This window comes from Dendrobates tinctorius, unplaced genomic scaffold (assembly GCF_039654945.1).
Source record: "Dendrobates tinctorius isolate UK_male_01 unplaced genomic scaffold, ASM3965494v1 ptg000233l, whole genome shotgun sequence".
NCBI classification, from domain to species: Eukaryota; Metazoa; Chordata; class Amphibia; order Anura; family Dendrobatidae; genus Dendrobates; species Dendrobates tinctorius.
The window spans coordinates 5,055,515-5,199,693 of NW_027361900.1; the positions used below are offsets into that span (position 1 = coordinate 5,055,515).

At 45.6% G+C, this 144,179-nt stretch overlaps 2 protein-coding genes across 3 annotated transcripts; both read left to right on the forward strand.

The window, feature by feature from the left end:
- Positions 1-13,315: 13,315 nt before the first annotated feature.
- On the forward strand, positions 13,316-97,565 carry LOC141060219 (uncharacterized). Its single transcript, XM_073556460.1, is given in 11 exon segments — positions 13,316-13,474; positions 13,557-13,680; positions 13,764-13,861; positions 14,060-14,150; positions 35,593-36,647; positions 71,849-71,854; positions 79,615-86,355; positions 89,830-90,018; positions 95,486-95,627; positions 95,712-95,856; positions 96,422-97,565. Coding segments are annotated over 7 exon segments (2,952 nt in total). The 5' UTR covers positions 13,316-13,450; the 3' UTR covers positions 81,169-86,355; positions 89,830-90,018; positions 95,486-95,627; positions 95,712-95,856; positions 96,422-97,565.
- Positions 63,280-64,534, forward strand: LOC141060218 (gastrula zinc finger protein XlCGF66.1-like). 2 transcript variants are annotated; one of them, XM_073556459.1, is made up of 5 exons: positions 63,280-63,387; positions 63,513-63,692; positions 63,775-63,898; positions 63,978-64,075; positions 64,222-64,534. In XM_073556459.1, the coding sequence occupies exons 1-5, from the start codon at positions 63,310-63,312 to the stop codon at positions 64,294-64,296; spliced, it is 555 nt and encodes a 184-aa protein (XP_073412560.1). In that variant the 5' UTR covers positions 63,280-63,309; the 3' UTR covers positions 64,297-64,534. The 2 variants fall into 2 exon arrangements, with proteins under 2 accessions (XP_073412560.1, XP_073412559.1); XM_073556458.1 differs by having other exon boundaries at positions 63,978-64,534.
- Positions 97,566-144,179: the final 46,614 nt, after the last annotated feature.

Consider the following 144,179-nt stretch of genomic DNA (forward strand, 5'->3'; position numbering starts at 1 on the left):
TACACCACGTACACACATGGCTCTGCTCCGTACACCTCGTACACACACGGCTCCGCTCCGTACACCTCGTACACACACGGCTCCGCTCCGTACACCTCGTACACATGCGGCTCTGCTCCGTACACCTCGTACACCCACGGCTCCGCTCTTTACACCTCATACACACACGGCTCCGCTCCGTACACCACGTACACACATGGCTCTGCTCCGTACACCTCGTACACACACGGCTCCGCTCCGTACACCTCGTACACACGCGGCTCTGCTCCGTACACCTCGTACACCCACGGCTCCGCTCTTTACACCTCATACACACACGGCTCCGCTCCGTACACCACGTACACACATGGCTCTGCTCTTTACACCTCGTACACACGGCTCTGGTCCGTACACCTCGTACACACATGGCTCTGCTCTTTACACCTTGTACACACGGCTCTGGTCCGTACACCTCGTACACACAGGGCTCCGGTCCGTACACCTTGTACACACAGGGCTCTGCTCCGTACACCTCGTACACACACGGCTCCGCTCCGTACACCTCGTACACACACGGCTCCGCTCCGTACACCTCGTACACACGCAGCTCTGCTCTGTACACCTCGTACACCCACGGCTCCGCTCTTTACACCTCATACACACACGGCTCCGCTCCGTACACCACGTACACACATGGCTCTGCTCTTTACACATCGTACACACACGGCTCCGCTCCGTACACCACGTACACACATGGCTCTGCTCTTTACACCTCGTACACACGGCTCTGGTCCGTACACCTCGTACACACATGGCTCTGCTCTTTACACCTCGTACACACGGCTCTGGTCCGTACACCTCGTACACACAGGGCTCCGGTCCGTACACCTTGTACACACAGGGCTCTGCTCCGTACACCTCGTACACACACGGCTCCGCTCCGTACACCTCGTACACACACGGCTCCGCTCCGTACACCTCGTACACACGCAGCTCTGCTCTGTACACCTCGTACACCCACGGCTCCGCTCTTTACACCTCATACACACACGGCTCCGCTCCGTACACCACGTACACACATGGCTCTGCTCTTTACACATCGTACACACACGGCTCCGCTCCGTACACCACGTACACACATGGCTCTGCTCTTTACACCTCGTACACACGGCTCCGGTCCGTACACCTCGTACACACAGGGCTCCGGTCCGTACACCTTGTACACACAGGGCTCTGCTCCGTACACCTCGTACACACACGGCTCCGCTCCGTACACCTCGTACACACACGGCTCCGCTCCGTACACCTCGTACACACGCGGCTCTGCTCTGTACACCTCGTACACCCACGGCTCCGCTCTTTACACCTCATACACACACGGCTCCGCTCCGTACACCACGTACACACATGGCTCTGCTCTTTACACATCGTACACACACGGCTCCGCTCCGTACACCACGTACACACACGGCTCTGCTCTTTACACCTCGTACACACGGCTCCGGTCCGTACACCTCGTACACACAGGGCTCCGGTCCGTACACCTTGTACACACAGGGCTCTGCTCCGTACACCTCGTACACACACGGCTCCGCTCCGTACACCTCGTACACACACGGCTCCGCTCCGTACACCTCGTACACACGCAGCTCTGCTCTGTACACCTCGTACACCCACGGCTCCGCTCTTTACACCTCATACACACACGGCTCCGCTCCGTACACCACGTACACACATGGCTCTGCTCTTTACACATCGTACACACACGGCTCCGCTCCGTACACCACGTACACACATGGCTCTGCTCTTTACACCTCGTACACATGGCTCCGGTCCGTACACCTCGTACACACAGGGCTCCGGTCCGTACACCTTGTACACACAGGGCTCTGCTCCGTACACCTCGTACACACACGGCTCCGCTCCGTACACCTCGTACACACACGGCTCCGCTCCTTACACCTCGTACACACGCGGCTCTGCTCTGTACACCTCGTACACCCACGGCTCCGCTCTTTACACCTCATACACACACGGCTCCGCTCCGTACACCACGTACACACATGGCTCTGCTCTTTACACATCGTACACACACGGCTCCGCTCCGTACACCACGTACACACACGGCTCTGCTCTTTACACCTCGTACACACGGCTCCGGTCCGTACACCTCGTACACACAGGGCTCCGGTCCGTACACCTTGTACACACAGGGCTCTGCTCCGTACACCTCGTACACACACGGCTCCGCTCCGTACACCTCGTACACACACGGCTCCGCTCCTTACACCTCGTACACTCGGCTCCGGTCCGTGCACCTCGTACACACAGGGCTCTGCTCTTTACACCTCATACACACGGCTCCGGTCCGTACACCTTGTACACACAGGGCTCTGCTCCGTACACCTCGTACACACACGGCTCCGCTCCGTACACCCCGTACACACACGGCTCCGCTCCGTACACCTCGTACACACACGGCTCTGCTCCGTACACCTCGTACACACACGGCTCCGCTCCGTACACCCCGTACACACACGGCTCCGCTCCGTACACCTCGTACACACACGGCTCTGCTCCGTACACCTCGTACACACACGGCTCCGGTCCGTACACCTTGTACACACAGGGCTCTGCTCCGTACACCTCGTACACACACGGCTCCGCTCCGTACACCTCGTACACACACAGCTCTGCTCCGTACACCTCGTACACACAGAGCTCTGCTCCGTACACCTCGTACACACACGACTCCGGTCCGTACACCTTGTACACACAGGGCTCTGCTCCGTACACCTCGTACACACACGGCTCCGCTCCGTACACCTCGTACACACACAGCTCCGCTCCGTACACCTCGTACACACAGGGCTCTGCTCCGTACACCTCGTACACATGCGGCTCCGCTCCGTACACCTCGTACACACACGGCTCCGCTCCGTACACCTCGTACACACGCGGCTCAGCTCCGTACACCTCGTACACACAGGGCTCCGCTCCGTACACCTCGTACACACACGGCTCCGCTCCGTACACCTCGTACACACACGGCTCCGCTCCGTACACCTCGTACACACACGGCTCCGCTCCGTACACCTCGTACACACGCGGCTCTGCTCCGTACACCTCGTACACCCACGGCTCCGCTCTTTACACCTCATACACACACGGCTCCGCTCCGTACACCACGTACACACATGGCTCTGCTCCGTACACCTCGTACACACACGGCTCCGCTCCGTACACCTCGTACACACGCGGCTCTGCTCCGTACACCTCGTACACCCACGGCTCCGCTCTTTACACCTCATACACACACGGCTCCGCTCCGTACACCACGTACACACATGGCTCTGCTCTTTACACCTCGTACACACGGCTCTGGTCCGTACACCTCGTACACACATGGCTCTGCTCTTTACACCTTGTACACACGGCTCTGGTCCGTACACCTCGTACACACAGGGCTCCGGTCCGTACACCTTGTACACACAGGGCTCTGCTCCGTACACCTCGTACACACACGGCTCCGCTCCGTACACCTCGTACACACACGGCTCCGCTCCGTACACCTCGTACACACGCAGCTCTGCTCTGTACACCTCGTACACCCACGGCTCCGCTCTTTACACCTCATACACACACGGCTCCGCTCCGTACACCACGTACACACATGGCTCTGCTCTTTACACATCGTACACACACGGCTCCGCTCCGTACACCACGTACACACATGGCTCTGCTCTTTACACCTCGTACACACGGCTCTGGTCCGTACACCTCGTACACACATGGCTCTGCTCTTTACACCTCGTACACACGGCTCTGGTCCGTACACCTCGTACACACAGGGCTCCGGTCCGTACACCTTGTACACACAGGGCTCTGCTCCGTACACCTCGTACACACACGGCTCCGCTCCGTACACCTCGTACACACACGGCTCCGCTCCGTACACCTCGTACACACGCAGCTCTGCTCTGTACACCTCGTACACCCACGGCTCCGCCCTTTACACCTCATACACACACGGCTCCGCTCCGTACACCACGTACACACATGGCTCTGCTCTTTACACATCGTACACACACGGCTCCGCTCCGTACACCACGTACACACATGGCTCTGCTCTTTACACCTCGTACACACGGCTCCGGTCCGTACACCTCGTACACACGGGGCTCCGGTCCGTACACCTTGTACACACAGGGCTCTGCTCCGTACACCTCGTACACACACGGCTCCGCTCCGTACACCTCGTACACACACGGCTCCGCTCCGTACACCTCGTACACACGCGGCTCTGCTCTGTACACCTCGTACACCCACGGCTCCGCTCTTTACACCTCATACACACACGGCTCCGCTCCGTACACCACGTACACACATGGCTCTGCTCTTTACACATCGTACACACACGGCTCCGCTCCGTACACCACGTACACACACGGCTCTGCTCTTTACACCTCGTACACACGGCTCCGGTCCGTACACCTCGTACACACAGGGCTCCGGTCCGTACACCTTGTACACACAGGGCTCTGCTCCGTACACCTCGTACACACACGGCTCCGCTCCGTACACCTCGTACACACACGGCTCCGCTCCGTACACCTCGTACACACGCAGCTCTGCTCTGTACACCTCGTACACCCACGGCTCCGCTCTTTACACCTCATACACACACGGCTCCGCTCCGTACACCACATACACACATGGCTCTGCTCTTTACACATCGTACACACACGGCTCCGCTCCGTACACCACGTACACACATGGCTCTGCTCTTTACACCTCGTACACACGGCTCCGGTCCGTACACCTCGTACACACAGGGCTCCGGTCCGTACACCTTGTACACACAGGGCTCTGCTCCGTACACCTCGTACACACACGGCTCCGCTCCGTACACCTCGTACACACACGGCTCCGCTCCGTACACCTCGTACACACGCGGCTCTGCTCTGTACACCTCGTACACCCACGGCTCCGCTCTTTACACCTCATACACACACGGCTCCGCTCCGTACACCACGTACACACACGGCTCCGGTCCGTACACCTCGTACACACAGGGCTCCGGTCCGTACACCTTGTACACACAGGGCTCTGCTCCGTACACCTCGTACACACACGGCTCCGCTCCGTACACCTCGTACACACACGGCTCCGCTCCTTACACCTCGTACACTCGGCTCCGGTCCGTGCACCTCGTACACACAGGGCTCTGCTCTTTACACCTCATACACACGGCTCCGGTCCGTACACCTTGTACACACAGGGCTCTGCTCCGTACACCTCGTACACACACGGCTCCGCTCCGTACACCCCGTACACACACGGCTCCGCTCCGTACACCTCGTACACACACGGCTCTGCTCCGTACACCTCGTACACACACGGCTCCGCTCCGTACACCCCGTACACACACGGCTCCGCTCCGTACACCTCGTACACACACGGCTCTGCTCCGTACACCTCGTACACACACGGCTCCGGTCCGTACACCTTGTACACACAGGGCTCTGCTCCGTACACCTCGTACACACACGGCTCCGGTCCGTACACCTCGTACACACACGGCTCCGGTCCGTACACCTTGTACACACACGGCTCTGCTCCGTACACCTCGTACACACACGGCTCCGCTCCGTACACCTCGTACACACACAGCTCTGCTCCGTACACCTCGTACACACAGAGCTCTGCTCCGTACACCTCGTACACACACGACTCCGGTCCGTACACCTTGTACACACAGGGCTCTGCTCCGTACACCTCGTACACACACGGCTCCGCTCCGTACACCTCGTACACACACGGCTCCGCTCCGTACACCTCGTACACACACAGCTCCGCTCCGTACACCTCGTACACACAGGGCTCTGCTCCGTACACCTCGTACACATGCGGCTCCGCTCCGTACACCTCGTACACACGCGGCTCAGCTCCGTACACCTCGTACACACGCGGCTCCGCTCCGTACACCTCGTACACACAGGGCTCTGCTCCGTACACCTCGTACACACACGGCTCCGCTCCGTACACCTCGTACACACGCGGCTCAGCTCCGTACACCTCGTACACACAGGGCTCCGCTCCGTACACCTCGTACACACACGGCTCCGCTCCGTACACCTCGTACACACACGGCTCCGCTCCGTACACCTCGTACACACACAGCTCCGCTCCGTACACCTCGTACACACGGCTCTGCTCCGTACACCTCGTACACACACGGCTCCGCTCCGTACACCTCGTACACACACAGCTCCGCTCCGTACACCTCGTACACACGGCTCTGCTCCGTACACCTCGTACACTCACGGCTCCGCTCCGTACACCTCGTACACACACGGCTCCGCTCCGTACACCTCGTACACACGCGGCTCCGCACACCTCGTACACACACGGCTCTGCTCCGTACACCTCGTACACACGCGGCTCCGCTCCGTACACCTCGTACACACGGCTCCGCTCCGTACACTCCGTACACACACGGCTCCGCTCCGTACACCTCGTACACACGCGGCTGCGCTCCGTACACCTCGTACACACACGGCTCTGCTACATCCACCCTGTAAACCCCTCCTGACCCCACACAGAAACTTCCCTTCATCCAGCACCATGACAACCAGCACAGCAGAGTCCTGCACACACTGAGGCCCCTGATCATGTGACCCCTGACTCCTCCCCTCCTGTGACCTCATCACAGGTCCTGTGCGCACAGAGCAGCCATATATGTGGAGTGCGGCTCTGCAGGTTAGTGATGGGCAGTCCGGCTTTTCTTGCGCCTTTCCCCACTTTTCTCAGTCCTGTCCCCTCACTATAAAGCCTGGGCCTCATTATACAGCTGTACAGGGGTCTAGTGAAGGCTTTTTAGCCCTTTCCTCAGACTGTAGCTCCTGGGATCAGGCCCTCACTCCTGTCCCTTCACTATAAAGCCTGGGCCTCATTATACAGCTGTACAGGGGTCTAGTGAAGGCTTTTTAGCCCTTTCCTCAGACTGTAGCTCCTGGGATCAGGCCCTCACTCCTGTCCCTTCACTATAAAGCCTGGGCCTCATTATACAGCTGTACAGGGGTCTAGTGAAGGCTTTTTAGCCCTTTCCTCAGACTGTAGCTCCTGGGAACAGGCCCTCACTCCTGTCCCCTCACTATAAAGCCTGGGCCTCATTATACAGCTGTACAGGGGACTAGTGAAGGCTTTTTAGCCCTTTCCTCAGACTGTAGCTCCTGGGCACAGGCCCTCACTCCTGTCCCTTCACTGTAAAGCCTGGGCCTCATTATACAGCTGTACAGGGGACTAGTGAAGACTTTTTAGCCCTTTCCTCAGACTGTAGCTCCTGGGAACAGTCCCTCTCTCCTGTCCCTTCACTGTAAAGCCTGGGCCTCATTATACAGCTGTACAGGGGTCTAGTGAAGGCTTTTTAGCCCTTTCCTCAGACTGTAGCTCCTGGGCACAGGCCCTCACTCCTGTCCCTTCAATATAAAGCCTGGGCCTCATTATACAGCTGTACAGGGGTCTAGTGAAGGCTTTTTAGCCCTTTCCTCAGACTGTAGCTCCTGGGATCAGGCCCTCACTCCTGTCCCTTCACTATAAAGCCTGGGCCTCATTATACAGCCGTACAGGGGTCTAGTGAAGGCTTTTTAGCCCTTTCCTCAGACTGTAGCTCCTGGGCACAGGCCCTCACTCCTGTCCCTTCACTATAAAGCATGGGCCTCATTATACAGCTGTACAGGGGTCTAGTGAAGGCTTTTTAGCCCTTTCCTCAGTCTGTAGCCCCTGGGCACAGACCCTCACTCCAGTCCCTTCACTATAAAGCTTGGGCCTCATTATACAGCTGTACAGGGGTCTAGTGAAGGCTTTTTAGCCCTTTCCTCAGACTGTAGCTCCTGGGCACAGGCCCTCACTCCTGTCACTTCACTATAAAGCCTGGGTCTCATTATACAGCTGTACAGGGGTGTAGTGAAGGCTTTTTAGCCCTTTCCTCAGACTGTAGCTCCTGGGATCAGGCCTTCACTCCTGTCCCTTCACTATAAAGCCTGGGCCTCATTATACAGCTGTACAGGGGTCTAGTGAAGGCTTTTTAGCCCTTTCCTCAGACTGTAGCTTCTGGAAACAGGCCCTCCCTCCTGTCCCTTCACTATAAAGCTTGGGTCTCATTATACAGCTATACAGGGGTCTAGTGAAGGCTTTTTAGCCCTTTCCTCAGACTGTAGCTCCTGGGCACAGGCCCTCACTCCTGTCACTTCACTATAAAGCCTGGGTCTCATTATACAGCTGTACAGGGGTGTAGTGAAGGCTTTTTAGCCCTTTCCTCAGACTGTAGCTCCTGGGATCAGGCCTTCACTCCTGTCCCTTCACTATAAAGCCTGGGCCTCATTATACAGCTGTACAGGGGTCTAGTGAAGGCTTTTTAGCCCTTTCCTCAGACTGTAGCTTCTGGAAACAGGCCCTCCCTCCTGTCCCTTCACTATAAAGCTTGGGTCTCATTATACAGCTGTACAGGGGTCTAGTGAAGGCTTTTTAGCCCTTTCCTCAGACTGTAGCTCCTGGGCACAGGCCCTCACTCCTGTCCCTTCACTATAAAGCCTGGGCCTCATTATACAGCTGTACAGGGGTCTAGTGAAGGCTTTTTAGCCCTTTCCTCAGACTGTAGCTCCTGGGAACAGGCCCTCTCTCCTGTCCCTTCACTATAAAGTGTGGGGTGCAGCACGCAAGCATCCCATAAGCAAAGCATCACAGAAGCTAAGCATCCAGCAAAACGGCAGTTATACATGGAAGTTAGTCAGGGCAGGAGTCAGGTAACCCACACTTTGCTCTCCCCTTTAACCATGTGCTTTATTTTTATCCTCCTGTGTTCCCTTGCCATCCACATTCATCACCCTATCCCCCCTCCATCATGACTCGTACACATCAGCCCCTCTATACTTCCCTTTCCCATGTACAGCTCACATGTACTCCTCACCTTCCTGAGAAACCCTAGCCCATCTTGCCCAAACACATCGCAGAAAAAAACTACTTACAATTCCAACAACTATTTGCTCTTTATCTTCCTACTCCTACTGATTTCAGGGGACATCTCCCCCAACCCTGGGCCACCATCCCCCAACCTCAACCCCTACCCTACCTCATATCGAAACCAAAATAATCTTATTACCATTACTTGCACTCCCTCATCTCCATCTTTTAATTGTGCCCTCTGGAATCCACGGTCTGCTTGTAACAAGCTTCCTTTCCTACACAACTACTTTTTGAACAACTCTCTTAATAATAATAATAATAATAATCTTTATTTTTATATAGCGCTAACATATTCCGCAGCGCTTTACAGTTTTTGCACACATTTTCATCACTGTCCCCGATGGGGCTCACAATCTAAATTCCCTATCAGTATGTCTTTAGAATGTGGGAGGAAACCGGAGTGCCCGGAGGAAACCCACGCAAACACGGGGAGAACATACAAACTCCTTGCAGATGTTGTCCTTGGTGGGATTCGAACCCAGGACTCCAGCGCTGCAAGGCTGCAGCGCTAACCACTGAGCCACCGTGCTGCCCTCTCTTAATCTGTTGGCCCTCACTGAAACCTGGATTCAGGATTCTGACACTGTCTCTCCTACTGCCATTTCCTACGGTGGCTTACAATTCTCTCACTCCCCGAGACCCACAAACAGACATGGTGGTGGAGTCGGCATACTCCTGTCCCCACAATGCACTTTCCAGGTCATCCCCCCCAGTTCCATCACTCTTATTCCCTTTTGAGGTCCACACCATCAGGCTCTTCCGTCCCCTCTCCCTCAGGGTTGCGGTCATATACCGGCCCCCAGGCTCAACCACCCACTTCCTTGACCACTTTTCAGCCTGGCTGCCGCACTTCATGTCCTCAGAACTTCCAACCCTCATCCTGGGAGACTTCAACATCCCCATTAACAGCCCTACTTTCACATCTGCATCCCAGCTTCTATCACTAACCACCTCTCTAGGCCTCTCGCAGCTTTCAACCTCTGAGACACCCAAGGACGGCAACACCCTTGATCTGGTATTTGTCCGGCTCTGCTCAATCTCCCACCTAAATAACTCACCGCTTCCACTCTCTGACCACAACATTCTCTCCTTCACACTCACAAATCCTCGCCCACCACAGCTCACTCGTACCTCCCACACAGTCAGAAATCTACAAGCCATTAACCCTCAGACACTTTCAGATTCCCTACACTCATCACTGTCCCCTATCTCCTCTTTTTCCTGTCCTAATCTGGCTGTTCATCACTACAATGACACGCTTAGAAGCACCCTTGACCAAGTAGCTCCCCTCACCCTCAGAACCTCCAAACACAGAGTAAAACAGCCCTGGCTCACATCACAAACTCACCTTCTCCAGCGATGCTCTAGGAGTGCTGAACGCCTATGGAGAAAAACCCTCACACCAGAAGACTTCATCCACTTCAAATTTATGTTAAGAACCTATAACGCTGCCCTTCACCTCGCCAAACAGAACTACTTCACCACCCTGATCTCCTCACTAGCCAACAACCCCAAGAAACTTTTTGACACTTTTCACTCCCTCCTCGGCCAAAAGCACAAGCCCCTATCACAGACATTTGTGCTGATGACCTGGCCTCCCACTTTACAGAAAAAATAGATAATATCCGTCAGGAAATCTGCTCCCAACCACCAAGTGCTGTGACTCCCATCCCTTCCTGCATCTTCCCTGGCTCACTTTCCACATTTGATCCCATCACAGAAGAAGAAGTCTCCAGACTCCTCTCTTCTTCTCGTCCGACTACATGCACTACCGACCCCATGCCCTCACATCTCCTCCAGTCTCTCTCTCCAGTCGTCACAACCCACCTAACTACAATCTTTAATCTCTCCCGCTCCTCGGGCATTTTCCCATCCTCCTTCAAACACGCCATTGTTACTCCATTACTAAAGAAACCTGCTCTCGACCCATCCTGCACAAACAACTACAGACCAGTCTCCAATCTCCCCTTCATCTCTAAACTTTTGGAGCACCTAGTTTACTCCCGCCTTACCCGTTACCTCTCCACTGCCTTCTAGACCCTTCACAGTCCGGCTTCCGCCCCCTACATTCGACTGAAACTGCACTTATCAAAGTGACCAATGACCTTCTGACAGCAAAACGTAACGGTGACCACTCTCTGCTCATTCTTCTCGATCTATCTGCAGCTTTCGACACTGTTGACCACCATCTCCTACTCTCTAGGCTCCAGTCACTAGGCATTAAGGACACTGCACTCTCCTGGTTCTCTTCTTATCTCTCTGACCTCTCCTTCAGTGTTTTGTTCTCTGGCTCCACGTCATCTCCTCTTCCTCTTGCTGTCGGGGTACCTCAGGGCTCAGTCCTTGGCCCCCTTCTTTTCTCTCTCTATACGGCCCCAATTGGACAGACCATCAGCAGATTTGGCTTTCAGTACCATCTTTATGCTGATGACACACAACTATGTACATCTTCCCCCGACCTTACCTCCTCTGTACTACAGAACGCCAGTGACTGTCTGTCTACAGTCTCCAACGTCATGTTCACTATCTGAAACTCAACCTCTCTAAAACTGAACTTCTTCTGCTCCCGCCATCTACTAACCTCCCTTAAATCTGACATTTCCCTCTCCGTGGATGGTACCACAATAACAACCCTGCAGCAGGCGCGCTGTCTGGGTGTTATGTTTGACACCAATCTCTACTTCACATCCCATGTACAATCTCTTGCCCGCTCTTGCTGCTTACACCTAAAGAACATCTCTTGAATTCGCCCTTTTCTCACCATGGAAACAACAAAAACCCTCACTGTAGCATTGATCCACTCCCGCCTGGATTACTGCAATGCTCTATTAATTGTCCTCCCCGTCACTCGACTATCCCCTCTCCAGTCCATACTTAATGCAGCAGCCAGTGTCATCCATCTGGCTAATCGATACTCGGACGTGTCCGCTCTTCGTCAGTCATTACACTGGCTGCCCATTCATTATAGGATCCGATTCAAAGTACTTGTTCTCATCCACAAAGCTCTCCATGGTGCGGCACCCCCCTACATCTCCTCCCTCATTTCTTTCTATCGGCCTAGCCGATCGCTGCGCTCTGCAAACGACTTTCGACTAACCTCTGCACTAATCCGTACCTCCCACTCCCGACTCCAAGACTTCTCCCGTGCTGCTCCTATACTCTGGAATGCTCTACCCCAAGATATTAGGACTAACCACAGTTTGCATAGTTTTAGGCGCTCCTTCAAAACACATTTGTTCAGAGCGGCTTATCACATTCACTAATCAAAGTCATTCTATGTGTAAGTGTGCGTGTGTAGCCCATTCACTATCTCCATCCATCCTTCACTCCCTCAAGATGGCTGGACCTTCATTGTAAATACACCATTGTAAATACACACCTGTACTCTGTATCTCCCCCACCTCATTGTAGATTGTAAGCTCTCTGAGCAGGGTCGTCTTATTTTGCTTTAATTATTGTATTGTTAGCGTTGTTACTTATGACTTGTGTTTTGAAACTGTTAAACTGTAAAGCGCTGCGGAATATGTTGGCGCTATATAAATAAAGATTATTATTATTATTGAAGATTCCAGTGCGGGGAAGATGGGAAACCTTCATATAGACGGCCGGTGGGGATGGAGGCAGTGACCGACTCTGGCCAAATCTGTCTCTAGAGCCGCAGTAGAAGATGAAGATGTCGTCCTCATCATGAAGGAGTTATTTCTCATGTCGCGTGTAATGAATATCTCCTGCAGTATTGCTAATGCCGATTCCAGTGTCGGTAATGAGACGAGAATTAGCGTTATGGAAGATGAGTCTATGAGGAACGTGTTCAGCTGCCGACTCCGAGGAGGAAACTGCTTGTTGTCTGTGGCCTAAATATATAGGTTTTATTAGTAGATGTCAGGGAAGAAAACTAAACCCTGTAAGATAATAAATCTCCTCATATGTTTCCCTTATTATCTCCAGTAATTGTATTATTACACAGGATTCTTATGGTGTTACATCGGATCATCTTCTTCTCATTCAGGTCTCTACAATATCGGATCCTCTCAGTGAAGATCTTCTACAGAAGAGAATTTTCCTGATTTACCCATCAGGGATGGATATGGACAGAGACAAGATGGCGGAGAGGATATTACACCTCACCCTAGAGATCCTCTTCCGTCTCACTGGAGAGGTGAGAGATTCTGATGACGTCACATTACATCATTCTTATCTATGGGAATAAAAGATGGACAGAACTGGAGAGGTGAGGACTCTGGAAATGTCTGTAGTGAGATTTATTACTGTGTCTCTCCATAACCAGGATTACACAGTGGTGAAGAAGACCTCTAGTGATCGCTGTCAGGACCCTGTGTCTGAGGGATGGGGAAGACCCCTGAGCCCAATCACGGGGCCTCCACCTCACCCCCTGATCCATGAGGACATCAATGACCAGAAGATCCTAGAACTCATCTACAAGATGATTGAGCTGCTGACTGGAGAGGTGACACTGCTGGGAATGCTGGGACATTATACAGTAACACTATGAAGGGATCGGGGGATGACGGTATCATTGTATGTGTCAGGTTCCTATAAGGTGTCAGGATGTCGCTGTCTATTTCTCCATGGAGGAGTGGGAGTATTTAGAAGGACACAGAGATCTGTACAAGGACGTCATAATGGAGGTTCCCCAGCCCCTCACATCTCCAGGTAATAGACAGGACTAAATACACACGGCCTATAATTATCTGTATGTAGAGAATGAATTCAGTCCCTGTATGTGTTTCCTCCAGATCTATCCAGTAAGAGGACAACACCAGAGAGATGTCCCCGTCCTCTTCTTCCACAGGACTGTAACCAAGAAGATCCCAGTGCTCCTCAGGATCATCAGGTAGATGGAGAGAAGGTGTCAGGAGATCTCCCCTATGATGTGTAGACGGCTGTGAAGGTCTTGTGCTCAGTCTTGTTTTATCCACCAGTATTATATGTTTTATACTTGTGTAATGAGAACGGTGGAAATGGCAGGATTAGAGCTGATCATAGATGGGACTTCTCCATCTGTCTGTGACTTTTACAATATTTGTTTCAGGGTGAAGATCTGACCCATATTAATACTACAGAGACATATGTGAGGGGTGATGAGTGGTGTAAAGAGGAGATTCCCACATATGACTACCCAGGTGAGTAGTAACCACTGAATGCAGAGAAGTCACAGATTCCTCTCAGTCACCGGCTGTGGCTGCTTTATCGGTGGTGTAGTCCGGCCGTATTACCATGATCACCATTTTGCCTCTAGACCACAACATTCTCCTCCACCCTAAACTGTTCAAATGACTTTGGGCAGTGAAAGCCCTTTTCTATAGAACTTACAACCAATTACATTGTTTTTGATCCTAAGGAATTTAGATTACTGCACAATCTCTCCTGAAATGGGGAGCAATATTATTTTCTTTGTGCAGTGGATGATTTTGCAAACTCCCCTCTCCCGCTCTCTGACCACAATCTTCTTTCATTCTCTATCAAGAACTGCCAGGCCGCTCAGGTCTCCCCCACTGTCCATACTTATAGAAACATACAGGCCATTAACACCCAGAAACTTATAAAGAACTTGCAGTCTTCATTGGCCCCTATCTCCTCCCTCTCATGTCCTGATTCTGCACTGAAGCATTACAATGAAACACTTCAAACTGCCCTGGATGAATTTGCACCCCCTATAAATAGAACACCACAACACAGACGGCGACAACCCTGGCACACCCTGCAAACACGTTTCCTACAGCGATGCTCCAGGTGCGCCGAACGTCTGTGGAGAAAATCCAATCTACACAAAGATTTCATCCATTATAAGTTTATGCTTAGAACATACAACACTGCCCTTCACCTCTCCAAACAAACCTATTTCAACACCCTCATCACCTCACTGTCCAATAACCCGAAACGTCTCTTTGACACTTATCATTCTCTACTCAACCCAAGAGTACAGGCCCCAACCACAGAGCTCTGAGCTGACGATCTGGCCAATTACTTCAAAGAAAAAATTGACCAGATTCGACAGGAAATTATCTCCCAATCACCACATACCATGAACTGTCCTCCCTCCTCCACTGCATCTAGCTCACTCTCTGATTTTGAACCAGTAACAGAAGAAGAAGTAAGCAGGCTCCTTGAATCTTCTCGCCCAACCTTTTGCATCAGTGACCCATTTCCGTCACATCTCCTCCAGTCCCTTTCCCCTGCTGTCACCCCTCACCTAACTAAAATATTTAACCTCTCTCTCTCTCTTCTGGTATCTTTCCCTCCTCATTTAAGCATGCCATCACACATCCACTACTTAAAAAACCACCCCTCGACCAAAACTGTGCCGCTAACTATAGACCTGTCTCTAATCTTCCCTTCATCTCTAAACTCCTGGAACGCCTGGTCCACTCCCATCTTATCCGCTATCTCTCTGATAACTCTCTTCTCGACCCTCTCCAATCCGGTTTACGCTCCTTACACTCTACTGAAACTACCCTCACTAAAGTCTCTAATGATCTACTAACAGCTAAACCAAATGGTCATTACTCCATGCTAATTCTCTTGGATCTCTCTGCAGCATTCGACACTGTGGATCTGTAAAATAATGCGTATTCTTTGTAAAATACTTAGGACTAGTTACCAGATAAAAATATAGTGGTTTATTTGGATTCTTCCATCAAAGAAAAGATTATTACAGAAAAACATAAAAATAGGTGAAAGAGAGATTGTCCATTAGTTCATAGCAAAAGCTTGTCACCTTCTTTCTCTGGGATTCCACATGGCAAATGGCCTCTGTCTCTCTTAGGCTTCTTCGTAGTAAAGTTACATACCAGCTGTTCAGTTATGTCCGTGCAGAGATGACATCTTGCGTCTGTGTCTCATGATGGTGAGGGAAGGAGCGAGCGACCTCTAGAGTGAGCCATGAATTATATACGTCTCTTAAAGCACGTGATCTCTGTATATATGGAGTTTGACATTTACCTCAAGCTAAACTTAAATATGTAGTGGAGCTGACATTTACCACTTGCTAAAATAGCACATGCAGTGTCAGTGGAAGGCAATGTCCAGTACAGAACTGAGTGTGATAAGAATACAACTCCATAACTAATATATATATAAATCCATAACTAATATAAATCCACAACTAATAATATTTAACAATTCCCCCTTTTCAGGGAGACAGACATTAATTGGAACCCTCAAAATATAACAAGATCTTCTTTCTTCTTTTCTTCTTCTTTGACAAAATAATTTAATATCAATAATAATAATATCAGATTACTGTTATACGTACTCAATGACATAATTGATGTGAATTCATGTTATGGTAAGCCGTGAACAATATTCATATAAAATATGTGTAATTATACTTCCCTAAGTCTAAATTGAAGCATCTCAGGTCCAGTCATCATCATCTGATGTCATCTGGTCTTCATTTTGATGTCTTCTGTCTTCTTCTTGGTTCTTTTAAAAACACAGTTTTTCTCTAGCATATAGATGTTGTAGGAATCGTGTTGTGTATAAAATCAAAGTTCATAAATTCAAATTTTGATAAGAAACAAAGTCTATAGATGAAATGCAGCTTTAATATCTGTGCAGTGTCACCTTTAAAAACCTGGGCTTACATTGGCTCGCCTTGGATATTCTGGAATCCTCCATCGGCACTGGTCTTTGAACAGGTGTGACGTCTTTGGTCAGCAAAGCAAGGGTTAAAATGACTCTTCCTTGCTAAACATAGCACCATAACCAGTCCTTGTCCTAATGCACAGGACACAGGTCAGGGTTGTAGCTTCCTGACAATTACCTTATTGTTCACCAGCCTTCATCGAAGCTTTTCAGGTGATTGAAAACCTCTGGAACTTGGTAAGAGCGTGATAACACAGTTCATCTCAGCATCATAGGATCATCGTCCTCTGGTTGTCAGGTTAGACACTTTAATTGTGACTGTCAGTGGTGGATACTGCACTTGTGGCTGTCAGTGGTGGATACTGCACTTGTGGCTGTCAGTGGTGGATACTGCACTTGTGGCTGTCAGTGGTGGATACTGCACTTGTGACTGTCACTGGTGGATACTGCACTTGTGACTGTCAGTGGTGGATACTGCACTTGTGACTGTCAGTGGTGGATACTGCACTTGTGACTGTCAGTGGTGGATACTGCACTTGTGACTGTCAGTGGTGGATACTGCACTTGTGACTGTCAGTGGTGGATACTGCACTTGTGACTGTCAGTGGTGGATACTGCACTTGTGACTGTCAGTGGTGGATTCTGCACTTGAGACTGTCAGTGGTGGATACTGCACTTGTGACTGTCAGTGGTGGATACTGCACTTGTGACTGTCAGTGGTGGATTCTGCACTTGTGGCTGTCAGTGGTGGATGCTGCACTTGTGACTGTCAGTGGTGGATGCTGCACTTGTGACTGTCAGTGGTGGTTACTGCACTTGTGACTGTCAGTGGTGGATTGTGCACTTGTGACTGTCAGTGGTGGATTGTGCACTTGTGACTGTCAGTGGTGGATACTGCACTTGTGACTGTCAGTGGTGGATACTGCACTTGTGACTGTCAGTGGTGGATACTGCACTTGTGACTGTCAGTGGTGGATACTGCACTTGTGGCTGTCAGTGGTGGATACTGCACTTGTGGCTGTCAGTGGATACTGCACTTGTGACTGTCAGTGGTGGATACTGCACTTGTGACTGTCAGTGGTGGATACTGCACTTGTGACTGTCAGTGGTGGATACTGCACTTGTGACTGTCAGTGGTGGATACTGCACTTGTGGCTGTCAGTGGTGGATACTGCACTTGTGACTGTCAGTGGTGGATACTGCACTTGTGACTGTCAGTGGTGGATTCTGCACTTGTGGCTGTCAGTGGTGGATACTGCACTTGTGACTGTCAGTGGTGGATACTGCACTTGTGACTGTCAGTGGTGGATACTGCACTTGTGACTGTCAGTGGTGGATACTGCACTTGTGACTGTCAGTGGTGGATACTGCACGTGTGACTGTCAGTGGTGGATACTGCACGTGTGACTGTCAGTGGTGGATACTGCACTTGTGACTGTCAGTGGTGGATACTGCACTTGCGACTGTCAGTGGTGGATACTGCACTTGTGGCTGTCAGTGGTGGATACTGCACTTGCGACTGTCAGTGGTGGATACTGCACTTGTGACTGTCAGTGTTGGATACTGCACTTGTGACTGTCAGTGTTGGATACTGCACTTGTGACTGTCAGTGTTGGATACTGCACTTGTGACTGTCAGTGGTGGATACTGCACTTGTGACTGTCAGTGGTGGATACTGCACTTGTGACTGTCAGTGGTGGATACTGCACTTGTGACTGTCAGTGGTGGATACTGCACTTGTGACTGACAGTGGTGGATACTGCACTTGTGACTGACAGTGGTGGATACTGCACTTGTGACTGTCAGTGGTGGATACTGCAATCATGGCTGTCAGTGGTGGATACTACACTTGTGACTGTCAGTGGTGGATACTGCACTTGTGACTGTCAGTGGTGGATACTGCACTTGTGACTGTCAGTGGTGGATACTGCACTTGTGACTGTCAGTGGTGGATACTGCACTTGTGGCTGTCAGTGGTGGATACTGCACTTGTGGCTGTCAGTGGTGGATACTGCACTTGTGGCTGTCAGTGGTGGATACTGCACTTGTGACTGTCAGTGGTGGATACTGCACTTGTGACTGTCAGTGGTGGATACGGCACTTGTGACTGTCAGTGGTGGATACTGCACTTGTGACTGTCAGTGGTGGATACTGCACTTGTGACTGTCAGTGGTGGATACTGCACTTGTGACTGTCAGTGGTGGATACTGCACTTGTGACTGTCAGTGGTGGATACTGGACTTGTGGCTGTCAGTGGTGGATACTGCACTTGTGACTGTCAGTGGTGGATACTGCACTTGTGTTAGCACCGCTCCTCGCTCCCCGGCTGTACTCACCGCTCCCGCTCCTGGTCCGGCTTCCTCCTCAGTCTCTGCGTTGACGCGCGCCCCCGCTCTGCGCGCTTTCCGGCAGCTGGTCTCCCGACGTCCTCCTCCACTTCCCTCGGCCGCGCGCATGGTACCCCTGCGCACGCGCCGGAGGGTTAGATCGTGCGCCTATGGCAGTCTGTCGGCGTGACCTGCTCAGATCCCGCCCGACCTATCAGCGCCCTCCACTAGGTATTTCAGGCCGCCCTCCCCTAGGGGAGGCGCCTAACTATTGAGTTATTGTCTCTTGTGTCTGGGCCGTGCTCGCTGCTGTAGCAGCTGCTATCCTGTTTACCCTCTGTGCTGCCTGCCTTTGTGCTCCCTGTCCCTGTGCTCCCTGTCTCTGTGCTTCCTGCTGTGCCATCGTGTTATCGCTGTGTCTCCTGCTCCTGCCCGCTGTTTAACCCTCTGTGTCCTCTCTCCTTTTAGTGTTGCTCCCTTTCCTGCCTCCTGCTGGTCCCGCCGTCCCACCTTCCACTCCTTCCGCCTACGGATCCCGGTGTACCCGTCTCCTCCTCGGATCTTCCACTACTCCTCTTCATCGCTCACCCTCTTGAGCCGACCCCTGGTCCTGGCTGCCGTGGCGCTTGAACTCCCCGAGTCTGTTCCCTAACGATCCCTGTATAGGGGTCGGTCCACTTGGTGCGCTCACTCGGGGAGGGTTCGGTGTCACGGCCCAGTGGGTCCACTCTCGCTTCCGGCACCCGAAGTGTAACAACTTGTGACTGTCAGTGGTGGATACTGCACTTGTGACTGTCAGTGGTGAATTCTGCACTTGTGGCTGTCAGTGGTGGATACTGCACTTGTGACTGTCAGTGGTGGATTCTGCACTTGTGGCTGTCAGTGGTGGATACTGCACTTGTGACTGTCAGTGGTGGATACTGCACTTGTGACTGTCAGTGGTGGATACTGCACTTGTGACTGTCAGTGGTGGATACTGCACTTGTGACTGTCAGTGGTGGATACTGCACTTGTGACTGTCAGTGGTGGATACTGCACTTGTGACTGTCAGTGGTGGATACTGCACTTGTGACTGTCAGTGGTGGATTCTGCACTTGTGTCTGTCAGTGGTGGATTCTGCACTTGTGTCTGTCAGTGGTGGATTCTGCACTTGTGGCTGTCAGTGGTGGATTCTGCACTTGTGGCTGTCAGTGGTGGATACTGCACTTGTGGCTGTCAGTGGTGGATACTGCACTTGTGGCTGTCAGTGGTGGATACTGCACTTGTGGCTGTCAGTGGTGGATTCTGCACTTGTGGCTGTCAGTGGTGGATACTGCACTTGTGGCTGTCAGTGGTGGATACTGCACTTGTGACTGTCAGTGGTGGATACTGCACTTGTGACTGTCAGTGGTGGATACTGCACTTGTGGCTGTCAGTGGTGGATACTGCACTTGTGACTGTCAGTGGTGGATACTGCACTTGTAAGTAACACAGTCTATTACTCAGTAATCATAGCTTTGTTACCTTCTGGGACTTCTGGATAGCGGCATTCTTCTTCTTGCAACTGATAAGAATCAATTTTAATATGAAAAGTCTTTATTAACGTAATTTCAGTATCTTGCTTGAAGTCTTCATTCCCTATTCTATACCAAATCTGGTAATTTTCCTATCCTATAATATCACAGCGTACCATAGCAATCAGTAATATCCATATAATTATTATCAGAATTTGTACCGTATATGGATTTCAATGTTTGAAATAATAAACCAATAATAAGTGATAATACATTATTATCCATATTCTTCATGTGATAGAACATTTTTTTATGTCATAGGTGTAATTACCTTTTTCAACCCATAGGTGTCACTGTGTTTTATGTAACCAATGTTTTCATCTTTATTAATAAGGAATATATTTATTATACTAATAATATGTAGGAATGTATAGCCATGAACCAAAATAAGAATATATGAGTGAGCGAATGAATGAATAAAAGAATTGTTGCATATAACTCAGAAGTGAAACATTTTCCTTTGTAATAACCATATCATCGCTATATTTAATGAAGCAATATTCTCAGTAGATATTACTTTATTAAACATTGATGAAAGGAAAAATAAAAATTTAAGAATTAAAATAAAAATAGATTAGAAAATTAACTAGATGTGTATTTCCTGAAGGAAGTACAGATAGTGGTTTGAAATGGTGCCCGGGCTGCCCCTTTAAGAGAGACTTGCCTGCTGCCCCTGCAAGACTTTCAACTCTGCATCCATTTTAACTGTGGGGGCCACTCGGGGGCCGATTTGGTGGGCGGGGCCAGAGAGAGAGAGAGAGAACAGAGACAGAAAGATTTTATAAAGATACTATAGCACCCCAGCTCCCATTGTAGTTCCTACCTGAGCCTCTTGGTGCAGGACATATCATGATCCGCTCACATGGCCGACATCCCCGATTCCAAGGCGATCTCGCTGTCCGCTGTCAGAGGAGGACACGGTGATGGATCTGAAGCATTCCCTGAAGTGCCTCCATGGTTCCGTCACAATCTCCTACTGAAATTACCTAATTTCTGGTCAGCTTCCAGCACGTCAATTCCGGCAGAACGTTACGTGCAAGTTTTAAATTGCTCCTTGGGGCTCTGCTGTGTACTCCTGTGTCCCGTGGGGAAAGTAAGCTCCCGGCTGGGGCAGTCTCTCTCTCAAAATCGGGACTGTCTCGCTGGATCCGGGACGGTTGGGACTCGGGAGGTATAAATGCTCCCCACCATACACCTCGTACACACACAGCTCCGCTTCATGCACCTTGTACACACGCAGCTTCACTCCGTACACCCCCGGCTCTGCTCCGCTCCATAAACACACAGCTCTGCTCCATAAACACACGGCTCCGCTCTGTACACCTCGTACATACACGGCTCTGCTCCGTACACCTTGTAAACCCCTCCTGACCCCACACAAGAACACACGGCTCTGCTACATCCACCTTGTAAAACCCCTCCTGACCCCACCCAAGTACACACATGGCTCTGCTACATCCACCTTGTAAACCCCTCCTGACCCCACCCAAGAACACACACGGCTCTGCTACATCCACCTTGTAAAACACCTCCAGACCCCACGCAAGTACACACACGGCTCTGCTACATCCACCTTGTTAAACCCCTCCTGACCCAACACAAGTACACACACACGGCACTGCTACATCCACCTTGTAAAACACCTCCTGAACCACACAAGTACACACACGGCTCTGCTACATCCACCTTGTAAAACCCCTCCTGACCCCACACAAGTACACACACGGCTCTGCTTCATCCACCTTGTAAACCCCTCCTGACCCCACACAAGTACACACACGGCTCTGCTACATCCACCTTGTAAACCCCTCCTGACCCCACACAAGTACACACACGGCTCTGCTACATCCACCTTGTAAACCCCTCCTGACCCCACACAAGTACACACACGGCTCTGCTACTACCACCTTGTAAAACCCCTCCTGACCCCACACAAGTACACACACGGCACTGCTACATCCACCTTGTAAAACCCTCCCGACCCCACACAAGTACACACACGGCTCTGCTACATCCACCTTGTAAACCCCTCCTGACCCCACACAAGTACACACACGGCTCTGCTACATCCACCTTGTAAACCCCTCCTGACCCCACACAAGTACACACACGGCTCTGCTACTACCACCTTGTAAAACCCCTCCTGACCCCACACAAGTACACACACGGCACTGCTACATCCACCTTGTAAAACCCTCCCGACCCCACACAAGTACACACGCGGCTCTGCTACATCCACCTTGTAAAACCCCTCCTGACCCCACACAAGTACACACACGGCTCTGCTTCATCCACCTTGTAAACCCCTCCTGACCCCACACAAGTACACGGCTCTGCTACATCCACCTTGTAAACCCCTCCTGACCCCACACAAGTACACACACGGCTCTGCTACATCCACCTTGTAAACCCCTCCTGACCCCACACAAGTACACACACGGCTCTGCTACTACCACCTTGTAAAACCCCTCCCTGACCCCACACAAGTACACACACGGCTCTGCTACATCCACCTTGTAAACCCCTCCTGACCCCACACAAGTACACACACAGCTCTGCTACATCCACCTTGTAAACACCTCCCTGACCCCACTGTCCCACACATAAACGTTACCTCATCCATCCAGACCAGCACCATAATGACAAGAGACCAGCACAGCAGAGTCCTGCAGCCGCCCTGATCATGTGACCCCTGACTCCTCCCCTCCTGTGACCTCATCACAGGTCCTGTGCCGGCACCGCACACCAGATTACAGCCGAAGGAAGCGATGATCATTGCTGGCCCTAAGGCTGTGTGCACACGATGCAGATTTGCAGCGGATCCGCAGCGGATTTTACCGCGCAGAAGCGTTGCATATCCGCATTGTGATGTACAGTAGCCTTAAAATCAGTGGAAAAAAAAACCGCTGTGCAGACGCTGCGGATTTTTCGGCGCGGTTTTCCTGCGGTACAAAATCCGCAGCATGTTACTTCTTTTGTGCGGTTTTCCATCTCCCCTGTCTCCAAATCTGCAGGGGGAAAACCGCACTAAAACCGCAATAAAACCGCAGGAAAAATGGAAGAAATCCGCAGGGCTAAAAAGTCATATGCACTCAGCCTAAGGGGCTGAATCACTGCGTGGGTCCCTCGCAGAGGGCGCAGGATGGGGTCAGTACATGGGGGGGCGTGGCGGCGGCCGGCGGGTATCCCAGACAGCGTGAGTGGACCCTCCCATCTCGCCAGGGCCCCGCAATTGCCCCATGTTTTCCCTATGGCAACATTTTCCCGTTAAAATGCATTGAGACTGTGCATTCCAATGACAGGAAAATGTTTTTCAAATGCAAATTGCGCAAAAACTACAAATCCGATCAACACGAAAAATACTTAGCACACCTCTCGTGGACGCTGGCTTCGAAACGACACCTCAACGGAGTCTGTGTGTGTAGCGGTTCGGGCCGCATTAATTGCGGAAATCAACTGAATTGTAATAATAATACTAGATGTGTATTTCCTGAAGGAAGTACAGATAGTGGTTTGAAATCGTACCCGGCTGCCCCTTTAAGAGAGACTTGCCTGCTGCCCCTGCAAGACTTTCAACTCAGGATCCGTTTTAACTGTGAGTGCCTCTCAGGGGCCACTTTGGCCTCAGGGTCTGATTTGGTGGGTGGGGCTCCTCAGGATCTGATTCCTTGGCCTGGGCTCCTCAGGGCTTGAATTGTTGGCCGGGATCCCTCAGGCTCCTATTTTGTGGGTGTGGCCCCTCAGGGTCAGATTTTGTGGGTGTGGCCCCTCAGGGTCAGATTTTGTGGGTGTGGCCTCTCAGGGTCCGTTTTTGTGGGTTGGGCCCCTCAGGGTCCGATTTTGTGGGTTGGGCCCCTGAGGGTCCGATTTTGTGGCCGGGGCCCCACAGGGTCCAATTTTGTGTCCGGAGCCCCTCAGGGTCCGATTTTGTGGTTGGGACCTCTCAGGGTCTGATTTTGTGGTTGGGGCCCCTCAGGGTCCGATTTTGTGGCCGGGGCCCCTCAGGGTCCGATTTTGTGGGTGGGGCCACTCAGGGTCCGATTTGGTGGGCGGGGCTACTCAGGGTCCGATTTGGTGGGCGGGGCCCCTCAGGGTCCGATTTGGTGGGCGGGGCCCCTCAGGGTCCGATTTTGTGGCCGGGGCCCCACAGGGTCCAATTTTGTGTCCGGAGCCCCTCAGGGTCCGATTTTGTGGTTGGGACCTCTCAGGGTCTGATTTTGTGGTTGGGGCCCCTCAGGGTCCGATTTTGTGGCCGGGGCCCCTCAGGGTCCGATTTTGTGGGTGGGGCCACTCAGGGTCCGATTTGGTGGGCGGGGCTACTCAGGGTCCGATTTGGTGGGCGGGGCCCCTCAGGGTCCGATTTGGTGGGTGGGGCCCCTCAGGGTCCGATTTGGCGGGCAGGTCCCCTCAGTGTCCGATTTGGCGGGCGGGTCCCCTCAGTGTCTGATTTGGTGGGCGGGGCCCCTCAGGGTCCAATTTGGTGGGCGGGGCCCCTCAGGGTCCAATTTGGTGGGCGGGGCCCCTCAGGGTCCAATTTGGTGGGCGGGGCCCCTCAGGGTCCAATTTGGTGGGCGGGGCCCCTCAGGGTCCGATGTTCTGGCCGGGGCCCCTCAGGGTCCGATTTTGTGGGTTGGGCCCCTCAGGGTCCGATTTTCTTGCCGGGGCCCCTCAGGGTCTGATTTTGTGTCCGGGGCCCCCAGGGTCCGATTTTGTGTTTGGGACCCCTCAGGGTCTGATTTTGTGGTTGGGGCCCCTCAGGGTCCGACTTTGTGGTTGGGGCCCCTCAGGGTCCGATTTTGTGGCCGGGGCCCCTCAGGGTCCGATTTTGTGGCTGGGGCCCATCGGGGTCCGATTTTGTGGCCGAGGCCCCTCAGGGTCCGATTTTGTGGCAGGGGTCAATCAGCCTCCGATCTGGAGGCCGGGGTGGCTCAGCCTCCGATTTGGAGGCCGGGGTCGATCAGCCTTCGATTTGGAGGCCGGGGTCGATCAGCCTTCGATTTGGAGGCCGGGGTCGATCAGCCTTCGATTTGGAGGCCGGGGTGGCTCAGCCTCCGATTTGGAGCCTGGGGTCACTCAGCTTTCGATTTGACGTGTCGGCCCTTTAAGACTCATTTCGGTGCGCCGGCCCTTTAACAATCACTTTGGCGCGTCGGCCCTTTAAGAGCTAGTTTGGCTCACTGGGCTTCTTCTAAATCCACTTTGGCGGACATTATCTCTCAGGGGCATGTGTCATGTGATGAAGCTAGATTTGCATTTGTGCTGTGGGTTTCGCTTTAAGAGCTGATATTATGTGGCAGAAGCTCTGTCCTTGGGGCGTCATGTGACGTTCGTAGTCGTTGGCATAGTAACTGGGTGTGCCTGCGCATATCAATGAGCTCAACTGCTATTTCAATCGCCTCAGGGCACGTTTTGCCATTTCCCATTGAAAAGCATTGGAGACAGTGCATTCCAATGACGGGAAAAAAAATTTTCAAACGCAAATTGCGCAAAAACTACAAATCCGATCGACACGAAAAATACTTAGCACACCTCTCGTGGACGCTGGCTTCGAAACGACACCTCAACGGAGTCTGTGCGTGTAGCGGTTCGGGCTGTATTAATTGCGGAAATCAACTTAATAATAATAATAAGAAGAACTAGATGTGTATTTCCTGAAGGAAGTACAGATAGTGGTTTGAAATCGTACCCGGCTGCCCCTTTAAGAGAGACTTGCCTGCTGCCCCTGCAAGACTTTCAACTCAGGATCCATTTTAACTGTGAGTGCCTCTCAGGGGCCACTTTGGCCTCAGGGTCTGATTTGGTGGGTGAGGCTCCTCAGGATCTGATTCCTTGGCCTGGGCTCCTCAGGGCTTGAATTGTTGGCCGGGATCCCTCAGGCTCCTATTTTGTGGGTGTGGCCCCTCAGGGTCCGATTTTGTGGGTGTGGCCCCTCAGGGTCAGATTTTGTGGGTGTGGCCCCTCGGTTCGATTTTGTGGGTGGGGCCCCTCAGGGTCCGATTTTGTGGTTGGGGCCCCTCAGGGTCCGTTTTTGTGGGTTGGGCCCCTCAGGGTCCGATTTTGTGGGTTGGGCCCCTGAGGGTCCGATTTTGTGGCCGGGGCCCCACAGGGTCCGATTTTGTGTCCGGGGCCCCTCGGGGTCCGATTTTGTGGTTGGGACCTCTCAGGGTCTGATTTTGTGGTTGGGGCCCCTCAGGGTCTGATTTTGTGGCCGGGGCCCCTCAGGGTCCGATTTTGTGGGTGGGGTCACTCAGGGTCCGATTTGGTGGGTGGAGCCACTCTGGGTCCGTTTTTTGGGCGGGGCTACTCAGGGTCCGATTTGGCGGGCGGGGCACCTCAGGGTCCGATTTGGCGGGTGGGTCCCCTCGGTCCGATTTGGTGGGCGGGGCCCCTCAGGGTCCAATTTGGTGGGCGGGGCCCCTCAGGGTCCAATTTGGTGGGCGGGGCCCCTCAGGGTCCGATTTTCTGGCCGGGGCCCCTCAGGGTCCGATTTTGTGGGTTGGGCCCCTCAGGGTCCGATTTTCTGGCCGGGGCCCCTCAGGGTCTGATTTTGTGTCCGGGGCCCCCAGGGTCTGATTTTGTGGTTGGGACCCCTCAGGGTCTGATTTTGTGGTTGGGGACCCTCAGGGTCCGATTTTGTGGTTGGGGCCCCTCAGGGTCCGATTTTGTGGCCGGGGCCCCTCAGGGTCCGATTTTGTGGCTGGGGCCCATCAGGGTCTGATTTTGTGGCAGGGGTGGCTCAGCCTCCGATTTGGAGGCCGGGGTGGCTCAGCCTCCGATTTGGAGGCCGAGGTGGCTCAGCCTTCGATTTGGAGGCCGGGGTCGATCAGCCTTCGATTTGGAGGCCGGGGTCGATCAGCCTTCGATTTGGAGGCCGGGGTCGATCAGCCTTCGATTTGGAGGCCGGGGTCGATCAGCCTTCGATTTGGAGGCCGGGGTCGATCAGCCTCCGATTTGGAGGCCGGGGTGGCTCAGCCTCCGATTTGGAGCCTGGGGTCACTCAGCTTTCGATTTGGTGTGTCGGCCCTTTAAGACTCATTTCAGTGCGTCGGCCCTTTAACAATCACTTTGGCGCGTCGGCTGGGCTTCTTCTAAATCAACTTTGGCGTACATTCTCTCTCAGGGGCATGTGTCGTGTGATGAAGCTAGATTTGCATTTGTGCTGTGGGTTTCGCTTTAAGAGCTGATATGTGGCAGAAGCTCTGTCCTTGGGGCGTCATGTGACATTCGTAGGCGTTGGCATAGTAACTGGGTGTGCCTGCGCATATCAATGAGCTCAACTGCCATTTCAGTCGCCTCAGGGCACGTTTTAAGCTTCCCATTGAAAAGCATTGGAGACAGTGCATTCCAATGATGGGAAAAAAAATTTTCAAACGCAAATTGCGCAAAAACTACAAATCCGATCGACACGAAAAATACTTGGCACACCTCTCGTGGACGCTGGCTTCGAAACGACACCTCAACGGAGTTTGTGCGTGTAGCGGTTCGGGCCGAATTAATTGCGGAAATCAACTGAATAATAATAATAAGAAGAAGAATAAGTTAGCAGCGTTCGGATTACAATATAGTGGTTTTTTCAAACCACTATAAAAATAAGAATAAGAATAAAAATATAAATAAGGCCTTTATGTTGATACCAAATGCAGAGTAGTTACCGTATATACTCGAATATAAGTCGAGATTTTCAGATAGCGGTTTGAAATGGTGCCTGGGCTGCCCCTTTAAGAGACACTTGGCTGCTGCCCCTGCAAGACTTTCAACTCAGGATCCGTTTTAAATGTGGGTGCCTCTCAGGGGCCACTTTGGCCTCAGGGTCTGATTTGGTGTGTGGGGCCCCTCAGGATCCGATTCGGTGGCCTGGGCTCCTCAGGATTTGAATTAGTGGCTGGGATTCCTCAGGGTCCAATTTTGTGGGTGTGGCCCCTCAGGGTCTGATTTTGTGGGTGGGTCCCCTCAGGGTCCGATTTTATGGGTGGGGCTCCTCAGGGTCCGATTTTGTGAGTGGGGCCCCTCATGGTCTGATTTTGTGGGTGGGGCCCCTCAGGGTACGATTTTGTGGCCGGGGCCCCTCAGGGTCCGATTTTATGGCTGGGGCCCCTCAGGGTTTGATTTTATGGCCGGGGCCCCTCAGGGTCTGATTTTGTGGGTGGGGCCCCTCAGGGTCTGATTTTGTCGCCAGGACCCCTCAGGGTCCGATTTTGTGGCCGGGGCCCCTCAGGGTCCGATTTTGTGGCCGGGGCCCCTCAGGGTCCGATTTTGTGGCCAGGGCCCCTCAGGGCCCGATTTTGTGGCTGGGGCCCCTCAGGGTCCGATTTTGTCGGTTGGGCCCCTCAGAGTCTGATTTGGTTGGCGGGGCCCCTCAGGGTCCGATTTTGAGGGCGGGGCCCCTCAGGGTCCGATTTTGAGGGCGGGGCCCCTCAGGGTCCGATTTTGTGGGCGGGGACCCTCAGGGTCCGATTTGGTGGGCGGGGACTCTCAGGGTCCAATTTTGTGGGTGCGGCCCCTCTAGGTTCGATTTTGTGGCCGGGGCCTCTCAGGGTCTGATTTTGTGGCCGGGGCCCCTCAGGGTCCGATTTTGTGGTTGGGGCCCCTCAGAGTCCGGTTTTGTGGTTGGGGGCCCTCAGGGTCCGATTTTGTGGCCGGGGCCCCTCAGGGTCTGATTTTGTGGTTGGGGGCCCTCAGGGTCCGATTTTGTGGCCGGGGCCCCTCAGGGTCTGATTTTGTGGTTGGGGCCCCTCAGGGTCCGATTTCGTGGCTGGGGCCCCTCAGGGTCCGATTTTGTGGCCGGTGCCCCTCAGGGTCCGATTTTGTGGTTGGGCCGCTCAGGGTCCGATTTTGTGGCCAGCGCCCCTCAGTGTCCGATTTTGTGGCCGGGGCCCCTCAGGGTCCGATTTTGTGGCCGGGGCCCCTCAGGGCCCGATTTTGTGGCTGGGGCCCCTCAGGGTCCGATTTTGTGGCTGGGGCCCCTCAGGGTCCGATTTTGGGGTTGGGGCCCCCAGGGTCCGATTTTGTGGTTGGGGCCCCCAGGGTCCGATTTTGTGGCCATCGCCCCTCAGTGTCTGATTTTGTGGCCGGAGCCCCTCAGGGTCCGATTTTGTGGCCGGGTCCCCTCAGGGCCCGATTTTGTGGCCGGGGCCCCTCAGGGTCCGATTTTGGGGTTGGGGCCCCTCAGGGTCCGATTTTGTGGTTGGGGGCGCTCAGGGTCCGATTTTGTGGGTGGGGCCCCTCAGGGTCCGATTTTGTGGGTGGGGCCCCTCAGGGTCCGATTTTGTGGCTGGGGCCCCTCAGGGTCCAATTTTGTTGGTTGGGCCCCTCAGGATCCGATTTTGAGGGTGGGGCCCCTTCAGGGTCCGATTTTGTGGCCGGGGCCCCTCAGGGTCCGATTTTGTGGTTGGGGCCCCTGGGGTCTGATTTTGTGGCCGGGTCTACTCAGGGTCCGATTTTGAGGGCGGGGCCCCTCAGGGTCCGATTTGGTGGGCGGGGCCCCCAGGGTCCAATTTTGTGGTGGGGCCCCTCTGGGTTCGATTTTGTGGTCGGGGTCTCTCAGGGTCCGATTTTGTGGTTGGGGCCCCTCAGGGTCCGATTTTGTGGTTGGGGCCCCTCAGGGTTCAATTTTGTAGGTGGGGTCCCTCAGGGTCCGATTTTGTGGTTGGGGCCCCTCAGGGTCTGATTTTGTGGGTGGGGCCCCTCAGGGTCCGATTTTGTGGGTGGGGCCCCTCGGTCCGATTTTGTGGGTGGGGCTCCTCAGGGTCCAATTTGGTGGGCGGGGCCACTCTGGGTCTGATTTGGTGGGCGAGTCCACTCTGGGTCCGATTTGGTGGGCGGGGCCACTCTGGGTCCGATTTGGATGCCAGGGTTGCTCAGCCTCCTTTTTGTAGGCCAGGGTCTATGAGCCTCCGATTTGGAGCCTTGGTCACTCAGCTTTCGATTTGGCACGCCGGCCCTTTAAGACTCATTTTGGTGCGCCGGCTCTTTAAGAATCACTTTGGCGCGTCGGCCCTTTAAGAGCCAGGGTGGCTCACTGGGCTTCTAAATCCACTTTGGCGCACACATTCTCTCAGGGGCATGTGTCATGTGATGAAGCTAGATTTGCATTTGTGCTGTGGGTTTCGCTTTAAGAGCTGATATTATGTGGCAGAAGCTCTGTCCTTGGGGCGTCATGTGACGTTCGTAGGCGTTGGCATAGTAACTGGGTCTGCCTGCGCATTTCAATGAGCTCAACTGCCATTTCAATCGCCTCAGGGCACGTTTTGCCATTTCCTATTGAAAAGCATTGGAGACAGTGCATTCCAATGACGGGAAAAAAATTTTCAAACGCAAATTGCGCAAAAACTACAAATCCGATCGACACGAAAAATACTTAGCACACCTCTCATGGATGCTGGCTTCGAAACGACACCTCAACGGAGTCTGTGCGTGTAGCGGTTCGGGCCGCATTAATTGCGGAAATCAACTGAATAATAATAATAAGAAGAAGAATAAGTTAGCAGCGTTCGGATTACAATATAGTGGTTTTTTCAAACCACTATAAAAATAAGAATAAGAATAAAAATATAAATAAGGCCTTTATGTTGATACCAAATGCAGAGTAGTTACCGTATATACTCGAATATAAGTCGAGATTTTCAGCCCAAAAAATTGGGCTGAAAGTCCCCCTCTCGTCTTATATTTGAGTCATATACACCGGGGGGTCGGAGGGGGGGGGGCGGGGGTGTCAGGTCATACTTACCCGTCCTGACGCTGTGTCTTGAGCCCCCAGCTTCTCCCCGTGCTCTCTCTTCCTGCCTTCAGCGGTCACGTGGTGCCGCTCATTAAAACTCATGAATATGCGCATATTAATGAGCGGCACCACGTGACCGCTGAAGGCAGGAAGAGAGAGCGCGGAGAAGCTGGGGGCTCAAGATACAGCGTCAGGACGGGTAAGTATAGCGATACTCACCTGTCCTGCATCCATGGCTGCTTGCTGCTGTCTGTGTCTGTCATCGGTCAGTGACTTCAGACAGCAGAGGGCACGGTGACGTGGATAGTGCGCGCCGCGCCCCCTGCAGTCTGAACGTCACTGACCGATGACGTGGCAGATAGCGGGGAGCAGCCATGGACGCAGGACAGGTGAGAATCTGACACCCAGTGACGGAGAGGTGAGTATGTCATTTTTTTATTTTTACATGCAGCAGCAGCATGGGGGCAGCATATGGGGGCAGCATATGGAGGGCATAATCTAAGGAGCTTCTTATGGGGGCAGCATATGGAGGGCATAATCTAAGGAGCTTCTTATGGGGGCAGCACATGGAGGGCATAATCTAAGGAGCTTCTTATGGGGGCAGCATATGGGGGGCATAATCTAAGGAGCTTCTTATGGGGGCAGCATATGGGGGAATAATCTATGGAGCATTTCCCACCCTAGGCTTATACTCGAGTCAACAAGTTCTCCCAGTTTTTTGTGGCAAAATTAGGGGGGTCAACTTATACTCTGATCGACTTATACTCAAGTATATACGGTATGTCTTCAGTAACATATACCCTTAATATTTCCATGATCTGGATTATTTCATAATTGTCATAAACTCGTGTTACCAAAATATTCAAATTATGCAACTTTGTATGTAATACTCTTCTTAGTGTAAAGAAATGACTCTTTATAATACTCAATGTTATTATACCCAATACTTATACCATTGTACCTTATTAATATTTCTTCTTTATTAAAATGTGTGATGAAGAGGTATTAATCAAATGTGATGATGTAGTCAGGATCAAAAACATATTTTCCCCCTTAATACCAAAAAATATTGTTTCATGAAATAATTCATTTATCAAAACCAAAATTAAAATAATTTATAAATTGTGTAAATATTATACTTGCTTATACCATTATTTGTCTGAGGATGTGTAACCATTAAAATTAATTTGAATATCATAAAATTATCCTTTGGAAAAATTAAATTAAATGTAGATTTTCTTCATAAACCATTTTGATGTGCGATTGCACTTATCCACAATTAACTAAGTCAAGAAATAATAATTACTATAGAAATACAGAAATATATGTTGTGTAGATAATATTTCATTATATATCCTAATATTCTAATAATTTAACTGATCTGCATATTTCTCCTAAAGACAGTTTTGTTTTTTTTCTTGCATTCAGAATCCTGAGGCCTCACACACAACAAACGTATCACATCACTCGCTCAGCAGCTGCTCCTACACTCAGTCACTGTCACTCAGACTGTGTCACATATTATCCCACATACAGAGGTGTGATGAATACACGTATTTTAACCCAAATTATCCTAATTATCAATGCATTGTAAACTATTTAAATTTAGTCTTAATATTCCTTTGAATATTCCCCAAATACACATGACATAAATATATGTTGTATAGCTATACTTGACATTTAGGCCTGGAAAAAAATTCCATTGGTTTGCAAAAGTTGAGACCCCCTTAAACATCCTTTCCCTAAGGCTGTAGGCATTACAGCACTAAAACCAGGGACATGGTATACTGGTATACCTATTATTAGAATAAGGTTCAAATTTCACATGCTGTGGTTGTCATTCATGCCATGCAGTAAAGGCACACATAGAACACATTTTAAAATGCAGTTAGTTATTTCCTTTTAAGTGTTAAATATGAAATCATGCAATTATTGCAACTTCCTGTGTAAATAAAGGCATAAGTCCTTGTAAGAGAATTTATCCCGATTAAGTCCTGCTTTGAAATGAAAATTCTAAGGAAAAATAAAAGAGAAGATTAATATCATATTCATAATTCTAAATATTATTACTGGAGTAGATTTTAATTTTCATTAAAAAATACAGTTCTACAATCTTTACTTCTACATCTATATATACTGTATATACTGTATGAACATGTATATCTACAAACTATAGAACTACAGAATTATACTCTATAAAATAATTACATATAACTCACTAATACATTGTATAACACTGTTACACAACATATAATTACTTTTTTAGCCAATTCCTAAACCCATACTTATTTCTCTGCAAAAAATATCCTGAAAAGTTCTTGCCATTTTGAAGCTGATAGATTCTTGGAGCAGAGTATTCAGTTTACAGGCCATGATGTCACTCACCACCTGCTTCTGTCTGTCACATTCGGCCATCTTTGTTACAGAAAGAAAATCAGAACTTTGAATTTTCCTTAACTCAATCTGTGTTTTTTCGGTGATCCTTTGCATCATTCCATATGGCTTATAACAAACATGTAATTTTCTTCATAGATTTGATTTTGGGGAAAACTCATTTTAGAAGGCTTTGCTAATACCGGCTTCTGATCAGATTTTACTCTGCCTGTCTTCACAGAATTAGCACAATTTATTTTCCTTTCACGATTCTCGTGTTTTCTGGCAAAATCAAGGGATTGCGCACATTCCAATAAAGAATCTTTTTGTGACGCAATAACACGAGATGCAGGATTTAAAAACCAAAATTTGCTTACAAAACTCCTTATGAGGGACTGTGTTTTGACATTCTCACTCAGCATTTTGTACAGACGGTCATATATGGACATAAATGTATAAGTACATTCCTTCCGACCAATCCTTAATTTTTGAAGAATATCAATATCTGGATGATTTTCATTTGATGAACAAAAAATGAGAATGTTTAATCTGTCTTTATCATTTAAATTCTCATGTGTTTCACCAGATAACTTTAAAGATAATCTCCTAGCAAAGTTTACAGGGATCCACATTTTGAACAACTGATTCTTCTCCTCGTTAGATAACTCAAATTTATCAACACAGCTTTCAAAAACCTCAGAGTTTCTACAAACATGGATTTTGTTATCATGTGCAGGAATGATTTTGCATATTTTTAGCAAACTTTTCCTTACTTTACTTCGGAGTTGGGCCTGTGAGTCGTCTATTTTTAGTGGTCCGTCTTTCCCTTGTACGTCCTCTACGTCAGTTCTGAAGTCTCCTCCTACTTCTCCATCTTGTTCCACGTCTGCAAGGTCACCTTGAATGGCTGCTGCTACTTGTAACTGTTTCTCCACGTTACAGTGAATCTCGGGAATATCACTATCCTCTACACAATCATTTTTGGATTTCTCTGACACAGATCTATGAAATATATGTACCATCTGTAGAATATTTTTCAACTTATCTCTTTCTCTGTTGAAAAGCTTAGAATCTAATTTCTGATTTTCCATTTCACACTCTGCATATAAGCTAAGCCATAATACTTCTGGATTAGACTTGTCTACAGACTTAAATTTCAATTTACTCTGCTTAACATAAGAATTAATGACATCCATTTCTCTTACCTTGAAATGTCTCAGCTTGTTCCTTTGATGGACAACGCTGGGCTCTTGTCTTCACACGTCTGGCTTCAGCACTTCTGGCACTTCTTAGTCCTCACTTCTAGGTTCTGTCTGATTCTTGTGAGGAGTGGAGTTCCTGATAACTTGCACATATGACTGACGTTAGCAAAGTTCAATCCCCCTTTTTGGCAAGTTGAGGGAAATCCGCAAAAAAGTACAAAAATTCAGATCTGGCTGGCTCTCCAATGTAAAATTAATGCGTATTCTTGTAAAATACTCAGGACTAGTTACCAGATAAAATATAGTGGTTTATTTGGATTCTTCCATCAAAGAAAAGATTATTACAGAAAAACATAAAAATAGGTGAAAGAGAGATTGTCCATTAGTTCATAGCAAAAGCTTGTCACCTTCTTTCTCTGGGATGGCAAATGGTAAAATGGCGTCTGGCTCTGTTCGGCTTCTCAAATAGCAAAGTTACATACCAGCTGTTCAGCTATGTCCGTGCAGAGATGACATCCTTGCATCTGTGTTTCATGATGGTGAGGGAAGGAGACAGCGACCTCTACAGTGAGCCAGGAATTATATACGTCTCTTAAAGCACGTAATCTCGGTATATATGGAGTTGTCCTGTACCATGAGCCAAGCTTACAAAAATAGCCTATGTCGTGTCAGCTAAAGCAATGTACAGAACTGAGTCTTATAAGAAATTAACGGATTATTAATATTTAACAACAGTTTAAGTAGAAATGTTCAAAAATATAAAATTCGGATATTTTATTAAAAATATTTGTTTTTTATCTTAGCAGATGACCGTACCAGGAGATCAGATGGACAGCTGGCATCTTCAATTTTTAAATCAGATGATCTTGGGATCCTACAAGATACAACTCAAGTGATTGCTGTTACTCTAGATATGCCATCATCCATTCACAGCAAAGATCTGTCATCTGATCCTATGAAACAGGTCCCATCTTCTGATTCATTACCGACTACTAAGGAAAATCAAAGTCACAAAAGAGGCATTAAAAAACAAACTGCTCCTAAAGCAAATAAGTCATTTTCATGTTCAGAATGTGGGAAATGTTTTATCCAGAAATGTAATCTTGTTATACACCAAAGAACTCACACAGGGGAGAAACCTTTTTCCTGTTCAGAATGTGGGAAATGTTTTAAATGGAAATCGTTTCTTGTTAGGCACCAGAGAACTCACACAGGGGAGAAGCCTTTTTCCTGTTCAGAATGTGGGAAATGTTTTGCACGTAAATCAAATTTTGTTACTCACCAGAGAACTCACACAGGGGAGAAGCCTTTTTCATGTTCAAAATGTGGGAAATGTTTTAATCAGAAATCAGAGCTTGTTACTCACCAGAGAACTCACACAGGGGAGAAGCCTTTTTCCTGTTCAGAATGTGGGAAATGTTTTGCACGTAAATCAAATTTTGTTACTCACCGGAGAACTCACACAGGGGAGAAGCCTTTTTCATGTTCAGAATGTGGGAAATGTTTTAATCAGAAATCAGAGCTTGTTACTCACCAGAGAACTCACACAGGGGAGAAGCCTTTTTCCTGTTCAGAATGTGGGAAATGTTTTGCACGTAAATCAAATTTTGTTACTCACCGTAGAACTCATACAGGGGAGAAGCCTTTTTCCTGTTCAGAATGTGGGAAATGTTTTGTATATAAATCACAATTTGATACTCACCATACAACTCACACAGGGGAGAAGCCTTTTTCCTGTTCAGAATGTGGGAAATGTTTTGCACGTAAATCAAATTCTGTTACTCACCAGAGAACTCACACAGGGGAGAAGCCTTTTTCATGTTCAGAATGTGGGAAATGTTTTAATCAGAAAACAGAGCTTGTTACTCACCAGAGAACTCACACAGGGGAGAAGCCTTTTTCCTGTTTAGAATGTGGGAAATGTTTTGCACGTAAATCAAATTTTGTTACTCACCGGAGAACTCATACAGGGGAGAAGCCTTTTTCCTGTTCAGAATGTGGGAAATGTTTTGCACATAAATCACATTGTGTTACGCACCAGAGAATTCACACAGGAGTGAAACTTTTTTCCTGCTCAGAATGTGGGAAACGTTTTAACCAGAAATCACATTTTGTTACTCATCAGAGAACTCACACAGGAGAGAAGCCTTTTTCATGTTCAGAATGTGGGAAGTGTTTTAGCAATAAATCAGATTGTGTAAAGCACCAGAGAACTCACACAGGGTAGCAGCCTTTTTCCTGTTCAGAATGTGGAAAATGTTTTAACCAGAAAGAGAGGTTTGTTACACACCAAATAACTCACACGGGAGAAACTTCTTTCATAGTAAATGGAAAATAAATCTTGATAGCCATCAGAGAACTCACACAGGGGAGAAGCCTTTTTCCTGTTCATAATGTGGGAAATGTTTTAACCAGAAATGGAATCTTAATAATAATAATCTTTCTTTTTATATAGCGCTAACATATTCCGCAGCCGTTTACAGTTTGCACACATCATCATCGCTGTTCCCAATGGGCTCACAATGTAAATTCCCTATCAGTATGTCTTTGGAATGTGGGAGGAAACCCACGCAAACACGAGTAGAACATACAAACTCCTTACAGATGTCCTTGGTGGGAATTAAACTCAGAACTACAGTGCTGCAAGGCTGCAGTGCTAACCACTGAGCCACCTCACCAGAGAACTCACACAGGAGAGAAGCCTTTTTCCTGTTCAGAATGTGGGAAATATTTTAACCAGAAAGTGCTTCTTGTTAGACATCAGAGCAGTCACACAGAGGAGAAGCCTTTTTCATGTTTTTTATGTGGGAAATATTTTACTTGGAAATCAACTGATGTTACACATCAGAGACATCACATAGGGGAGAAGCCTTTTTTATATTCATAATGTTGGCATAGTTTTAACCAAAATTGAATCTTCTTAAATGGGTTGTCTCTTGTCATTCCTCATGTTTGCTGACAAAAGGATAAAACTAATCTTTATCAATTCCAAATATAAAACTATACCCATAATTCACCCCCTGAAAGTTAGTCAGAAGGTGACTAATAGAAAAAAACATATACCCTACATCTCAGTATATAGGGTGAGGTGACATTTACACACTCACTCTCCAAGCCTCTCATTTCTACGGGTTTCATCGTCCTCACCAAAGGCGACTCATCAGGAGACATTTAATATTGATCTATATTCAAGCGAGACTAGACAAAAAAACTTAAATCGTATCATGTTATCCAAAACAGAAAACTAGCCACATATTGGCAGATCCCAGACTTCAAACTATATACTTCGTATAGTTTTTACATCACGAGAGACTCAGATCTATCATTCTACAGGAAACAACCTAGGGGTTTTCAGCCTTGGTTGGAAGAATACAGATCTGCTCCATTCACCATCGCTGAACCATAGATATGTTTGGAGAAGCCAGGTTGTGATCCTTGGATCAACTGGCCTTTTACCTTGTATGGACTGAATGGATTGTCATCTTCCTACACTTGTCGTTACAGCCTCTCTGTGCGTGCCACAGGTAGGGTAGCGACAATGGGAGTGAATCAGTGGAAGGGTGAGACTGTTGGGTATTTTGCTGGGACTGTTCTATGTGTTATCTGCCTGATTTGTGGTAAAGCCTTCAATAAAGCATTACCACACTGTTTTACCCTCACTGTGTGTTGTCTGAGTAGCATTATGCCCATGTTAAAGGGAGAGCCGGCGTTTGGTGGGACGATCCCTGATCCATGTGGTTTTGGCCAGTGGACGGGGGCACCCGCTGACCACCCCATGTCTCCACAGGCATGCTTCAATAGTCTCAATGGGAGGCTAGAAGCTGCTATAACCCGATCGGCTCTGCTACATACAGGCAATGATCAGATCACCTGCATGTAGCAGAGTTGCTCACTTGCTATTAGCGCTGACCACTGGGCAGCACTCATAGGATCCGGCAGTGACAACCATAGAGGTCTGCTGGAGACCTCTGGTTGTCATGCCAACCCACCGGTGACCCGCGATCACGTGACAGGGTCACCGATGTGTGGGATTTCTGGCCCATCATGTGCGAGAAAAGATGTGGGCTCAGCGCCGGGGCCCACATCAAAAGGAAAGAGTCCGACATCCTCATACATTTACACCCGATGTCAGAAAGGGGTTAAAGGGGATTGTTTTTACAGAGACAGAAGTGGTAATCAATCATGTATACATACAAATAATTACAAAAATACACAGCTTCTAATGGTAAATAGTATAGAGTTAAGACAAGAAAATATAATTTGTGTAAATCATGTGTAGATATAAAAATTCAGGCAAATGTCAAATGTTCAAAAACAAAGCAAAAAGGCAGAGATGCCGACCTGCCCAGACCTCCAAACAAATGCACTATCAGGGTGAGTGGGCCAATATAGTTAAGATGAGGGCAACACAGGTGCAAGAATACCGATGAGACAACCACTCACAACCTACCAGTGTATGGAGGGGCGGTTGCTTGGTATATTAATGCACAATGAAGACTTGTATGCAGCGCTGTTCACACAATGGTAATGCACATCATCCAGGCTAACAGCCTATTAGTTACGCCCATACTATTAGATCAGACACCACAGTTTACAAGACCGAATAGGCCCAACTGCACCCTGAAAAATACAGTGCAAAAAACATATAAAAAATATGAGAGGTATTAGTTAATATTTTGGGTAAAATACGTAAGCAAGTAACCCACGTCATGCATTTGCCTAAAAAAGTGTCAAAGGACTCACAGAAATTGCTTCTTCTACCTCCACCACTGCTGCTGCTGCTAATGTTTTGGCGTTGAAGAATTGACGGTCCGGAGGTTGGAAGTCTACAGCTGCGATGTGAACGGTGTGCTTCACTGCTGTCTTAGGGAAAAGCTCTCTTAAGGTTGTGTAAAAGCGTGTTTCAATACTCCAGCATTCGCTATTCCCTTTCTAGGGCGGGAATCATCTGGCAAAATTTGGTTTTATAACATGGATCTAATAAAGTGGCAACCCAGTAGCCAGCAATATTCCTAATCATGACTATACGGGGATCATGTTGCAGATAGTACAGCAAGAAGGCACTCATATGTAGGGCATGAGGTCCAAGCCCATGCTGTGTTGGTGGCTGGGTAACAATGAGGCTCGTTTCCTCCATCCCATCCCGCCAATCACAAACAACAGAGAGGGGAGGATTATCCTCTTCATCTGACAGTTACTCGCCCATCACCTCTTTCTCCTCCATTTGTTCCTCGGATCTTGCATCTTCGGTAACAGCTTGTCTGTTATCACCAACCCCCTTCGATCACAGTAATCCACCCTCCCTTGGCACCCACCTGTGTGGCGACAGTCTTGAACTTAGAGACAATATCCCTTCTGCATCCTCCTCTGCTTCCTCTTCTGGGACCACCATCTCTTCCCGCTGGCTATTCAGAGTCTGCTGCAGCATATACTGTAGATGACCAGAATAGTGATGCTGATGATGGCGGCATCAGTGACAACCATCTCAGTAGCCATTTCAAAACTGCAGAAGGGTGCAGAGGTCCTTAATCTGTGCGCACTTTGTAAATGTGACGTGTTGGCCCAGGCTATATGACATGACATACTGCATCAGGGCTTGTTGCTGCTGCCACAGTCGTTGCAACATGTGCAGAGTGGAATTCCACTGTGTATAAATGCAAGTCGATGAGGAGAGGTGTTGTGAACACTGTTGTGAGTTCATTTTTCCCTTCACCAGTGAGGTCTGATGAACTCCCTCTTCTGGTGAAGGAAGGTAGTGAGGCTGATTACCAAACAGCTGAGCAGGTAGATGATGACTGGGTCACAGGAACTGATGACTGGATATAAGGCAGCCGACGCCCTGCTGCCTTGCCGGTGATTTTCCTGCTGGATTCTTGGAGACCAGTCTGATTTCTGCTTCTCAAAGCTAAGTTTTGCTCTGCCTTTTGTACACTTTAGTTCTAGTTTTGTTTGCCTTGTTTTTTGGAGTTCAGCCATCCCCGGCCGGGGGTGAGCTGAATTCCATTTTTGTCACTGATCTGTTGATCTTTGGCTCTGTCTTCAGAATATACCTGAGTGCTGATATAGTCTTTTTGAAGCCTAGCGACTTCAGGGCCTGTTTTTCCTATCAGTCTGTTGGTTCATTTTTGGATAGGGTTTTTGCGGATTGCAGACAGCTTTTCTATCCTGTCCTATTTAGTTAGCTTGGGCCCCATCATTTGCTCAACCTATCTTTCTATCTGTGCTAGTGTTTTTTCATCTTGCTTCATAGTCATATGTTGGGAGCTGCCTATTGCTTTGGGGTCTGCTCTGGGACAGTTTAGATTTCCCCTTTCTGTCTTTAGGCTAATTTAGTTCTCCGGCTGTGATCGAGGGGTCTAGGGCATCGTAGGAACCCCCCACGGCTACTGCTAGTTGTTGTGGATAGTGTTGTGAGTTCATTATCCCCTTCACCATTGAGGTCTGAAGAACTCCCTCTTCTGGTGAAGGAAGGTAGTGAGGCTGATTACCAAGCACCTGGGCATGATGATGATGACTGGGTGACGGGAATTGCTGACTGGATATAAGGCAGCCGACGCCCTTCTGCCTTGCTGGTGATCTCTCTGAGGGATTCTAGGAGACCAGTCTGATTCCTGCTCCTCAAAAGTTAAGTTTTCTGCACTGCTTTTTGCATTTGTGTTTTGTTTTGTTTTGCCTTGTTTTTCTGAATTTCTGTCATTCCCTGCTGGGGTGAGTTGAATTCACCGTCATTATATGTTGGGGGCTGCCTATTGCTTTGGGGTCTGCTCTGGGGCAGTTTAGATTTCCCTTTCTGTCTTTAGGCTATGTAGTTCTCCGGCTGTGATCGAGGGGTCTAGGGCACTGTAGGAACCCCCCACGGCTACTGCTAGTTGTTGTTGATAGGTTCAGGGGTCTGCAATCCGATAGCTGCCACCTTCTCTGGTTTTCTGGACTTAGCTAGTATTTCTGTTTTTGCCTCCTACAGTGACTCATTCATAACAGGATACGTTCAGGGGTCTGCAATCCGATAGCTTCCAACTTCTCTGGTTTTCTGGACTTAGCTATTATTTTTGTTTTTTCCTCCTTCGGTGACTCATCCATAACAGAATCACCGGCCATACCGCAGATCCTAGGGTACTCAATAGCAGGAAGGAATTGTAAAAAAAAAAAAAAAGTGTCAGAATTTCTTTGTGTATATTTTTTCCTCTATATCTCTGAGGCCTTAGGGGGAATTTTTTTTTTCTCTCAATGGAGATGAAGCAATTGTCTTATCGTGTAGAGCAGCTTGCTGCAGAAGTGCGGGGAATTTCCGCATATCTTACTCATTTACATGCTGCTGAACCAAAGATCCCCACTCCTGATGTGTTTTTTGGGGATCGGTCTAAATTTTTGAATTTCAAGAATAATTGTAAATTATTTTTTGCCTTGAAGCCTAACTCGTCGGGGAGCTCCGCGCAGTGGGTTAAAATTGTCATCTCTTTGCTGCGCGGCGATCCCCAGGATTGGGCGTTTTCTTTGAAACCTGATGATCCTATTCTAAATAATGTGGATGCATTTTTTTCAAACCTTGGGGTTGTTGTATGATGAACCTAATGCCATTGATCAGGCTGAAAAGGCCCTGCTGGCATTGAGCCAGGGTCGGGATTCTGCAGAGTTGTACTGTCAAAAATTCCAAAAGTGGGCAGTCCTTACTACCTGGAATGATGGTGCCTTGGCTGCTCTCTTTCGGAAGGGTTTGTCAGAAACCATAAAAGATACTATGGTGGGATTTCCTGTTCCCTCTGGTCTTGATGATTCTATGTCATTAGCCATTCAGGTTGATCGGCGTTTGCGTGAACGCAAGACCGCACGAGAGGTGTTGCCACCTGTTGAACAAATGTTTGAACCTATGCAATGTGATAGAGTTTTGTCCAGGGCGCAACGTCAGGAGTTCAGAAGGCATAATAAGCTGTGTTTTTTTGTGGAGATGCCTCGCATATTATTTCTGTCTGCCCTAAACGAGAGAAACGTTGTGCTCACACGTTTTCTGTGGGTGGTGTTCAACCTAAGTTTCTTCTGGCAATTACTCTGATCTGCTCCCTGTCCACATTTTCCGCCAAGGCTTTTGTGGATTCGGGAGCAGCTCTGAACCTGATGGACTTGGATTTTGCTAAACGTTGTGGATTTCCTATGACGCCTTTGCAGACTCCTATCCCTTTGAGGCGTATTGATGCGACTCCTTTGGTGAAAAATAAACCTCAGTTTTGGACCCAGGTGGTAATGCGGGTCACCCCAGAACATCAAGAAAATTGCAGATTTTTGGTGTTGCATAATTTGCATGATACCATTGTTCTGGGGTTTCCCTGGTTGCAAATCCATAATCCAGTTTTGGATTGGAAATCTGTGTCTGTGGTGAGTTGGGGTTGTCGGTGTGCCCTTAGTGATGCTCCTGTTTTCTCCACCTCTCCCCAGTCGCATGATGTTCCTGACTATTTGGCTGACTTTTATGATGTATTTAGTGAGAATGAGTCTGCGTCTTTGCCTCCTCATAGGAGTTATGACTGTGCAATTGAGCTGAGCCCGGGGTGTAAATTACCCAAGGGTCGGCTTTTCAATTTATCTGTACCCGAGCATGAGGCTATGCGATCCTATATTAAGGAGTCGTTGGAGAAGGGTCATATTAGACCATCCTCTTCACCCTTAGGTGCTGTTTTTTTTTTCGTAGCTAAAAAAGATGGTTCATTAAGGCCTTGTATTGACTATCGTGCCCTCAACAAAATTACTGTTAAATATCAGTATCCGTTACCCCTGATTTCTGATCTATTCTCCAGAGTTAAAGGTGCTTGCTGGTTTACCAAGCTTGACCTCAGGGGGGTGTATAATCTTATTCGCATTAAGCATGGGGATGAATGGAAGACGGCGTTTAATACTCCGGAGGGACATTTTGAGTACCTGGTGATGCCTTTTGGGCTCACTAAAGCCCCTTCTGTCTTCCAATCCTTCATGAACGATATTTTCCGAGACTTTGTGGATAAATTTTTGATTATCTATCTGGATGATATATTGATCTTTTCCAAGGATTGGGACACTCATGTGGAACATGTTCGGACTGTGTTCCGGATTTTGAGGGATAATTCCCTGTATGTCAAGGGATCGAAATGCCTTTTTGGGGTACAGAGGATTTCATTTTTGGGATTCATTTTGTCTCCGTCAACTATTGAAATGGACCTGGCCAAGGTACAGGCCATTTATGATTGGGTTCAGCCTACTTCTTTGAAGGCCCTCCAGAAGTATTTGGGTTTTGCTAATTTTTATCGGAAATTTATAGCTAATTTTTCTAGTATTGCCAAGCCATTGACTGATTTGACTAAGAAGGGTGCTGATGTGCTGAATTGGTGTCCGGAGGCTGTTGCTTCCTTTCAGGAGCTGAAGCGAAGATTCACTTCTGCTCCGGTTCTGTGGCAACCTGATGTCTCACTCCCGTTTCAGGTAGAGGTGGGCGCCTCTGAGATTGGTGCAGGAGCTGTTTTGTCCCAAAAAGATCCTGTGACATCTAAAATGAATCCCTGTGCTTTCTTTTCCCGAAAGTTCTCCCCATCCGAACGTAACTATGATGTGGGGATCGGGAACTGTTAGCCATGAAATGGGCATTTGAGGAGTGGAGACATTGGTTGGAGGGAGCTAAACACCAGGTCGTGGTCCTTACTGACCACAAGAATTTGATTTACCTGGAGTCGGCCAAACGCTTGAATCCTAGACAGGCTAGGTGGGCCTTGTTTTTCACACGTTTTGATTTTGTGGTCTCTTTTCTTCCTGGCACTAAGAATGTCAAGGCAGACGCCCTCTCTAGGAGTTTCTTTGCTGATTCTCCTGTTGTGACCAAGCCTGCTACCATCTTCGGCGAGGGGGTAGTTCTTTCAGCCATCTCGCCCGATTTGTGACGTGCTCTGGAATAGTTTCAGGAGGACAAACCTGAGCATTGTCTCAGTGGAAAGTTGTATGTTCCTGACCAGTGGAGGAAGAGAGTGATGTCTGAAGTTCATTGCTCTGCATTGGCTGGTCATCCAGGTATTTTTGGTACTAGAGATCTGGTGAGTCGGTCTTTTTGGTGGCCCGCCTTGTCTCGTGATGTCAGGAATTTTGTGCAGTCCTGTGGGACTTGCTCCCGGTCTAAACCTTGTTCTCGCTCTAGTGGGTTGTTGATGCCTTTGCCGGTCCCCAGGAGGCCATGGACCCATATTTCAATGGATTTCATCTCTGATATGCCTGTCTCTCAGAGAATGACTGTTATTTGGGTGATTTGTGATAGGTTCTCTAAGATGGTTCATCTTGTACCACTCCCTAAGTTGCCATCTTCTTCTGAGTTGGTACCCCTGTTTTTGCAACAGGTGGTTCGCTTGCACGGGATTCCTGAGAACATTGTATATGACAGAGGAGTTCAGTTTGTGTCTAGATTTTGGAGGATGTTCTGTTCCAAGCTGGGAATTCAGTTGTCCTTCTCCTCTGCGTTTCACCCTCAGACCAATGGGCAGACGGAGAGAACAAACCAGACCTTGGAGTCGTATTTGAGATGTTTTATTTCCGCTGATCAGGATGATTGGGTTTCATTTTTGCCCTTGGCCGAATTTGCTTTAAATAATAGAGCTAGTTCTGCCACTTTGATGTCACCTTTTTTTGTAACTTTGGGTTTCATCCTCGATTTTCTTCAGGGCAGGTGGAGCCTTCTGCCTGCCCAGGTGTTGACACTGGTGGAGAGAATGCACCAGATCTGGGACCAAGTGGTGGATAAGTTATCTCTCTCCCAGGAAAAGGCCCAGCGGTTTTCCAACCGACATAGGACCGTTGGTCCCCAGTTTAAGGTGGGTGATATGGTTTGGTTATCATCAAAAAATATCGCTATGAAGGTAGCTTCTCCTAAGTTTAAGCCTAGATTTATTGGGCCTTACAAGATTTTGGAGATCATTAACCCCTTCCTGACATGAGACGTACTATCCCGTCCATGGGACCCGGGCCCCTATGCCCATGGACGGGATAGTACGTCTAGCGCGATCAGCGGCGCCCACGTGGTGAGCGCCGCTGATCGCGGCCGGGTGTCAGCTGATTATCACAGCTGACACCCGGCACAATGTGTCAGGGGCGGTCACGGACCGCCCCCGACACGTTAACCCCTTGCACACCGCGATCAAACATGATCGCGGTGTACCGGGGGTTAAAGGGAAGCATCGGCAGGGAGGGGGCTCCCTCCGTGCTTCCCTGAGCCCCCCACGGCAGCGCAATGTGCAGCGCTGCTGCGGGGGACTCCTTTCCTCCAGGCCCCCGGATCCAAGATGGCGACGGGGGCCTTCGGGGGCCTGAGGAAGCTGGCTTCCTCAGTGCCTGCAAAGCGCAGGCATGAGGAAGCCTTCTGCAGTGCCTGTGTCAGATCGCTGATCTGTCACAGTGATCTGTGATGTGACAGATCAGCGATCTGTCACAGGACAGTGATGTCCCACCTGGGACTATTTAATAAAGTAAAAAAAAAATAAAAAAAAGTGTTAAAATAATTAAAAAAAAATCGCCAAATAAATTAGAAAAAAAAAAAATATTCCCCCAATAAATCCATTTTTTGGAAATAATAAAAAAAAAAACAATAAAAGTACACATATTAGGTATTGCCGCGTCCGTAATGACCCGCCCTATAAAACTGTCCCATTAGTTAACCCCTTTAGCTAACCCCTTAAAAAATAAAAATAAAAAACAAAGCAAAAAATAATGATTTATTATCATACCGCCAAACAAAAAGTGTAATAACGCGCGATCAAAAAGACGCATATAAATATCCATGGTACCGCTGAAAACGTCATCTTGTCCCGCAAAAACGAGCCGCCACACAGCATCATCAGCGAAAAAATAAAAAAGTTATAGCTCACAGAATAAAGCGATGCAAAAATAATTATTTTTTATATAAAATAGTTTTCATTGCATAAAACCGACAAAAACATAAAAAAATGACATAAATGAGGTATCGCTGTAACCGTACTGACCCGAAGAATAAAACCGCTTTATCAATTTTACCGCACGCGGAACGGTGTAAACGCACCCCCCCAAAAGAAATTCATGAAACGCTGGTTTTTGTTCATTCTGTGTCCCAAAAATAGGAATAAAAAGCTATCAAAAAATGTCACGTGCCCGAAAATGGTACCATTTAAAACATCAACTTGTCCCGCAAAAAATAAGACCTCACATGACTCGGTGGGTCAAAATAAGGAAAAATTATAGCTCTCAATATGTGGTGATGCAAAAACTATTTTTACAATAAAAAGCGTCTTTTAGCGTGCGACAGCTGCCAAATATAAAAACCACCATAAATAGTAAATCAAACCCCCCGTTATCACCCCCTTAGTTAGGGAAAAATAATAAAATTAAAAAAAAAAGTATTTATCTCCATTTTCCCGTTAGGGTTAGGGTTAGGGCTAGGGTTAGGGCTAGGGTTAGGGTTAGGGCTAGGGCTAGGGTTAGGGCTCAGATTAGGGTTAGGTGTGTGTTGGGGTTAGGGTTGGAGTTATAATTGGGGGGTTTCCACTGTTTGGGCACATCAGGGGCTCTCCAAATGCATCATGGCATCTGATCTCAATTCCAGCCAATTCTGAGTTGAAAAAGTCAAATGTTGCTCCTTCCCTTCCAAGCTCTGCCATGCGCCCAAACAGTGTTTTACCCCACATGTAGGGTATCAACCTACTCAGGACAAATTGCAAAACAATTTTTGGGGTCCAATTTCTCCTGTTACCCTTAGGAAAATAAAAAATTGGGGGCAAAAATATCATTTTTGTGGAAAAAAATGATTTTTTTATTTTCACGTCCGAGTGTTATAAACTTCTGTGAAGCACTTGGGGGTTCAAAGTGCTCACCACACATCTAGATAAGTTCCGTGGGGGGTCTAGTGTCCAAAATGGGGTCACTTGTGGGGAGTTTCAATAGTTTAGGTACATCAGGGGATCTCCAAACGCACATGACACCCGCAGACCATTCCATCAAAGTCTGCATTCCAAAACGTCACTGCTTCCCTTCCGAGCCCCGACGTGTGTCCATACAGTAGTTTTCTCCCACATATGGGGTGTCAGCGTACTCATGACAAATTGGACAACAACTTTTGGGGGTCCAATTTCTCCTGTTACCCTTGGGAAAATGAAAAAATTGGGGACTAATTGATCATGTTTCTGGAAAAAATAAGATTTTTTTATTTTCATGCCCTGGCATTATAAACTTCTGTGAAGCTCTTGGGGGTTTAAAGTGCTCACCTCACATCTAGATAAGTTCCTTAGTGGGTCTAGTTTTCAAAATGGGGTCATTTGTGGGGGGTTTCCACTGTTTAGGTACATTAGGGGCTCTCCAAAGGCAACATGACACCCGCAGACCATTCCATCAAAGTCTGCATTCCAAAACGTCACTACTTCCCTTCCGAGCCCCGACGTGTGCCCATACAGTAGTTTTCTCCCACATGTGGGGTATCAGCATACTCAGGACAAATTGGACAACAACTTTTGTTGTCCAATTTCTCCTGGTACCCTTGGGAAAATAAAAAAATGGTGACTAAAAGATCATGTTTGTGGAAAAAATACGAATTTTTTATTTTCATGCCCGGGCATTATAAACTTCTGTGAAGCACTGGGGGGTTCAAAGTGCTCACCACACATCTAGATAAGTTCCTTGGGGGGTCTAGTTTACAAAATGGTGTCATTTGTGGGGGGTTTCTACTGTTTAGGTACATTAGGGGCTCTCCAAAGGCAACATGACACCCGCAGACCATTCCATCAAAGTCTGCATTCCAAAACGTCACTACTTCCCTTCCGAGCCCCGACGTGTGCCCATACAGTAGTTTTCTCCCACATATGGGGTATCAGCCTACTCAGGACAAATTGGACAACAACTTTTGGGGTCCAATTTCTCCTGGTACCCTTGGGAAAATAAAAAAATGGTGACTAAAAGATCATGTTTGTGGAAAAAATACGAATTTTTTATTTTCACACCCGGGCATTATAAACTTCTGTGAAGCACTGGGGGGGTCAAAGTGCTCACCACACATCTAGATAAGTTCCGTAGGGGGTCTAGTTTCCAAAATGGTGTCATTTGTGGGGGGTTTCCACTGTTTTGGTACATCAGGAGTTTTCCAAACGCGACATGGTGTCCGATCTCAATTCCAGCCAAAAACGTCAAATGGCGCTGCTTCCCTTCCGAGCTCTGCCATGCGCCCAAATAGTGGTTTACCCCCACATGTGGGGTATCAGCGTACTCAGGACAAATTGCACAATAACTTTTACGGTCCTGTTACCCTTGGAAAAATAAGAATTGAGGGTGAAAAGATCATTTTTGAGGAAAAAATATGATTTTTTAATTGTATGGCTTTATGTTATAAACTTCTGTGAAGCCCATGGGGGTTCAAAGTTCTCACCACACATCTAGATAAGTTCCTTAGGGGGTCTAGTATCCAAAATGGTGTCATTTGTGGGGGGTTTCCACTGTTTTGGTACATCAGGGGTTTTCCAAACGCGACATGGTGTCCGATCTCAATTCCAGCCAAAAACGTCAAATGGCGCTGCTTCCCTTCCGAGCTCTGCCATGCGCCCAAATAGTGGTTTACCCCCACATGTGGGGTATCAGCATACTCAGGACAAATTGCACAATAACTTTTAGGGTCCTGTTACCCTTGGAAAAATAAGAATTGAGGGTGAAAAGATCATTTTTGTGGAAAAAATATGATTTTTTAATTGTATGGCTTTATGTTATAAACTTCAGTGAAGCCCATGGGGGTTCAAAGTTCTCACCACACATCTAGATAAGTTCCTTAGGGGGTCTAGTTTCCAAAATGGTGTCATTTGTGGGGGGTTTCCACTGTTTTGGTACATCAGGGGTTTTCCAAACGCGACATGGTGTCCGATCTCAATTCCAGCCAAAAACGTCAAATGGCGCTGCTTCCCTTCCGAGCTCTGCCATGCGCCCAAATAGTGGTTTACCCCCACATGTGGGGTATCAGCGTACTCAGGACAAATTGCACAATAACTTTTAGGGTCCTGTTACCCTTGGGAAAATAAAAATTGGGGTGAAAAGATCATTTTTATGGAAAAAATATGATTTTTTAATTGTACCGCTGTACGTTATAAACTTCTGTAAAGCCCTTGTGGGTTCAAAGTTCTCACCACATATCTAGATAAGTTCCTTGGGGGGTCTAGTTTCCAAAATGGGGTCACTTGTAGGGGGTTTCCACTGTTTAGGTACATCAGGGACTCTCCAAACGTGACATGGCGTCCAATCTGAATTCCAGCCAATTTTGCATTGAAAAAGTCAAACGGCGCTCCTTCCATTCTGAGCTCTGCCATGCACCGAAACAGTGGTTCCCCCCACATATCAGGTATCTGCGTACTCAGGACAAATTGCACAATAACTTTTGCAGTCCAATTTCTCCTGTTACCCTTGGTAAAATAAAAAAAATTGAACCTGAAGTATTTTTTTTATGAAAAAAAGTTAGATGTTCATTTTTTTTAAATATTCAAACAAATTCCTGTGATGCACCTAAAGGGTTAATAAACTTCTTGAATATGGTTTTGAGCACTTTAAGGGGTGCAGTTTTTAGAATGGTGTCACTTTTGGGTATTTTCTATCATATAGACCCCTCAAAGTGGCTTCAAATGTGATGTGGTCCTAAAAATAAAATGGTGTTGTAAAAATGAGAAATCGCTGGTCAACTTTTAACCCTTATAACTTCCTAACAAAAAAAAATTTTGGTTCCAAAATTGTGCTGATGTAAAGTAAACATGTGGGAAATGTTAGTTATCAAGTTTTTTGTGTGCCGTATCTCTGTGATTTAAGGGCATAAAAATTCAAAGTTGGAAAATTGCGAAATTTTCAAAATTTTCGCCAAATTTCCATTTTTCTCACAAATAATCGCAAGTTATTTGAATGAAATTTTACCACTAACATGAAGTACAATATGTCACGAGAAAACAATGTCAGAATCACCGGGATCCATGGAAGCGTTCCAGAGTTATGACCTCATAAAGGTACAGTGGTCAGAATTGTAAAAATTGGCCCGGTCATGAACGTGCAAACCACCCTTGGGGGTGAAGGGGTTAATCCGGTCTCTTTTCGGTTGGCTCTTCCTGTCACATTTAAAATCCATAATGCGTTTCATAAGTCCTTGTTGAAGAGGTTTGTTGAACCAGTAGTTCCTGGGGTGGCACCTCCGGACCCTGTATTGATTGAAGGTAACATGGAATATGAGGTAGAGAAGATACTGTATTCCCGTCTGGCTAGACGGAGACTCCAGTATTTGGTTAAGTGGAAGGGTTATGGTCAGGAGGATAATTCCTGGGTCTCTACCTCTGATATTCATGCCAAAAGATTGGTGCGTGCCTTTCATCGGGCTCACCCTGATCACCCTGGTGGCGTGGATGAGAGTTCGGTGACCCCTCCTCAAGGGGGAGGTACTGTTATGAGTTCATTTTCCCCTTCACCATTGAGGTCTGATGAACTCCCTCTTCTGGTGAAGGAAGGTAGTGAGGCTGATTACCAAGCACCTGAGCTGGGAGAGGATGACTGGGTGACGGGGATCTCTGACTGGATATAAGGCAGCCGACGCCCTTCTGCCTCGCTGGTGATTTCTCTGTGGAATTCTAGGAGACCAGTCTGATTCCTGCTCCTCAAAAGCTAAGTTTTCTGCTTTGCCTTTTTGCATTTGTGTTTTGGTTTTAGTTTGCCTTGCTTTTCTGGATTCTGCCATTCCCTGCTGGGGTGAGCTGAATTCCTTTTTTGTCGGTTTGCTCTGTCTTCAGAAAATACCTGAGTACTGACATAGTCTTTTTGAAGCTTAGCGTCTTCAGGGCCTTTTTCCCTGTCAGTCTGTTGGGTCTTATTTTGATAGGGTTTTTCGTGGATTGCAGACAGCAGCTTTCCTATCCTGTCCTATCTAGTTAGCTTGGGGCCCATCATTTGCTCAGTCTATCTTTCTATCTGTGTGAGTGTTTTTTCTTCTTGCTTCACCGTCATTATATGTTGGGGGCTGCCTATTGCTTTGGGGTCTGCTCTGGGGCAGTTTAGATTTCCCTTTCTGTCTTTAGGCTAGGCAGTTCTCCGGCTGTGATCGAGGGGTCTAGGGCATCGTAGGAACCCCCCACGGCTACTGCTAGTTGTTGTTGATAGGGTCAGGGGTCTGCAATCCGATAGCTGCCAACTTCTCTGGTTTTCTGGACTTAGCTAGCATTTCTGTTTTTGCCTCCTACGGTGACTCATTCATAGCAATCTCCATTTTACAGGAGAAATCTGAGGATCGGTGCGATGACGGTAGATAAACTAATCACGGGCCGCACGGAGGAAGTGCTTTATGTCATATACTGCTCAGGACAATTATTATATTGCCCAGACTATTAGACCGCGGCACATCAGGCTCAGAGAACATTGCCATTCAGTTACACAGGAAAAGGATCTGTGACATTAATGATATAAGAGAGGTCCATAATGCGGACCCCAATGTGCTGAGATGTGCAGGGATTGAGCCCGCTGATTATCCTGTACAAGGCGGTGACCAGAATAGATTACTACTAAAAAGAGAAGCAGCATAGATTGTGGACTGCGATGCACAAGTTCCTCTTGGCCTCAGTGATACATTGAATATGTCTGTGTGGCTGTGATCTATGATATATTTTTTTAATTTTTTGTATTAATCATTTCACTGTACTCACTGTAAATGTTTTGCACTTCTCAGTTAACCATTCCCTAACCCTTGTTGAAAGGAAGTGGTGTAACCCCCTGACAAGCATGGACCGGTAGAAGTGCTAAGCAAGTGCGAAACAGCCATAGTCCGTCAGGCTCTCTCCTCTGTATAGCTCCCTGCTACCTGCAGGCCGCACTCTAATATGGTTTGATGTCATGTTTCACCATGGAATAAAATTGTAAGAAGGATCTGGGTGACAATTCTTTCAATTCCTTATGATTACTCTTATAGGTATACACAATGGTGATGAATGGAAGGCCGCATTCAATACACCGGAGGGTCATACTGAAAATTTGGTGATGCCATTCAGATTAAACAATGCTCCGGCAGTCTTTGAAAGTGCCTTTTTTTTTCTCCCCGATGGGTAGATTTGCGGTAGTTTACCTGGATGATATATTGAGTTACTCACGTCCTCTGCAGGAGCATCATGAGCATGTCAGACAGCTGGAGTGGGAAAAACATTACCCAGCAATCCCTTTTTGACATTTTGAAGACTTCCATCATTGAAAAATGTCCTAGCACCAAGAAACATAAAAGAGAAGAAGGAAGATTTGCTAAAAGTCGCCTGTCTCCCGAATAAAATCATTACATGCAATCTGAAAACTTGCCTCTGTTGTGACTGGATCTGCCATGGTCTCTCTGATCTCACCCTTATTTCTACTGGTGAAATTTTCCCGATCAAAACTCCCATGTCATGTTCCCCCAGTTATGTTTCACACGTGATTATATGCTCATACCAGAAATTATATGTGGGAAGGACGACCCAACCCCTCCTCAAAAGGCTGAACTCACACCACTCCAATACTCCATAGGGTTTTCTCCAACATGGGCTTTCACGTCACTGCACCATCAAACACAAGAAAGATTCCACACAACTGAGAATATTCCCCACAGAGGAGATTCCCCCACAGGATCAGAATCGCATTGGACAACTACATCGGGAAGAAATCTTCTGGATTTATAAACTAAACCCCCTTACTCCAAATGGCCTCAGTGAGATTACAGATGTTACAGAGGCTCCTGCTGCACCAGCCTGGGATAAGTCAGATCATCACCGGATCACCGAACACCTCCTGTGACCCGGCTCCACCAGCGCTGCCGATCCCCCCCGGGTTTACTGAATTCAGACTGTGGGACAGACCCCCATTTGACACATTAACTTTTTCCCTATTTTCCTTCTGAAACTTTGGGGTGCGTCTTATGGTCCGGTGCGGCTTATAGTCCGAAAGATACAGTATATCTTTATTCATTCTTTTAGGTGACCTCACTTCATTCATAGGCACTTTATAATATAATTATTGTATGTAAGTGTGTTCTGTTTTCTCATGAACTATAATTTATCTTTGTGTGACGGACTTTCTCATGAACTTTGACATTTTGTGCTTTGTAGGCTTTTTTTTTCATTCCAAAGACATAAATGAGATTTGGGCATTTTAGCTCCTGGTGTGGAGTCGATAGCACAATCATATGCCGCCATATAGTAGACGGCCGGTAACTGGTGATAATTCCCTCATGTGTGGGGTCTATTTCCCTCCAGAGAAATCACACGTTACATTCCACACATAACACTGTGTAGAGAAGGCGGCGCGGGGTAATTGTGCCAGTAGTGAGGGGCAAATAATGGCGGGAATGTCACTGACTGAGGAGAAGGCTGCATGGAGCGTCTTCACTCCGGAGATCATGTGACCCCTGACTCCTCCCCTCCTGTGACCTCATCACAGGTCCTGTGCACAGAGCAGCCATATATGTGGAGTGCGGCTCTGCAGGTTAGTGATGGGCAGTCCGGCTCTTCTTGCTACTTTCCCGACTTTTCTCCCTCCTGTCCCTTCACTATAAAGCCTGGGCCTCATTATACAGCTGTACAGGGGTCTAGTGAAGGCTTTTTAGCTCTTTCCTCAGACTGTAGCTCCTGGGCACAGGCCCTCACTCCTGTCCCTTCACTATGAAGCCTGGGCCTCATTATACAGCTGTACAGGGGTCTAGTGAAGGCTTTTTAGCCCTTTCCTCAGACTGTAGCTCCTGGGCACAGGCCCTCACTCCTGTCCCTTCACTATAAAGCCTGGGCCTCATTATACAGCCGTACAGGTGTCAAGTGAAGGCTTTTTAGCCCTTTCCTCAGACTGTAGCTCCTGGGAACAAGCCCTCACTCCTGTCCCTTCACTATAAAGCCTGGGCCTCATTATACAGCTGTACAGGGGTCTAGTGAAGGCTTTTTAGCCCTTTCCGCACACTGTAACACCTGGAATCGGGCCCTCACTCCTGTCCCTTCACTATAAAGCCTGGGCCTCATTATACAGCTGTACAGGGGTCTAGTGAAGGCTTTTTAGCCCTTTCCTCAGACTGTAGCTCCTGGGCACAGGCCCTCACTCCTGTCCCTTCACTATGAAGCCTGGGCCTCATTATACAGCTGTACAGGGGTCTAGTGAAGGCTTTTTAGCCCTTTCCTCACACTGTAGCTCCTGAGAACAGGCCCTCACTCCTGTCCCTTCACTATAAAGCCTGGGCCTCATTATACAGCTGTACAGGGGTCTAGTGAAGGCTTTTTAGCCCTTTCCGCACACTGTAACACCTGGAATCGGGCCCTCACTCCTGTCCCTTCACTATAAAGCCTGGGCCTCATTATACAGCTGTACAGGGGTCTAGTGAAGGCTTTTTAGCCCTTTCCTCAGACTGTAGCTCCTGGGAACAGGCCCTCACTAATGTCCCTTCACTATAAAGCCTGGGCCTCATTATACAGCTGTACAGGTGTCAAGTGAAGGCTTTTTAGCCCTTTCCTCAGACTGTAGCTCCTGGGAACAAGCCCTCAGTCCTGTCCCTTCACTATAAAGCCTGGGCCTCATTATACAGCTGTACAGGGGTCTAGTGAAGGCTTTTTAGCCCTTTCCTCAGACTGTAGCTCCTGGGAACAGGTCCTCATTCATGTCCCTTCACTATAAAGCCTGGGCCTCATTATACAGCTGTACAGGGGTCTAGTGAAGGCTTTTTAGCCCTTTCCTCAGTCTGTAGCTCCTGGGAACAGGCCCTCACTCCTGTCCCTTCACTATAAAGCCTGGGCCTCATTATACAGCTGTACAGGGGTCTAGTGAAGGCTTTTTAGCCCTTTCCTCAGACAGTAGCTCCTGGGAACAGGCCCTCTCCTGTCCCTTCACTATAAAGCCTGGGCCTGATTATACAACTGTACAGGGATCTAGTGAAGGCTTTTTAGCCCTTTCCTCAGACTGTAGCTCCTGAGAACAGGCCCTCACTCCTGTCCCTTCACTATAAAGCCTGGGCCTCATTATACTGCTATACATGGGTCTAGTGAAGGCTTTTTAGCCCTTTCCTCACACTGTAGCTCCTGGGAACAAACCCTCACTCCTGTCCCTTCACTATAAAGCCTGGACCTCATTATACAGCTGTACAGGGGTCTAGTGAAGGCTTTTTAGCCCTTTCCTCACACTGTAGCTCCTGGAATCGGGCACTCACTCCTGTCCCTTCACTATAAAGCCTGGGCCTCATTATACAGCTGTACAGGATTCTAGTGAAGGCTTTTTAGCCCTTTCCTCAGACTGTAGCTCCTGGGAACAGGCCCTCACTCCTGTCCCTTCACTATAAAGCCTGGGCCTCATTATACAGCTGTACAGGGGTCTAGTGAAGGCTTTTTAGCCCTTTCCTCATACTGTAGCTCCTGGGATCAGGCCCTCACTCCTGTCCCTTCACTATAAAGCCTGGGCCTCATTATACAGCTGTACAGGGGTCTAGTGAAGGCTTTTTAGCCCTTTCCGCACACTGTAACACCTGGAATCGGGCCCTCACTCCTGTCCTTTCACTATAAAGCCTGGGCCTCATTATACAGCTGTACAGGGGTCTAGTGAAGGCTTTTTAGCCCTTTCCTCAGACTGTAGCTCCTAGGCACAGGCCCTCACTCCTGTCCCTTCACTATGAAGCCTGGGCCTCATTATACAGCTGTACAGGGGTCTAGTGAAGGCTTTTTAGCCCTTTCCTCACACTGTAGCTCCTGAGAACAGGCCCTCACTCCTGTCCCTTCACTATAAAGCCTGGGCCTCATTATACAGCTGTACAGGGGTCTAGTGAAGGCTTTTTAGCCCTTTCCGCACACTGTAACACCTGGAATCGGGCCCTCACTCCTGTCCCTTCACTATAAAGCCTGGGCCTCATTATACAGCTGTACAGGGGTCTAGTGAAGGCTTTTTAGCCCTTTCCTCAGACTGTAGCTCCTGGGAACAGGCCCTCACTCCTGTCCCTTCACTATAAAGCCTGGGCCTCATTATACAGCTGTACAGGTGTCAAGTGAAGGCTTTTTAGCCCTTTCCTCAGACTGTAGCTCCTGGGAACAAGCCCTCACTCCTGTCCCTTCACTATAAAGCCTGGGCCTCATTATACAGCTGTACAGGGGTCTAGTGAAGGCTTTTTAGCCCTTTCCTCAGACTGTAGCTCCTGGGAACAGGTCCTCATTCATGTCCCTTCACTATAAAGCCTGGGCCTCATTATACAGCTGTACAGGGGTCTAGTGAAGGCTTTTTAGCCCTTTCCTCAGTCTGTAGCTCCTGGGAACAGGCCCTCACTCCTGTCCCTTCACTATAAAGCCTGGGCCTCATTATACAGCTGTACAGGGGTCTAGTGAAGGCTTTTTAGCCCTTTCCTCAGACAGTAGCTCCTGGGAACAGGCCCTCTCCTGTCCCTTCACTATAAAGCCTGGGCCTGATTATACAACTGTACAGGGATCTAGTGAAGGCTTTTTAGCCCTTTCCTCAGACTGTAGCTCCTGAGAACAGGCCCTCACTCCTGTCCCTTCACTATAAAGCCTGGGCCTCATTATACTGCTATACATGGGTCTAGTGAAGGCTTTTTAGCCCTTTCCTCACACTGTAGCTCCTGGGAACAAACCCTCACTCCTGTCCCTTCACTATAAAGCCTGGACCTCATTATACAGCTGTACAGGGGTCTAGTGAAGGCTTTTTAGCCCTTTCCTCACACTGTAGCTCCTGGAATCGGGCACTCACTCCTGTCCCTTCACTATAAAGCCTGGGCCTCATTATACAGCTGTACAGGATTCTAGTGAAGGCTTTTTAGCCCTTTCCTCAGACTGTAGCTCCTGGGAACAGGCCCTCACTCCTGTCCCTTCACTATAAAGCCTGGGCCTCATTATACAGCTGTACAGGGGTCTAGTGAAGGCTTTTTAGCCCTTTCCTCATACTGTAGCTCCTGGGATCAGGCCCTCACTCCTGTCCCTTCACTATAAAGCCTGGGCCTCATTATACAGCTGTACAGGGGTCTAGTGAAGGCTTTTTAGCCCTTTCCTCATACTGTAGCTCCTGGGATCAGGCCCTCACTCCTGTCCCTTCACTATAAAGCCTGGGCCTCATTATACAGCTGTACAGGGGTCTAGTGAAGGCTTTTTAGCCCTTTCCTCAGACTGTAGCTCCTGGGAACAGGCCCTCACTCCTGTCCCTTCACTGTAAAGCTTGGGCCTCATTATACAGCTGTACAGGGGTCTGTTGAAGGCTTTTTAGTCCTTTCCTCAACTGTAGCTCCTGGGAACAGGTCCTCACTCCTGTCCCTTTACTATAAAACCTGGGCCTCATTATACAGCTGTACAGGGGTCTAGTGAAGGCTTTTTAGCCCTTTCCTCAGACTGCAGCTCCTGGGATCAGGCCCTCACTCCTGTCCCTTCACTATAAAGCCTGGGCCTCATTATACAGCTGTACAGGTGTCAAGTGAAGGCTTTTTAGCCCTTTCCTCAGACTGTAGCTCCTGGGAACAGGCCCTCACTCCTGTCCCTTCACTATAAAGCCTGGGCCTCATTATACAGCTGTACAGGGGTCTAGTGAAGGCTTTTTAGCCCTTTCCTCAGACAGTAGCTCCTGGGAACAGGCCCTCTCCTGTCCCTTCACTATAAAGCCTGGGCCTCATTATACAGCTGTACAGGGGTCTAGTGAAGGCTTTTTAGCCCTTTCCTCAGACTGTAGCTCCTGGGAACAGGTCCTCACTCCTGTCCCTTCACTATAAAGCCTGGGCCTCATTATACAGCTGTACAGGGGTCTAGTGAAGGCTTTTTAGCCTTTTCTTCACACTGTAGCTCCTGGGAACAAGCCCTCACTCCTGTCCCTTCACTATAAAGCCTGGACCTCATTATACAGCTGTACAGGGGTCTAGTGAAGGCTTTTTAGCCCTTTCCTCACACTGTAGCTCCTGGAATCGGGCCCTCACTCCTGTCCCTTCACTATAAAGCCTGGGCCTCATTATACAGCTGTACAGGATTCTAGTGAAGGCTTTTTAGCCCTTTCCTCAGACTGTAGCTCCTGGGAACAAGACCTCACTCTTGTCCCTTCACTATAAAGCCTGGGCCTCATTATACAGCTGTACAGGGGTCTGTTGAAGGCTTTTTAGTCCTTTCTTCAACTGTAGCTCCTGGGAACAGGTCCTCACTCCTGTCCCTTTACTATAAAACCTGGGCCTCATTATACAGCTGTACAGGGGTCTAGTGAAGGCTTTTTAGCCCTTTCCTCAGACTGTAGCTCCTGGGATCAGGCCCTCACTCCTGTCCCTTCACTATAAAGCCTGGGCCTCATTATACAGCTGTACAGGTGTCAAGTAAAGGCTTTTTAGCCCTTTCCTCAGACTGTAGCTCCTGGGAACAGGCCCTCACTCCTGTCCCTTCACTATAAAGCCTGGGCCTCATTATACAGCTGTACAGGGGTCTAGTGAAGGCTTTTTAGCCCTTTCCTCAGACAGTAGCTCCTGGGAACAGGTCCTCACTCCTGTCCCTTCACTATAAAGCCTGGGCCTCATTATACAGCTGTACAGGGGTCTAGTGAAGGCTTTTTAGCCCTTTCCTCAGACAGTAGCTCCTGGGAACAGGCCCTCTCCTGTCCCTTCACTATAAAGCCTGGACCTCATTATACAGCTGTACAGGGGTCTAGTGAAGGCTTTTTAGCCCTTTCCTCACACTGTAGCTCCTGGAATCGGGCCCTCACTCCTGTCCCTTCACTATAAAGCCTGGGCCTCATTATACAGCTGTACAGGATTCTAGTGAAGGCTTTTTAGCCCTTTCCTCAGACTGTAGCTCCTGGGAACAAGACCTCACTCTTGTCCCTTCACTATAAAGCCTGGGCCTCATACAGCTGTACAGGGGTCTAGTGAAGGCTTTTTAGCCCTTTCCTCAGACTGTAGCTCCTGGGATCAGGCCCTCACTCCTGTCCCTTCACTATAAAGCCTGGGCCTCATTATACAGCTGTACAGGTGTCAAGTGAAGGCTTTTTAGCCCTTTCCTCAGACTGTAGCTCCTGGGAACAGTCCCTCACTCCTGTCCCTTCACTATAAAGCCTGGGCCTCATTATACAGCTGTACAGGGGTCTAGTAAAGGCTTTTTAGCCCTTTCCTCAGTCTGTAGCTCCTGGGAACAAGCCCTCACTCCTGTCCCTTCACTATAAAGCCTGGGCCTCATTATACAGCTGTACAGGGGTCTAGTGAAGGCTTTTTAGCCCTTTCCTCAGACTGTAGCTCCTGGGAACAGGTCCTCACTCCTGTCCCTTCACTATAAAGCCTGGGCCTCATTATACAGCTGTACAGGGGTCTAGTGAAGGCTTTTTAGCCCTTTCCTCAGACTGTAGCTCCTGGGAACAGGCCCTCACTCCTGTCCCTTCATTATAAAGCCTGGGCCTCATTATACAGCTGTACAGGAGTCTAGTGAAGGCTTTTTAGCCCTTTCCTCAGACTGTAGCTCCTTGTCACATGTGATCTCACCATAACTCTAACAAGCCAATTAAGGTGTGAAATCTTGGTCAAAATTATCTCAGTACACAAATCTCCAAGGGTGCCCAAAGTTTCGTGGGTCGCCCTCCCAGGGCTGTGGGGTACTCGGTACCGGGCCGGTAACTCAGTGGGGAAGATGTCACAGCAGCGGTGACCCGGTCCGTGGCCCTGGGCGCCCAATGTAAAAACGGGATTGAATGGTGGAATGTAGTTGATTAGATGAATAGTTTGTGACGCCACCTGTGGTGTTCGGCAATAGAGATGTAAGCCGACGCTGCATGCAGATCCTCTGGGACTGATGGTGTGGTGCAGCAATGAGGTTATAGCCCTCCACAGGCAGGGCTGTAGTCCCAGGGCAGAGTAGGTGAAGTGACACGTAGATGGTGTAGTGTCTGGCACAAGGGATGTGACAGTGCTGGGCAGGTTGGTGCAGGAATGAGTGGAGGACACCAGGGCATGTAGTTCCAAAGTTTTACTCACAGTCTGTAGTACACACAGGTGCCCGCCTCCGTGCCGTGTCCTCCGGGTCAGAGACTCAGTCAACCTCCAGGCCAGATGGAATACTCCTTTCCAACACTCCGCCAATATGTGCCTTTCTGAACGTCTCTTCTTATGGCGCCTTTAAATGAAGTACTCCTAGTACAGAGTTACACTGGAGTTCCTCCTGTCCGATGTTCTTATGAACTCTACTTGTACGGCAGACAGCTGTAGCCTGCTTCGGGGACTCCTTGCTATTAAGTCCCGGCTCACTATCCAGTTGCTGTTGTGCCCCCAAGTCTTGTGTGGGAATAAAGTGGTCACTACTTCTATTCCTCCGGTGTCTGCTGCAGGACCATTAGTATCCATACAACCTCGGGGACCGGGTCCCGGCCTTGCGCTTAGAACTTCTAGGAAGGGTTCTCTTCTAACCCACGTCCTCTGTTCTCTTTTAATCCTCACGTTCCGTACTGATCTTCCTTTCTATGGAGTATCAGGCTTTCAGTCTATGTTGCTCTCTCTTCCTTTCCTGTGCCTGCAGACTCAGGTCACTGGGATCTGCTGCAGCACTTCCATCCATCTATCCCTCTCTCTGGGGATCTTCTCTCCAACTCTCTAACCAACTGACATCTCAATTCTCAACTCTTCCTGCTCTCTGTAATATAAACTAACTCCACCCACCTCCCAGCACGTTTCGTGTTTCAAGCAGGGAGCCACCAATTGGTGCTTTGCTATACTCCAAGCAGGGAGCCGCCGAAGGTGCTTTGCTACACTACTTTGTGGTGTGGGGTGCAGGTGTTGGAGTGTGGTCAGGTGTCTTCACCTTACCTGGATGTTGGGTTACCACACTTCAGGAGGAGGTGCAGTACCTCTGTGGCGACTGAGCCTCAGTGGCGCCACATTCGCATCGCCCCTTTTTTCTTCTTGCAATTATAAAATTATAAAAAAGTCTCTATATATATTTTTTTTATTATTATTTTTGCCTAAAATACAATGGACATGTGTCATCTTAGAGGTTCATCCCACTCGTGCTCAATATTTAATAGGGTCTTACTATTAAACTTAATGAAAAGTTTGGTGAATTTCTTTGAGCTGTTATTACTAGAGATGAGCGAATATCGTCGGAGAAGTTGTTATTGGCTAATATCGCTTACCGAATAGCTGCATCGGGACCCCGGATCCCTGGAGCGCTCCCGATAATCAGCTGCATGTGTCGCCCTCCATGCAGGTGCTGTGACTATCACACAGCGCGACACACGCAGCTGATTATCGGGAGCGTTCCAGCACACTGAGTCCTGCACACACTGCGGCCCCTGATCATGTGACCCCTGACTCCTCCCCTCCTGTGACCTCATCACAGGTCCTGTGCGCACAGAGCAGTCATATATTTGGCGGACACTCCTGGATCTTCTGCTTTATGGGCCGGTTCCTCCTGTGAGTCCTATTAACCCTTTAGCTCCCTGTATTCTCCTTTTTGACCAGGACAATATCTGAATTCAGATAGTGTAACAGGGATTTAAGCAATGTGGAAGGAAAAAATTACAATTTTACTTTTTTCCTCACAAAAATGTGACTTTAGCCCCAAAATTGGCAGCGTAACATCCAGGAGATGTGGAGGGGGCCGTATGAGGGCAACAACCCAGCAGCAGGACCGCTACCTCCGCCTTTGTGCAAGGAGGAACAGGAGGAGCACTGCCAGAGCTCTGCAAAATGATCTTCAGCAGGCCACAAATGTTCATGTGTCTGCACAAACAGTTAGAAACTGACTCCATGAGGATGGTCTGAGGGCCCGACGTCCACAGATGGGGGTTGTGCTCACAGCCCAACACCGTACAGGATGCTTGGCATTTGCCACAGAACACCAGGATTGGCAAATTCACCACTGGCGCCCTGTGCTCTTCACAGATGGAAGCAGGTTCACACTGAGCACGTGACAGACGTGACAGAGTCTGGAGACGCCGTGGAGAGCGATTTGCTGCCTGCAACACCCTTCAGCATGACCGGTTTGGCAGTGGGTCAGTAATGGTGTGGGGTGGCATTTCTTTGGAGGGCCACACGATGTTTGGCTGTGAGCACAACCCCCATGGAGACACAATTGTGCCTTTACCTGTAGATAAATTCCCAGTGGGGGCAATTTCCAAAATGCAATAACTTAAGTGGGGAATTTATCCCTGTCAGTCCCTGTTATCTTGGCTGACCCTGGTCCCCAAAGACTCCTGCCCTACAAGGGCAGTCCACAGCTGACCCTTAATGTCTAGCCAGCCCTGGACTGACCCTGGGTGCCTTACGATGCGTTTCTTCAAAGGTATAATTCATCAGGGGAATGGCACCTATCAGGAGAAAACTTGGGCAGCATGTCCTTCCATATGAAGCAAGAGGCAGTGGTAGATATCAGGGAAGAAAACTAAACCCTGTAAAATAATAAATCTCCTCATATGTTTCCCTTATTATCTCCAGTAATTGTATTATTACACAGGATTCTTATGATGTTACATCGGATCATCTTCTTCTCATTCAGGTCTCTACAATATCGGATCCTCTCAGTGAAGATCTTCTACAGAAGAGAATTTTCCTGATTTACCCATCAAGGATGGATATGGACAGAGACAAGATGGCGGAGAGGATAATACACCTCACCCTAGAGATCCTCTTCCGTCTCACTGGAGAGGTGAGAGATTCTGATGACGTCACATTACATCATTCTTATCTATGGGAATAACAGACAGTACTGGAGAGGTGAGGACTCTGGGAATGTCTGTAGTGAGATTTATTAATGTGTCTCTCCATAACCAGGATTACACAGTGGTGAAGAAGACCTCAAGTGATTGCTGTCAGGACCCTGTGTCTGAAGGATTTGGAAGAACCCTGAGCCCAATCACGGGGCCTCCACCTCACCCCCTGATCCATGAGGACATCAATGACCAGAAGATCCTAGAACTCATCTACAAGATGATTGAGCTGCTGACTGGAGAGGTGACACTGCTGGGAATGCTGGGACATTATACAGTAACACTATGAAGGGATCGGGGGATGACGGTATCACTGTATGTGTCAGGTTCCTATAAGGTGTCAGGATGTCGCTGTCTATTTCTCCATGGAGGAGTGGGAGTATTTTGAAGGACACAAAGATCAGTACAAGAACGTCATAATGGAGGTTCCCCAGCCCCTAACATCTCCAGGTAATAGGACTAAATACACACGGCCTATAATTATCTGTATGTAGAGAATGAATTCAGTCCCTGTATGTGTTTCCTCCAGATCTATCCAGTAAGAGGACAACACCAGAGAGATGTCCCTGTCCTCTTCTTCCACAGGACTGTAACCAAGAATATCCCAGTGCTCCTCAGGATCATCAGGTAGATGGAGAGAAGGTGTCAGGAGATCTCCCCTATGATGTGTGGACGGCTGTGAAAGTCTTGTGCTCAGTCTTGTTTTACCTCACCATCCTCGTAGCTCTTCTCTGAACTTGCTCTCGCTTGTCAATGTTTTTTTTTAACTTTAGTGCCCAGAACTGGACACAGTGTTCCAGAAGAGATCTGACCCACAAGGAGAAGATGAGAATAATTATTTGACGTGATGTAGACTATACTTCTCTTAATACATCACAGAACTAGTGTTGGCAGCGGATTACTCACGATTCTCTCCAAGCGTGTGACAACAGAACTTGCTTATTCAGGAACAATCAGGAACAATATATGATAAGCTTAATAGATCAGGAATAAATCATTTGCGTGTCTCTATCTGTACATCATCTACAGCAGGCTGCTTCTCTCATACACAGACTCAACAGGAAATACAGTCACATGCTCTCCCTGTGTGAGCCTCTGAGAGGTTTTTTTAAACTTTATAAACAGCATACAAAACTAGCAACTAAACACTCATACACCCCCACTCAACAACTACTTATCCTGTTTTTCCCATTGCGGTGCTGAAGTCCACAAACTTGGCTCTTGATAATGGCTTTGTCATACCATCAGCTATCATCTTGTCAGACTCGCAGTAAACAAACTGGAGTACACCACGTTCTACTAAGTCACGTAAGTGGTGATGTTTTACATCAATGTGCTTAGTCCTTGCACTAATCTTCTTACTGCTGGCAAGGTAACTGTTGGTTGAGCTAATGGCTTGCCAAAATCTTCCAAAAGTTGTTTCAACCAAATTACATAAGCATAGGCAGCAGACATATATTCTGCTTCTGTAGAAGATAATGCGGCTGGCACTTGTTTTCTGCTGGACTAAGAAATTGAATTTTCTCCTAACTTGAACATGTAACCACATGTTGATTTCTGATCACTTGAATCTCCAGCCCAATCTGCATCGACATAACCTCTGAGAGTGAGATCTCCTGATGCAGAAATCTTAACATTAACCTTTGAGTTTCTTTAAGATATTGAAGAATTCTCTTAATTGCATTCCAGTCTCTCTGGCGTGGCTTGCTTACACGTCGACAGAGAATTCCGACTGTGGCTGTGATATCCGGACAAGTTGTTGTTGTTATGTACAGAAGCGCCCCCACTGCTTGTCTGTAACTCTCAGCCTTTGGCTTCTGATATTCCAAACTAGTTTACGATTGTGGAAATTTTAGAGCTTTGGTTAAGAAGAAAACTCCCATCTTCCTCTCTGTGGATTTGGATTCCCAAATAATATGTCACATTTCCAAGGTCCTTAGTCTCAAAGTGCTGGTTGAGAATTTCACCTAGCTTTGCAAATTCTTTTTCATCTTGATGAGACATGATTACATCGTCTACATATAGGAGAAGATACATCCACTCCTTCGCTACATTTTTCTTAAACAAACATGGATCAGCTTGAGAGCTTTTAAATCTTTCATCCATCAAGACTTTGTTCATTTTCGAGTTCCAAGCTCTTGCCGACTGCTTAAGTCCATAGAGAGATTTTTGCATTTTACAAACAAGGTGCTCTTAAACATAATAACATAGTTAGTAAGGCCAAAAAAAGCCATGTGTCCATCCAGTTCAGCCTATATTCCATCAGAATAAATCTCCAGATCTACGTCCTTCTAAAGCACCTATTAACTGTAAGATACAATATTGTTATGCTCCAGGAAGACTTCCAGGCCTCTCTTGAACCCCTGGACTGAGATCGCCATCACCACCTCATTAGGCAAGGAATTCTTCACCCTTTTTAATATACTCCTTGGGTTGGCTCATGTACAACTCTTCTTCAATGTCACCATGTATTTTTTGGGGAAAAAATGGTATGTGGTCAGTTTGAGGAGCGCTATGGCAATAGAGCACACTGCAATAAGTAGATAGTGAAGAGCCTTTTATTAGACCTCTACGCGTTTCAGCAGCGGATCGCTGCCTTCCTCAGGTGGATTTGTCAATGTCACCATGTAGGAAGGCTGTTTTGATGTCAAAATGTCTCACTGTCATCTGTTGAACTGCAGCTACGGACATTAAAGTTCTGAATGTGGTTTGCTTCACAACTGGAGAAAATGTTGCATCATAATCTTCACCATACTTTTGCGAGTACCCTTTTGCGACCAATCTTGCCTTAAACCGGTGAACGTTACCTTCTGAGTCATATTTGTTTTTGAAGACCCACTTACATCCGATAGCTCTTTTTCCTTGTGGTAGCTCAGTAAGCTCCCATGTCTGGAGTTGGTGAAGGGATGCCATCTCTTCATTAGCAGCATTTATCCACTTCTGCTTCTCGTGGACAGGCAGTTTTTGCATCACTTGCCATGACTGTGGCTCTGGTTCAGGAAGTGTTCTGACCATATAAGAAAAGTGTCTAGCTGGGATACCTTTGTTTGGCCTTTCTGATCTCCTGACTGGAGGTTGACTTGGTTTTTCTGTGTCTTCCTTGGTGGCTTCAGAGCTTATCTACACTTCAGTGTTTTCCATTACGTCATCTGGGTTTGGTGATTAAGATTCTTGTTCTTGCTTCTTAGGTTCAACAACTGGTGTAACTTCATGGAATTTGAGCAATTCAGAGTTTTCATCAGTCACTACATCTCTGCTGATTGTTGCTGTGTTGGTCTCTGGGTGTAGGATTCTGTATCCCTTTTGAGTTTCCCTAGAGCCCACCAGGACTCCTTGCTTTGCGTGTGCTTCCCACTTGGAAGTTTTTCTTTGGAAACATACACAAATGTTTTGCTTCCAAATATCCTGAGGTGCTTCAGGTTAGGCTTCTCGCAGTTCCACAGCTCATATGGAGTTTTATTTGTGGCTTTGCCTGGCACTCTGTTTTAAAGATGGTAAGCTGTCATGATGGCTTTTACCCAATACATTGTAGGTAGATTCGCATCAAACAACATACTTCTTCCACTTTCACAGAGAGTTCTCTCTGCAATTATTATTATTATACATTTTTATAGCGCCATTTATTCCATGGCACTTTACATGTGAAAAGGGGCAAATATAGACAAGTACAATAAACATGAGCAAAACAAGGTGCACACAAGTACAGAAGGAGAGAGGATCCTGCCCGCAAGGGCTCACAGTTTACAGGGGATGGGTGAGGATACACTAGGAGAGGGTAGAGCTGGTCGTGCGGCGGTTCAGTAGACTGAAGATCATTGCAGGTTGTAGGCTTGTCGGAAGTGGTGAGTCTTCAGGTTCTTTTTGAAGGTTTCCATGGTAGGCGAGAGTCTGATGTGATGGAGTAGAGTTCCAGAGTATGGGGGAAGCACGGGAGAAGTCTTGTACGTGGTTGTGAGAAGAAGAGATAAGAGGGGAGTGGAGAAGGAGATCTTGAGAGGATCGAAGGTTGCATGTGGGTAAGAACCGGGAGACCATGTCACAGATGTATGGAGGAGACAGGTTGTGGATGGCTTTGTATGTCATAGTTAGGGTTTTGAACTGGAGCCTGTGGATGATAGGAAGCCAATGAAGGACTTGGCAGAGAGGAGAGGCTGGGGAATAATGGGGACACAGGTGGATTAGTCGGGAAGCAGAGTATAGGATGGATTGGAGTGGTGCCAGAGGGGAGGCCAGAGAGTTGGAGGTTGCAGTAGTCGAGGCGGGAGATGATAAGAGCATGCACAAGTGTTTTTGTGGTTTCATGGTCAAGGAATGCACGGATTTGGGAAATATTTTTGAGTTTGAGATGGCAGGAGGAGGCAAGGATATGTGGCTTGAAAGAGAGGGCAGAGTCAAGAATCACCCAGAGGCACCGAGCATGCGGGACTGTGGAAAGTGAGCAGCCATTGACATTAATGGATAGGTCTGGTGGAGGGGTAGAGTGAGATGGGGGGAAAGATTATGAATTCTGTTTTGTCCATGTTCAGTTTTAGAAAGCGAGTGGAGTAGAAAGTTGAAATAGCAGAAAGACATTGTGGGATTTTGGTCAGTAAGGAGGTGAGGTCAGGTCCAGATAGGTAGATCTGCGTGTCATCGGCATAGAGATGATACTGCAAACCATGGGATTCTATGAGCTGTCCCAGGCGGAAGGTGTAGATGGAGAAGAGTAGGGGTCCTAGAACTGAGCCTTGAGGATCACCGACAGGGGGCAAGGTGAGGGGGTGGTGTGGAGAGGGAGACACCGAATGTTCGGTCTGTTAGATATGATGAGATACAGGTTAGAGCCAAGCCTGTGATGCCAAGGAGGCAGTGAGCGATAAAAGTTTAGAGGCAGCTAGGGTGGAAGTGTCAATGGGGATGTTGAAGTCACCCATGATGATAGTGGGGATGTCAGCAGAGAGGAAATGAAGTAGCCAGGTGGTGAAGTGGTCGAGAAAGGTGGAGATGGCTAGTTCTGGGGGGGCAGTAGATGACAGCCAGTTGGAGGGGGAGTAGATGCAGATGGAGTGCACCTCAAACGAGGGAAGCGTAGCGGAGAGTGGTAGCGAAATTGGGGTAAAGGAGCAGGTATCGGAGAGGAGCAAGCCAACTCCTCCACTACGTTTGTGGCTGAGGCGAGGGGTGTGAGAGAGATGGAATCCGCCGTAAAAAAGTGCAGCTGGAGAGGCTGAGTCAGAGGGGTGAACCAGGTTTCGGTGATGCCAAGGAAGGAGAGTTTGTTGGTGAAGAAGAGGTCATGGATAAACGACAGTTTATTGCAAACCGAGCGTGCACTCAATAGTGCTCCAGGTAGAGGGATCGGGGGAGTGGGAGCTGGATGAATGGATATGAGGTTATCATCATTACGAAAATGTGTAGAGGATCATGGCAGGGTGTTAGAAGTGAGTGTGGGGAAGTGTTTAGGAGGGCCAGGATTTGGGGATACGTCACCAGCAGTGAGGAGTAACAGACAGAGCGTTAGAATATGGGAGCAGGATAGGACATGATGTTGCCGTGTATGTCTAGAGAAAAAAGGATTGTATGTGGAGCAACAGTTCTGAAGACGAGGTGAGATGGCTGGGGAGGATGAAGGGGGAAATGACTAGTTCCTTACTAGGTGGGGGGATTACAGGAGTTAGAAAAAAATAGAATAGTATGGGGGTGAAAGTGGAAAGAAACCAAAGCATTGTAGTGGTTATCTATTACATCACCTTAAAGTCAAATTCCAGTCCAATTCTATTCTAATTCAGAGTAGTGCAATTAGAAATCTGTAATTTGAAATATGGAATTTGAAATATGCCTGCTCGGACTACGTCAGACGCATGGCCCTGAATATATATGTGACTGAGAGGGATCAGTTGTGCGAGGGTATATGGGCGTGTGTGGGCAGACCACATGTTTCGTGTTAACCAAAGGTGATAAAAAGGGGGGAGGGACTGCTGTTGTGAATTCTCTTTCTGGGCTCCCTCTGGTGGTTACTGAAGGTAGTGGAACTTGTCAGATTGACAAAGGTGTTGCAAATTCTCTTTCTGGGCTCCCTCTGGTGGTTACTGGAGGTAGTGGAGCTGGTCAGATTGACAGAGTCTTGCCACCTGATAATGATGACAATTGGAGATCTGGGATTTCTGACTGGTGTATTTAATACAGCTGACTTCCTTCCATCCCTGCTGGTGATTTTCTTCCTGTGCCTTCTAAGGTCTGATGTCTGACGTCTCTTGCTCTGTTCCTGCATGGTTCAGCTAAGTGGTTCATTTGCTAATCTTTTTGCATTTGATCTGGTTTTGTCTATCTCTGCTTTGTGCAGGTCAGCTTGCTCCTGCTGGGGCTGTGCTGGATCACCGCCCATATGTTACTGCTTGTGTCAGTTTGTTCTGGCCCCTGTTGTGTTGGTCTCTTTTTGCCTTGCTTTCAGTATATACCAGAGTGCTGATATAGTGGGGGCGAAGTCGTGTGACTTCAGTGTTTTTGTGCATCAGACGTGTTGGATTTTTCAGGGTTTTTGCGTGATTGCAAACAGTGTCTTTCCTTTCCTGTCCTGTCTAGTCAGTTTGGGCCCCATCATTTGCTCAGTTTATTTTCCTGCCTGCGTTTGTGTTTTCATCTTGTCTCACCGACAATATATGTTTGGGGGCAGTCTATTCCTTTGGTGTCTGCTCCGGGGCAGTTTAGATTTTACCTTTCTTGCTTTAGGCTTAGTTAGCTCTCCGGCTGTGCCGAGGCATCTAGGGCTTCGTAGGTACGCCCCACGGCTACTGCTAGTTGTGTGGATAGGATCAGGGGTCTGCAATCCGCTTAGTTACCAACCTCTCTGGTTTTCTAGTGGCTTAGCCTGGTCCTGCTATCCTCCTCGGTGACCCATTCATAACAGACTGCCCACTCAGAGACATGCATGGAAGCCACAAGAGGAATGAAGTACATTATGGATACAAAAAGTAGGGTAAGCAGTGCATACCAGGGATAGTAAATGCAATTCACAAACACAGTCAGGAGCTGGGAAAAGTTGGGGACATTCAGTGCATACCAGGGATATGCCATTTTGTTCTGGGTTGTATGGAATGGTAGTCTGGAACACAATTCCATCCTTTTTCAAAATGGTTTGCACCTTACCACTTGTATATTCGGTTCCATTATCTGCACACAGGGCTTTTGGCATTCTTCCAAATTTGTTAAACACTACAGCAAGATATTCTTCAAGTTTCTGTGGAACTTCATCCTTACTGTGAAGCAGGTAGGCGACTGTATATCTGGAGTAGTCATCAATAAATGTGAGAAAATATCTCATTTTGCTAGGAGTTTGAACACTCATTGGACCACATACATCTGTATCAGATCCAGAGGCTGTGCAGATCTAGTGGTGCTTATTTTAGGAAAGAATTTTCTGGACATTTTCCCTGTAAGACAGCTAGTGCATGTCATCATTTGACTGCACTGGTTGATTTCAATACCATTTGCAAGATGAGCTAGCTTCCTTACTGCTTCTGGGTCTCTGTGCCTAAATCTGGAGTCACACATAGCGACTTCACCGATCTCAAGGTGTCAGGATCGCTGGTAAGTCGCTATGTGATCGCTGGTGAGCTGTCACACAGAGCGCTTCACCAGCGATCAGCACAGCGATGCCGAGCGCCCAGCATCGCTTGCCATCCCTGTAAAAAATAGAATTAAAATAAAAAATATTGTTATTCTCACCTTCCGACGTCCCGCGCAGCCTTCCTCTCTCCACGCTCCGGTCCCAGTAATCCTTTGCGAGAATGACCGCGAGAGTCACAGTCTCGCAGGAGCGCGAAGTCTCACGGTCATTCGTGCAAAGGATTACTGGGACCGGGAGCGTGGAGAGAGGCGGGAATGCTGCGCGGGACGTCGGAAGGTGAGAATAACAATTTTTTTTATTTTAATTCTATTTTTTACAGCTGATCGCTGGTCTCCCGCTGTCACACACAGCGATGCGTGCTGGCCAGCGGGAGACCAGCGACCAAAAAAATGTCCAGAGGTTTCTTACAGCGATCAGCGATACCGGCAGGGGGGCCGTTCGCTGATCGCTGTGACATACAGCGATCTCGCTGGTGAGATCGCTGTTACGTCACAAAAGTTGTGACTCAGCAGCGATCTCGCTAGCGAGATTGCTATGTGTGACTCCAGCTTAAGACGTCTGTGCCATACATGGATACAGTTCATATGCAGATCTTGTCTAGCACCGTAAACTCATTCTTTTCATTTTATCTGATAAAGTTCTTGTGGGATTTTTCCTACTGTGACCCTTCTTTTAGATGATGCAGCTGTTATCTCTAAAAGTAACTAGATTCCTGTTTTGCGTGAGCTTCTTTACTGACAGAAGATTGCTTTCAAGGCTGGGAACATAGAGAACATCCTTTTGTCATGATCCAGGTCAGGGTTTGTTTCTTGTTATTCTCTCCCTGGCCTGGTCATGTGAGGATTAACTTTCTCTGCCTCGTTTTGGGATCTGTTTGGCTATTTCGGTCTGCTGCTGCCTGCAGGCAGCGTCAGTAATAGTTCTAGTGTTTGCTCCCCGTGCTGTGACCCTTTGGTATTTGACCCGGCTTGATCTCTGACCTGTTTGACTGTCTCATGTCTCTGGCATCTCTGCTCCTGACCAGCTCTGACTTCTCTGGCTTGGATCTGATCACATGTATTGTTTCCTCTGGTACTGCATTCCCTGTCCATTACCGACCTGGCTGCTGCACTGTGGTGCTATGCTGTGAGTGCATCCTTTTTTCCCTCACCTGCACCCCCTGATGGAGGTTGCGCGCTACTGCTTTGCAGCAGCATTACACCTTTATTGGGATCTTTCTGCTTTGTGCTGAGGAAACTGGACAGTGGAGGTAGCAGTATCCTATTCCTTCTGAAGTCATATAGTAACCATTCGCTAAGATGACCTTTTCTGATTAGCTTTCATTAAGGTCAGTGAAGAAATCCTTATTATTTGTCATATTGCTACTTGCACCAGAATCTATGCACCATATAGACTTTGCAGATGGGCTTGTTCTGGCATTAAATGCAGCTTCAGGACATGCAGAATCTTCCTTTACAGCTGTTTTAACCCTTTGATGACTGTTCTGCTTTTTAAGCTGATTCATTCTTACTTTCCAAATTCTGCAGTCTACTTTAAGGTGGCCGGGCTTTTTACAGACAAAACATTCACGAGTTTCTCTTAGATTGCTTTTATATTTAGGCAAATCCTGTGTCTTTAATGCTGTTTCTGCTCTGGATTCATTACTGCTGCTTACATGCTGCGTTTTTCTCTTGAATTCATCCAAAAGTTTGCCTTTAACATACTCTAGTGTCAGCTCATCATCTGGCCGTGCATCTAGTGCAGTCACAAGTCTGTCATAACTCTCTGGAAGACCACTTATTAGAAATGCAGCAGCATGAAAATCTTTAATTTCTTCTCCAAAACCCCTGAGATGCGGGGGGCGTGGCTATGCCGTGAGAGGGAGAGGAAGCTGGTGAGGAGAGCTCCGCAGAATCCTGACTGATCCTGGTCCCTAGACCCTTTCCTAACAGCTCACCTGCTGCTGACTGGATCCTCCTTGGACGCTGGGACCCCCTGGGCACTCCATGGCAGGTCGGGAGATGGCTTCTGGGAGCGGGCGACGGAGGAGATAGGGGCGGGCGGCTGGTTCCCCCTTGAGGCGTCGGCCATCTTGGGTGCGCAGCTCAGCTGCTGAGAGCTGCAGCGCCGGCTTCCCACTGCTGCACCGCCGCCGGGCAGAGAAGAAAAACAGCGGACAATCTGGGGGAGTGCACGGTGAGTGCCCTGGAAAAACGGGCCCCGTGTGATATCTCTCTTCTCCTATCCGTTCACTGTGCCGGCTGGCACCATCATTAAGGGAGGCTCTGTGCGCCCTCCCCCACTGCAGCTGCCACTGCGGGACCCCCCCTCCCTCCCCGGGCCATAAAGGTCATCTGGACTGTGCCTGGCTACCGTCCTTGCAATCCTTCAGGCATCCCCCTGTAGCCTGATCTATACTTAACTGTTACCAGCCCGCTGTGATCCCTCTGTGTAGTGGATAATACCTGGATCGCGCGCCTCATTTATTTCATTGGAAGCACTGCAGACAATCATGAGCCGACTTAAAGGGTCGGGAGCGGCGGCGGAAAGATAAAAGGAGTTTGCAAGACCTGACCCCGCTAAAAGTGCGCGGCATAATAGGAGCACATCCTCTCAAGTTCAGTGCAAAAATCGCCATTCTGGGGGTGAGGAGGAGATGGAACAGGAAGAATTGACCCTTAAACAAGCATCTGAGCAGTTGATGCAGGCTATCTCATTGACCAGGACATCCCTGACGGAGAAAATTGAGGATATTTATACGGAGGTGGGGAGACTCCGTCAGGATATGCAGGCCATGAAAGGACGCATTACGGAGGTGGAGACGAGGATGTCCAGGGTGGAAGACACCATTACACCTATGGAGGCTAAATTAACGAAGGTGGCGGGCTCCATAAATGCCTGGAAGCAGAAGGCGGATGATTTAGAAAACAGAACGCGCCGGAATAATATCCGTATTGTTGGGCTGCCTGAGCACTCGGAAGGTCAACATCCTGAGCAATTTCTGGAGGATTGGCTTAAGACCTCCCTGGGGGATGAATTCTCCTCAATGTTCACCGTTGAAAGAGCCCACAGGGTCCCTACAAGACCCCTGCCTCCGGGGGCCCCGCCTCGATCATTCCTGGCACGCCAGCTTAACTGCAAGGACAGAGATACCATTTTGCGTCTTGCACGCCTGAAAAGTCCTATTAAATTCAACAATGCTGTTGTTTCCATCTTTCCGGATTTCTCCGTGGAGCTGCAGAGGCAGCGGGCACAGCTCTTCGAGGTCAAGAAGCAACTGAGAAACAGGAACGTTGTGTATTCGATGATGTATCCGGCCCGGCTCCGAGTTGTCCATGAGGGTTCCTCCGTGTTTTTTGCGGATCCATTGGAGGCAACTGAGTGGATACGGTCCCATGGGGGATTCCCGGCGAAGGAATCCTAATGTGACGGTTGTTACATCAGATTTTCTCAATTAATGGTCTAATTGGAGCTCTCCCGGCGAGTTCCCAAATTCCAGCTATACCGGACGTTGGATTCAGTGATGGTATCCCCTTGTTCATTTTTTGATGGGGGCGTAAGACTGTACGTCTATGTTACTAGGTTCCTGTTTTGCTTTTTCTTTTTCAAAAGTTTTAATTTTTATAGTTGTTTAGATAGAGGCCGCAGCTGACGCCAAATTCTGTTATCTGTGTGGGGTCTATGCACTGGGATCGGGCACCATTATGCATCATATACAGATAGACGGGAATAGGTTCTAAGCTGATTTGTATGACCTGGAATGTAAGAGGCATAAAAACCCCTCAAAAGAAAATTAAGGTGTTCTCACAGATCAGACATTACTGTCCTCACATTGTGGCCTTGGTAGTGACACACCTGACTAGAGAAACAGTTCGGTGGGTACAGAAACCGTGGGTGCAATGGTTCATACATGCTTTTCACACCAGCTACTCAAGGGGAGTTTCTCTGTTAATCCATAAGAATGTTCGGTGGGAGGTCAGGGAGGCCCGGAGAGACCCCGAGGGACGATTTTGTTTGTGCACGCAATGATTAACTCTCAGAAATATGTCATTCTTTGTATTTATAACCCCCCTCTGGCCAATATATCAATCCTTCTGTCCTGTGTCACATCATCAATAAACACCAGTGACCCAGTGCCACTGGCAGCCATGCATGCCCAAGCCATCACACTGCCTCCGCCGTGTTTTTTACAGATGATGTGGTATGCTTTGGATCTTGAGCTGTACCACGCCTTCGCCATACTTTTCTCTTTCCATCATTCTGGTAGAGGTTGATCTTGGTTTCATCTGTCCAAAGAATGTTCTTCCAGAACTGTGCTGGCTTTTTTAGATTTTTTTTTAGCAAAGTCCAGTCTAGCCTTTTTATTTTGGATGCTTATGAGTGGCTTGCACCGTGCAGTGACCCCTCTGTGTTTACTTTCATGCAGTCTTCTCTTTATGGTAGATTTGGATATTGATACGCCTGCCTCCTAGAGAGTGTTGTTCACTTGGTTGGCTGTTGTGAAGGGATTTCTCTTCACCATGGAGATTATTCTGCGATCATCCACCACTGTTGTCTTCCGTGGGCACCCAGGTCTTTTTGCATTGATGAGTTCACCAGTGCTTTCTTTCTTTCTCAGGATGTACCAAACTGTAGATTTTGCCACTCCTAATGTTGTAGCAATTTCTCAGATGGTTTTTTTTCTGTTTTTGCAGCTTAAGGATGGCTTGTTTCACCTGCATGGAGAGCTCCTTTGACGGCATGTTTCCTTAACAGCAAAACCTTCCAAATGCAAGCACCACACCTCAAATCAACTCCAGGCCTTTTATCTGCTTAATTGAGAATGACATAACGAAGGGATTGCCCACACCTGTCCATGAAATAGCCTTGGAGTCAATTGTCCAATTACTTTTGGTCCCTTTAAAAACAGGGTGGCACATGTTAAGGAGCTGAAACTCCTAAACCCTTCATCCAATTTTAATGTGGATACCCTCAAATGAAAGCTGAAAGTCTGAACTTCAACTGCATCTGAATTGTTTTGTTTAAAATTCATTGTGGTAATGTTTAGAACCAAAATTAGAAAAATGTTGTCTCTGTCCAAATATATATGGACCTAACTGTATGATAAGCTTAATAGATCAGGGATAAATCATTTGTGTTTCTCTATCTGTGCAGCATCTACAGCAGGCTGCTTCTCTCATACACAGACACAGCAGGAAAACAGGAAATACAGTCACATGCTCCCCCTGTGTGAGCCTCTGTGAGTTTTTTTTAAGCTTTATAAATAGTTTACAAATTTAGCAACTAAACACTCATAGACATAAATGAGTTTTTGCACCAAACATATTCCAACAACTTGTGTAATGAGAACAGTGGAGATGGCAGGATTAGAGCTGATCATAGATGGGACTTCTCCATCTGTCTGTGACTTTTACAATATTTGTTTCAGGGTGAAGATCTGACCCATATTAATACTACAGAGACATATGTGAGAGATGATGAGCGGTGTAAAGAGGAGATTCCCACATATGACTACCCAGGTGAGTAGTAACCACTGAATGCAGAGAAGTCACAGATTCCTCTCAGTCACCGGCTGTGGCTGCTTTATCGGTGGTGTAGTCCGGCCATATTACCATGATCACCATTTTGCCTCTAGACCACAACATTCTCCTCCACTCAAAACTGTTCAAATGACTTTGGGCATTGAAAGCCCTTTTCTATAGAACTTCCAACCTGGAGGATCCACCTACCCCCTGGGATTAGGAGACGCTAACCGTTACCTGCCCAGATCTGTAAACTATAAAGCCAAATGACAGCGTACGTAGAATGTGCTGACAGGTTAGAAAATCACTTGAAGAAAAATCTTATGATGGGCCTGTAAGAGAAAGTGGAGGGTAATGATGCTGTTGGCTTCCTAGAGTCCTGAGATGTAATTCAGGGCTGAAATCTAATATCCCGAGATCTTGATACAGAGATCTCCATCTGTGCATGCGCTGCCCCCCGGTGGCCATGTTTACAGAGTCCACCGCACAGGACATGTGAGGGCTCTGGCATTTCACGAAATGTTGACAGAGTCCCCCCACAGCGGCGGACACCCCGGGCAGCAGCAATGGTGGCAACCCCGGGCAGCGACAGCAGCAGCACCCCACTCCTGCCTCCTCCAGCAGCGACACTATGACCCCACTTCACCACAGCAATAAGACGCATGGATTATAAGAAGCACCACCATGTTATTAAAAAAAAAATTCCTATTTTTCTCCTCAAAATTTGGGGTGCGTCTTATAATCCGGAATGTATTATAATCCATAAAATACGGTAACATGTTTTTTATTTTAGCTCTTTTTGTACAGGTTCATTTTGTATGGCAGTTTGATGATGGTGGGATCGGCCTGCCTCACTTATGTGAGTCTGCAACTACCTGGTAGCCTTTAAAATAAGGTCTCCATTACCTCTGCCATATGCCTGAGATCTAAATTTAAGACACATCACCTCTGCACTAGTATAAAAAGTTCTCTATGAATATCTAATCTTTCTTCTTGAAACTCATCTGACAGAAAATATTGGCCCTTACGATAGTTTAGATTGCCAAGAGCCACCGAGCCCCATACTCTAATTACCCAGAGAGTTTTCACCAGGATAATAGGAAACAAATGGACCTTACAAATTATTTCCCAATGTCTCTTCAATCCAACAATCCCCTATATATGGTTGTACACTACTTTCTGGGCACATGGTAGGGTTAAGAAAGGAAGGAGCGCCATTTAGCTATTCGTACACAGATCTTGATGGAATAGTTTGCAGACACGATGTATTGGGAGCACTGTTAGTGATCACCTGGCAGATGAAAAGATGGCCACCACGAGAAGGCTTGGCTCTATCTACTCTATTTTCCAGATCCCAGTGATTGCCTTGCTCATCATCCTTTAACCCCTCTACATGGATCTGGACTTACACAGAGACCCCTAGGCTTGGGCCATGGTGTTACCTGCTACTCTATGGAGTGAGATGGCAAGAAGAATAGTCAGGTAGTTGGCCATAACCAGGAGGGCAGAGAAAGTAGAAAATCAGAAGACACAAGTGTAGTCAGTAAGCGGGCTGGGATTACACCAGGAAACAAATACACCAGCTGAGCACAGAGGACTGAATCAGAGGAGAACAAGGCTGTATCTGGCAGATTCCGAGAATAGGCTTCAAGCTTTAGGAGGGTTTGGTGCTTTCTAATTGGCTTAAGCAGGTAGCAGATTGCTACCAGATTGCTGGACAGCACACAAACCCATACTGCCAGGCTGGATGAAACTACTGGTCTCAGGCACCCTAATCTTAGCGGCTGGACAGAGCCAGCGCCACCCAGAGCTTCTGGTTTCGATGTCTCTTCTATTACCAGCAACGTCTGCACAATAAATAAGGCGCTGCTTGGTGATGGAATCAAACATCGCAGGAGCAGATTCCAGTGGAGAGGGGACACACCATCTGCAGATGCCCTAATATAACAAAATTACAGGAAACTAAAGCAGTAGAAATCCCCATAAAGTGGCTCCATTATGGAAAATATAACCCTCAGTGAATTATTCTATGGGAGTAGTGACACTTTCCGGAAATTAGCTCGCACTGGATGTTGCAACATGAAAATTGCACATTTGTCATTTTATTATCCAACACATAATGCCCAGATTGTGCTCCAGGAAACACACACCGTAAATTAAGTGGGTTCATCTCACTATAGTAATGCCAAATATATGGATGCTAAATATGGTTTGGGCGCACTACAAGGCTCAGAAGAGAGTGAATATTTGACTTTGGGAGAGCGGATATTGCTGGATTGGTTTATGGAAGCCATGTTGCTTTTCAAGAGCTTTTGAGCCACAAATATTGTGGAAACCTTTTGGTTTTCCTCTGTCAGATGATGGACGTTAGTGGTGTCTTGTGTTTCCGTGAGATGAGTAGAAGTTTTATTGGTATAATTTTCACATATATAACATTGTTGGCTTTTTGTTCCATGTTTGGGAGGCAGAATGAACAAACCATTGAACACCATGATGCGCTGGTTCATGCTATGAGGCTTTCGATTAGACTGTGAACTCTCATTGTCTTGGTGAAAACTTAAATATTTTTAAAAAGCTTGTATTTTTTTATGGACAGCTTAAGTAGAAATGTCCAAAAGTATAAAATTTTAGGATATTTTATTCAAAATTATTAATTGGTTTTATTTTTAGCAGATGACTGTACCTGGAGATCAGAGGGAACGCTGACATCTTCAATTTTTAAATCTGATGATCTTGAGATCTCACAGGATACAATTGAAGTTAATGCCGTTACTCCACATATACCATCATCCCTTCATAGCAAAGATCTGTCATCTGATCCTGTGAAACAGGTCCCATCTTTTGGTTCATTACCAACTACTAAGGAAAATCAAAGTCACAATACAAGCTTTAAAAAATTAATTGATTCTAAAGGAAAGGAGCCATTTTCAGATTCAGAATATGGAAATAGTTTTCTTGAAAAGACTTTTCTTAAACATGAAAAAATTCACATAACAGAGAATAGATTTTCCTGTTCACAATGTGGGAAATGTTGTACAAAGAAATCAGATTTGCTTAAGCACCAAAGAACTCACACAGGGGAGAAACCTTTTTCCTGTTCAGAATGTGGGAAATGTTTTAACCAGAAATCAGATTTGGTTAATCACCATAGAACTCACACAGGGGAGAAGCCTTTTTCCTGTTCAGAATGTGGGAAATGTTTTAACTGGAAATCAGATTTGGTTAGGCACCAAAGAACTCACACAGGGGAGAAACCTTTTTCCTGTTCAGAATGTGGGAAATGTTTTAACCAGAAATCAGATTTGGTTAATCACCATAGAACTCACACAGGGGAGAAGCCTTTTTCCTGTTCAGAATGTGGGAAATGTTTTAACTGGAAATCAGATTTGGTTAGGCACCAAAGAACTCACACAGGGGAGAAACCTTTTTCCTGTTCAGAATGTGGGAAATGTTTTAACTGGAAATCATATTTGTTTAAGCACCAAAGAACTCACACAGGGGAGAAACCTTTTTCCTATTTAGAATGTGGGAAACATTTTGTGAGGAAATCATCTCTTCTTAGTCACCAAAAAACTCACACAGGGGAGAAACCTTTTTCATGTTCAGAATGTGGGAAATGTTTTAACAAGAAATCTAATTTTGTTGCACACCAGAAAACTCACACAGGGGAGAAGCCTTTTTCCTGTTCAGAATGTTGGAAATGTTTTAGCCAGAAATCAGATTTGGTTAAGCACCATAGAACTCACACAGGGGAGAAGCCTTTTTCCTGTTCAGAATGTGGGAAATGTTTTATCCAGAAATCAGATTTGTTTAAGCACCAAAGAACTCACACAAGGGAGAAGCCTTTTTCCTGTTCAGAATGTGGGAAATGTTTTACAAAGAAATCAGATTTGGTTAAGCACCAAATAACTCACACAGGTGAGAAGCCTTTTTCCTGTTCAGAATGTGGGAAATGTATTGCACATAAATCACATATTGTTACTCACCATAGAACTCACACAGGCGAGAAGCCTTTTTCCTGTTTAGAATGTTGGAAATGTTTTACAAAAAACTCAGATTTGGTTAAGCACCAAAGAACTCACACAGGGGAGAAGCCTTTTTCCTGTTCAGAATGCAGGAAATGCTTTACCCAGAAATCAAATTTGATTAAGCACCAAAGAACGCACACAGGAGAGAAGCCTTTTTCCTGTTCAGAATGTGAGAAATGTTTTACAAAGAAATCAGATTTGGTTAAGCACCAAAGAACCCACACAGGGGAGAAGCCTTTTTCCTGTTCAGAATGCGAGAAGTGTTTTAACTGGAAATCAGATTTGTTTAAGCATCAAAGAACTCACGCGGGGGAGAATCCTTTCTCCTCTTCAGAATGTGGGAAATGTTTTGTGAGGAAATCATCTCTTCTTAGTCACCAAAAAACTCACACAGGGGAGAAACCTTTTTCATGTTCTTAATGTGGGAAATGTTTTCTACCGAAATCAACTCTTAATAAACATCAGGGAAGTCATACGGGGAGAAGCTTTTTTCATGTTCAAAATGTTGGAAATATTTTAACTAAAAATTGTATCTTCTTAAAGGTGTTGACCACTACTAGGACAACCCCTTGTCATTCCTCATGATTGGCCATGTTACAATAAAAACATTCATTGTACGAGAATGATCAGTACTAAATATATCTCTTTGATAACTCTCTTCTCGACCCTCTCCAATCCGGTTTCCGCTCTTTACACTCTACTGAAACTGCCCTCACTAAAGTCTCTAGTGATCTACTAACAGCTAAATGAAATGGTCATTACTCCATGCTAATTCTCTTGGATCTCTCTGCAGCATTTGACACTGTGGATCATCAGCTCCTCCTCACTATGCTCCGTTCCATTGGCCTCAAGAACACCGTTCTCTCCTGGTTCTCCTCCTATCTCTCTGACTGCTCCTTTACTGTATCTTTTGCCGGTTCATCCTCCTCTCGCCTTCCCCTTACTGTTGGGGTTCCTCAAGGATCGGTTCTAGGCCCCCTCCTCTTCTCCTTATACACTGCCCCTATTGGTCAAACAATCAGTAGATTTGGTTTCCAGTACCATCTCTATGCTGATGACACCCAATTATATGCTTCTTCTCTTGACATCACGCCCGCCTTTCTAGAAAACACCGGCGATTGTCTAAACGCTGTGTCTTACATCATGTCCTCACTATATCTGAAACTGAACCTGTCAAAGACTGAACTCCTTGTGTTTCCTCCCTCTACTAATGTACCTATACCCGACATTGCCATTTCTGTGTGTGGTTCCACTATTACTCCCCAGCAACATGCTCGCTGTCTTGGTGCCATACTTGACTCCAAGCTTTCCTTTGCCCCCTACATTCGATCACTGGCTCACTCTTGTCATCTGCACCTCAAAAACATTTCTAGAATTCAACCTTTTCTTATTTTTGACTCTGCAAAAACTCTTACTGTTTCTCTTATTCATTCTCGTCTCGACTATTGTAACTCCCTTCTAATCGGTCTCCCTCTTACCAAACTCTCCTCTCTCCAATCTGTCTTGAATGCTGCAGCCAGGATCATATTCCTCACCAATCGTTACACCGATGCCTCTACCTTGTGCCAGTCATTACACTGGCTACCCATTCTCTCCAGAATTCAGTATAAACTTATTACCCTCACCCACAAAGCCCTCCATGGCTCAGCACTACCCTACATCTCCTCCCTTGTTTCAGTATACCACCCTACCCGTGCCCTCCGTTCTGCTGATGACCTGATGTTAGCATCCTCAATAATCAGAACCTCCCACTCCCGTCTCCAAGACTTTACACGTGCTGCGCCAATTCTTTGGAATGCACTTCCCAGGTCAATACGATTAGTCCCCAATCCCCACAATTTTAAGCGTGCCCTGAAAACGCATTTATTCAGACTGGCCTATTGCCTCAACACATTAACCTAATCTATCCCTGTGTGGCACAGCCAAAAGTTTTACCATAACCAGGTTCCCCGCATCATGTTCCCACATGCTTTATGCATCCATTAGCCCTCTGTGTCTGTACTGTTACACACTTAACATTATGGCTGGTCCATTCAATCAGGGCAACTGTTACCACCCACCTTTCGTGTCTACCTTTTTTCTTTTCCTCATAGATTATAAGCTTGCGAGCAGGGCCCTCATTCCTCTTGGTATTTGTAATGGTCTATTTGATTATTGTTATGCTGTAATGTCTATTGTCTGTACAAGTCCCCTCTGAAATGTAAAGTTCTGCGGAATATGTCAGCGATATAGAAATATAATTTATTATTATTATAAATACATTGAACAGCCATGTCGGACTGAGCTGCCATCTTAGAAAAACTTTCACTAACTAACTTTGCAGCTAGTGAGATGACCTTATGGGAGCTCTAGCCAGAATGGAGACATAAAATGACATCAGAGCCATTAGCAGGTATGGTTGGCATACACAAAGGTTAATAGGAGTAGCTGCAGGGCATCGTGAGAGTAAATAATGGTGTCATATGGTAGTAAGTAGGGATGAGCGACTTTGCCTTTTTTCGGGTAGAGTCAGGTTTCATGAAACCCGACTTTCTCAAAAGTCGGGTCGAACGAAATCGGCCGATTATTGCAAAAAGTCGAAGGCCGACTGAAACACGAAACCCAATGCAAGTCAATGGGGAACCAAGGTCGGCAGGGAGTGGAGGACAGGAAACACACCTACAGTGCCCATTTTAATGCCAAAAACATCAATTCTTATTACTTAAGCTTGTCAACCTTAATTTACTTTATAATAATAGTTAGGCATTGAACACTGGGGGTTATTTGGCTAAAGTTGTGTGGGGGGGGTAGGGCTGGCTCCAGATTTTCATGGGCCCAGGGCCAAAGAGTGTCAATTGGCTCCTTTAACACATGCCACAATTCATGATCCTCTAATATGGCAGAGAAATAGCGGTATAGTACAATGAAAAATACTTCACTTCTTACATCTCATGACTGATATCCATTTTAAATTCTCCAATAGCTCCAAAAACGGACAGTATATAACTCCGTACAGTATTATGTCCACCGCATAGTGCGCTGTACAGAGTAATGAGGCCCATATATTTCTCCATACAGAATCATTGGTCCCATATAATGTTTGAAACAGTATATGATGAGCTCCACATAATGCTACAGTATATGATGGGCCCCATGGATGAAGCTCCACTGTGTTATGGGCCCAAATAATGCTCCATATATAATGGGCCCCATTTCTAATGCTCCAGTGCATAATGGGCCCTGTAAATGCTGCTCCAGTGTCTGATGTCCACCTTTGGAATGCTCCAGTGTATGGTGGGCCCCATCTATCATTCTCCAGCGTATAGTGCTCCCCAAAAATAGCTGTTCCAACATTGAAAACAATTAAATAAGTCTCCTCGCTAGGGAATCCCTGTACTAGTCTGGACTCCTCGTCGTCCCCATTTTCCATCTCACTGCACTTGGACTGTTTAGGCAGAGGGCGTACAGACGTGATGTCATCGCGCTCTCTGACCAGAATGTCACTGTCAGGAAACGCGGAAGACGTCACCGCAGTGGAGCAGGGAGAGGTAAGTATTTCAACTTTGCAAGTGCTGTGATCCTGAGCAAGCAGGGGGGGCCCATTCATTGGCGACGGCACTGGCGCAGGGCCCCTCATAGTACGCCGGTGTGTCTGACGGCGGGTGTGCAACCCCACCGTCAGAGACACTTGATTCTACTATGAGGGACCTTGTGCCAGTGCCATTGCCAAAGAGTGTTCCCACCCACCTGTCCAGGGCAACGGCACTCGCACGGGTGCATGTGCCAGGTGGTGACCCCGACCGTGTGGGAGGAGGCAGCCCAGTTAGGGAGGTGGAAAAATTGGCATATGTTGATGTTGGACATTCAGCAGCTGCAAATGGAGTAATTGGAGAAGTCCGCAGAAGAGGAGGACAAAAGCAAGCCATTTTTCTGGCAGGGGAAGGTGGGTCAAAATCCTTTGAAACCCATGCATGGTTCATTTTAATGAAGGTTAGATCATCAACATTTTGGGTCGACAGACGGGTCCTTTTTTCTGTCGGGATTGATCCAGCAGCACTGAAGACTCGCTCAGATAACACACTAGCAGCAGGGCAAGCGAGCTCCTGTAAGGCATATTGTGCCAATTCAGGCCAGGTGTCAAGTTTACTGGCCCAATAGTCAAAGGGGAATGACCGGTGAGGGAGAACATCGATATGGGAGGAGAAGTAGTTTGTTACCATAGTTGACAACTGCTGTCTCCTGTCACTTTCCATCGATGCTGTATTACCAGTCGTGTGAGCAGTACTTGAAAAATCAGTCCACAACATGGTCATTAAACCCCTGTGTCCAACGCCACTTCGGCTGTGTGCACCACGAACACCTCTTCCATGTTGCCCCCTACGGCTCGTTGGAAAAACATCACCGCCGCTGTGTGCTGGGAATGCCTCAAACAAACGGTTTACCATAGTTGCTTGTTTTTTAGCCATTATTAGCTCTAGGTTCTCCTGTGGCATGATGTTTTGGAATTTGCCTTTATAGCATGGATCCAGGATGCTGGGCAACCAGTAGTCGTCATCGTTCATCATTTTGGCAATGCGGAGGTCCCTTTTTAGGATCTGCGAGGCATAATCAGACATGTGGGCCAATGTTCCAGGTGTCAATGATGCACTGCGATTGCTGGGAGGAGGAGCACTTTCTGGCAAATCAACATCCCTCCAGTCACGCACAAACCCTGTACCTGACCTTGCCACGCCAACATTTTCTCTTGTCCCCTGAAAAGCATCCTCCTGCCCAAAATAATCATCCCCATCATCCTCCTCCTCTTCCTCTTCTTCCTCCACCTTGCCCACGAGACTTCCCTGACCAGACAATGGCTGACTGTTGTAAAATATCAGTATTTCTATAATAAAAAAATATATTGACTACGTAGCGTATGCAGAGTCTAGTCCTGCTAACAAGCTCTGTTTAGCTTAGAGAGTGACTGAGCTATTCTGAGTTCTTTTGCTCATACATTTGTTCCTGCGTGTCAGACGTATAGGTCACTTGTTAGAATTGTCAATATGTGACTATTTAGAGGTTATGTATGGTTCTAAAGATTGCAGGTTTTAGGTTTAAGTTACTCTGGCTAAGGTAAATGCATTAATAACTATATGCATATTGTAAAATAACTAGGGTTCACTTAATATGGAAGAAGTTATGAACATAGAGGAAAGCCACCATATGTGGTTGTAGTTTAAAGGTCAAAATAGTATATAAGCCGACCTAACTCTTGTTCAGTCAGATCTCATATCCCTTGAGATTCTCGAACACACACACAGAACAGCTGCTCAAGACCATATGTAAGAACCAAAATGCTTCTTTTTCTTCTTTTAAAGTAACATTTATATTTTGTGTGCTATGAACTTACTTTTCTTCATTTTTGTAATAATTTTTTGAATGAACAATTAAACAAGATTTATTTTATCCACAATTCAACATTGCTTTTCATTTTTATCCTCACCGAGCTCTTACTCAAAAGTGAGAATGGGAGTTATATTTTTCTTCATTTTGGCGAGCCTTGGCCAGGCTGACCTTTTGTGCTAACTTTGGCTGGCATTCCATCATCGGTTGTACAAGGGGGAGAACTAGAACTCTGCTAAAAACACCTATTGTACAAGCCTCCTCAGGAATTCCACTATTTCACGGCACAAGGATCAGACTGAACCTAAAGTAGACGAGTGAGGATCGTACAGAGCTGCAAGCATCCCATCCAGACGGAGATCTGAGGATTGCATAAGGACACAGAGGACCATCCATTGGATCAAAGCTCCATAGGTGAGAAAATGGATTTTATACATGATTATTTTAAGAAAAGTAACATAGAGTTTAAGTTTGATCATAGTTATACAGACGCACAATTATGGTCTAGTTTGTATAATCAATGTGAAGCAGAAAATGTTAAAATTGACAAGCGTTTTTTCCCAGTAAGGAAATTACAAAGAAAGCTTCAAAATGTCATGCAGCTGGTCCACGTGTATAATAGCCTAGTCTTTGAGAAAACTGAACCCAACACTTATAAAACATGCATTGTCACACAGGAAACTGATCACACTGACACACCAGGTGACACACAAGAGTCTGACGAGGATTATTTTGATTGTCCAAATTGTTTGATATTGTCAGAACACATAGAACAATTGGAGGATCAGATTGATACCAGGACAGAGTTATTGTCCAAATTACGACAAGATATAAAAAAGATTTCAGTTAACACAAGATCAACAGGTAAACAGGAGGACAGTGCTGCTGCCTCATCATTTGTACCAGACACACAAGATCCAGATGCTTCAGTAGAGGAATTAGAGGCAGTAGAATTACAACGGAAAAAATTACATGACAGAGCAGCACGCATTAATCTGAAAATACACGATCAGCTAATGAAAATTGTAAAAGACATTCCAAATTACAACGATAAGATGGACGCCTTTTATAATGCGGACATTTTTTAATCAAACACAGACAAATTCAATCTTAATGATGAGCAAAAGAATAAGATATTCAAAGTATGGCTACCTTCACATATGGGAAAAAGATTACTGACCACACCCAGACTAAATGATGATCATGAAATGACACATAGTACAAAAGAAGACAGACTTAGACAATTGGTATTGTTTACAACTGGAGAAGACATGCCTACAGTTGATATTTTAGGGAATTTACAAACAAATATTTCCGATGATCCATTCTCTTTTTTGGTAAAATTTGAACAGGCCTACCGAATGGTAATGGATCTCGGGCCTCACGAAGAGCCGGCATCCATGATCAAATTTTTTGTAAAAAAGTTCAAGTACTTGGATCCTGCCTCAGTGCAATTGGCTAACACTCAGCCATCATTGCAAGAAGCAACAGTTTTTATAGACAGAATAAGGAGATCCATGAAACAAAACCAGGTCAAGGCTAAAATAGCTGTAGTTCATGAGAAAGAAGCCAGTCAGCTGAAACCTAGATCCACAGTATTCTCCAAGAACAGGGATCACATTGAGCATAGAGGTAAAAATACTACACAAAGGAACAATATCCATTGTTATTTTTGTGTTATACCTGGACATTTGAAGTGGCAGTGCAGGAAATTTTTCAGAACAGAATCAGAGATAGGTACACAAGGAACAGGTAAGCTTGGAAAGGAAAACGGACTCATGCCAAAATCATACACCACACCTTCCGCACCTCCATTACAATCTTCTGCACCTGCTCATACTGCCAACAGACAAACACAGTCACCATATGCACCATTAATCAGACAGATCAGAGAGATGACAGTGAAGGAAACAGAGTCAAGGGATAGAATTCCAAGGTCTTTTAAGAGGGACACTGGTCTTCTCCCATCTCCTTCATCTTTCTGACAATCACAGACTATTCCTGTACCACATCCATTGGAATTTGTGACTTGAGTTACATTGGATGACTGTGGAAGACCATTTAACAAAGGAAGTTTAGCAGGACAGAATGTTGTATTCCTCATTGACACAGGAGCTCAGTTAAGTGTTACTAATCTTGATTTGAAGCTAAACCCAGATTCACCAGTTTGTACAATCGTCGGTTTTAGTGGAAAGGGTGGAACTAAAGCAACCTTAGTTCCCAATGTGATTTTGGAAATACCTAGTTCTTTCAAAACAGAAATTGACATTTGGTATTGTCGTGATTCTGAAAATATACTTGGCACAGATTTTATGCAGAAATTCAGATGGGTAGTTGATCTAGGAAATCAAGTGATCTGGAAAGATTCCAATGGTTGTAAACCGGTAGTCATTGACCCTAATGATTATAGCCATGGTGGAAGTATTTGCTTAAATGATGTGGTGTCATCAGACCATTTGTGGCCTGAAACTGATGGTGATGAGGTATTGACAGAAATTGTACAGCTTTTTCCTTCTCTTTGGGCTCAGTTCAGGAATGAGGTGGGTACAATGAAAATGTGGTGGTAAATGTGGAAGGATGAGATCCTCCACCACAGCGTCAGTATAAATTGCCTCCAGAATCAATTGATGCAGACTGAGGTCAGATTTTTAGGAGTGTTGTTGAGTCCAGGAAAAAGGCAGCCACTGCAGGAAAGGATTGAGGCAATTGCTTCCCTACCAATTCCGACATCACACAAGGCATTGAGACATTTCTTAGGTCTTATGAACTATTCATGGGATTTCATTGAGAATTTTGCAGACAAGGCCAGACCTTTATATGATCTTTTGAAAGGTGAAAACAGTGATTACTTTGGTCCTTGGGGTGATGAACAGCAAACCTCATTTGAACAATTAAAAATTAATTTACAAAATGCACCTGCTTTGTCCACAGTAGATCCTTCGGCTCCATTTGCTTTGCAAGTGCACACATCAGAGGCATCAGTGTCTGCTGTGCTGTTACAGTTGCAGGGAGAAGAGTGGAGAATTTTGGGCTATTTTTCTAAGCTTCTCTCACCTGTTGAAAGAAGTTTTGAGACCTGTGCAAGACACCTGGTAGGTGTGTACTTTACAGTCAATTTCTATTCAGATGGGCACTATTATTCAGGATATGCCATTTTTTATCCCAAAAGAGGACAGGTTGTGAAGCACAAATTACCGAGTCATTTTTCAGCTCAAAGAGCAGAGCTAGAAGCAGTAAAAATGGTACTACAGCTGAATGAAGCAGATGATCAGTGTCCCATTGCGATCTACAGTGATAGCTCTTATGTTGTTAGATCACTGACAGATTACTTGTCAGTTTGGGAAAAAAGAGGTTATGTAGATTCATCTAATAAGACTCTTGTTCACAGTGACACACTGAAGACAATTTTCAGGATAGCATCAAAAAACCCTAATGGTTTTGCTATTGTCAAGGTTCCGGCCCATAAAACATCTGATTATGAATTATCTGTTGGAAATGCAACCGCAGATATGCTAGCCAAAGAGGCAGCCCTGACAGGAGAAGAGGTGTTTGAACCTGAACCTCTCGAGGTTTCAGCAGTTCAAAGAACAGACACGCATATCCCTTCTTTTGCGGAAGAACAAGAAAAAGACTCATCTCTTGTTGCTTCCCGGGTTGATCCAAAACCTCCCTTTGTTTGTGAAAACGGGGTTTTGTGTCATGACTTAAACGGGGAGTTGCGTCCTGTTGTCCCAAGACATCTACTGGTTGAGTTCACAAAATATAATCATGAAAGTTTGGGTCATTTGGGCCAACAGAAATTGTTGTGTTTGAAACTGTTCAACTGTAAAGCGCTGCGGAATATGTTGGCGCTATATAAATAAAGATTATTATTATTATTATTATTAGGCATTCTCAGAGAGAAATTTTACTGGGAAAAGATGGAAGAGACAGTGCAAAGTATTGTTCAATCATGTCTCATTTGTGCCCAAATTAATCCAAGACCAAAAGGACAGAAACCACCACTACTCTGAATCGCACCTGCAGATGGTCCATGGTCTACGTTACAAATCGACTACATTGGACCGTTACCATCAGGTAAAAATGGTCTCAGGTATGCATTGGTTGTAGTAGATGTTTTTTCTAAGTGGGTTGAAATTTTACCTGTCAGGAAAGATGATGCTTTGTCTACAGCTAGAGCATTAGTGAATCATGTCTTTTGCACTTGGGGGATCCCAAGAATGATCACCTCCGATCGAGGAAGTCACTTTACAGGAAAAATCATGCAAGCCGTTTGTGCTATTCTAGGGGTACGACAACAGTTTCATGTACCCTACCATCCACAGTCTGCTGGTATTGTGGAAAGGATGAATAGAACAATAAAATCCAGAATTGCCAAGATGTTATTGGACAAAGGAAATACTTGGGTTGATGCAGTACCTTTTGTACTGTTGAGTGTAAGGGTATGTTCACACGATCCGTTTTTTTTGCGTTTCCGCGGCGTTATTTCACGCGCGTTTCTGCCGCAAAATCACTAAAAATAAGCATCCCATGCAAGCCTTTGGGATTCCGCTCTGCTGTGCTAATGCTGCGTTTTTTTCCGCGGCGGAATCTTACCGCGGAAAAAACCACAGCATGCTCATTAATTTTGCGGATCAGCGGCAATTCCGGCTCCATAGGGTTGTATGGGATCGCATGTAAACCGCATTTTTTAATACATTCGGCATATTTCTCACGGTAAATACCGCATGCGGCCAGGAAATGACATGTAGCCCTTCCCATCATGCCCCATCATGCCATGCAAGGACCATCCCATACAGGAAGAAGGACATCCCAATCCTTTCCTTCTTCCTGTATCATGGCTGGTGCTACAGGCATGGAGTGGTAGACAGGATGGAGCTAGATGTCCCCTTCATGATAAGCGTGGTGAGTGTGTGTGCGTGGTGTCTGTGTGTGGTGTATATGGCGTGGATGTGGTGTATGGGGCGTCTGTGTCTACTGCTGCTATCTGGCATAGGCCGATAGGACTACTAGGCCCATCGGCCTATGTCTGTTCCCATACAGTAGTGCCAGCAGGCTCAGTGCGATGGGAGCAGTATTCCCATTGAGCTGTTCCTGCTGTGAATAAAAAAATTTTTTTTTTGCCCCATTCCCCCCGCCAATATGAGTTTTGGGCCCCCACTAAAATGTGCCTTTTTAATTCCCGCTTCCCCCCCTCTTCCACATATATCACTTTTTCCCCCAACAGCCTTTCCTTAAAATTTCCTTTTTTTTTTTTTTTCTTTTAAGTGTCCAATAATTTTTTTTCATTGGTGGCCAGTGGTTACCTGTGGAAAAAAATAATAATTACTTGTCCCCGACGTCGCCACCTAAAAAAAATTAAAATAAAAAACCCGTACTCACCTATTCTGCTAATTCCCCGAAGACCATGCTCAACCTAAATAAAAATATAAAAAAACAAACCACAAAAAATACCTACCCTCCGCAGAATCCCATAAAAATGAGTGTCCCACGAAGATCTAAAGTTTAGAGCAGCCACATAACATGTGGCCGCTCTAAACTCCCGACGCCGCTACAATGAATGGGGCCGTAAAGCTCCCCAGTTCATTGTTTACCGACTTCACCCGAAGTCAGCTCGCGCTACGCGGGTGGTCCGGTCTGCGCATGCGCGGACTAACATGTTGTCCTGAGATGAACTCAGGAGCGTGGGAAAATTTCTCACACTCCTGTGCAGATCTCAGATCAGCAATGGAGGTGGATTTTTTTTTTTTTAAACCCTTCAAATCTTGGATTGGGCGTTCAATAAAACATGGTCAAAAACAAGTTGTATTTATTTAAATAAAAACATTTCAAAATAATGTCTGTTTATTTTTTTAACCCTTTCAAGATATATGGTTAACAATGGATCGGCGGCTGATTGACGCCTATCTGTTATTAACCCGGCTTAATGTCACATTCCAATTGCAATGTGACATTAACTCCTTATTACCCCATATGCCATTGCACGATGGCTGTGGGATGAGAGAGGGTTAAGTTCCATAAAAGGCGCATCTCACAGATGTGCCATTTATGGGGTGTCTGGGGGCAGATTTTTTTAGCTGGGGAGGGGCCAAAAAAAATGGTCCCTTATTAGGCTATATAAATCTGCTGTCACTCACCTGCTTTCCCTCTCTGGTGGAAAAAATTGCGCGGGAGCCCACGCCATTTTTTTTCCAGATTATTTACAGAAATTGACACCCAAACTTCTAAATAAAAAAAATAAAAACGAATAATATATAAAACTAGCTGAAGAGCCCGGCGCTGCCTGGGCATAGTAACTAACTGTGGTTAGTTATAGCAAATTATAATTATCCTCCATCCCATAGTCCCGTGCCCATATACCCATCATACATATCCACGATCCCATAGGCCCGTGCCCATATACCCATCATACATATCCTCCATCCCATAGTCCCATGCCCATATACCCATCATACATATCCACGATCCCATAGGCCCGTGCCCATATACCCATCATACATATCCTCCATCCCATAGTCGAGTGCCCATATACCCATCACACATCTTCCATCCCATAGTCCCATGCCCATATAACCATCATACATATTCTTCATCCCATAGTCCCATGCCCATATACCCATCATACATATTCGCCATCCCATAGTCGAGTGCCCATATACCCATCACACATCCTTCATCTCATAGTCCCATGCCCATATATCCATCATACATATCCTCCATCCCATAGTCCCGTGTCCATATACCCATAATACATATCCTCCATCCCATAGTCCCGTGCCCATATACATATCCACCATCCCATAGTCCCGTGCCCATATACCCATCATACACATCCTCCATCCCATAGTCCCGTGTCCATATACCCATCACACATCCTCCATCCCATAGTCCCATGCCCATATACCCATCATACATATCCGACATCCCATAGTCCCATGCCCATATACCCGTCATACATATCCTCCATCCCATAGTCCAGTGCCCATATACCCATCACACACCCTCCATCCCATAGTCCCGTGCCCATATACCCATCATACATATCCTCCATCCCATAGTCCAGTGCCCATATAACCATCATACATATCCGCCATCCCATAGTCCAGTGCCCATATACCCATCACACATCCTCCATCCCATAGTCCCGTGTCCATATAACCATCATACATATCCTCCATCCCATAGTCCCATGACCATATACCCATCACACATCCTCCATCCCATAGTCCCATGCCCATATACCCATCATACATATCCTCCATCCCATAGTCCAGTGCCCATATACCCATCATACATATCCTCCATCCCATAGTCCCGTGCCCATATACCCATCATACATATCCGCCATCCCATAGTCCCATGCCCATATACCCATCATACATATCCTCCATCCCATAGTCCAGTGCCCATATAACCATCATACATATCCTCCATCCCATAGTCCAGTGCCCATATACCCATCACACATCCTCCATCCCATAGTCCCGTGCCCATATAACCATCATACATATCCTCCATCCCATAGTCCCATGACCATATACCCATCACACATCCTCCATCCCATAGTCCCATGCCCATATACCCATCATACATATCCTCCATCCCATAGTCCAGTGCCCATATACCCATCATACATATCCTCCATCCCATAGTCCCATGCCCATATACCCATCATACATATCCTCCATCCCATAGTCCAGTGCCCATATACCCATCATACATATCCGCCATCCCATAGTCCCATGCCCATATATCCATCATACATATCCTCCATCCCATAGTCCTGTGCCCATGTAACCATCATACATATCCGCCATCCCATAGTCCCATGCCCATATACCCATCATACATATCCTCCATCCCATAGTCCAGTGCCCATATACCCATCATACATATTCTCCATCCCATAGTCCCATGCCCATATACCCATCATACATATCCTCCATCCCATAGTCCCATGCCCATATAACCATCATACATATCCGCCATCCCATAGTCCCATGCCCATATACCCATCATACATATCCGCCATCCCATAGTCCTGTGCCCATATAACCATCATACATATCCGCCATCCCATAGTCCCATGCCCATATACCCATCATACATATCCTCCATCCCATAGTACCATCCCCATATACCCATCATACATATCCACCATCCCATAGTCCCGTGCCCATATACCCATCATACATATCCACCATCCCACAGTCCCATGCCCATATACCCATTACACATCCTCCATCCCATAGTCCCGTGCCCATATACCCATTACACATCCTCCATCCCATAGTACCATCCCCATATACCCATCATACATATCCTCCATCCCATAGTACCATCCCCATATACCCATCATACATATCCACCATCCCATAGTCCCATGCCCATATACCCATCACACATCCTCCATCCCATAGTACCATCCCCATATACCCATCATACATATCCTCCATCCCATAGTACCATCCCCATATACCCATCATACATATCCGCCATCCCATAGTCCCATGCCCATATACCCATCATACATATCCACCATCCCATAGTCCCATGCCCATATACCCATCATACATATCCTCCATCCCATAGTCCCATGCCCATATACCCATCACACATCCTCCATCCTATAGTCCCGTGCCCATATACCCATCATACATATCCGCCATCTCATAGTCCCGTGCCCATATACCCATCACACATCCTCCATCCCATAGTCCCGTGTCCATATACATATCCGCCATCCCATAGTCCTGTATTATTTTTCCTCCATGTGACCTGTGATAAACAAAACAAATGCGCCTTTATGCGCCAAATACACGCAGTAGCATGGATGGCCATGTGTACTTCTGCTTTTGAAATAGCATGCATGAACATGGCTATAGAATGGCATAAACTCATGCATCTAGAACCCAAAATGGAAGAGCGTATGCAGCATTATTATATATTCTATTGCGCATGAACCCCAGCGATACAAGGCGCTAGTGTGAAAATAGCCTTAGGCATGTGCATAGGGTTATGTATATTGTTAGGCCTATTATAATGTTGATGGTTATGTTTAGGACTAGGAATTGGGGTGGTGTTAGGGAAAGCGTAGGCCAAGGTTTACCCTTGGCGTATGCCTTGTTAGGCCAGGGGACATGAAGAGGGTGTGGGGTTTGGCATTGTGTTAGGCCTAGGTTCATGTCGAGGACGGTTGGTTATAATGTGAGGAAAAAGGGATAGCCCAAGGCTTCACGTATAGTGACATAAGATGAGAATTGAAACATGCTTCTTGCTCTGAATCCCAGCTCATTTGCGTTCAAATGGTTACACGTGGTTCGAGTGGTGACGGACATTATGTTGAAAGAGCCGTATAGGGTTGCTTTTGGTTTTTTGGGTGAAGGTCTAGCAGGATTCAAACATATCGACATTGGTTTGGTGTGTGAGTTTCAGTGTGGATATATCTCTACATGTGTTGACCAAATTATAGAGACAAAACAGACTTTTTGTTTTTAAATTCTTTTTAAATAACAGTTATTAACATGGATTATTCATTTTTTAGATAGAGAAACATCCTGAAGTGTGGGACCGTGCCAGTGCGGCATACAAGGGATCCTACAATAAAAGGGATGCTTGGCCAGCAATTGTCACCGAAATATATCCGCGGTGGCCGGACCTTCCAAGAGCGGGACAAAAACAGATTAGTAAGTTTGTGTTATGAGTTCTATTTAAAATTTGGCCTGTAATTTGTGAAAACACATTAATGTTTTTCTTTGATTTTATTGCAGTGGATGATGTGAAAAATCGATGGCGCTCAATAACGGACAGGCTGGTCAAGTCAATGAAGACACCAAGTGGAAGTTCACCTCCTAGAAAGAAGGTTCCATATGCTGATCAGCTGCAGTTCATTTTAACCAGCAGGAATGTGCAGAGGTAATTAGCGCTTTGATTACTGGGGTAGTGTCTGGCTAACGTCACGATAATTGGATGACGACTGGACATTGTTTGATATTCGGGATAGTATGCTGTTATGTTTGTGAGATGTGATGATGTTTAATAATTTTATTATTAAGCATATTGCATATCAATATTAATTCTGGATCCACATATAACGCAACATACACTTCAAGAGGTGAACATAACATGCTCCATACCAAAAATAGGCCATATATTTCAGCACAAAGTTTAAAAATGGCCCCATAAGATGGTAAAGATAATAATATGCCCCATGTAATGATCCTTGTTATGGCTCCATAACATGCTCCATAGATTATTCCCCAATATGCTAGGCCATAGACTATGTCCCCATATGCTGCAAACTATGTTAGATCACTTTTTTATAAGCCGAGAGGTGGACTTTAAGCTCAAAAAAATTTCCATAAAATCTCATGTCATACCCGAGTTCAGCTTTTTACATATTATATATATTTTATTTTTACCTAGTTATAAACTTTGACTTTTTAGTTTTGGTATAATTTTGTGTTTCTTCCTTCAACAGAATGGATGGAAATATAAGTTCCGGCCCGTCAACAGCCCCTGGACAGAAAAGCCCGGAAACTGGTCTGGCCGAGGAGGTCCAGGACTTTGACATGTCTTCCTCTCCAGCTCCTCAGGATGACAGGCCCTCTTCAGTGATATCCTCCATGGCAGCTGAAGCAGCTGGTTGTGATTCTTTATTGGACACCAGTGTGTCCTCTGACGGGACTTTGGCGTCTGCTGCTCCTGCACCTGTCACTACCAGTAGCTCAGCTGGTGGTGTGTCAAGGCGCACTTGGATGTGGGCAGGTTCTGGCCGTTCCGTGGCATCGACTAGGGCGGCAACAAAAAAAGGGACAACAACTGAGACTGAGTGCAATTGAACTCACTAGCCGAACCCTCAGTCTTATTGATAATGTAAGACATCAGGATGACATAGACACTTTTGGTTTAAACATAGCCAGCCGCCTGAGGTCCATGCCACGGGACTGACGGAATCTTATAATGTCTGCTGTAAATGTACTTATAATGTCTGTTGACACACCATCAAATCTACCACCGGCAAATGACATAATCAGTGGGATTATGAACCTTTTTAATCCCCGCTGTGTGCCTCCACCACCACCTGCATCAACTGCTTCGCAGCGGTTTGGTCAGGTGCCATCCTTACGTCCTGACCATCCTGATTCATTTGTTTTTGGCCACCAAAATTCATCACAAAGTAGTGGTCAACATGGAAACTCTCCAATGAGTCAGGTGTTGTCTCAAAACTTATATCCATCGTATAGCTATGATCCAGACTATCATCAATTTTGAGGTTTGGTTAATCACCGACCAAGTTGTCTGGTCAAAAAAACCCCGTTGCCACCAGACAACTTGCCTGTCCTGTTGACAGGATAAAATTTATTCCGACAATGTTTGTCGTTCATTTTAAGTATGTTTCATACAGTGTTTTTATATGTGCTTTCGACACTTTAGATACCAGCCAAGTTGTCTGGTCAAAAAACCTCCGTAGCCACCAGACACCTTGCCTGTCCTGTTGACAGGGTAAAATTTATTCCGACAATGTTTGTCGTTCTGTTGAAGTATGTTTCATACAGTGTTTTTATATGTGTTTTTCACAATTTAGATACTGTTTATATAAAAAAAAACAGTTTCAAGACTCAGTGTGTGTGTGAATATTTTTTGGTGCCAAAGACTAAACACACTGTAATCAATGTACAAAACAGAAACAGATAAACACTGCTCACTACACGCTGCCTCTTCACCACTATTGGAGCTCCCAGCTCAACCAACCAATGTGCTGCTGTGACACCCCAAACAACTGCCTCCTTTGTGTACTGTAGTGATATTTGGTATGTTACCTTTTGGAAAGTAGCGCACCATGGGCTAAATGTTAAAAGTTTTAACAAATAATAGTAGATATGTTGTGAAAATTGAGTGTAGTGGGTAATGGTGGTGTGTAAAGAATAGATGTTCGCAGAGACCCGATTTATTGTTGACCAGCCAAAAAATTTATTAATTTTTAGCATTTTGTCCAAAAGTTTTTATCAGCACGCTACTTGCTTGCTTGGGATTACTTATCATTTCTTCTCAGCTGTTCAGGCTGCTCAACACTGACACTGGAGTATTGCCAGTGCACGGCACCTTCAGGACTCATGAAGTAGTCAGTGAATGTTTCTCGCACACGCACACCCGAGTTTGAAAGCCTTCCCTGACCCGAGGTTTCAACTGCAACTAATTCAGACAGCTGTGACTCCTCATCTACCTCTTTTCTGTATTCTCGAAAGTAGTTGTGGAGTACACAGCACGCATTAATTACAGTGTCAACAGTGTCAGTCTCTAACTGGATGGCAGTGTGAAAGATCCGCCACTGACTACACAGGATCCCAAAGGTGCATTCCACATATCTTCGTGCACGGCTCAGCCGATAATTAAAAATCCTCCGCCGGTCATCCAGTGTCCTTCGTGGGTATGGGCGCAGCAGGTTGATCTTTAAGGGAAACGCCTCATCCGATACCATCACAAAGGGCACTGGAAGTGTGGAACCCGGCAAAGGTCTTGGGGGTGGAAGCGTTCCGCCACCTTGAAGAATTTGCATTCCGATCTGAGATGATCGCAACACCCGAGAATCCCCAGTACTACCATAGGCACCAACGTCGATGACAACAAATTTGTAATGTGCATCAGCCACCGCCATCAGAACCACTGAGAAATACTTCTAATAATTAAAGAAGCGTGATCCTGATCGTGGTGGCTTCAGCACTCTCACATGTTTTCTGTCAACTGCACCTATGCAGTTTGGGAAATTGGCCACAGACTGAAAGCCAGCTGCGACCTGCAGCCAAGTCTCCTCGGTCGGCGATGGCATGACGATGGGCTGCAACTTCTGCCAGATGACGGCACATGTACACCTCACAATTTGAGAGATGGTGGATTTACCAACCCTAAATTGTAGGTGCAGTGATGTGTAGCTCTCTCCTGTGGCCAAAAACCTGTAAAAAAAGGAAAGGAAAATGTAAGTAAAGCATCGAAATACAAATAAAGGATAATATGCATGCAGGACGTTATTGGAATGGCCTTTTTGCTTTGTATCACTTCTACCTGTCCTTTACCCGTGGAAGTGAGTTTAATCGAGTAGAAACACCCGTTGTCCAGCACCTCCCTCCCCTAGCATTCCTCTAACGTCCTGCATGTCTACATATGTATTGATGAAATACATGTAAAATAAAGACACTCTATTTTTCCCCTGTAGTGTGTAGTGCTGTTTTTATTTTTTTGCCACTTTGAAACCTTCCTTGGTTTGGATGCAAGCACCTCGATGTTTTAACCGAAAAGTAGACGGCAATACTTCAGATACATTGCCATGTCTGAATTTTTTTTTTAATTTTTTGTTTTGGGAAAATCTTTTGCGTTCATCTGCTTGATGTTTGATGGGATCTTTAGAGGGGTTATGTGAAAAAAAATTACGGCAAGGTGATGAGCAGCCTTTCCTCAGCAGAGATGGGTCTTCGCATGACTGTTTCTTGATAATTTAACTCGGGTGAAAGAAGGTCGAGTAGGCGATCAAATGCTGGTATTGTCAGCCAGCAGAAGTGGACACATTTCTCAGGATACCTGAAACAAGAATAAAAAAAAAAATTAACACAGGTAAAGTATTGAACATGATTACAATAAACAACAAAACAAATTTAAACAAAATTTGTTGCTCACTGAGTCACAAAGAACATAATTTGCCCTACTATATCTTACTTCCTTAAATCCTGGTAAAGAAGATTGAAGTGGCCCTTGTCCACACGCTCTTGAAGAATTGGGTGCACCCACATTCTTTTGGAAGCTGTACTCCTCTTCCTCGTACGACATCGCTCCTATGGGATAATTAAATATGAGTCCCAAATACATCAAAATAATAAACCATTAAGAAATATGCGGACATTATGTTACGGTACTGTAACATTAGCATTATTTCTGAAGCCGCATTGTGTGACCAAAAATCCTATGTAATATAAAACTAGTTGCGCGCGCTTGCATTTATGCGCCCTAGCAATCGAGTGGTAAAATATAGTATGTACAAATCTGTACGCAAAGATTGCATGCACACCGTAACGCAATCAAACACATGTACATGCGAACGCTGATTTTCCATTGACCATTGTGCTTTACTTTGTAAAATTCAAACATAAAACCTTGGCCATTTTTGTTTTAAAGTCTCTTGTCAGACACAAAACTATGAGCAATGCAGGCCTAAGGCTCGGTTAACATGGCGTTAAAGCAAACATTTTGTATGCAGTACAGCAGATGTCATTATTGTCATCATTATTAACGCAGCGATTGCGCAAAAATATGGTAGCGCCCAGGTAACACGCGCTACCTAGCATTTGCACATGCAACAAGTGTGTTCACCAACGCAACCAAAAAATGGCAAGCAGCGTTCAAGGGTGCATCATTAACGCCTGCTTGATAGCACATTGCGATGTGGACATGCCTTATGATGCATTATTTTCATTGCCGGCAATGGTGGACTCATCAGAAAATTGTCCCCTAACGCAATGTGAACCCTGTCAATGCACACAAAAGACACATGTGCATAAATGCACATTAAACACAGGACAATCCAAGACCATGTGCACGCCATGCATGCGCATAGACGCGCACAATGAGATGATGCAAAAAACGATAGATGCTGTGTCCAGCATTACCTGCTCGTGGTGGTGCAGCAAAATCAATGTTGTAAGATGCAAAATAAGCATCAGTTCTGGGCTCAAACACAGGCTCTGCAATGGACGCATCTTCACTGTCTTGCCATTTGCAAAAAAAACATGGAGAATAGAGGTTGTAACAGGAAATGACTTCATAAACTTTTTTTTTTCTTTTTTCAATTAACTTTGTGTGAATGTAAAAACGCTTGCAAACCGCATAAAAACCCGCATAGAAAACCGCATGAAAAACGCACAACAAACGCTTTAAAAACCGCAAAAAAACGCATGCGGCTTCTGGGAGCGGTGACATGCGATTTTTGTCAGGAAAATTCTGCTTAAAATATGCAACGTGTGCACTTAGCCTAAGAGGAACAACCTCTGCCACAACTCAGTTTACTCCTTTTGAACTAATGACAGGAAGAAAAATGCCATTGATTTTTCCTCATGAACCATTTTTGTCCACACCACAAAAAGATGCTGTTGCAAGGTCCAAATGGTTGCAATTGTTGCAGGAAAATTTGAAAACGATTCTTCCACATGCTGCATCAAGAATGCAGAGAATGGAGCCACCATACGTATCCAAATTCAAGAAAGGGGCTCTAGTGATGATTAAAACTTTCAGGAAGAATGGACCTTGGGAAAGTAATTGGGAAGGTCCCTTTGAAATTATCGAAACCATGGGACAAGTGATGATTCTTGTGCAACGAGCATCTAAGGTGGTTAAAAATACCCGCAGACAACAAAAATTGTGGGTACATGTTGATCAATGCAAACTGTATATTGCAAAATAATGATACTGCATTTCTTTTAGGAAGAAATGGATTCCAATAAGAACTGGAATACGAAACTCCACGTCCTTGATGGAAGGGATTCAACACCAATCCTTCAGGAGAAAAAGACATTTCCCAGGAAAAGCTACTATCTGATGGGAATCACATTTCTGCTGTTTTGTACTATTTCAACTGTGATCTACGCTGAAGATATTTCACACCATGGAACAAATACTAGTGAAGTGAATGAACCTTTCAAAGGAACTTTACATCCAAGGAAACCAAGAGGAACGAATCTACAAAACTTAATAGATGAAGACATACCGGGCGATTCAGTAGATATTACTGGAAAGATTTGCATGGGTTTTGGTGCAAAATGCTGTATTGAGCTACACTTCATACATGACACTGACATAATATTACATGCAGCCACAGGACCTAAGACGAAGTTCACACAGTTACAAGGAGATTATATACACAATAATAAGACAGGCACATGGGAATGTAGTCCTACAGATGTGTTTTTCTGGAATATAGAGATAAGAGGTGAAGAGAAAGCTGAGTGGTCAGGAGATATTACAAATGATATGATCACAAAAGGGAAAGTTGGAACATCCAAAACAGATGCTTGGTTAAAGACACAACTTTTTGGGAAAGTTTTGGATCCTTCATTTCTTTCTATTACAGAAGGGGACGAGGATTGGGTAAAAACATGGAATTTTCAGATAACCAGAGAACCAGTACAAGTACAGGTATCTGTAGTTTTTACAGCATCAAATACTATAGCTCCAGAAGTAAGGGTTACACCACAAGCAGTATATAGTCAAGAAAATATGTCTCCTTTATTACTAAAATGCAGCACGAGGTTAGAGCTACCTTCAGAATCTCTGTTATCATGGACCAAAGATAAATCATTTTTGGGAAGTTTTTCAAATGGTCCAACAAATGTTATCCACAGAGGTCAATCCAGTAATGTGAGATGGTTGGATAAGGATTTTATTTTTTCTGTAGATAATCCATCTCCTAAAGATTCTGGACTTTACCAATGTTGTAACGAAAAATAACTACAAACAATGAAAAGGTGTAAATGTAAATATATGATCAGCAGTGGATAATGTATGCACACAGACAAGATTTCAACCATCTACTCCTTTCCAAATCAATCAATTCCAATCTAAACCTCTGTTATGAGATGGAGTGTTTCTGACCATGGTATGGACCTTTAACATGTCTAACTGGAAAATCTCTTCTAGATATCCCCAGTGTCAGTCACATCTCACTAACATGGAGATGGGAATAGAACAATGGTTTGGGAAAAGAACTTCAACACAGGTTAGGAGTAAGAGGGGAATGTTAGAAGGTATTTTGGGGGGATTAGGAACAGTAGGAAGTTTAATTAACACTATGGACATTCATACACTTAAATCAGATCTGGAAAATATTGGGTATATGGGAGGAAAAGGGGTAAAGATTCAGAAAAGCTTGAATCAAGTCCTTGAAAAGATGGTTTTGAACACTGCTGCTGTATTGGGATCTTCTGTATCACATCTACAAGATGCTACTTTAGCTTTAATGGAAAGTGAACAGGAATCTCAAGTGGCCAAAACATGTCTAGAAATTCAGATTGAACATTCCACCAATCTGACAATGATTGCACAAGCCTTACAAAGTGGAATTACACCTCTAGGACTAATGAGAGATTTGCCTATAGAATATAACTTTGCGTTAAACCATACAGATTTGTGGGTAAATAAGTGGATAGAATGTGAACAGAACATTTGTGTAGGAACATCACTGATCCCAGTGTCAGGAAGAGAAGAAACCCTGGTTCCTATAGGTGTTCTGGGAATTCCTGTCAGCCCTACCCAATTGCTATATTATCAATTACACTACACAGAGTTTGCATTTGATGGTATCAACACTGAACAATTAGACATTTCGTCATGCTTAAATTTTGTTTCCAAGGTAATGTGTCTACCTGGACAGGATAAAGTCATTTATCATTCATGTTTCCATAATCATACCTCATGTCATGCCAGAGTTGAGACTGTCCACACGATACATGACCCGGTGACACCAGTAAGCGCTAACAGGATTTGTTTCCAAGTCATGTCAGGAAGAGAAGTGGTTTCTGCATTCTTCTCATCTTGTGTACATGCCGAAAATCTGACAGTAGGTTTACATTGTATTGAGGGAAATGTTAAAGCTCTCACAAAGAAGGAAGGAAGTACAGGTAGTCCTCGACTTATGACGTTGATCCGTTCTTACGCGGCGTCGTAAACCGAATTTCAACATAAGTCAGACCATACGTTCATACAGTACTGTACCATAGTAACAGTACAGTACTGCAAACACTTAGCCTATCCTAACACAGTACCTTACATAATTATCAATAAACATAGGTACAGTAAAATATTGTGCAGTACAGTACGTTTAATGAAATACTGTACTGTAAGTGCTGTAACAGTAATCAACAGTGTACAGTACTGTAATAAACAAAAATAGCATTGGGAGGAAGCTGCAGAAGGTGCTGGAGGTACAGGATCTGTTGCAGGATCTATTGCAGGCCTCTCTACCTTCTTGAAGTACTGCTGCAGGTTAGTTTGGAAGGAGACCATCTTCTTCTCCAGGATCTCCTTGTAACACCTAAGGGAATCCATGACTCCTCTGGCAACCCTAGTGTACCTTTCCATGTTGGGATCCTCAGCCTCAAACCTTGACAACCCTTCCTCTATCAGGGCAAAACCTCCTGCCAAGCCCTGCCTTGTAAATCTCTTAGGTTCTGGGGTTGGTATGTCTTCCTCTTCCTCTATCATCTGCTTCTCCAGTTGAATAAGGTTCTCAGCAGATAACTCCTCTCCATGAGATGCCAGTAGCTCTGTGACATCCTCCTCCTCCACCTCCAGATTCATTGTCTTACTCATATCAACAACGTTCTTTATGACACTAGTCACTGACTCTTGGACCTCTGTGACATCATTCAAAAACTGGGGACACAGTTTTTTTCCACACACCATTCATACTGGTGTGCTTAACCTCATCCCAGGAATCAGCAATGTTATTCACAGCATCAAGGATGTATGTTTTCCAAAAGTCCTTTAGAGTCAAGTCCTTATTCTTTTCATTTGCTGCTAAAGCATTACCAATGACCCTTCGGAAGTAGTAGGCCTTGAATGTAGCAATGACTCCTTGGTCCATAGGCTGTATTAGGGCAGTGGTATTAGGTGGAAGATAAACCACCTTGACATTAGGGTTAAAGTCATCCTGATGGGCAGGGTGTCCAGGGGCATTGTCCAGAATTAGCAACACCTTAAAGAGGATATCCTTGGAGGTACAATACCGCTCCATGCCTGGCACAAAATGGTTGGTGAACCAGTCATCAAACACTGCAAGTGTCACCCATGCCTTCCTATTAGACTTCCAGATGACTGGTAGTTGACCCTTCAAAATGCCCTTGAGTGCCCTTGGATTCTCAGCCTGATACACCAGCATGGGCTTCAGTTTGTAGTCGCCAACAGCATTGCCCCCAAGAAGCAAAGTCAGTCTCTCCTTGCCGACTTTATGACCTGGTGCTGACTTCTCCTCCTTGGTGATGTACGTACGGTTAGGCAAACGTTTCCAAAACAAGCCTGTCTCATCCACGTTGAACACTTGTTGAACACAGTAACCACCCTCCTCAATTATCTCAGCCAATGCTTTAGGAAACTCAGTTGCTGCTTTCTCATCAGCACTAGCAGCTTCACCTTGCACTTTAATGTTATGGAAATTGGCACGATCCTTAAACCTCAAAAACCAACGCCTACTCGCCACAAATTCTTCACTTTCACTTCCTTCCCCCATTTCTCTTTTCAACGCCTCAAACAGTCGCCTAGCCTTCTCCTGAATAACCATAGCTCACAGGGATACGGCGTTGATTTTGGTCTTCCAACCAAAGCACCAATAATCTTTCCATCTCAAGAATAAGCCCACTACGCTGCTTTGTTATCACTGTCGCTTTCATAGGAGCAGATCCTTTCACATGTTCAAGGATTCAATCTTTATCCTTGATAATCGTAGCGACAGTCGAACGACTAAGTCCTAATGACCTGACAATTTCTGTTGGTGTTTCCCCCTTATCAGATCGCCTTATGATATCCACTTTCACCTCCATGGTGATGGCCTTCCTTTTCTTTGATGCACTGGCATCAGAAGAGTCTGGCTTATGTTTGGGAGCCATAATGAAGGGCATTATGGCATGCAGGAGACTCGTCTTCCTCGTGTAACCGGGTACAGTGTGCAGTACTGGACTGTATTCTTCCGCTGCTGCACGTAGTTTGACTTACGACGCAAAACCGCGTAAGTCAGAATAAGGTGTCGTATAAAGCGTCGTAACCACGAAACGACGTAACGCGCGACCGTCGTAAACCGAGGACTAACTGTATTAATACTACATCAATAGGCTCAAGAAATCTGAAAATCCTTCCGATCCAGTTCAATTTGTCACAAGTCAATAAATTTCCTTGGGATTTGTGGACAAATGAGATAAAGAAAGACAAGGGTTTATTAAATCTGCTGACAAAACAAATAAAAGAAGCTGAAATTGTATTCAGACATGAGCAAGGTAATTTACATGATATTGACCATGAATGGACGAGTATGTCAGGCTCATCTTGGTGGAGGAATTTAGGAAAATCCATAGCGAGTTGGTCACAGTCTTCAGCGAAAATGGCAGCAGGGAATGTATTGTCTAATCCGATCGTTATCATATTTATTATAGTTTTGTTGTGTATAATATATCAAATAGTTATTATGTGTAAAATTAAGAGAATTTATAAGAATATAAAGATAGAAATGAAAAAGGAAGAGGATATTTTAAGAGAGATGTTAAAATGAAAAAATATAAACTCTCTGACGTAATTTTTGTTTTATACAATAGGTTTGAGAATTCAGATGACATTCAGGGCAGATGGTGACACAAGGTTTTCAGAATAAAGAATGAATGTGATACGAATGGTGAGAGAATGAGTTTAGGATTATGATATTTCTAAAAATCATAATCAGGGGGGACTGTAAAATATCAGTATTTCTATAATAAAAAATAATATAGATTACTTCACATATGCAGAGTCTAACTAGCTAGCAGAAACTCTGGTCAGTGGATGAGTGAGCTAGTCTGAGGATTTTGGCTGATACATCTGTTCCCTGCTTGTCAAACCTATAGGTCACTTGTCAGAACTGTCAGTATGTGACTATTTAGAGATAATGAATGGTTCTCCATAGGCTTAAGTTTCTAAAGGCCCTTTTACATTTAGCGATGCACCAGCGATCCGACCAGCGATACCGACCCGGTCAGGATCGTTGGTGCATCGCTAAATGATCGTTAGTGAGCTTTCACACAGAAAGATCTCACAGCGATGCAGCGCACGATACTCACCTTTCACACACAGCGATCCAGACGTCCTCCTGCCCGCGTCCAGTGTCGCTCGTCTCACACAGCAGGAAGCCCAGCAGAAAGCAGACAATGAGAAATGGAGCCGCCCGATCTCGTGCGATCAGCAATGGACAGCGGGGGAGCCGGTCGGAGGTAAGTATCACACATAGCGATATCGCTAGCGATATCGCTATAACATCACAAAATCGGTGATGTTTTAGCGATATTGCTAGCGATATCGCTATGTGTAAAACCCCATTTAGGCTAAGGTAATGCATAGCTAATTATATGCATATTGCAAAAAATAACTATATGTGTATTCCATAAGCTTCTAATATGGAAGAGGCTACGAATATAGCGGCAAATCACTGTATGTGGTTATAGGACAGACACTAATGCAAGTCTATGGGTCAAAATAGTATAAAAGCCAGCCTAACTCTTGTTCAGGAGATCTCCCATAGCTGGAGACTCTCAAATACACGGACCAGCTGCTCAACTCAAGGCCATATGTAAGAATCATAGAATCGTAGAGTTGGAAGGGACCTCCTGGGCCATCTGGTCCAACCCCCTGCTCAAAGCAGGATTCGCTAAATCATCCCAGTCAGATGTCTGTCCAGCCTCTGTTTGAAGACTTCCATTGAAGGAGAACTCACCACTTCTCGTGGCAGCTTGTTCCACTCATTGATCACTCTAACTGTCAAAAAGTTTTTTCTAATATCTAATCTGTCTCCTCCCATTCAGTTTCATCCCATTGCTTCTAGTCTTTCCTTTTGCAAATGAGAATAAAGTTGATCCTTCTACAATGTGACAGCCCTTTAGATATTTGTAGACAGCTATTAAGTCTCCTCTCAGTCTTCTCTTTTGCAAACTAAACATTCCCAAATCCTGCAACCTTTCCTCATAAGACAGGGTTTGCAGACCGGTCACCATTCTGGTCGCTCTTTTCTGAACTTGCTCCAGTTTGTTGATGTCTTTTTTAAAATGTGGTGCCCAAAACTGGACACAATATTCCAGATGAGGTCTGACCAAAGAGGAGTAGAGGGAAATAATGACTTCACGTGATCTAGACTGTATGCTTCTGTTAATACATCCTAGAATTGCATTTGCCTTTTTTGCTGCTGCATCACACTGTTGACTCATATTCAGTCTGTGATCTATTAGTATGCCCAAGTCTTTTTCACATGTGCTGTTGCTTAGCCCTATTCCTCCCATTCTGTATATGCGTTTTTCATTTTTATTGCCCAGATGTAGTACTTTGCATTTTTCCCTGTTAAAAACCATTCTGTTAGTTGCTACCCACTTCTCCAGTTTATTTAAATCTTTTTGAATCCTCTCTCTCTCTTCTCTAGTATTAGCTATCCCTCCTAGCTTTGTGTCATCAGCAAATTTAATCAGTTTACCCTCAATTCCTTCATCTAAATCGTTGATAAAGATGTTGAACAATACAGGGCCCAGGACAGAGACCTGTGGTACCCCACTTGAGACTTTCTTCCAACTGGATGTGCAGCCATTTACGACCACTCTTTGGGTCCGATCACTAAGCCAGTTATGAATCCACCTAACAGTTGCCTTGTCCATTCCATACTTAGACATTTTTTCAATAAGGATTGTATGAGATACTTTGTCAAATGCTTTGCTGAAGTCAAGATATACTATATCTACAGCATTTCCTTGATCCACCCAATCAGTGATTCCATCATAGAAGGAAATTAAGTTAGTCTGACATGACTTATTAGTTACAAACCCATGCTGACTCTGTTTAATCACTTCATTCTTATCCCGGTACTGACATACATGTTGTTTAATAATTTGTTCAAAGATCTTTCCTGGTATAGAAGTCAGACTCACCGGCCTATAGTTGCCTGGGTCCACCTTCTTCCCCTTTTTGAAGATAGGAACAACATTTGCTCTTCTCCAGTCTTCTGGGACTTCTCCTGTTCTCCAAGAATTTTCAAAGATTATGGAGAGGGGTTCAGAAATTTCTTCTGCTATCTCCTTCAGTACTCTGGGGTGTAATTCATCTGGTCCTGGTGACTTGAATTCATTTAGGTTAGCTAAGTGTTTCCTCACTATCTTTCTGTTTATAGATATCCTGGATTCTTCTATTCCCTTAATAGGACAGTGAAGAACAGTTGATGTTACATTTCCTTTCTGAGAGAAAACAGATGCAAAATAGGAATTTAAAAGTTCGGCCTTCTCAACATCCTGTCTTACCATTTCATCATTTTCATCCTGTAAAAATCCTATAGCATCTTTGACTTTTCTTTTACTTTTGACATATCCCCAAAATCCTTTATTATTGCTTTTGACATCTCTTGCAAGCCTCAATTCATTGTCAGCTTTAGCTAATCTGATTTGTTCCCTGCAGGTTCTGCAGACAGCATTATATTCTTCTCTAGATATGCCTCCCTCTTTCCATTTTATAAACATTTTTTTCTTCCTTTTTAGCATGTGCTTAAGTTCTGTGTTCATCCATCCTGGCTTCCTTAAATGCTTCCTATTCTTCCCTCTTTTTGGAATTGTTAACAATTGTGCTTTGAGAATTTCATTTTTCAAGATTTCCCATCCTTCCTGGACATTTTTGTCTTTAAGGATATCCAGCCATTGGATCCCTCCAATTCTCTTTCTGAATCCCTTAAAATCTGCCTTTCTGAAATCTAACCTTGATGTCTGAGTCTTCACAGGTCTTCCGCCTCTAGTTATCCAAAATTCTAAAATAGCATGGTCGCTACCTCCTAGGGTCCCAGCCACTTTTACCTCCTCAACCATTTCCTCCCTGTTTATAAGGATTAGATCCAAGGTAGCAGTTCCCCTTGTTTTCTCCCCTACCTTTTGGAAGATAAAGTTGTCAGCAAGAGAGGATAAGAATTTCCTTGACCTGTTAGTTTTGCCTGAGAGAGATTCCCAACAAAAGTCTGGATAGTTGAAATCTCCCATGACAACTGTGTCATATTTTTTGGAGAACTTGGCCATTTGATGCATAAAGAGTTCATCCATATCTTCAGCTTGCACAGGCGGCCTGTAGTAAATGCCTACAATGGTGTCCTTTCCATTGTTCTGTCCTTGTATTCTTACCCAAACAGTTTCCACAGAACTCCCAGTCTCTGAAGCTTCAATCTCTGTGCAGATATACGCGTTTCTAACATACAATGCGACACCTCCTCCTCGTTTATCAAGTCTGTTTCTTGAAAATAAGTTGTGTCCTTCTAGTCTTGTATTCCAATCATGTGTATTGTCCCACCAGGTTTCAGTGATTCCAATGACATCATATTTCTTTTCCTGTGTTAGTAGTTCCAATTCTCCTTGTTTGTTGCCCATGCTTTGTGCATTAGTATAGAAACATTTTAGTTTGTGATTGGTTTCTCTTTCTCCAATATTTTTATTATTTAGATTCTCTTGTCTTTGTTCTTCCTTTCCACTTCTAATAGCAGAGTTCTCAATAGCATTTGTTAGATGTATAGCTTTTTCTGGTCTTTTGCTTCCCTTCCCATGTTGTTCTAGTTTAAAGCTCTCCTTAAAAGTGTAGCAAGGCGACTTCCAAATACATGTTTTCCAGTCTTCATAAGGTGCACCCCATCTCTAGCAAGTAGTCCATCGTAAAAGTAATTCACTCCGTGATCCAGAAATCCAAATCGTTGCTGACGGCACCATCGACGTAGCCAGTTGTTCACCTGCAGAATCTTATTCCACCTCCTTGTTCCATGGCCATCCACTGGGAGGATGGAAGAGAAGACCACCTGCGCTCCCAGTTCTTTCACTTTCTTGCCTAAGTCTTCAAAGTCTCTGCAAATGGTTTCCAGGTCGCTTCTTGCGGTGTCATTTGTCCCCACATGTAGTTGCAGGAATGGGTAGTCATCTGTAGGTCTGAAGAGTCCTGATATCCTGTCAGTCACATCTTTAATTTTTGCACCTGGAAGACGGCACATTTCTCTTGAAGTTATATCCGGTCGGCAGATAGTGGCCTCTGTTCCTCTCAACAGGTAATCCCCCATGACCACCACTCTCCGTTTCTTCTTCACAACATTTTTCTTTCTCCATCCAGGAGGACTCTGAAGGCGTACAAGGTTGCTGTTTGTGGGCAAAGTCTTATCCTGATGTATTTCTTCATCACTCTCCTGTGTAAGAGCCTGGTACTGGTTACTGAGCAGTATGGGTGCTGACTGCCTCCCGATCCTCCTGCTTCTCTGGGTCACATGTCTCCATTCCTCTGTTTCTTCAGGTGTACTTCGAATTTCTTCTCTTCCTGTAACATGAAGAGATAATTCTGCTCTGTCTAAGAACTCTTCACCTTCCTTAATGGTCTTCAACGTAGCTAACCTCTCTTCGAGATTTTGCAACTTTTCCTCCAACAGGGAAACAAGCTTGCATTTGTGGCATGTGAAGTTTGGCTTTTCCACTGGTAAGTCTGTGAACATGTAGCAAGAAATGCAGCTCACCAAATGGCTCCTGGCCTCTTCCATATTGAGATTTCTTAAAAACGATGAAAGATGAGCCAAAATTCGCGCGCCTAGCGGCGCGCGGTTTTCCGATGTCCTCTTTTCAGCTGCAACGGCCAAAACCCAGTGATCAAGGAGCTCGCGGAGACTCTTCACTTACCCCAGAAGGCACTGGGAATATGCAAGTGATCTCCTCAAGACTCTTCCCCTGGTTTTTAAGAATAATTGAATGCTTGTTTATCCTTCAATATTTATTGCATGTCATGAACTTACTTTTCTTCATTTTTGTAATCACTTTTTGAATGAACAATTAAACAAGATTTATTTTATCCACAATTCAACATTGCTTTTCCTTTTTATCCTCACCGTGCTCTTACTTAAAAAAAGTAAGAAAGAGATATTTTTTTCTTCACTACCCCAGCTGTGGCATGCACACAGAGAGGAGGTAATGACAAGCGTAGGAAGATGACAGTCCATACAACACCAGTTGATCCGAGGATCACAACCTGGCTTTGTCAAGGGTTAATACTAAAATCAGAGCTTAAGTTTCACTTCTCCATTTCTTTGTAAGGTTTTGTTTCTTAGTTTTGTTGTTGTAAGATAAATTTTTGTAATTGGCATGGGCTGTCATGAAACCAGATTGTTCTCATCAGGTGCAAAGATAAGGGAGGTGGGAATGTTAAACTCTGAAGAATATGCCATTATACTACTTTCTACGCTATCTAGGTACGGACATATATGTAGTTTCCGGTTTTCTTGCAATATTATTGGCTTATAAAGTGAAATGATGCTATTGGTACTTGAGAACCTTGCATAATTAAGCAAAAGATTATAAAAGATGTGACTAAAATAAAGGGGCTTAGTGATCTGCCTCGATCCTCCCGTACAGAGACCCCAGTCTCCGTGTGGTCATTTGAGTTGCTAGCAACACTGGAATAATTTGGAAATCACTGGCTCAACCATGAAGGGTTAATTTAGCCCTCCCAAAATAGCTACCTCGACAGTGGCGCGCAACGTGGGGCCCCCGAACAGGGACGCCTCTGCCCCCGGAGGACAACAAGACAAAGGACCCTCGGAGCAGACACAGGTGCTGGAAAATTGGGACTGATCACCCCCCCACGACCACGGTAAGTTGGCAGTTATACTGTTCAGACTGACTGTTGGTGTGGTTTTTCTGTGCTTGTTGCTGCAAAGAGGATCTGAGGTTTGTCCCCTGGTGGGGTGATTCATGGGTGGAATCACATAGAGGTGTAGTCCCGTTGGGGGCCCAGTGCTCGAACCGTACCTCATAAGGGACGGACACCCCGGATTGACCAGTGATTGGGACTCTCTTTATAGTCAAAATATCCTGAACTTCCCGATCATTATTAGTATTGGGCGTGGTCATGTGATCGAAGACTGGTTAGGATACGTAACTCAGGTATATATAGAAAGATATATATAACCAGAGGTGTCCGGAGGGATAGTCTGAGACGCCCTCCTCCTTTCACTGAGTACCGTGAATTTTGGGCTTCCCAGAGGGGGTTGACCCTGTGGAACAAACGGAGACGGCTGCTCCAGTATTGTGCACAACTGAAGGATATTTAGCTCTAAAGGAGAGAATTATGTTTCTGTGGAAGAAAAAGAAAAGTTTGGAATTGTGTGAAGGATCAGATACTGTTAGTCTTATGATTCAAAGACGAGGAAAGAAATGTGTCAGGAATGCAGGAAAAATATTTTCGATTCTGGGATTTCCTAAGGGCAGGAGGCTACAGCCTACGCTATGGGATGAAGGAGTTAAAAGGTTGACTGATGATGGATTACTTAAAGGCGCTGAGGAATTCCGAGGCTTGGCACATGAATTGTATAATGAAGGTTATGTGGACATTGAACAGCAAGTGAGTCCTGATTGTTTCTGTTACTGCTATGTTGAAGAAGGAAAAATTGTCTATTATTATGGCAAAGACGGGATGTTTTATGGTTCAAGAAAGTGACTGTGCTGTGAGAATGTGATTGGTTACGAAGGATCTAAGATTGATATTAATGTGTCAGGGAAATAGTTAAAAGTAATGATTTGAAACAAGAGGTCTCCCTGCTAGATGACAATTGTACAAGAAGACCGAGAATTGCAGCCCCCACCTTTGCTGAAGGCACCTATTATCATCCGCCGCTAGCCTTAGTCCCCGTTATTGCTAGTGGTTATGAGTAGCCACCCCTTGCATTTACCAGCTCCAGAGAAAAAAAAAAAAGTTTTCAGACTTTAACCTGCTCTGTTCAGGAGAGAGAGAGAGAGAGAGAAAGAGAGAGAAAAAAAAGAGCAAACAACAGCCTCTAGCCCCCACCGCAGCTGCGAGCACACAGTGTGCCCTTCAGCCCACACAGCAAACTCTGCCCCCCCAGACTTCAGCTAGTGGGAATCTTGCTCCTCAGCCCCTCCCTGCTAATTCTCGTTACTGCTCAGTTTGTAATCTCTCTCATATGTCCTGTAAGTTTACTAGGGGCAGATTCATTATCACAGTTCCGCTCCGGAATACAATTCCAAGATGATGGTCAGATGGTTTTTTTTTTTTTGTTATATAATCCCTATGTAGATGAAGACAGTGAGGAAATCTGTATTTTGCATGCCCTTCCTACAGTTATGATGGCCCTGATAGGCTCAGATCCATCCCCAATATTGTCTGAGGATCAGTGACTCACCCTATACCTCTCAGAGATACTATCTAAACTCCTGTAAAAAGGGTCAAATGATATAGGGAAAATGCCCGTAGAACCAGTAAAAGTGTTTCTCAAACCTGGTGCCCCTTTTCCCAAAGTCCATCAATATCCTTTGAAACATGATCAGGAGCGGGGCCTCCAGGAACAAATACAAACGTTACTTGATAACGGTGCTCTGGTACCCTGTGTTTCTCCGTGTAATACGCCCTTGTTTCCCGTTAAGAAAAAGACCCCACCTGGCCAGCCCCCTGTGTACCGGCTGGTACAAGACCTACGGGCAGTTAATGCAGCCACTATTCTGGAAACTCCAGTGGTACCTAATCCTCATACTCTTTTGTCCCGAATACCCCAGGATGCTGCTTGGTTTACAGTTATTGATCTTACCAATGCCTTCTTTAGCATTCCGTTACACCGAGATTGCCAGTTTCTATTTGTATTCACTTAGCAGGGACGACAGTTAACATGGACAGTTATGCCACAAGGGGCCCAAAACAGTCCCAACCAGTTTGCAAAAAAGATATGAGCAGGTGTCTTTTGCCATTGCTGCCATTGTTAGCCTCCTTAAAGCATCTGGCAGCACTGAACTGTCGGGTTTCGGCCTCGGGACTTCAGTTCTGCCTTGGTCAAGTGATATTCTTGGGACACTGTCTCCTTCAGGGTGCCAGACACCTCGCAGAAGAAAGAAAAATAGCTGTCAGCTCCCTTCCTTTCCCAAAAGATGAATCTGAACTCCAGCGTTTTCTTATGTACTTATTGTTGTCAGTGGATACCGGATGCATCCCGCATAATGCAACCCCTTTACAATGCCTTGAAAGACGGCATAATGAGCTATAAGGGAAGATGGCAGTGATGAGGATTACCTCCAATATGATTGTTCCCGACTTCTGACTGAAGAAACAGCTACTCCACCAAATGCCAGTGAGAATCCACTCCCAAATCCTGATCTGGTGTTATACACGGATGGTTCAAGATATGCTGACGAGTTTGGTAGATTCACACGGGATACGCTGTTACCACAGAGGACACTGTAGTGCACGCAGCTGCACTCCCGCCCTCACAGTCAGCACAAGAAGCAGAACTCCAGGCTCTGTCTACTGCATGTACTTTGGCCAAGAACAGACGGGCTAATATATACACGGACTCACGGTATGCATTTGGTATTGCTCACGACTTTGGGGCTCTATGGGCCAATCGAGGGTTTATTACTACTGCCGGAACCCCAGTGAAAAATGCTGAAGCTGTTAAAACCCTCATGGGCTCGATCACATTACCTACTCAGGTGGCCATTATCAAAGTTAAGGCGCACGGTCCTAGGAACAGTCCACAGACTGTTGGCAACACATTTGCGGATATGCAAGCAAAAGCCGCCGCTCTCTTACCCGTTGAACCAACCATACCAGCTATGGTGACCACACGCTCTCAGCGTAAACAGTTACAAGAAGCATTGACCCTACAAGAACCTGATGATCGACAACAGACTGAAGTTTGCTGTCGGACCCCGCGAGACTGCTTAATGACGATGCAGAGAATGTCTCCAAAGGAAGCGGTGAAGCAATGGAAGACTGATGGGGCACGTATGGATAATGGTCTCTGGAAAAAGGACAAACTCGTGTGTCTCCCTAAGCGGATGTACCCTGCTATTGCCACATGGGCACATGGGCCTACACATCGAGGAAAAAAATCAGGCCCTCGCACTGGTGCAAAAATTCTACTCGGCCCCGGTTCTCCAGTTGGAAGCATTCCCTGTTACCAACATGACTGCAAAGACCACAGCGAAGAAACTGGTGATGGAAGTCATATGCAGATATGGGGTTCCAGAAGTTGTTGAAAGTGATCAAGGTCCGGCCTTTTCTTCTCATGTGTACTAAGAAGTTCTGACAATGCTTGGATCCACTGTAGCCCTCCATAATCCGTACCACCCACAATCCAGTGGTGAAGTTGAGAGGCTGAGGGGACACTGAAGGGATAATTGACCAAAATGATGCAGGAGACTACGGCTCCATGGCCAGAGCTCCTACCCATTGTACTCTACCACATCCGTACTACCCCTATTGCAAAATATGGCCTGTTCCCATATGAGATATTGTTTGGTACTAGGCCCCCAGCTGCAAATTTCCAGCCTCAGCTGTTATCAGAAGAGACTGACCATGTTGTTCAATATGTTATTCTGCTTAGTAAAAATCTTGCTAACACCCATGTTCTAAATTTCTCTTCTTTGCCAGATTCAGCAGAAACCGACACCTTCTATAACCTGAAGCCTGGTGATTTGGTAGTCGTGGAGAGGCATGTCAGGAAGCACGGACTAGAACCATTGTATGACGGTCCCTATCAAGTTCTCCTCATCACCCAACAAGCCAATAGCAAATGAAGGGACATAATGTTCTGGTTTTTCGCATTTTCCATATTATTATTGGTAGAAGTTAAAAGTTAAAGTTAGAAGATATTCAAAGACTCAGAGATTAATACGATAAAGACAATGATTGTAATAAGGACAGTTGGGGTCAGACACCTTCTCCTTTCTCAATCCAGCCAATTGGCTTAAGGGCATTGGGGGCTGGATAGCTGGGATCTTACAGAGCTTGTTGCACATTGCTGCCTGTATCCTTGTTGTATATGTGATACTAAAACTTGTTCTTTGGCGTATTTCTGTATGTATTAGGAAATTCTGCACTAAGCCAGCTAATGATGATACCAAAGGTGTCGTTGCCCCTGCTCTTCTCTGCACCGATCTCAAAAGGCTACTTGATGAAGATGTTGAAGCCAAGCACATGGCTACCTACAAAAGATCCCCACCACCATCATCAAAAATTGTTATTCGTGAACTGCAGTATACAGGGGGGATGGGTGCGCCGCGACAGCCATGACTGGTAACACGGCATCAGTCATGTGAAGACCAGTACCCCTCAAGCTGTTAGCTTGGGATAGCACCTCTGATGCTGCATATGTGTTAAAAAAATTTATCTAGGGGGGAATGTCAAGGGTTAATACTAAAATCAGAGCTTAAGTTTCACTTCTCCATTTCTTTGTAAGGTTTCGTTTCTTAGTTTTGTTGTTGTAAGATAAATTTTTGTAATTGGCATGGGCTGTCATGAAACCAGATTGTTCTCATCTGGTGCAAAGATAAGGGAGGTGGGAATGTTAAACTCTGAAGAATATGCCATTATACTACTTTCTACGCTTATTAGGTACGGACATATATGTAGTTTCCGGTTTTCTTGCAATATTATTGGCTTATAAAGTGAAATGATGCTATTGGTACTTGAGAACCTTGCATAATTAAGCAAAAGATTATAAAAGATGTGACTAAAATAAAGGGGCTTAGTGATCTGCCTCGATCCTCCCGTACAGAGACCCCAGTCTCCGTGTGGTCATTTGAGTTGCTAGCAACACTGGAATAATTTGGAAATCACTAGCTCAACCGTGAAGGGTTAATTTAGCCCTCCCAAAATAGCTACCTCGACAGCTTCATCTTCTAGGGTCGACTACTCCACCTGTGGCACGCACACAGAGATGAGGTAGCAATAGGTGTAGGAAGATGACAATCCATTGAGTCCATGCAAGGTACAAGGCCAGTGGATCTGAGCATCACAACCTGGCTTCTCCAAACGTATCCACGGTTCAGTGATGAACAGATCTGTATTCTTCCTACCAAGGCTGAAAATCCCTAGATTGCTTCCAGAATGATACATCCGTGTATCTTGTGATGATGCTGTGGCTTCTGTCCTGTCTCTTGTCCTTTGGATGTATAGATGTCCTGGCAGAATCTCTCTGGCTGTTTCTCTCTCTCAGTCTCTATACAGAGACATACAAAACCTACAAAAGGCAAAATGAAAAAACCCTGCTTTAATTAAATAAGTAAAAAGCAAAAGTGCATTTAAATCATACAGAGTTCTTAGTAATACTGTATTTGATCAAACATAGCATAAAAGCCGTCCCACCATCGACAAGGTGACTCTGTGGTCGGGGCGGTCCTACACTGTCTAATATTAAAAACCTTATCATGTGTCAAAGTTGACGTCTGTGTGAATAAGGGCAGACAAGGACCGGGTCCCAACCACCGGACACCAGTCAGGGGAAGCCTTTAAATACAATTTCCAGCTCAGGAGAGGAAGGCCACTCCCCAGCTTGCACAGAATGCAAAAATACAAAGAAAAAAAAGCGGCTTTTATGCTATGTTTGATCAAATACAGTATTACTAAGAACTCTGTATGATTTAAATGCACTTTTGCTTTTTAATTTTTTAATTACAGCAGGGTTTTTTCATTTTGTCTTTTGTAGGTTTTGTCTGCTTTTTGGCCATGTGAACATGCATCTATACGCTGTATGTGTACCAACTCAAACCAAGCTCAATTTTTGTGTTTTTTCTTTGTATTTTTGCATTCTGTGCAACCTGGGGTGTGGCCTCCCTCTTCTGAGCTGGAAATTGTATTTAGAAGCTTCCCCTGACTGGTGTCCAGTGGTTGGGACCCGTTCCTTGTCTGCCCTTATTCACACAGACGTCAACTTTGACACATGATAAGGTTTTTAATATTAGACAGTGTAGGACCGCCCCGACCGCAGAGTCACCTTGTCGATGGTGGGACGGCTTTTATGCTATGTTTGATCAAATACAGTATTACTAAGAACTCTGTATGATTTAAATGCACTTTTGCTTTTTACTTATTTAATTACAGCAGGGTTTTTTTCATTTTGTCTTTTGTAGGTTTTGTATGCTTTTTGGCCATGTGAACATGCATTTATACGCTGTATGTGTACCAACTCAAACCAAGCTCAATTTTTGTGCTTTTTCTATACAGAGGCATGTAATCTATTTTTACACTTAACAAGTGTCCCTCATTCAGTATTTACATAAAGGGTAAGAATGGAGGTGAGATTATTATAGCATTACTTGATTATTTCAACTATTTGCATAGTTTTTCCCTCTCTGCTTTAGAAGTCAACAAATACAATGCATAATTAGTATATCAGCAAACATCAGTAGTGATCAAAATTTTCTAACCAAATATTACAATTCATTATTTCTAAAAGAGCAGCTAATCTTAAAAAAACAAGTAATATAATCAATGCACTCTTTGATCAATTAAACACCTTCAATGACCTAGAGGGGCTGGAGAGCCTCACCGCTAATATTATGTATAAACTTAAGCAAAAGGAAAAAAAGACATAATAAATAAAAAATGCGTAAATTCGCAAGGGATAATATCTCTATATATGAGACCTACAAACAAGATCACTCCAATAGTAATGAAGATTCTAATCATAGCCCAAATAATAATAATAATTTTATAACTCTGGATGAATATAATAGATCTCTGACGCAAAATCCATCAGAGACATCTATGGTGTTTTCTACATGTAGTAATTCAACACAATACACACCTGTTTCAACTCGTATTCAATTAAGAAATACACAAAACCTCTCGCCGGGGGCGGATGGTACCTCCAACCACCCCCACTACCAGGAGGATCTCTCCACTATTTCAGATTCTCCTTTCTTGGATGTTGACAACATTCCTACCACCAACAGATATTCGGAACTAGCTGCATTGGAAGAGGAACCAGATAATGCCAGTAATTGGGAGGAATCTACGCCCTCAGGAAGCAATACATTATGGGTACATGAACCTAGCAGACCTATAAGTACATTATCAAATTCGGCCAAAGGAACAAAACCTATTAATTCAATATATAGAAAAACCCTGTCTATTAATAGACCTCAAAATGGGAAAAATCCAGCCCGAAGGCAATCAGTTTCAAATTATGGTCCAAATTATTAACCTATTTATAGATCAAAAATGACTATTAACCATTCGACAAAGCCCAAAAGGCAAGTAGGCCTCCATACTCATCCATCTATTAAGGATTTTTTTCAGATACAAAACAAAAAGAGGTAAGAGGGGTAGGTCACTCTCCCAAAAGAAAATAAACAAACTTGATCATATAGAATCAATGAATGCACAAAAGTTTTTTAATTTAAGTTCTTACCAACTCTCAACAAATGAGAGATTATTACTTCAAAAGGGTCTAAAATTCGCACCAACTGCTACATCCAAACCATTTAATCTATATATTAGCATGAAGAAATACCTTCATAATCTTGCCCTAAAGAAATATTTTTTTAAAAAAGGGGACAATTATAAAAACCAACCTACACTAGTGCCAGCCCCACATCTACAAATTTTATTCACACTGGTTTGTCCTTACCCTCCACTTTTAACCCTCTGAATGAATATTCAAATTCATTCAGAACATTTGAGACCTTGGTAACAGCAGAAATAAGAAAAATTAATAACCGATCAACTAAAACGGTTACACACAATTTAAGTTTAGGAGAAAGGAAGGCCATCATTAAACTTCAGGAAAACAACCAAATTGTAATCCGCCCGGCGGACAAAGGTGGGGGCATTGTAGTAATGGATAATTCATTTTATCATGAAGAATCCCTGAGACTCCTAGGGGATGCAATCACATATAAGGGTACCGTTACACCTAGCGATGCACCAGCGATCCCGACTAGCTATATGACGCAGTCAGGATCGCTGGTGCATCGCTGGGTGGTCGCTAGTGAGCTGCCACACAGGCAGATCTCACCAGCGACATCCCTGGAGACGGGGATCGCTACTTACCTGTCAGACGCGGCGATCCTGCATCCTCCCGCCCAGCTCCACGCGTCGCTCGTTGTCACAGCAGGAAGCGCCGCAGGCAGCAGACGACGAGGAATGGTCCAGCAGCTTCTCGCGCGATCAGCGATAACCAGCGGGGGAGCCGGTCGGAGGTAAGTATCACATGCAGCGATATCGCTAGCAATATCGCTGCAACGTCACAAAATCGGTGACTTTGCAGCGATATTGCTGGCGATATCGCAGTGCGTAACGGGGGCTTAAGCAAATTCCTTCTGACCCCACCATCCAGTTCATGAAGGAATTGAACATGTTGGCAACAAAAGGCAAAACTATAGGGATCTTAAATAAAAAAGAATTCCAATACATTAATAATAAAACTCCCTCTATAGCAGTATTTTACCATATCCTAAAGATTCACAAGAATATAACCCCCCCCGGCAGGCCAATTATATCTGGTATAAACTGCCTTACTGCCATCCTATCAAGATATGTTGATACGCACTTACAAAAATGTATGTCACTGCTGCCATCTTACCTAAAAGACACTACACACACCCTACAAATTTTAGATTCACTAGAGTGGAATAGCAACTCCATTCTGGGAACATTAGATATAAAGTCCCTTTATACAGTTATTGACCCTTTGAAAGGCTGCCAGGCAGCCGAGTTTTTTCTCGATACCTTGGGAATGTACCATAATTCCCAAATAGCGTTTATTGTTGAGTGTATCGAGTTCATCCTCAAGCATAACTATTTTTCAAACGATAACCAATATTATTTACAGACACATGGCACTGCTATGGGTACGCGTTTCGGGCCCAGTTTTGCAAATGTATATGTAGGCATATGGGAGCACAATTTCATTTTCCAAAATAATAGTCTCCATAAGGGCTTGAGATTGTGGAAGCGATTTGTTGATGACATACTTTTTGTTTGGGATGGCACATCTATAGACCTTCAAACATTTATTACCAGTTTAAACACAAATCCATATGGCTTGGAATTCACACCTACATGTAGTAAGATTAGTGTGAATTTCCTCGACTTAACTATTTGTGTGGAAAACAATAAATTAATCTCTAAGGGGTACCACAAGGAGGTGGATTCGAACAGCTATATCCACATCAATAGCTGTCACCTACCGGTGTGGTTAAAAAACATACCCAAGAGCCAATACATGAGGGTAAAAAGAAATTGTACAAACGCCCAGGATTTCCATAAGGAAAGAACGCCTGACAGGTCAGTTTATGGAAAAGGGCTATGATCCCCAAATATTGAAGAAAACCAAGAAAGAGGTGGAAAATATGTCTAGAACCTCTTTAATATTCAAACCTCGTAATAAGGATACTCCATCCACCATTCAAGATCAAATCAAACAACTACCCATTATTACACAATTTCATGCGGGCCATAAAAGATTCAATAACATCAATCGAAAATATTGCCCTATATTACAAGGAGACAAACATATAGGGGACTTGTTACCGAAACACCCTGGATTTGTGTATACTAGAGCCCAGAATCTAGGGCTTCTAGTGGCACCCACTACAAAAACCATTAAACACGTAACTAGGCCATCCTTACGCCAAACACTTCTTATCAATTCAGATGCACAATCCTCCGGTTTTTTGGCATGCGGCAAATGTTCATGCTGTATTAGGACACTGACACGATGGAAGTTACAAACGTCATTCACAGATATGACAAATAATGAGTTCATAATTAGGGATGAAATAACCTGTGCAACGAAGGGAGTGAAATATATTCTCAGGTGCCCCTGCAATAAACTCTATGTAGGTAGAACCAAGAGACGCTTAATGGATAGGATGAAGGAGCACCTGGATAACATTAAAAAAGGATAGGTCACCCCTTATCACGTCACTTTTTGGATAAACACAATAAGTCCTACAAGGGGGTATCCTATTGTGGAATCCAGGTGGTCCCCCAAAAATCCAAGGAAGGGCAATTATTTAAAAGCCATGTCAAGAGTGGAGTCTAAGTGGATTTACACTCTTGACAGTCTGGCCCCAAAAGGCCTCAACTATGAGATAGAGCTATATGCTTTTTAATTAGAGGTTTTTAAATAACTTTTATCCTACCTCTATGTTATATTTTTTGCATTGTCATTTTTATCCGCAATTTATGGCACATAAAAACTAAGGATATATCACCTTTTCACGCCAGTTCCCCTTCCCTCCTAATTTTTTCCTTTATTAAAGAACCACTGCGACAGGTTCATTATGGTTTAGAAAGAAATATATTTTTATATTTTTCTCTATTTTATTATCCTACATTTTTTTCTTCTTTTTTTTCTTTTTTAGTTTTGTGCCTAATTTTGAAAAAATTGATACACTGCAAATATGAGCAGCATGTAGCTTTTAGTGCACAGTCTTTTAATACATAATAGTTTATATGCCTCATTAACATACAGGGAGTTCATATGTTTTTATAATCCTTTTATATTCATACCTATATTCAGTCTCGGGCAAGCAGTGCCAAATTATCTTAAAATTGTTTTAAAATAAAAGTTATGTTTTAACAGATTATATACTTGGCTAGGTAAATCTCCAATTTTTTCAGACAAAGCAGGTTGTCCAATGTGATAAACTAACAACATAACATCTAATCACATTAGAATTACTACTAATCGGATTATAACTAGGCAACAGATAAAGAACAGCCATTATTGTCTTAGATTAGTAAGGGGAGTGTTTTCAGTTGGGCGAGCTACTATATAAGGACGGGCTGACAGGCACACAGCATAGCCCTGACGAAGAGGGAAACCCCCTCGAAACGCGTTGGTTGTTTTGTGCCTCTCGTGCACCCGTCCTTTACACTGCCTGTGACGTCACAGTAGCCCCGCCCCCTGATCTCGCCGCGTCCTCGACGATACTTCCTGCCGGAGTACGTGAGGTGCAGGCGTTTCACCCACTCCCCGGCAACACGCTACTTCTCCTGTCATCCTACCAGTAGCTGCCGCCTCAGCCAGATTGCGACACTCAGCAATCACCACAAGTGTATACGAGCCCTAACAGGACTAACAGGTAGCTGCGACACCAGTACACTTAGTGAATCAGCGTATTTACTTTCATTTAGTGGTTGCCATATTTATTCTATCAGTGGACATCACCCCTGCAACGGCTATAATAAAGCCAGCAGAGATCAGCATAAAGAATCGCATCGGGATCCACTGCCCGTTCAGCAGCCTGCATCACCCACACATTACAACCGGAGTCTAACCACGGTGTTCATATCACCGGACATTGCTCACCTCCTGGGTAAAAACCAGCACCAGTAAGTGCGCACGTACCACTGACACTGGGACTGAATATCAAGTTTGTGGCCACTATTAGTGACCAAACCTAACCCCTTTCTTTTTATACAGCACTCTGTTATTGGTCAGCCAGAAAGGGACCACTCCATCACCTCCAATGGAATAGAAATCTTAGCTATAACCAGTGAGTATAGTGGATTTGTAAAGAATAGCATTAACCCCTTTTTTCAGTCATATATGGATATTTTCATTCTATTATTATTACCTTACTAGCATCTCCGACCACCAAACAAGAGAAACTGCGAGTTATTCACAACACAGATATTCCAATCTACACTGAACACTCTACACCAACCTCACTATAAGTACTAACCAACTAACAATCTGGTTAAAGATCTAGTATCCTCCCCCCTTTTGTCTTTATAAACCTACTCAGTATAGCGCGGAGAATGACATAAATATACAGTCTATTTAGGTTTTATAACAGGAGCCGACACAGTCCTGTCTTTTTCATCATAGAATCATAGAATCATAGAGTTGGAAGGGACCTCCTGGGCCATCTGGTCCAACCCCCTGCTCAAAGCAGGATTCGCTAAATCATCCCAGTCAGATGTCTGTCCAGCCTCTGTTTGAAGACTTCCATTGAAGGAGAACTCACCACTTCTCGTGGCAGCCTGTTCCACTCATTGATCACTCTAACTGTCAAAAAGTTTTTTCTAATATCTAATCATTGCCTCCTCCCATTCAGTTTCATCCCATTGCTTCTAGTCTTTCCTTGTACAAATGAGAATAAAGTTGATCCTTCTACAATGTGACAGCCCTTTAGATATTTGTAGACAGCTATTAAGTCTCCTCTCAGTCTTCTCTTTTGCAAACTAAACATTCCCAAATCCTGCAACCTTTCCTCATAAGACAGGGTTTGCAGACCGGTCACCATTCTGGTCGCTCTTTTCTGAACTTGCTCCAGTTTGTTGATGTCTTTTTTAAAATGTGGTGCCCAAAACTGGACACAATATTCCAGATGAGGTCTGACCAAAGAGGAGTAGAGGGAAATAATGACTTCACGTGATCTAGACTGTATTCTTCTGTTAATACATCCTAGAATTGCATTTGCCTTTTTTGCTGCTGCATCACACTGTTGACTCATATTCAGTCTGTGATCTATTAGTATACCCAAGTCTTTTTCACATGTGCTGTTGCTTAGCCCTATTCCTCCCATTCTGTATATGCTTTTTTCATTTTTATTGCCCAGATGTAGTACTTTGCATTTTTCCCTGTTAAAAATCATTCTGTTAGTTGCTGCCCACTGCTCCAGTTTATTTATATCTTTTTGAATCCTCTCTCTCTCTTCTCTAGTATTAGCTATCCCACCTAGCTTTGTGTCATCAGCAAATTTAATCAGTTTACCCTCAATTCCTTCATCTAAATCGTTGATAAAGATGTTGAATAATACAGGGCCCAGGACAGAGCCCTGTGGTACCCCACTTGAGACATTCTTCCAACTGGATGTGCAGCCATTTATGACCACTCTTTGGGTCCGATCACTAAGCCAGTTATGAATCCACCTAACAGTTGCCTTGTCCATTCCATACTTAGACATTTTTTCAATAAGGATTGTATGAGATACTTTGTCAAATGCTTTGCTGAAGTCCATCATAGAAGGAAATTAAGTTAGTCTGACATGACTTATTAGTTACAAACCCATGCTGACTCTGTTTAATCACTTCATTCTTATCTAGGTACTGACATACATGTTGTTTAATAATTTGTTCAAAGATCTTTCCTGGTATAGAAGTCAGACTCACCGGCCTATAGTTGCCTGGGTCCACCTTCTTCCCCTTTTTGAAGATAGGAACAACATTTGCTCTTCTCCAGTCTTCTGGGACTTCTCCTGTGCTCCAAGAATTTTCAAAGATTATGGAGAGGGGTTCTAAAATTTCTTCTGCTATCTCCTTCAGTACTCTGGGGTGTAATTCATCTGGACCTGGAGACTTGAATTCATTTAGGTTAGCTAAGTGTTTCCTCACTATCTTTCTGTTTATAGATATCCTGGATTCTTCTATTCCCTTAATAGGACAGTGAAGAACAGTTGAGGTTACATTTCCTTTCTGAGAGAAAACAGATGCAAAATAGGAATTTAAAAGTTCGGCCTTCTCAACATCCTGTCTTACCATTTCATCATTTTCATCCTGTAAAAATCCTATAGCATCTTTGACTTTTCTTTTACTTTTGACATATCCCCAAAATCCTTTATGATTGCTTTTGACATCTCTTGCAAGCCTCAATTCATTGTCAGCTTTAGATAATCTGATTTGTGCCCTGCAGGTTCTGCAGACAGCATTATATTCTTCTTTAGATATGCCTCCCTCTTTCCATTTTATAAACATTTCTTTCTTCCTTTTTGCATCTGAGGTTTTCTTCAGATAGGTAGCGCCCGTGTATACTCTATTTTTCAAGCGCAAAATAAAAGTCAATATTACCGGCTGACACAAGCAAAAGTCTGTTTTCTTGACCAACCAGAAATCAACACTTAAATTTAAAGCCAACATACAGATAACATTCTATTATTCTTCATCTGCTAAAAATAGTCATCTGGTTAATTAAGGAACAATGCTGCATGTCTTCACAATGCCAAAAGTAAAAAAAAATGTTTCTAAAAATATTTAAAAAATATCAAAGTGCAATTCTTTTATACTTTACCTAATAAAGAGGAGCTATTTTTACTGATACAGTGGGTACGGAAAGTATTCAGACCCCTTTAAATGTTTCACTCTTTGTTTCATTGCAGCCATTTGCTAAATTCAAATTCATACTATCTATTCCTGACACTGGAGTGGATTATAAACTGCTGAAGTATATAGTTTGAGGTAGAATCATACAATGGTAGAGTTGGAAGGGACCTCCTCGGCCATCTGGTCCAACCCCCTGCTCAAGGGAGGATTCGCTAAATCATCCCACTCAGATGTCTGTCCAGCCTCTGTTTGAAGACTTCCATTGAAGGAGAACTCACCACTTCTCGTGGCAGCCTGTTTCACTCATTGATCACTCTAACTGTAAAAAAGTTTTTTCTAATATCTAATCTGTGTCTCCTCCCATTCAGTTTCATCCCATTGCTTCTAGTCTTTCCTTGTGCAAATGAGAATAAAGTTGATCCTTCTACAATGTGACAGCCCTTTAGATATTTGTAGACAGCTATTAAGTCTCCTCTCAGTCTTCTCTTTTGCAAACTAAACATTCCCAAATCCTGCAACCTTTCCTCATAAGACAGGGTTTGCAGACCGGTCACCATTCTGGTCGCTCTTTTCTGAACTTGCTCCAGTTTGTTGATGTCTTTTTTAAAATGTGGCGCCCAAAACTGGACACAATATTCCAGATGAGGTCTGACCAAAGAGGAGTAGAGGGAAATAATGACTTCACGTGATCTAGACTGTATGCTTCTGTTAATACATCCTAGAATTGCATTTGCCTTTTTGGCTGCTGCAGGTCTGAGATCTGCCAATATGGGGCTAGTTTTCTGACTGTTTCAAATAACATGATTCATGATTTTAGTTTTTTTTTTTTTCGATTAGTCTCGCTTGAAAATAGGTCAATATTAAATAGTTTCTTGATGAGTCGCCTTTGGTGAGGATGATGAAACCCATAGAAATGAGAGGCTTGGAGAGTGAGTGTGTATACGTCACCTCACCCTATATACTGAGATGTGGGGTACATGTTTTTTCTATTAGTCACCTACTGACTAACCTTCAGGGGGTGAATTATGGGTATAGCTTTACATTTGGAATTAATAAAGTTTAGTTTTATCCTTTTGTCAGCAAACATGAAGAATGACAAGAGACAACCCATTTAAGAAGATTTAATTTTGGGTAAAACTATTCCAACATTATTAACATAAAAAAGGCTTCTCCCCTATGTGACGTCTCTGATGTTTATTAACAGTTGATTTCCAAGTAAAATATTTCCCACATTAAGAAAGTGAAAATGGCTTCTCCCCTGTGTGACTGCTCTGATGTCTAACAAGATTCCCTTTCTGGTTAAAACATTTCCCACATTCTGAACATGAAAAATGTTTCTCCCCTGTGTGAGTTCTATGGTGCCTAATAAGATCATGTTTCTGTTTAAAACATTTCCCACATTCTGAACAGGAAAAAGGCTTCTCCCCTGTGTGAGTTCTCTGATGTCTAACAAGAATCGCTTTCTGGCTAAAACATTTCCCACATTCTGGACAGGAAAAAGGCTTCTCCCCTGTGTGAGTTCTATAGTGAGTAACAAAACGTGATTTCTCGTTAAAACATTTCCCACATTCTGAACATGAAAAAGGCGTCTCCTCTGTGTGAGTTCTTTGGTGCCTAACCAATTCTGATTTATCGATAAAACATTTCCCGCATTCAGAACATGAAAAAGGCTTCTCCCCTGTGTGAGTTCTATAGTGAGTAACAAAACGGGATTTCCATGTAAAATATTTCCCACATTCTGAACATGAAAATGGCTTCTTTGCTTTAGGAGCAGTTTGTTTTTTATTGCCTCTTCTGTGACTTTGATTTTCCTTATTAGTCAGTAATGAATCAGAAGATGGGACCTGCTCTATAGGATCAGATGACAGATCTCTGCTGTGAATGGATGATAATATATCTGGAGAAACAGCAATCGCTTCAGTTGTATCTTGTAGGATCTCAAGATCATCAGATTTAAAAATTGAAGATGTCAGCTGTCCCTCTGATCTCCTGTTATAGTCATCTGCTAAGATAAAAAAACATTTTTTTTAAATAAAATATCCTTGAGTTTTATATTTTTGAACATTTCTACTTAAACTGTACATAAAAATGGCAAGCTATGTAAAAAACTTTAATTATTTACCAAGACAATGACAGTTCACAGTCTAATAGAAAACCTTGTTGGATGAGCCAGCAGTGTGCGGTGTTCAACTGTTTGTTCATTCTGCCTCCCAAATATCAAATGTAAAGAAACCAATCAATGTTATGTAGGCGAAAATAATACCAATTCTCATCTCACAAAAACAAGACCCCACTCAGGTCCATCATTTGTCAATAGAAAAACAGATAAGGCAGGTTAGGGTTAGTGCTATAGTTAGGGTTAGTGTTGGGGCTAAAGTTAGGGTTTATTCTAAAGTTAGGGGTAGGGTAAAAAATTAGGCTTTTCTCAATTGTCTCCCCAATAATTTGGTCACGTCAGAGTTTTCTATTTCCGGAAAAAATAAAATAAAAATGAATAAAATGGCCGGTCAGTATTATAGTGCAGAGGAGGCTTATGCACTTTTATGTTCTGACAGTGAAGAAAGTGCAGTGTCAGATGGCGATGTGGATTTCGAGGGCTTTAGTAGCAGCGACAGTGATAGCTCAGAAATGAGCATTGATTCTGGTCCATCCTCACACACAAGGACCAGTACAACAAGAAGGTCAAATAGCGCTTCAGGAGAAATGTCTCCAACTCAGGGAACAATGCTCAGTACTAGTGCTGTCCCTAGTGCTCATGAATTGGCGCACACCAATGTCCAAGGGGCTTTGCCTCTTGATGTAGCATTTCCCAGATAGGAGGCTTCGGATTCGGCTACTCCATTCATCCCTAATTTTAATGCCATTCCTGGTATAAATGTGGAGGAGAAAATTTTGGACCAATTATTTTTTTTAATTTGCTTCTGACAGATAGCTTGCTAGAGCATATTGTCCTACAAATTTATATATGTCCCAATTCGTCAGCCAGAATCCACGATCCTATTATGCTAGGTCACATTTATGGACACCAACTAATGTCCTAGAAACGAAAACATTTTTAGGACTTACATTCGCAATGGGGCTTGTTAAAAAACGAGCATTCAGTCTTATTGGTCCAACCGCCTTGTTCAAGCCACCCCTATGTTTTCTGCCGTTCTTCCTAGGACCTGTTATGAAAGCTTTTCGCATGTATGAGGGGAAAGATAGCCAACTAGACCCACCAGGATGCCCTACTTATCTGGGGACATCTGGAAAAATGGTTTGGGAGGAGATAACTCCATTTTTGCAAAAAGGCTACAATCTGTATGTTGCCAACTACTACACCAGCATATCTCTATTTAAAAGTCTGGTTGAACATAACATAGGGGCTTGTGGGACCATTCACAAAAACTGTCAGGGGTTTCCACAATCATTGGTCAGCAAAAATTTCCGAAAGGGGCAGTCAGGGGCTTTACACAATGGAGAGCTGCTTGTCCTTAAGTATAAGGATAAAAAAGATATTTTTATCCTGAGCTCGATGCACACAGATGCCACAAGGGCCACTGCAGACCAACAGGGATCCACTACTCCAAAACCTGTGTCTGTCATTGACTACAACAAATATATGGGGTGTGGACCTTGCAGATCAGGTTCTACAGCCATACCAAGCATCAAGAAAATCATATATCTGGTATAAAAAGTTAGTCATGTATTTGTTTCAGGTGGCCACATATAATTCTTTTGTGTTATACAAAAAAGCCGGAAATGCAGATACTTTCCTTGATCATCAGGAAAAGGTCACTGAAAATCTTGTTTTTGAAAATTCTGTCCCCGCCAATCCTTTAGAATGTGAAGATGTGAGAAGACTCACTGAGCGACATTTTATTGCACTCATCCCAGTAACTGAAACAAGAAAGAACCCCAGAGAAGATGTCGTGTATGTTCCAAGAGAGGAATGAGGCATGATCCCCGCTATTATTACCCACAATGCCCATCACTGCCAGCCTTATGACTCCATGACGGCTTTACAATCTTCCACACAGAACCACGTTTTTGAACTGTTTTGACATTCAAGCATTTGGATTATTTAGTGACAGACACATTTCAGTAGAGCTGACGTAACAATTTCCGGGGGTAGGTGGGGGGAGGTCTCCAGAGACACAAGCTGGGCACAGTATATTGGGCACTACAATGACATTTCTGCAATTTTTGCTCTAAAACTTCCACTACGTGTTTCTGGAAATCATCCATGTAGTGAAAATGGTCACTATATCCATAGATGAATTGACATAGGGGTGTCATTTCCAACATGGGGTCACTTCAGGGGGGATTCTGTTGTTCTGGCACTTAGCATCTCTCCAAAGTGCCACAACAGCAGAATCCCCCCTGAAGTGACCCCATTTTGGAAATGACACCCCTATGTCAATTCATCTATGGGTGTAGTAACCATTTACCTATCTATATATTTTCCAATGTAATATCAGGGGTTAAAACAACATTTTAGTGGTAAAAATGTAATTATTTTTTCTTCACTGCCCAATGGTATAATTTTCTGTGGAACAGCTGTGGTGTCAGTATGCTCACTGCACCACTAGAAGAATTCATTCAGGGAAGTATTTGGTAAAATGCAGTCACTTTTGGGGCTTATGCTTATTTGGCACCTCAGGGGCTCTGACAATGTGACATGCCACCCACAAACAATTCCAGAAAAATCTGCTCTCCAATATAGCGCTCCTTCCCTTCCGAGCTCTGCCATGCGCCCAAACAGTGGTTTACCCCCACATATGGAGTATCGGCATGCTCAGGAGAAATTGCACTACAACTTTTGGGGTCCAATTTCTCCTGTTACCCTTTGAAAAAAATGGAGGGCAAAAAGATAATTTTTTGTTGAAAAAATATGATTTTTTTATTTTCATGGCTCTAGGTAATTAACTTCTACGAAGCACTTGGGGGTTCAAAGTGCCCACCACACATTTCCTTGGGGGGTCTAGTTTTCAAAATGGGGTCCCTTGTTGTGGGTCTCCACTGTTTAGGCACATCAGGGGCTCTCGAAACGCGACATGGCAACCGCTAATTATTCCAGCATATTTTACATTCTAAAAGTCAAATGGCACGCCTTCCTTTCCGAGCACTGCTGTGCGCCCAAGCAGTAGATTTCCCCCACATATGGGGTATCGGCATGCTCAGAAGAAATTGCAAAACAAAATGTATAGTCCATTTTCTCCTGTTACCCTTGTGAAAGTAAAAAAAAAAAAAAAGGTATAAAGGAAAATTTTTGTCATTTATTTTTTCCTTCTACATTCCATTCATTCCTGTGAAGCACCTGAAGGGTTAATAAACTTCTTGAATGTCGTTTTGAGCACCTTGAGGGGTGCAGTATTTAGAATGGTGTCACTTTTGGGTATTTTCTGTCATATTTACCCCCTCACTGTTTAACTTTTAACCCTTATAACTTCCTAACAAAAAAAATTTGATATAGTTCATATAGAGGCTACTGCGCAGGCGCCGCCATCACTGGTGACATTTTGCTGGATGTAATTTTTTTTTCTAAGCCTCACAATAGCCACAATATTATAGGCATTATCACCAATAATATCAATGCTATTATATGCATTATGTAATAATGGGGGCAGGTCAGTGAGGGGTCAGCGACCAGTCATAGGCCGATACAGAGGAATATGTAATCAGAGCACCACATAAAGCCCCGCCCACAGCCCCACCCACAGCCCCGCCCCAGAGCACGAGAATCTCATTAACTGAAAACTACAAATACAGATTACACAACAGTAAACCAGAGTTGCCCTCATTTATGGTGGACCATTGGAGCTACTATGGATCCTGAGCAGAAGATTAGAGAAAATAATATTGCTCTCCATTTCAGGAGAGATTGTGCAGTAATCTGAATTCCTTAGGATCAGAAACAATGTAATTGGTTGTAAGTTCTATAGAAAAGGGATTTCACTGCCCAAAGTCATTTGAACAGTTTTGGGTGGAGGAGAATGTTGTGGTCTAGAGGCAAAATGGTGATCATGGTAATACGGCCGGACTACACCACCGATAAAGCAGCCACAGCCGGTGACTGAGAGGAATCTGTGACTTCTCTGCATTCAGTGGTTAGTACTCACCTGGGTAGTCATATGTGGGAATCTCCTCGTTACACCGCTCATCACCCCTCACATATGTCTCTGTAGTATTAATATGGGTCAGATCTTCACCCTGAAACAAATATTGTAAAAGTCACCGACAGATGGAGAAGTCCCATCTATGATCAGCTCTAATCCTGCCATCTCCACCGCTCTCATTACACAAGTATAAAACATATAATACTGGTGGATAAAACAAGACTGAGCACAAGACCTTCACAGCCGTCTACACATCATAGGGGAGATCTCCTGACACCTTCTCTCCATCTACCTGATGATCCTGAGGAGCACTGGGATCTTCTTGGTTACAGTCCTGTGGAAGAAGAGGACGGGGACATCTCTCTGGTGTTGTTCTCTTACTGGATAGATCTGGAGGAAACACATACAGGGACTGAATTCATTCTCTACATACAGATAATTATAGGCCGTGTGTATTTAGTCCTGTCTATTACCTGGTGATGTGAGGGGCTGGGGAACCTCCATTATGATGTTCTTGTACAGATCTCTGTGTCCTTCTAAATACTCCCACTCCTCCATGGAGAAATAGACAGCGACATCCTGACACCTTATAGGAACCTGACACATACAATGATACCGTCATCCCCCCGATCCCTTCATAGTGTTACTGTATAATGTCCCAGCATTCCCAGCAGTGTCACCTCTCCAGTCAGCAGCTCAATCATCTTGTAGATGAGTTCTAGGATCTTCTGGTCATTGATGTCCTCATGGATCAGGGGGTGAGGTGGAGGCCCTGTGATTGGGCTCAGGGGTCTTCCCCATCCCTCAGACACAGGGTCCTGACAGCGATCACTAGAGGTCTTCTTCACCACTGTGTAATCCTGGTTATGGAGAGACACATTAATAAATCTCACTACAGACATTTCCAGAGTCCTCACCTCTCCAGTTCTGTCCATCTGTTATTCCCATAGATAAGAATGATGTAATGTGACGTCCTCAGAATCTCTCACCTCTCCAGTGAGACGGAAGAGGATCTCTAGGGTGAGGTGTAACATCCTCTCCGCCATCTTGTCTCTGTCCATATCCATCCTTGATGGGTAAATCAGGAAAATTCTCTTTTGTAGAAGATCTTCACTGAGAGGATCCGATATTGTAGAGACCTGAATGAGAAGAAGATGATCCGATGTAACATCATAAGAATCCTGTGTAATAATACACTTACTGGAGATAATAAGGGAAACATATGAGGAGATTTATTATCTTACAGGGTTTAGTTTTCTTCCCTGACATCTACTAATAAAACCTATATATTTAGGCCACAGACAACAAGCAGTTTCCTCCTCGGAGTCGGCAGCTGAACACGTTCCTCATAGACTCATCAACGTCACCATCAATTCCCATCAGAGTGAAGGAACATCGCTCCTCTATTCAGCTCTATGGATCGAGGATGAAATCCACTGCGGCCCCTGCAAGAAAAGAGCGAAGTCTGGTGAGACCCCCGAGGCCGGAGATTTCTACAGCTGCTCTGTGCACAGGACCTGTGATGAGGTCACAGGAGGGGAGGAGTCAGGGGTCACATGATCAGGGGCCTCAGTGTGGGCAGGACTCTGCTGTGCTGGTTGTCATGGTGCTGGATGAGGGGAAGTTTCTGTGTGGGGTCAGGAGGGGTTTACAGGGTGGATGTAGCGGAGCTGTGTGTGTACGAGGTGTACGGAGCGGAGCCGTGTGTGTACGAGGTGTACGGAGCGGAGCCGTGTGTGTACGAGGTGTACGGAGCGGAGCCATGTGTGTACGAGGTGTACGGAGCGGAGCCGTGTGTGTACGAGGTGTACGGAGCGGAGCCGTGTGTACGAGGTGTACGGAGCGGAGCCGTGTGTGTACGAGGTGTACGGAGCAGAGCCGTGTGTGTACGAGGTGTACGGAGCGGAGCCGTGTGTGTACGAGGTGTACGGAGCGGAGCCGTGTGTGTACGAGGTGTACGGAGCGGAGCCGTGTGTGTACGAGGTGTACGGAGCGGAGCCGTGTGTACGAGGTGTACGGAGCGGAGCCGTGTGTGTACGAGGTGTACGGAGCAGAGCCGTGTGTGTACGAGGTGTACGGAGCGGAGCCGTGTGTGTACGAGGTGTACGGAGCGGAGCCATGTGTGTACGAGGTGTACGGAGCGGAGCCGTGTGTGTACGAGGTGTACGGAGCGGAGCCGTGTGTACGAGGTGTACGGAGCGGAGCCGTGTGTGTACGAGGTGTACGGAGCAGAGCCGTGTGTGTACGAGGTGTACGGAGCGGAGCCGTGTGTGTACGAGGTGTACGGAGCGGAGCCGTGTGTGTACGAGGTGTACGGAGCGGAGCCGTGTGTGTACGAGGTGTACGGAGCGGAGCCCTGTGTGTACGAGGTGTACGGAGCGGAGCCCTGTGTGTACGAGGTGTACGGAGCGGAGCCGTGTGTACGAGGTGTACGGCGTGGAGCCGTGTGTGTATGTGGCGCCCCTGAGGCTTCAGTCGCCACAGAGGTACTGCACCTCCTAAGGTGTAGTGCCCCACCATCCACGTATGGTGGGAACTCCTGACCACACTCCACACCTGCACCCCACACACAGGATAGTTCAGCAGGGACCCATCCATGCTTTATGCTGGAAAGTTCATAGGTTGCCTTTTGTGGTCCCTGGCTTCGTAACACGAGAGGTGCTGGGGAGGCGGGTGGAGTTAGCTATAAAAGAAGGGGAAGAGTGAAAGTTAACAGACAGAGAGACAGTTAGTTGGTTAGCGGAGAGAGAAGATGGGTGTCTGAGGGACGTGCTGCAGCAGGTCCCAGTGATCTGGGCTGCTGGCATGAGAAAGACCAGAGAAAGAGACTGATAAGATTGATCATAGAATCATAGAATCGTAGAGTTGGAAGGGACCTCCTGGGCCATCTGGTCCAACCCCCTGCTCAAAGCAGGATTCGCTAAATCATCCCAGTCAGATGTCTGTCCAGCCTCTGTTTGAAGACTTCCATTGAAGGAGAACTCACCACTTCTCGTGGCAGCCTGTTCCACTCATTGATCACTCTAACTGTCAAAAAGTTTTTTCTAATATCTAATCTGTCTCCTCCCATTCAGTTTCATCCCATTGCTTCTAGTCTTTCCTTGTGCAAATGAGAATAAAGTTGATCCTTCTACAATGTGACAGCCCTTTAGATATTTGTAGACAGCTATTAAGTCTCCTCTCAGTCTTCTCTTTTGCAAACTAAACATTCCCAAATCCTGCAACCTTTCCTCATAAGACAGGGTTTGATAACCTAACCTTCCATAAGAGAGATAGAACAGATCGGAACAAAGGAGAATAGAAGGATGGTGGGAAGCAGGTTGAGAAAGAGAGAGAACCCTTCCAGTCCAAAGAGCGTAAAGGCCGGGGCCCGGTCCTCGAGGTTGATTGGATCTTTATGTCTGGCAACAGACACCGGAGGAGTAGTGAGCCGCTAACGCCTTGCTCCCCTCATAGACTTGGGACACAACAGCAACTGAATAGAGAGCCGGGACGCAGTGAGGAGTCCCCAAAGCAGGCTACAGCTGTCTGTCATACAAGTAAAGACTAGGAACACCTAGTGAGAGGCATTCCAGGATAACTAGGTACTGAAGTGCTTCGCACCTAAAGGCGCATTGGAGGAGTCGTTCAGTGAAGGTACATATTGGTGGAGTGTGGAAGGGAGAATCCTATCTGGCCTGGAGGTTGGCTGGAGCCCTGACCCGGAGAACACAGTACAGAGGCAGGCGTGTGTGTGAACTGCAAACAGTGAGTAAAGCCTTGGAACCGCACACCCTGTGTCCTCCAGTTATTCCAGCACCGCTACACCTGGGTAACAACATCTACCCCATCCTGCGCCTCTCCTCATCCATTGCACCTACACTGCCCTGGGACTACAGCTCCACCTGTGGGAGCTATACCATCTCTGTTGCACCACACCATCAGTCCCAGCGGATCTGTATGCAGCGTTGGCCTAACACCATACTTGCCAAACACCATGGGCGGCGTCACAAACTATTCTCCCATTAACTACACCACCGCCATTGACATTGGGCGCCCAGGGCCACGGACCGGGTCACCGCTGCTGTGACACATTCCCGCCTTGACACCGGCCCGGTACCGAGTAACCACACAGCCCTTGGAGGGCGACCCATGTACGATGTGTACGGAGCAGGGTTGTGTGTGTACGAGGTGTACGGAGCGGAGCCGTGTGTGTACGAGGTGTACGGAGCGGAGCCGTGTGTGTACGAGGTGTACGGAGCGGAGCCGTGTGTATGAGGTGTACGGAGTGGAGCCGTGTGTGTATGAGGTGTACGGAGTGGAGCCGTGTGTGTATGAGGTGTACGGAGCGGAGCCGTGTGTGTACGAGGTGTACGGAGAGGAGCCGTGTGTGTACGAGGTGTACGGACCAGAGCCGTGTGTGTACGAGGTGTACGGACCAGAGCCGTGTGTGTACGAGGTGTACGGAGCGGAGCCGTGTGTGTACGAGGTGTACGGAGCGGAGCCGTGTGTGTACGAGGTGTACGGAGGGGAGCCCTGTGTGTACGAGGTGTATGGAGCGGAGCCGTGTGTGTACGAGGTGTACGGAGCGGAGCCGTGTGTGTACGAGGTGTACGGAGCGGAGCCGTGTGTGTACGAGGTGTACGGAGCGGAGCCGTGTGTGTACGAGGTGTACGGAGCGGAGCCGTGTGTGTACGAGCTGTACAGAGTGGAGCCGTGTGTGTACGAGGTGTACGGAGCGGAGCCATGTGTGTACGAGGTGTAGGGAGTGGAGCTGTGTGTGTATGAGGTGTACGGAGCGAAGCTGTGTTTGTGTGGACCCCTCTGTGTACTCTGTATACCCCCATCTTCAGTCACAGACCCCTCTGTGTACGCTGTATACCCCCAGCTTCGGTCTCAGACCCCACAGTGTACGCTGTATATACCCGTTTACCCCCATCTTCGGGCGCAGACCCCTGTGTACGCGGTATACACCCGTATACCCCCAGCTTCAGTCGCAGACCCCTCAGTGTGCTCTTTATACACCCGTATACCCCCAGCTTCGGTCGCAGACCCCTGTGCACACTGTATACACCCATATACCCCCAGCTTCAGTCGCAGACCCCTGTGTATACTGTATACACCTAGCTTCAGTCACAGACCCCGCGTCTCTCACACTATATACACCTGTATACCCCAGCTTCAATCTCAGATCCCTGTGTGCTCTGTATACACCCGTATACCCCCAGCTTTGGTCGCAGACCCCTGTGTATGCTGTATACACCCGTATACCCCCAGCTTCGGTCGCAGACCATTCTGTGTACACTGTGTACACCCGTATACCCCCAGCTTCGGTCACAGACCCCTCCGTGTATGCTATGTACACCCGTATACCCCCAGCTTCGGTCACAGACCCGTGTTCACTGTATACACCTGTTTATCCCCAGTTTTGGTCGCAGACCCCTGTGTACACTGTATACACCCATATACCCCCAGCTTCAGTCGCAGACCCCTGTGTATACTGTATTCACCTGTATACCCCCAGCTTCAGTCACAGACCCCGCGTCTCTCACACTGTATACACCTGTATACCACCAGCTTCAGTCTCAGAACCTGTGTGTATGCTGTATACACCCGTATACCCCCAGCTTCGGTCGCAGACCACTCTGTGTACGCTGTACACACCCATATACCACCAGCTTCGGTCACAGACCCCTCTGTGTACGCTGTATACACCGTATACCCCTAGATTTGGTCACAGCCCCGTGTTCACTGTATACACCCGTATATCCCCAGCTTTGGTCGCAGACCCCTGTGTATGCTGTATACACCCGTATACCCCCAGGTTTGGTCGCAGACCCCTGTGTACACTGTATACACCTGTATACCCCCAGCTTTGGTCACAGACCCCCCTGTGTATTCTGTATACACCCGTATATCCCCAGCTTTGGTAACAGATCCCTGTGTACATTGTAGAAAAATATTCAGGATTGAGAGTCCTCAGTGGTTGATACCTTTTAATGGCTAACTGAAAAGATGGTAATACATTGCAAGCTTTCGAGACTACTCAGGTCTCTTCATCAGGCTAGACTAATACAAAATCTGAAGTCACATATTTATGCACAGTACGGCCTAGAAAAAATGCAATAGATAAGACAAGTGACGTGAAGCAGAACTATCAATATGGGAGAGGGAGAAACATAAATATAAACATTGGACCAGTTCATAGATAAGGAGTCCGGATGTTTTATGGTCCTCTGATTGGGGTCTAGTTCTGTGTTGTGATGCCCCCACAAGGTTTTAAAAGGAAATTCCTTAATTGATGTAAAAAGACATAAATCCATGCGACACATTCATTCCAGCACTGAGAGTGTCAAAGGTCGTCATAAATTTGTACTCCCAAACTCGTCTCTCTCTCTGAGAATTGAAGTTACCTCTCAATACCAGTAATTTCATATCCACGCTGCTGTGATCAGGGATACAGAAATGTTTTGCCACAGGTAGATCCATTCTTTTTTCTCTTATTGTGTGACGATGAGCATTCATCCTTGTTCTAAGCTTTTGCTCTGTCTTCCCCACATACAGACCCCCAGTTGGACATTTAGGACAAATAATTAAGTACACCACATTAGATGTAATGCAGTTGAGAGTACCTGGGATCTTGTAGTCCTGATGTGAGTTGGGGATCTTTATCTTGTCCGTGGTCATTATAAATGGACAGGTTTTACATTTTTTCTGGTTGCAAGGAAAGGTTCCTGCAGCTGTTGGAGAGGACAGGGAGCTTCTGACAATGATGCTTCTTAAATTTGGGGGCTGCCTAAAACACAGCAGTGGGGGGTCTGGAACAATGGATTGTAATCGGGCATCTTTTTGTAGTAAAGGTTGCAATTTCCGTGCAGCTCCCCTTAGCACCTCCAGATTTGGGTTGTAGGTGACTACTAGAGGCACTCGGTTATTTTCTTCTTTAGCTTTGTAATGTAGCAAGTGATTCCTTGACATTCTGGTGGCTCTTGTAATTTGGTTTTCAATTGTTCTTGGATGGTAACCCTGACTCAAAAAGGTCTTTTTGAGGCGACCAAGGTGTTTGTCTCTATCCATGGGGTTGGAACATATACGATTGTATCTGATGGCTTGGCTATAGATAATAGAGTTCTTTATGTGTTTTGGATGGAAACTGTTCGTGGAACGTCTTTAGCTGTTGCTCAGACTCCGTCCAGATGATTAAAATATCATCAATGAAGCGGTAGTAGGCCAGTACACTGTATACACCCGTATACCCCCAGGTTTGGTCGCAGTCCCCTGTGTACTCTGTATACACCCGTATACCCCCAGCATTGGTCGCAGACCCCTATGTATGCTGTATACACCCGTATACCCCCAGCTTCGGTCACAGACCTCTCTGTGTATGCTGTATACACCCGTATACCCCCAGCTTCGGTCGCAGATCCCTGTGTACTCTGTATACACCTGTATACCCCCAGCTTTGGTCGCAGACCCCTATGTATGCTGTATACACTCGTATACTCCCAGCTTTGGTCGCAGATCCCTGTGTATGCTGTATACACCCGTATACCCCCAGCTTCGGTCACAGACCCCTCTGCGTATGCTGTATACACCCGTATACCCCCAGCTTCGGTCACAGACCCCGCATCTCTCACACTGTAGAATTGACACCGGACACACACGGTAAAACTGCGGTCGTCGGTCTCTCATCTCTCACACTTATACTAATAACTAGTGTTGAGCATTCCGATACCGCAAGTATCGGGTATCGGCCGATACTTGCTGTATCGGAATTCCGATACCGACTTCCGATATTTTTTCAATATCGGAATTCGGCATCGGAATCGGAAGTTCAGTTGATTGACGGCCTGACGTCATCATGATGCGCGGTGTGTGCGCATCATGATGCGCCGTCATTTCGGGCCTTCCGGGGGTCTCTGCCGGCCTGCCGGGGGGCTGTGCCGGCCTGCCGGGGGGCTGTGTGGACTGCCCGGGGTCTGTACCGGCCTGCCGGGGGGCTGTGCCGGCCTGCCGGTGGTCTGTGCACCCTGTGGGGGTCTGTACCGGCCTGCCGGGGGGCTGTGCCGGCCTGCCTGGGGGCTGTGCTGATGTCCGGGGGTCTGTGCAAGCATCGTCCGATGGGACTACAAGTCCCATCGGGCGATGCCTGCTACCATGACAGTGATTGACACATTAGCCAATGATGGGACAGTAGTAGTCCCATCATCCGGCTAATGTGTTAAATGTTAAAAAAAAAAAAAAAATACTACATACATACTACATGCATGCTACATACATACTACATGCTACATACATACTACATATATACTACATACATACTACATACATGCTACATACATACTACATGCATGCTACATACATACTACATGCTACATACATACTACATGCATGCTACATACATACTACATATATACTACATACATGCTACATACATACTGCATGCTACATACATACTACATACATGCTACATACATACTACATATATACTACATGCATGCTACATACATACTACATGCTACATACATACTACATATATACTACATACATACTACATACATGCTACATACATACTGCATGCTACATACATACTACATACATACTACATACATACTACATGCATGCTACATACATACTACATGCATGCTACATACATACTACATGCATGCTACATGCATGCTACATACATACTACATGCTACATACATACCACATACATACTACATACATACTACATACTACATATATACTACATGCATGCTACATACATACTACATGCTACATACATACCACATACATACTACATACATACTACATGCTACATACATACTACATATATACTACATGCATGCTACATACATACTACATGCTACATACATACCACATACATACTACATACATACTACATACATACTACATGCTACATACATACTACATATATACTACATACATGCTACATACATACTACATGCTACATACATACCACATACATACTACATACATGCTACATATATACTACATGCATGCTACATACATACTACATATATACTACATGCATGCTACATACATACTACATGCTACATGCATGCTACATACATACTACATACATACTACATGCTACATACATACCACATATATACTACATACATACAATACATTCATACAATACATACATAGACATACAGTACATATAACATAGAGTAACATACTTACCAATACTTGTCACATTGTTCCCCGAAGCCATTGTCTTTTCCGGAATAAATATTAACATAACAAACCACAAAAATACTCACCCACGATCCGAAGCAGTCCACGAGTGTGTCCCACGACGATCTTGGGTAGAGAACTGCAGCATCAGATGATGCTGCCGTTCTCTACGGGCTGCAGGAATCCAATGACGGAAGGTAGGTATCCTTCCGCACTGTATTCCTCCGCCACTTAAAAAAAAAAAGTCCCTAGTCCCACTTTATGCCATTGCTGCGTGGGAATTTCCCACACAGCAATGGCATAAAGTGAGACTAGGGACTTTTTTTTTTTTTAAGTGGCGGAGGAATACAGTGCGGAAGGATACCTACCTTCCGTCATTGGATTCCTGCAGCCCGTAGAGAACGGCAGCAACAGCTGATGCTGCAGTTCTCTACCCAAGATCGTCGTGGGACACACTCGTGGACTGCTTCGGATCGTGGGTGAGTATTTTTGTGGTTTGTTATGTTAATATTTATTCCGGAAAAGACAATGGCTTCGGGGAACAATGTGACAAGTATTGGTAAGTATGTTACTCTATGTTATATGTACTGTATGTCTATGTATGTATTGTATGAATGTATTGTATGTATGTAGTATATATGTGGTATGTATGTAGCATGTAGTATGTATGTAGTATGTATGTAGCATGCATGTAGTATGTATGTAGCATGCATGTAGTATATATGTAGTATGTATGTAGCATGCATGTAGTATATATGTAGCATGTATGTAGTATGTATGTGGTATGTATGTAGCATGTAGTATGTATGTAGCATGTATGTAGTATATATGTAGTATGTATGTAGTATGTATGTAGTATGTATGTAGTATGTATGTGGTATGTATGTAGCATGTAGTATGTATGTAGCATGCATGTAGTATATATGTAGTATGTATGTAGCATGTAGTATGTATGTAGTATGTATGTAGTATGTATGTGGTATGTATGTAGCATGTAGTATGTATGTAGCATGCATGTAGTATATATGTAGTATGTATGTAGCATGTAGTATGTATGTAGTATGTATGTGGTATGTATGTAGCATGTAGTATGTATGTAGCATGCATGTAGTATATATGTAGTATGTATGTAGTATGTATGTAGCATGCATGTAGTATGTATGTAGCATGTAGTATGTATGTAGCATGCATGTAGTATGCATGTAGCATGTATGTAGTATGTATGTAGTATATATGTAGTATGTATGTAGCATGTAGTATGTATGTAGCATGCATGTAGTATGTATGTAGTATTTTTATTTTTTTTTTATTTTTTTTTAACATTTAACACATTAGCCGGATGATGGGACTACTACTGTCCCATCATTGGCTAATGTGTCAATCACTGTCATGGTAGCAGGCATCGCCCGATGGGACTTGTAGTCCCATTGGACGATGCCTGCACAGACCCCCGGAGCCTGCACAGCCCCCCGGCAGGCCGGCACAGCCCCCCGGAGCCTGCACAGCCCCCCGGCAGGCCGGCACAGCCCCCCGGCAGGCCGGCACAGCCCCCCGGAGCCTGCACAGACCACCGGCAGGCCGGCACAGACCACCGGAGCCTGCACAGACCCCCGGCAGGCCGGCACAGCCCCCCGAAAGGCCCGTACAGACCCCAGAGAGGCTGTACAAGGGCAGGAAAGGGTTTTTCTTATTCCGATACCGGAAGTCCCATAGACTTGAATGGGACTTCCGGTATCGGAATCGGCGATACCGATACTTTTTTTAAAGATCGGCCGATACCATCCGATACGATACTTTGAAGTATCGGACGGTATCGCTCAACTCTACTAATAACATAAGATGGAGTCAGACGAACCCTCCTACAAAACGTGAGAACAAAGTCATTACTACAGGACTGTGTGAGAAAGGGATTTATTCTACAAGAAACGCTGGGGCCACAAATGAGAATAACATAATATCGTTCATCTTCTCTTTCACCATAGATATTGACAGTGAGGGCGACTTCCACTTTGCCGCAATGTGGATTTTAGTGGCCATACATAAGTAGTTTACTAGCTTCTGAAAGCTTTCTGGAAGCCGGGAAGTCCTGGTTCCCAGTAAAAGGGTAGAAGGTTCCAGATCAACCGGTCCACCATACATCTGTGCTATCAGACACTTCACCTTCTCCCAAAGCCCAGAAACCACCGTAGAAGACCACCAAATATGTTTCATATCACCAGATATTCCACAGCCCTTAAAACAGTCTCCCGAGATTTTAGGAAAAATGTTGTGAATTTTTTCCGGTACATAATAGACTCTGTACAATAGTTTTAAGGAAGTCTCAACAAGGGAAGTCTGGTGACTACCTCTTGATATGGTG

Coding starts and splice junctions, on each gene's coding strand:
- LOC141060218 (XM_073556458.1), top strand. CDS start 63,310: ATGGATATGGACAGAGACAAGATGGCGGAGAGGATAATACACCTCACC. Junction 63,388..63,512: donor TCTTCCGTCTCACTGGAGAG/GTGAGAGATTCT, acceptor CTCCATAACCAG/GATTACACAGTGGTGAAGAA. Junction 63,693..63,774: donor TTGAGCTGCTGACTGGAGAG/GTGACACTGCTG, acceptor TGTATGTGTCAG/GTTCCTATAAGGTGTCAGGA.